Genomic DNA, 133,226 nt, shown 5'->3' with positions numbered 1-133,226 from the left:
GTAAACAGCAATCAGTGATTCTCTGACTCTGACATTCTGCAAATGCATCCCAAACTACAGTTCTGCCCATTTTCATGCCCCTCGCAGAATATGCAAATTGTGAATAATTTTAACAAAATAAGAGATCTGGGCTCACAGAAATTGCATATTAATTTGATTTAGTACTCTTCTGAATAAGCTATTTCACGCAATAGAAGTTTTCATATACTTCATTACACAATTTGAGCCAATTTATACAAATTGCCACATAAAAAATTGACATACCCTTGAATCTTTAATGTCTGTGGTTACCTGAATGATCAACGACTGTTTTCTTGTTTTGCGAGTCTTTTGTTTAAGTAATTTGTGTAGGTAATTGCGACTTTTTATCTCAGAGTTCTTTTATCTCACAGTTCTGACTTTTTCTCACAATTGCGAGTTTATAACTCACAAATCTGATTTATTTTCTTAGAATCGTGAGAGATATACACTCACAATTGCATCTGTCAGTCCAATGAGAGAAAAAACACTCACTTTTTTCTCAGAATTGCGAGCTTGAGAGAGAAAAAAATCTCTGAATTGTTATAAAGTTATAAAGTCAGATTTGCATGAAATAAACTTAGGCTACTATACAAATGTCAAAATTGCGAGATCTCGCAGTTGTGAGTTTTTCATGCAATTCTGATTTCATAACTTGCAACTGCGAGTTTAAATCTCGCAATTCTGAAAAAACGAAACTTTATCATGACAAATGAATGCATTACAAACATAAGTATCTATTGCATAATGCTCGGGTGGCATATCAACATATGAAATACAAACATATGAAATACAGAACAATAAAAACCGGCAGCTCCAGTCCCAAATAACAACAGTGGGACAACAAGTGGTCGACTTCACGCGGTGCTGCGCAGACTGATCAGCTAATGACAACAAAGTAGCGCGAGAGTGATTAGAAAGCATCGCTTGCTTTTTCCGGTGTGATGACCTCAAGTCTGTCCCGAAATGCACTCCCATGTACCCTTATGGACTCGTGCCTGGTGCCCTATAGGTCTGCACTTCCTGACGTCACCAAGTGTGGACTCAAAGGAGGTCCTCAAGACTGGAGTGTGTCATTTGGGAAAGGGCCATACTTGGGATACTACTATATACCATGAGCCCACTGGAATTGATAAGTTCAACTTCAAACAAGAGCATGGCGGAGAACTGCGAGGCAGGTGTTTTCAAATGCAAGTATTACTAGCCAACAACGCTTCTCTAAAGTGCTGTAGCGTAAATTTAACCTGTAAGATACTATATAGTTTAGTACACGTTTGATTTTGCTGTGAAAATGTAGCGTTTTAATATGTATAGCATAAAGGGGAGCTCCACGCACACACGCGTCTTCTAAGTAGACTTAACGTGACGTGACATATATTTAAACCATACGCATGTTACAGACGCTTTTTAATGTCTGTATAACATGTGACCTGTCATTTTCTCTATATGTATTGCAAATGAGCACAACACATCACAACATGAAATACACATCACAGTAATGTAGCTTACTTCTGTTAACATGTGGTACAAAGCATTGTTAACTGCTTGCATAGGCCTAGATACATGGAAGTAATGTAACTAAAACATAATGTATATATTTTATTTGTCCATTAGTACTGTTGGTGAATTCAGGAAAATTTGAGTTGAATAATCAGCGAGTTAATACATGTGCAACTACCTCCACATTTAAATGCAGTATTGAGCACAAATCACAGAGGTCACTTGAATCTTGTTTGACTGTTACAGGGACAGATGAGCACTCTTGTTAAAATCACTAAGGTGGCGATGGTGGTCAGCTGTGAGATGGATGTGGGGTTCAACGCCTGTAGATACAGGATCATTTGTTACAACAATAAATTGAAATAAAGCTTTGATTTATGTGATGCCCTACTGGAAAAACCAGCTAGACCAGCTCAAGCTGGTCAACCAGCTAGACCAGCTCAAGCTGCGTTTTGGAACATGGTAGCTGGTAGCTATAGCTGGTTAGAGCACCCAAATCCAGCTTATGCTGGTAGCTGCATTTTATTTCAATGTTAAATTCAATTCTTTTTTTTTTCAGAAGCTAAATATTGATGAATAATTAACAATTGTTTAATAACAACAGCTTCTACAATACATGTCATAGGCCAGTTCTGCTTTAAAAATGTAAAACAAACGCAGACATTCAGGAGGAGAATTCAGTTTATTTATATATCATTAAAAACACTTTTTTTGTGTGTGTAACCTTAATATGAGATAAATTACTTAATAATTGGCAGTAATAACCTAACTGAAATACAAATACTTAACAGTTTTCAGCAGCTTACATATATGCAAATTCACTTTTTTGATTTATTTTTTTGTTGATATCTTGAATTTGTTCTGTTAAATATCGCCCAAGTTTTCCCGCTCTGGCTTTCAGCTCTGCTTCCTCGAAATCTTTGCCTTCCAGCCACTTTTGAAAGCAACCTAGGAGAAAGGACATACAACAGATCAATCAATTGCACAGCTAAAAACATTTAACAGGTTACATAAAATAATAAAAGTTGTCGCATAGAAACATCTACTAAGAACCAATTATTTTGTTTGCTGTATTAGCTGTCACAGAACTAACTTCACAGAAGGCATTGACGAATAATCCAAAACAGTTTTTATTAACAATTACAAAAACAAGAGTATATACTGTACACTACAACATAAACAGACAACAGAGGGAGCAATGTAGAGAGGAAGAAGAGGTTGATGAAGACGTGCAGCTGTTGGTGATTGAAGACTGGAGATAGGTGAGGAGAGTGGAGGATGATGCGAAATGGAGTGCATGGGTAATAGAGGGAGAGAAACATAGGGAAACAGGGACCAGACAGGACTGTGAAAGAAGCATCTTATAAACCTCCATTTCCACTATCAAGGTAAATGGTTACTGTATTTGGTCAATACTGATCCTATAACGACACTGACACTTTTATGGTTTTAGTGGTTTATTTTATTCGTTTTTCCTGAAATTACTTATGACATGGAAGATTTTCAGTTCCCAGCATGCTCTGCAATGGAGTGGTAAATGAGAGTAATGTCAAAATAAGTGTTATTTTATGCATATAAATCAAGATGAGAACAGGAGATTATTAATGTTTACTATTAAGTTCAGTTGGTATTTTAATGAGTTTTTTGTTAATTGTGGATTTAAGAGGTTACCATTGTTATGAAGAGTTATGCATTTGTTTAGAAGGGAAACTTATTATAAGTTTCTCTTGACAATAAGAGACATGAAGTTACAGTTTAATTTAACTTAAACCAAATAAATTGTGTTGACCCAATAAAGTAATTTATTTTAATTGATTATTTTTTTTGCTTTGTGTCAATGTCAAAATTTTGGCTCATATTAAAGTAAAGGTCTAAACCAAATCCTTAATATAATTTGAGAAAAACTGTAGCATGGCTGTAACAAATTAGAGTAATTTAGAGTAAAGTTTGTCCAAAGTATCATTTATTTTCAGTGCAGTTCACATTTCACTTACCTTTAATTGCTCTATATTTGTGAGGTGTCAGAGGGGGCCTAGGATCTGGTTTTGTGGTGGGGCAACTTTTTCCTTCCAGGCTACGGTTGGCCAGTGTGCTTGTTCTCCAAATGCACACTGCCAGTTCTTTTACAAACAAGCTGTCCTTTAAATTAGCCTGAATCTTCTTCCATTTTTCACTGTGTATTGCAACACCTTCACCAATATCAACCTGTATGGAAGAACATTCAACAGTAGTCAAGAAATGTGAAAGAATTGTAGTCTTTTATTCTTGATGTATAAGCAATAACTCAAAGAAAGTAATATCTTCCGTCCTGATCCTAGGGACACACTGTCCTGCAGAGTTTACTTACAACATTAATCAAACACACATGAACCAGCTCATGTGCTTCAGGATTACTTGAAAAGAATTGCAGGCCACATGTTGGAAATAACATTTGCAGGGCAATGGGTCCCCTGGAGTAGGGTTAAAGAGCTAGTCAACAGTTTTAAAAATTTCAGTCAATTCAGTGTAATATTTTTGTTGCTGTTATGTACAGAAGTGCATAGAAGTAGACCACACTTTTATATGGTGTAGTGTTTTCCAATTAATTAACTATAGTATTGTTAGCCAAAATAATGTTCTGGTGTTTTTGTACATTATTTCCAAAAATGCCCAACAGAAATACTATTGAATTCAATAAATATGTACCTCTTGGTTTTCCAAAATTTGTTCAGCGATTTGATAGGTAACAACAGCAGAACTGTTCTCTGTGGGAAAGGGTGTAAAGTTAGGGATTTGGAGTTTTAAGAGTGGGGCCAGATTAAACATATGGGCAATACTAATAATACTAATAATATTAATTGTGACTGATTAAATAAAAATGTTCTGCAAAGATCATATCATTAGGATCTTACCAACTGCTGTTTGAGGGTTTTTTATTTTTTCTGAAGGGGGGCTGCTCTCTGCATAGAATCAAACAAATGCGCTGATATTCCATACTTACAAAACAATTCTGCAATTCTATTATTTAATGCATAAAATCTTACCAGATGTCACTGGAAGGTCTGGAATGGAGGCTGGAGATGTTGCTTCCTGGAAAATCAAGTCACAAACATTATTATATTTGTGTGTACAACGACACCGGTATACAATCCGTAACATGAGTGTGGTGCTTTAAAAATTAATAATATAATATTACCATAAATGGTTTATATTTATTTATTCTTCTTCTTGTAATTATTATTATTATTATGCACAAAATCTTACCAGTTGTCACTGGAAGGGAATGGATGGAGGCTGAAGATGGGTTGTTTCCTGGAAAATCAAGTCAAACATTATATTTATTTTTATAACTCGAAGACGCTGGTAAATTCAGTAACCTGAGTGTATAATATATATATAATTATATAGTAAGTGTATAATAATAATAAACGTAGGAGCCTGATAAAAACGAAAAGTCGTCTGATGGACTTTGATTTTGCATCTGAACTCTTCATTTTTTAATGGAGCCAATCAGTTTTAATGTTATCATTATTATTATTGATCATTAGGTATGTAAACCGTCTTTAGAGAGGTACCGTCATGTCGGCACAGCGTAAGTTCGTAACTCTGATTCAATTCTTGCTCCAGAGAATAGGTGGGGAGGTCTGTCGTCGTGACGCCTTCCTGTTTTCTCTTACCTGTTCCTGGACCACGCTGCTGCTTTGGAGGGGGCAGAACTGCTGCTTTGTAGGGAGAACTCCTGCTTTGGGAGGGAATGGGGCTGCTTTGTAGGGAACGGTGTGCGTGGCGCTTTCTGCCTAGTAACTGTTCCTGGACTATTCTACATGGTGGAAAGCCAAGTCAATTTAGATTTCTTTGTATTTTGTTTCCCTTTATTTAGGCTGTCACCAGAAGTGTGGGAGTCCTGCATGTCACTGCCGTGCCGTTATGGTGGCTGTGAGTACGAAGCTAAGGACTGAACCGATCAGGTGGCGATATTGTGACCTCTGTGTGGTGATGGTGGGAGTGGTCTGTTTATTTTGGTTTTTGTAAACTGAAAAAATTGTTCAACACGTTCCTAGTTAGGGTGTCTTCTACTTTTGGTGGTTCCAAAGAAGTCCCAAAGCAGATTCTGGTGTTTCTGTTCGTCCGTGGGTGATCCAGAGCTCAGTGCTGGCTGATTTCAACTCCGAGGGTAGATGACACATCAGAGGAGATCTGGCCCTCCCGGCTGAGCCTGGTTTCTCCCGAGGTTTTTTTTTCTCCATTATTCATCATTGGAGTTTGGGTTCCTCGCCACAGCAGAGCAGTGCAGTGTTGGCTTGCTCACCGGGAGACTGCATTTATTTATTTATTTATTCATTTATTTATTAGATATTATTTATTATAATGATCTTGCTTGGTCTATAAACACCATGCACTGTGCTGTGTTTTACCTTTCTGTGTTTTTCTTATTTGCTCCTGTAAAGCTGCTTTGGAACAATGCACATTGTGAAAAGCGCTATATAAATAAAATTGAATTGAATTGAATTGAATGATTGATGGTTGTGAGCTGATTACTAGACCACTGTCTTAATTCAAATCCTCCTTCTGCCAAGTGGACCCTGATCTTGTCGACGAAGTTTCTGGCTTCTGGAGGCAGTTGTCAACGTAGAAGGATTTCATAACAGAATGTCTGACATTTTCTCCCGGTTGGCTGTGATCAAGAACATGCTTCTGAAGGGCGTACACAGCGCAACAGGGACTGCAGGTGGTCCCAAAGGGTAGGACTTGCCACTCAAACACGCTGGGTGGTTCCTCTACCTTGAGGTCTCCCCAAAGAAATCTCAGAAGTGGTCTGTCTTCAGGGAGCAATCGAATCTGGTGAAACATTCCACGTATATCACTGCTGATTGCAACTGAGTGTTCTCGGAATCTTAGAAGAACAGCGAGTAGGGATGGTCCCAATACTGGTCCAGGGAGCAAGGGCTTGTTGAGGTTCTGGCTCTGATGTTGGAATGAGCAATTGAAAACTACTCTATTTTTTCCATTGTGCTGGACCATGTGATGTGGGATGTACCATGAGTGGGCAGAGTTCTGTTCAGAATGCTGATCGAGTTTAGTAACGTAGCCTGTTTGCTCCATTTTATGAATTTCTGCTGTGTAGGCAGCTCCTTGGCCTGGAATTTTAGCCAATCGCTTCTCAGTTGCTCTCAGCTGTGGCATCACGGCATCTTTGGCAGCATGTGGCTGTGGCATGTTTTTGATCCGCAGAAGAGGGGTTGCATATCTTTTTACTCCATCTACTTAGACTCTGACTGTTTTGGCATCAAGGAGCGCTATTGCCTCATGATCTTGCTTAGATCGGATGCTGGCCTTTTCACTGCCCCATGGAAGTACATCCATCTGCCACAGTCGTTCCACATGCTTAAGGAGATCTGCCTATGGAGATGTGATTGAGATGAAGTAACAGGATTTTTCTCTGATCTCTTGTTGTAGATGTTGCACAGGGCCCTGTAATGTCCAGCCAAGGCATGTCTTAATGGCTGCAGGACCCCCTGGAGGGCCAAGGCGGACCGGCTCCACTGGCGTAATAAGATGGGGGTAGTCTGAACCAATGAGCAATACAGCACTAACAGCCTCTAGATTTTGCAGTGGAAGCCCCCGTAAGTGTTGGTATTTCTTTCTCGGCACTTTCACTGGGTGTGTGTGCTACGCAAGGCTTAGTTGTTGGGCTGTGAATGCTGCTTTAATTTGAAACACCTTCTTGGGTTGTGACATTGGGGAGATAGAGAATGACACCGTCGCACCACTAAGAACCTGAAGCTCTTGTCTGACAGTGCGGAGTGGTAAATCCTCAGGCTTGCCTCTAAGCCCAAGCTGCTGGGCAGCACTATGTATAAGAATAGTTCTTTCCAAACCGTCATCTTGAATGGCATAGGCAGTCATGCATTGCTTTCCATTCCTGATGATCACCTTGCTGATTTTCAGAAGAACTCTTCTGCTGGCAGGAGGCTTTCGAATGAGAAGAATTTCGTTCATGGTATTAAGTAGACAGGAGTTCGTCTGTTCGGTAGCAGCTTCATTTGGCACAGCTTGTGAGCTTCCATTACCTTTCATCGCAGTGTCATGAAGGACTAGCAAATGTCGGGTGTTACATTGCTTGCAGCGCATTTTTAGACTGCATTCTGACGCTTGATGGCTCCTACCACAGCGACAACATCGATGATTCTCCTTGACCCAAGCACATTTCTGGTCTGCAGTAAGCATCCTGAAATTAGCACAGTTATTCAAGGAGTGCTTAGTGTGATCGCAGTAGGGGCAGTAAGGTTTTGGAGTAGCTTTCGCCGTTGGAGATGAAGTCAAGTCAACCACTCTTTTCTCGGTGTTAAGCAGAATGTTAGCATTCTTACTCAAAGGCTTGTATTCTTTGTCCATCTGTTGGATCCGCGGAGCAGGCCCTCTGCGCTGATTAGTTACGAACCTTGAAGTGTCCTCCTATACTTGTATCTCATATTCCAGCCATTCGGATAAATCCAAGAAGGTTGGAATCGGCACTCGCATCAGATGTGCGAATCGACGGAAGCTTGATCTGAAGTCGTGTGGTAATTTCCCTAACATGCCGGAGACATGTGAGCCACACTGTAATTCGTAAGTGCCTTCCCTTCCAAGTTGGCCCAGCATACCAACGAGAGACCGAACCTTTAGAGCAAACAGTCTGAAAGCTTTAACATCGCCACTGTTAATGTTTGGGCCATCCATAAGTTCAGCTATCCGTTGTAGTGCAAGCTGGTGGGGCTGGCCATACTGTTGATCTAGGGCAGCCATGGTCTTGGTAAAGGGGTACTGAGAGTGACAGTACGAATCAGCAATAAGTAGTGCCTCCTCTAGTTTAAGGTGATCTGTCAGGATCTGAAATTTAAACGTCTCTGAAGCATTCACCGGAAGTGTATTCTCCAAGGCAATCTTCAGCCTTGAGAACTCTCTCGGATTTGGATGTACAAAGTCTGGAATGGTGGGGGTAGGACCTCTGTACATTGACTCATGTGCGCTATGAGGTATTCGTTGGTGCCACATAGAACTGTAAGGTTGAGAGGGAGTTTGTACTGGTTGATATGGAGAAAATTGATTCTTTCCGTAGTAGCTTTCGTCCTCTTCAGGAATCTCCCACCTAGATGGCTGGGCCTCTGGAGTGTAGAATAGAGGGGACTCTTTATCCTTTGAGGCGGTTGGGTGAGGTTTGGAGGAGTGTCTAACACATGGTGCGGCGACAGGCCTAAAGTCCCTTTCAGCAGGCTGTATATTTTTACCACGGCGAGGAGCAGGAACAGGCTGGTAAGAGCTTGCCCGAGGCATGGGAATGTGGTCCATCTGAATTTGCAGCTGCTGCATCTGCCGCTTCAACTCCGAGAGCTCCTGAGCATACTACTGGTTTGTCTGCTGCAATGCTTCCCTTTCCTGCTGGACAACCTGCACACTTTGAAGCATGTGCTGGTGCGTATAGTGAAGGTTCTCATTCCGTTGTTTAAGTATGTCGGTCTCTGACCTGCTTAGTTCAGTGTCGGACCACTCATCTTGACTATGAGGCTCTCCGCATGAAGGCTGCAGTAATTTCAATCCTGTAGCACCCTCCTGGTAATCTTCATCCTTTTATAGATGAGATGGTATTTGAGTATGTGGTGACACGGGTTCATGATACAGTTTAGGCTGGACAAAGCCAGTAAGATCATAATCTTCATATCGAGCGGGAAGGGCACTCTTCCTTCTGACGCGCTCAGTTGGCTCTTCCTGTACATATGTTGACATTCTTTCAGCCTGCGATAAGTCTAAATCTGGCTCGAAGGACCATGAAAAAATTGTTCAACTTATATTGACACGTTCCTTGTTAGGGTGTCTTCTGGTAAGATTGAAACCCACCACAGGGTGTCTGGTAAGAGACTGAATCTTAGATGTCGGTTGGGAATAACCTGTTTATTTTCGTCACCACAACTCAAATATTTAGTTCATGTGGTGTATGTGTGGTTTGTCTATTAAAGACAGAAATACAGAGAAAAGAATAAACTTACAAAGTAAATAACAATAATAAACAGGTACATAATCAAGAGAAAGGAATACAAGAGAAAATTAGCAAGATAAACCATAAGCCAAGCTTGCTATATTACGCCAACGGTGTGCTGACCAGACATAAGCACGTGCGCATGCGGGCGTGTAACAAGCACATGTGCCTGTTGTTTTAAATCGAAACATCTCAGATCGGAATAGCTAACAATACAACCACGTAAACATATAAACAACGTTGGCATAAACTTATATACATATATGTGTGGTAGTACTATACATAGACCATAAACCGGCACAATACACTCATTATTAGCCGTCGTTAGCGATGCATGTTATGTCGGAAAGTCTAATCTATCACACAATTGTGAATTATAATGCAGTCATTGAAGTACTTACATGGCATTAACGCATAACACCCGTGAAATCATAAACTAAAGTAAACAAACAGAAAAATAGCAGCGAAAGTTCGCTTCTGTGTCAGCGCTCCTGCTTAACTCCACACTCTTGTCATATATCGCTTGTAATTACTGCACAGACAGAAAATGCGGCGCAAATGATGGAATCTCGAGGTTGTAAATTCTGGCAAAAGTGTCTCACGAAGGCCATACTGCTGCCAGACAAATGTCCTGATTCGACATACCTTTTGCCCAAGCCCACGATGAAGCAACTTTCCTTGTAGAGTGGGTGCGCATTCCCCACAGACAGGGCTCTTAGAAGCGTACGCTAACTCAATCGCCTCTACAATCCAATGTGTTAGCCACTGCTTCGATATCGGTAGCCTTTTAAAGCGGCCCCTGAAACAGATAAACAGCTGCTCCGCCAGTCTGAAATGACCAGATAAATCCCTGCAAATGCCTGCAGCGTAATGACTTGCGAAATAGCAGTCACATACACCTTCAGTGTGGATGGCATGCGCCCCGCATCTAGATAATCCTGCAGAAATGACAGAATGACCGATAAGTCACAGCTAGCTGCATCTTCGTTTCTTGTCTTACACCATGAAACGAAAACTTGCCATTTCATACAGTAAAGACGTCTGGTTGATGGGGCTCTCGCTTCCGTGATCGTCTACCAAAATCGTTGTGAAACGTTCAGCAGATGCTCCTCGCGCTGACCTGCCAAACATGCAGGTTCCATAACTCCGGCCTGAGGTGCCACACCGAGCCGCTCACCTGCGACAAGAGATCCCTCCGTAAGGGGATTGGCTACGGGGGAACTGTCAGCATCCCTACCAACTCCTGAAACCATGGCTGGTTGGGCCAATTCGGCGCAACTAACAGCACAGTCTCTCTCTCCTCCCTGATCTTGTGCAGCACTAGCGGTATAATTTTCACTAGGGGATACGTATATTTCCGCCCCTTGGGCCAGCGACTCGAAAGAGCATCCCCTTCCATAGTTGCGTTTGTCAGCGAGAAGAATAGCCGGCAGTGCGTATTCTCCTCTGAGGCAAACAAATCGATCTCCGCCCCTCTCCGAACAGGCTGTAACCGGATGTAACCTCCACTCCCCGTGAACCAGACGGCCTCTGGACAGCATGTTTGCATCACAGTTCTGACTGCCGGGAACATGTACTGCCCGAATCAACAGGAGGTTCCCGTCTGCCCAGAAAAGGAGACGCTCCGCCAGCCTCTGAAGTGAGTGCAAGCGAATGCCCCCCAGATGATTGATATAGGACACCACCGTTGTGTTGTCCATCCGAACCAGGACATGTCGATCCTTATGAGAGGGAGGAAGCTTCGCAAAGCTAAAGATACTGCCTTCCGCTCTAGGCATTTTATATGCCACGTCGCTTGAGCGCTTGTCCAAGCACCATAAGCCGGTCTGCTGTCGCAAAGGGCTCCCCAGTCCGTCAACGACGCGTCCGTAGTGACAACTTTTCTGCTGACTACTCTGCCCATCTGGACTCCTTGCTCATACATATTTGTGTTGACCCAGGGGGCCAGCGTCCGCCTGCATCTGTGAGTCACTATGATGCGCAACCAGCCATCGTGCCCTGCGCGGCACTCGGGATTTCAGCCATAGCTGAAATGATGTTTTATTAACTAAGTTCGGGAGGAGAAGGAGCAGATAATTAACTCGGCTGGTCTGCTATCAGCAATCACAGCAACCGACCTATCAGTTCAAGAGAGAGAGAGCGAGCCTCTACAAATAGTCAAGACTTCTTACCTTCACTCTCTCTTCAGTCTCAAGCATCCCACCACCACCCCGGCTCCTCACCTGGAGCTCTTGTCTCCAGCAGGACACAAAAGGGGGGGGAGTGTTCCGGGTTCAGGCTAATGCCGGATGGGGGAGTGCTCTGAACTCGGAAGAACGAACGAGCTCGGAGCCCTCTCCCCGACAGCACGCCAAATACGCTTACTCTCAAACCTACACCATTATCTGCATAGGCGAACTTGTGAAATGGCCTCATATGCAAAAGTCCGAGCCGGCATACCACCGCCGCTGCCGCCATAAGCCCCAACAGTCTCTGAAAACTATTTAGAATCACCAGTCTGAACGAGGCGAGAGCGCTGATCAAAGACTGCACATGTTCCTGAGAAAGATGCCCTCTCATAGAGCGTGAATCCAAATTCATTCCTTAGAATGCAATGTTCTGTGTGGGGAGCAGCCTACTCTTCTGCACGTTGATAGCCAGCCCCAGACTCTCCATGTGTCCCAGAAGCTGGTGCTTGTGGTTCTCCAGTACATCTCGTGACTGGGCTATAATGAGCCAATCGTCCAGATATATCATGACGCGCATTCCACTCTGCTTGAGAGGGGCAAGCGCCGCATTTACACACTTTGTGAACGTTCTCGGAACCAACACCAACCCGAATGGGAGAACTCTGAACTGGTACGCTCTGCCTTCGAACGCAAACCTCAGAAAATGTCTGTGACGATGGGCTATCTGGACGTGAAAATAGGCATCTTTTAGATCCACCGATATAAACCAGTCCCTGGGCTGAATATACGAGGATCTGTTTTACTGTTATCATTTTGAATGAGCACTTCGCCAGCGTGCGATTCAGCGGTCTCAAATCCAGAATACGGCGAAGACCCTTCCCCCCCTTTTGAGGACTAGGAAGTAGCGGCTGTAAAGACCGTTCTCCACATCCTCCGCGGCAACTTCTATCGCCTGCTCCGCGGGAAGCCTGCAATCCTCATAAAATCTGCTTGCTTTTGCTGTATTGTTTGAAGGTCAGTTGGAAAGTCGATGAACTGCCTTACTATGTCTGGTGTGGTTAGGGCTGCAACAGTGGTATTTAAGACCCTGCTAACTGTGGACTGTGATGGCCCCAAGTCATCACTGGTGCATTGCTGCATTTTTCCAGTCGCCAAGAAACGCAGAGTCATTACTACTTTCATTTCTGCAGTTAAAGCATTGTTTCGTAGAGTGGGAGAAGTTATAGAATTTCTGACTAAGTCGGTAACAAAAACAATACCTTGACGATCAAGCCTGTAACGTTTTATCAACTCCCTGTCATCATATAATTCCAAAACATTCTTCCGTTGTTGGAAAGTGCGCAGCCTCCTTCTCTCTGCTGCCATCTTGTTACTCCTAACTAGTTTAGGAGACCTCTTCAGCTCTCTTAAATAATTTAGGAGCTGAGACCTAGTCTTAACACTCATGAACCTTTATGAATAACTCTTATTCTTAAGTGTAAGAATAAGAGTAAAATTACGTCATTCTTAGAATTTTGACACACTTAAAAGTAAAATTTTACTTTGTGTGGCTTTATACATACGGGCCCTGGGCTTTAGTCAGGGCAAATTCTTAGAAATGTGGGCATTTCCCCTTAGAATTACAGAAAAGATCCTAGTAAAGAAGAAAGTAATTCATAAAGTATCTTAACCCTTAAAAGAGCTCTTAAGGTCCAAAATTTTAGGAGTAGCGAGGAAGACTTTTAAGAGACTTAAGAGTTTCTTTAGCAGCAGAGAAAATGGACGAAACACGAAAAGTGAGAAGAAATGTGTTGCAATGCATGACAACTTCCATATTACTTTTAAGGTTTATCAGATTTTTTATTGTTTTTGTGTGTATGCGTTCAACTTTTGATTATCTTGGTTTTGGTTTTCTTGTATAGCTGCTTTGATGCAATGCAAATTGTAAAAGTGCTATAAATAAAATGACATTAAATTGAATGACAGTGAGTTAATAAGACACAACACATTAGATGTTTGTGACCGATCCTATTAGAGACACGCGAACATCTCCAAAACAGCGCAGAAATGCCATAGCGCCAGAAATAGAAATATTCGCTATACAGTATATATATATATATATATTAGTGCTGTCAATCGATTAAAAAAATTAATCGGATTAATCACACATTTTTTCTGTGATTAATCACGATTAATCGCACACAACAATTATATTTTAAAATATACTTTTACATTTTAATAATTTCACATTTAATCTTCAAATTGATGCAGAAACAACATATTTCTTTAACAGCATCATTTTATGAAAGCTAACATTTTGATATTAGTATTGTAACTGATGTCTCTATTAAATTGATTATTTTAACATTAATTAGCCATTCAACAGTATAATTGAGAGCTCCTGTAGGAAATTGAAGGACACTTTACAGTCTTTAATGCTAAATTATAAATTAAATGCAGAAAAATTCTCATTAAAGCTATAAAATCACATTGATTTCTTCTTTTATTTTGTTCTTTGATTAACATTAGTGACAGGAGTCACAGCAGCACGTTTAAGAACGCGGCCCCTTTAAGAGCTGTCTCAGTACGCAGATCTGACCGTCACCGCACTCCCATTTTCACAACTCTTTGCATTCATTTAAGATTTTATTTTACACTTTGAAGTCTGTGCTTAAGAAAATGCTAGACAAAACGGGCTTTCTGACATAATCTTGTTGGTTTTATCCATTCAAGCACGAAAGAGAACTTAACACGGATGCGCTGTCTGACAGAGATTCACCGACGCAGCCGTTACTGTACACACCAGACTGGACCTCTCGTTGCGTTTTGCCGCGTCCCACAGTTTAGAAGCTGTCTATCTTCATTGAACGCGTCAAAGCAACTGTTTAAATCGCGCTTAAGTGGTTTAAAAGCCTGTACACGAATAAGAGCGTGATTACATAATGTAACGCTAGACAAAGGATGTCAAAACAAACGGATGCTGCGTTAATTGCGATAAATATTTTCTCACCGTTAATTTGAAAAAATTAATCGCATGCGTTAACGCGTTAACGTTGACAGCCCTAATATATATATATATATATATATATAGATATATAGCGCTTGCGTGTGTGTGTGCACGCTTGTGCGTGAGTACGGTAAAACAGGAAAAAAGACATGTGCAATTTCAAACTAATGACCCTATACTTAAAAGCACTCTTTTTTTCTTCTTGGTCAACCAACCAATCACAGTCTATAAAAGACTGTGTCATACATAGCAACGGGGTCAGCCCCGCCTCTCACTAAGTTAAAAGTTTTTGTCTTTTCCTTGCTCAGAGTTTCTCTCAGATTGGTCCTGAATCGTTTTTAAGCTAAGACTCCTACGTAGAAGTTTTTTAACTAAATTAAGAGCTTTCTTAGAGGATTCTTAGAAGCTTTAAGAATACGCGCTCAGAACTGACAGTTTTGTGACCGTGAGATCCACTACCGGCCGCGTGAGACTGTGCACAGCAGGTCCCAAACGAAAGGATAACAAATATAAATAAAGTATGAAGATTTACAGATAAAATTAACTATGATCAACAGATAAATTGGAAATGTCATATAACTTATATTATATTATATTAAAATTGAGTCAGATCGGTCTTAACCACAGAGTCACGTAAATTGAACCAAATTGTAACATTCCGTTTTTAAATAACTTCATGATAGAATCGCTGAGGAGAAGCAGAACACGAGATCCCTTACCACGCCATTGGATTCCGTCGTTGGGCCAGTGGGTGGTCTTTTACAATGTATTGCTGAAATGCTGAAAATGTATTCTATTTAAAACTGTATATGACTTTATTTAGAACACAAAATAATATTTTAAAAGTCTTATGTCATGTAATTGTCATGTATTTGCATTCTAGACACAAAGACATGACAACAACTTGAATATCTAGAAAGCTTTGAACTATTGATTTCAATTTTATAATCTTAAGTTATACACTCACCTAAAGGATTATTAGGAACACCATACTAATACGGTGTTTGACCCCCTTTCGCCTTCAGAACTGCCTTAATTCTACGTGGCATTGATTCAACAAGGTGCTGAAAGCATTCTTTAGAAATGTTGGCCCATATTGATAGGATAGCATCTTGCAGTTGATGGAGATTTGTGGGATGCACATCCAGGGCACGAAGCTCCCGTTCCACCACATCCCAAAGATGTTCTATCGGGTTGAGATCTGGTGACTGTGGGGGCCATTCTAGTACAGTGAACTCATTGTCATGTTCAAGAAACCAATTTGAAATGATTCGAGCTTTGTGACATGGTGCATTATCCTGCTGGAAGTAGCCATTAGAGGATGGGTACATGGTGGTCATAAAGGGATGGACATGGTCAGAAACAATGCTCAGGTAGGCCGTGGCATTTAAACGATGCCCAATTGGCACTAAGGGGCCTAAAGTGTGCCAAGAAAACATCCCCCACACCATTACACCACCACCACCAGCCTGCACAGTGGTAACAAGGCATGATGGATCCATGTTCTCATTCTGTTTACGCCAAATTCTGACTCTACCATTTGAATGTCTCAACAGAAATCGAGACTCATCAGACCAGGCAACATTTTTCCAGTCTTCAACTGTCCAATTTTGGTGAGCTCGTGCAAATTGTAGCCTCTTTTTCCTATTTGTAGTGGAGATGAGTGGTACCCGGTGGGGTCTTCTGCTGTTGTAGCCCATCTGCCTCAAGGTTGTGCGTGTTGTGGCTTCACAAATGCTTTGCTGCATACCTCGGTTGTAACGAGTGGTTATTTCAGTCAAAGTTGCTCTTCTATCAGCTTGAATCAGTCGGCCCATTCTCCTCTGACCTCTAGCATCAACAAGGCATTTTCGCCCACAGGACTGCCGCATACTGGATGTTTTTCCCTTTTCACACCATTCTTTGTAAACCCTAGAAATGGTTGTGCGTGAAAATCCCAGTAACTGAGCAGATTGTGAAATACTCAGACCGGCCCGTCTGGCACCAACAACCATGCCACGCTCAAAATTGCTTAAATCACCTTTCTTTCCCATTCTGACATTCAGTTTGGAGTTCAGGAGATTGTCTTGACCAGGACCACACCCCTAAATGCATTGAAGCAACTGCCATGTGATTGGTTGATTAGATAATTGCATTAATGAGAAATTGAACAGGTGTTCCTAATAATCCTTTAGGTGAGTGTATATCTGGGTATTGAAATCGCGGTTGAATATGCGCGCTCGCTTTTTACTTTCATTTTTAAGGGCTGTGATGGTGGCATATTTTTATCTTAATATGAAATATTTATAATATTATATTTGCGAGTTGCAACTATGCGACGAGTGTATGCGTGAAAGAGAAATAAATATAGACCTAATTTAAATACATTTTGAAATATGATATCTGAAATAAATGAGGATGAAATGTCCGTCTGTGTTTAATGCGAACACTGTTAAACCTCGCTGTAAATTACAGGGTAAATAACTTTAAAATAGACAGTGTTTAGCTGTAACATTGGGAAATAGTATTTTACTGAAACACGAGCTGCATTTCTTTAGCGCAAATAATATATTACAGTTAATTACTATATAAACTCATACTGCTGAACAGCTGTAAAATATCTTTTTTACTACACACTGTAAAAATAAAAGGTGCCTCAAATATCCCGTTGTGTACTCAAAGAACCTTAAACTGTATTTTAAGTGCTTCAAAGCTCCTTTTCTCATAATAGGGTTATGGTGGAACCATATAGTCTTTGTGCTTCTTCCAGGAACTGATACGATTCTTGAATAACCCCATATTCAGTTGTGAAGTTCTGGAGTCACCTTTTCACTACACTGGGACCTCAAAGTGCTTTGCGGGTTATTGAAGGAACTCAAATTCTAAAAAATGGTTCTTGTAAGATCTGTAAACTTGTAAGTGGTTCCTGGAGAATCTCTCTTGTACAAGACAATATCTAGAGGAACCCAAAAAAATTCTGCATGAAAGCGATTTTTAGTCTGATCATTTTTATGTTTTATAAGAATAAGTATAGTACAAATTTTGTTTTTTGGCCCTGCTATGTGAACACACATTTTAAAACCATGCACATGATTAGAAAAGGCTAAATGTTATTTTGAAAATTTTCAGCAAGCTTTTAATTATTTTATATTTCTTACTATTGATATTATATTAATTGGAGAAAAAAAATTCTATAAGTCATAAGTCACTGAAATCTTTTGAAAGTGTAAAGGTTCTATGTGAAAGTGTAAACTATCCTAATGATATTTCACGAGTTCTTTTGCCCTCTCTTTTATATTTTTTTACTTTTTAACTTTGGGTAAAACGCAGAGCTCGTCACTGCCCTTCTTTATACAGCCGTCCAATAACAGTGGAGAAGAGGAGGGACAAACACTACATTAACCAACCATCATACACAACAATGGAGAAGTTAATATTAATGGTTCATATTCATATTAAGTAAAATAAGATACAAGTAGGTTAACTGTTGCGGATATTCTAAATCACACCTACCAACGCATCTCCAGAATAACGCGCAGTGCCTCCAAAGCGTTCTCAGGCGCCACCAGCTGGTCGTTTTCAGAAGAGCACGAAGTATTATTATTTTAGCTGGCTAATAACGCTTTGGTGGACACAGTTTAATTGGTGAATTTATTGGTAAGCATATAGCCTGTTAGTCTCTTATGCATTTATGCAATATAATGTAGCCAAACCAGAGAATGAAGTCCGGAGGATTCCAGCATGCCTAGATACGTAATTTGCGTAGCAATTCATAGGTGGGGATTATGCTAATTGTGAATGTGCGCCCTTTTTACGAGGGATTGGAATTCATTAACACACACACATTCTACTATCAAATCTGACGTTTATTTATTTTTTTTTTATTCTGTTGTTTTTTTTTTGTTATGTTTTTTTTTTCCCCTAATTACTCGGAATTTACACATTTTTACGAATGTTTCATGAATGAGGCCCATTGTGTACATTTGCTGCTGTGTAGTTATGTATGTAAATTATGTTTCATTCGTTGTATTATGGTCTAACACTTCTACAGAAATGTTTACTGTGTAAATGTGTACAAGAAATGTCTACTGTAAAGTATTGTAATTATTTGTTACTTGTAATCTACATATCTGTCATACTGCCATGTTGGTCAGAACTGCACCCAAGTTTTTCACTATACTGTTAAACCTGTGTATATGGTTGAGTGACAATAAAGGGATTTGATTTGAGATGTGGCCACAAGAGAGCTCTTTTGTTCAATTTAGTTCAGCTGTTTAGAGTCAACTGATCCTTTAAATCCACTAAATCAGTTTCCTGTCCCAACTAGCAAACAATTTAATCTTCAGAAAAAAAGTTTTATCTTTTGTCCTAAATCCACCCCCATTATAGCCTTCTGTAATACTGTTCTCCATGTCTTTAATAAGAAAGAAAGCATGTGTCACTGCTGCTGACTTTAACAGCAACACATATTTATACGCTAGAGTTTTTAAACAGAAAAACTTACCATTATGAACATAAATATAAAATATGCTTAAAAACCTCTTGCAAGTTGCTTTTAATAACTGCGCATGTACATCTCTCCGTCCTAATCAACGGCTCTTGTTGAATGAGTCTGACCTTCTCATGCCCAAGTAATTTTTAGTGATAATAAATACTTCTCTAACGAGATTGATAAAGGGGGAAAAAATCAATACTTGCTTATCCGATTTTCTGTCAGCTACTTACTTCAACCTAGCGATTCGCCAATGAATCGCTTTTCGAATCGACTCTTTCCGAATGAGTTGTTCAAACGGGTTGAATGCAGTGAGTCATTTGAACAGCCCACTCTTGGTTTGGATAAAGATCTCGCCCAAATGTCACAAAGTAACATAAAACGCGATGTTTTAAAACACAGAGAACGTGCATATATCACCGGTGAACATCAAGAGGACATTCGTTACGTTAACGATCAAGTCACTTCCAAATTCAAACACAACATCAGTTGTTTACCAATAAAGCCATTACAAAACTACGTAGTTGGGACCTCCATAATAAGCCTGATGCCAGATTGATGAAGTTTGATGTCCTTTGAATTTTCACCTGCTTCCATGCGCGCACACGCACACATATCAGCTTTCAGATTGAAAAGATATCTTGCCTGCCCACTTGTGTAAGTGTTGCCTGTCTGTATTTGCTTTGCAAATGTAGTCATCCGAGCTTTGTTCCTTCAAATATACAGACACTGGTTCCTCAGTGAGAGAGAAGTTCAGGCCAACCAATGATTAACATTTTATATAATGAAAAATGTTTGCTCATTGAAATCTGTAGTTATTGGTGATGTACACATGAAAGCCTGCAGGGGGCAGCATCAGTCTACTGTACAGTGGCCAGGAAAATCATTCCTTCACCTTATTTTGTGGTCTGACTCTGAGAAAAGGTGAGTTTTTAAAGTTGTCAAAGTTGTCATTTAGTGTAATTATGAGCAGTAGTAATAGTAATGCTTCATTTATAGGAATTGTTAAATTCACAATAGTGAAGAGTGAATGGGTTTTACATGATAAGTGCTTACTAAAAAGTACAACTAACATTTCTCTGTTTATTTCTGCAATCATTGATTTTTTTTATCAGTTTGAAATGTGCATTGCCTAATTCTCAGCTGTCAGACCGGTGAATCCCTTTATTCACTTGATGTGAAACAGTATTATTATGCGCAGTTTAAATACACAGACCAAGTCTAAATTTGGAATGCTGTGTCTGTGTGAATCCCCATTGTTGCTTGTATTGCGATTTATTTGCGAGTTTTAGCATAACTTAACGACATGACAACATAAAACAACAGCTGTTTTCTTTGTTGCACGATAATTGTTAAGAAAAAAGATATGCCTTTTATTTGTAAAGCAGTTACATCCCTTTAATCCATAACATCTTGAAGTTGTATTTTACTGCTTTGTGAATCTTCCTCTCTTGTTGTTTGTGGGTGTTGGAGGGTATGCGTTGTGATGAGGTGACGAGAAGAGACATGATCATTTCTGTCCTAAAACTAAAAAATATAACATGACTTTGGGTCACCCCTGTTGGCTGTTGCTTGGCAACATCTCAGAGAAACTTGGAACATTTAATGGCCATCATTTATGATAGAGAGAGGGGTTTATAGGCAATTACTAAGCACTGCTCACACTCCAAAACAACCGAAACATATGGTGATTTATTTCAGTATGTAATGTACGACAAAAACTAAGACTAAAAAGCAATTGAATGGTGTTCCTTATTTTTGATTGCTCCAGACAAAAGCTATTGGAGCAGAAATACAATGACAGCAAAAAGACGACCCCTGATGTCTGTGAGCGCACAACCTCATGAGATCTCAGGGTTACGTGTGCATTATTGAAAAGGAAACCGTTTGGCGTGGATCCGATTCTCTCGTGTTGAGAATTTCCGATAATACAATCCATCTACCTCTGCTTGTGTAACCGAATAAGTCTCAGTCAATCATAACACTATAGACATTTTTGTGAAGTCTGAAGCTGTCGCTTAAATTGACGGTAATCACTATTGCTCGAATCCTGCTGTATCCTTCCTGAATCGTGTGGTGTGTTTTAAATTAACAATGGCTTGCGTATAGAGACACGGCCATGCAGTGCTCAGTAAAATGAGCCCATTCCCTCGAATGCAACTTAGTGCACTTTTTCTTAATCTTATTATTTTTTTCTATTAGGGCTTATGTGTCAGAAAGTAATGAAGAAGAGAGAAATCTGAAAGGAATTTATCCACTCGGACACACTTGACAGGGTGTAACATACAACTCTTTAGATCCCTACAGTGAATGTGACTGTGTGGGTCAAAGATGTCCCCATCAAAATAAATTTACAAAAGTGATTTTATGTCCATAGAAAACACATCAAATGCAAGTAAAATATCTACTTTATGGTTCCAACAACTAAGTTTTTGAAGAATAAAATGTCAAAATTTGGTTGAAATAATGTTACATTGTCATTCAGTGTAACACAATATTTATGTACAAATTCAAACGACATGCTTATTCTGACTTGTACATATTAAAATATATAAAAGAATAAGGGTGCATATTACATTTTATTGTGCTTTAAATCAGTTAAAAATTCTCAATTGACAAATGGGAAAAACCTAGGATAGTGGCAAATAATATGCCTTTTAATATGTCATACATTTATTTTTGTTGTAAAAATGCTTGACAAGATTGTTACACTGAATGACATTTTAGTGGGCTTCTGTAAATCAGGGGAAAATGTATGACATTTATTTTTTGCTCTGAAAAACAAAAATGCAAATAAATTAAACAGAAAACGTTTTCATTTATTTTGAACAACAACAATTTAAAGCAGTATTACACTTTGTGCTCTTGTTTTTGTGCTTTAAACCCTTTTTTGTCTCTGACCCATATTCATAAACATTTTACGCTTTTGGCAGTGCATTCAGGGTGAACTTTTTTTAGCCCGTGTGTGTGTTCAAACCCAAAACCTTTCGCCTGACCTATACACTCACACTTTTAGACACTTTCTTACCAAACTTTCTTAAACCTATAGTAGCTTGAGCTTGACACCAAATAAATATACAACAGTTACAAGATGCAAAGCAGATCTATCAATTTTACTTTACTCTGGATCTTTGTAGATGTGGTGAGAGAGGCCTGTTGTAGTATGCCATTATGTCCTGCATCACGAGAGGTAGAGAGGAAGATAAGGTGAGCAGAGAGAGTGAAGATATCACGGAAAGATCAATTTGAAATGTAATGGAGTGAAGCCTTGAGATTGATTTTATTGCCTTTTGTGGTGGTCAGTAATTTACTTGGCTGTTGAGTGGGAGCAATTTTGTGCGTGCATGCATGTGTGGCACATTCTCTTCTCTGTAAAAGCTGGACTTGTTGCTACAGGTGAGATATGAACAAATCACGATAAGCTTGAGAGAACAATCACATGTTATTTCATCACCAGGAACACATTTAGCCACTTTCTTGCCTAGCAGGATTAAAACCTGGCTGAAGCTTTGCACCTGCTATTTTACACGGTTTTGAAACGTTTACATCCAGAATCCACAAATGGTTTTCATAGTAGACGCTTGTATTTGATTGAATAGAATTGTATGTAAATGTTCATGTCTTTTCAAACCCGTATGACTTTCTTTCTTCTGCAGAACACAAAAGAAGATATTTTGAAGAATGTTAACAACGTCGAACCCCATTGACTTCCCTTCGATTAACACAAAACCACTGAGACATCTCTCAAAATGTCTTCTTTCTTGTTCCACAGCTGAAAGAGACATGCACAGGTTTTGAACAATATGAGGGTGAATCAATTATCTCTTTAAGCAACTAAAGCAAGTGGGTTAATGCTCCGTTTTAATTGGATCAACCAATTTGTATTTTAAATGTATAGCATTTTATTGTACTTCAGGAATTCTGATTCCAAATCTGCTTTCTGATCAAAATCCTCCACAATCTAGAGATCATCCTGCCCTCTGGCTGAGCTCCCGAGCGCTGCCCTGCCCGATTTATGTTTTGTATTAAGTAAAGGCGAAGCTACTCATGTTGTCTCCCTCTATCAATAGCAGATACATTAGTGATATCTACCATGTGCGAGAACACTATTCATTTACCTCGACCTGTCCCTGCAGGGGTGCACGAGAGCTTGTAGGAGGTAAAGAGCTGTATCCACTTACTCCTCGCTGGGACCCGGGCGTCAGGCTCTTGGTAATCGATGCTCATCGAGCGGGGGGAAAAGGACGGGCAGTGCACAGGCGGGAGGATAGGACGGATGCCAGACAGGAGAGGAATCAGGCTCACAGACTTTGTTTCTCTTATCTTGCAAAACTGTGAATGATCTTTTGTCAAGTCTTAACCTGGCTGCAGTGTATTCTGGTAAAAAAGAAAAGCGTGTCTGACTGATTTAAAACCTATCGAACATGTATGTCTAACATTCAGTTTACATTCATTAAAAGTGAATATTCTTTCTGTAACTAAAGCGATACAGGATACACCCTTAAAAGTAAAGATGTAGGTTCTTCCCAACAGTGCCATGGTAAAACCATTTTCGGTTCCCCAAAGAATCATTCTGGCAAATTTCTTTCTTATCTTTTCGTAATCTTATAACATCTGAAGAACATTTACTGGTCAGATGTTAAAATTTTTTTTGTGGAATACCTTTATATCTACCCTGACTTTTGTCCATCTAGTGGACAACGCGGTAATGACAGGAAGACCACTACGATTCTAGAATGCAGAAAATACCCCGCCCTGCTTGAGCATATGCAGTGTCTTTATCAGAGAGCAAAATCTCACGTCAAATGAAATCTTTAGTGTTTGGTAGAGGTGCCCAACATCCGCACCACCTCTGTGTATGTGTGTGTGTGTTTAAGTGAGGTATTTCTTGAGTTGTTGTGTAAGACTGGCTAAAGGTCGTTGTGTGGGATTCGTCAGTGAGGAAAACCTTGGCATTTATAACCTGCATCATCAAAACACACACACGCACACACACACACACACACACACACACACACACACACACACACACACACACACACACACACACTCACGCCCACACACACACACACACACACACACACACACACACACACACACACACACACACACACACACACACACCACACACACACCACACACACACACACACAACACGCACGCACACACACGCACGCACGCACGCACGCACGCACGCACACATACTCACATACTCAGCTGATGCTTGCAAAACATTTTATTTCCAAACTGGCGATATTTTAAGACTTCTTAAGAACAAGCAAACTGAACTCAATACATTAGCATAGTTTTTATGTAGCCTACCCTGTGGGACATTTTGTACTTTTTAATCTAATATAGCATATAGCGTTTTTACAACACAATCTCACGACATAGCGGTTTTATTAGGTGGCTAATTGGTATGAATTCGTCTGACTTGTATGTTTAAGTACGATCTGCTTTCGCTCCAGTGACGTTGGGTTTAGGGGTGGGGCTTCATTCTTCCTTTTTTTTATAATCACGCATTGCGCCGATTTGCATTACACAAATTCACGTCCTCGTAAAATAGCTACATTTTTGGGGCTTTTATAGTTTTTACGCATGTAGCTTTTGTTTTCTTACTTTAATTGAACACTATTTGGAAAATGTGCCTTAACAAAATGCGTTTCTCAAAGTTGAGGTAAAATCATGTCTCACGCATGCGTTCTGTTCTATTGTTCTCAGTTTAGTCGTCTCTGAATACAAATATTTGAAGGATTTCTCAATATTACTTCTAATATTACGTTGTGGTGTAGGCTGCGTTGACTAACGACTCACAAGACATGAAAGAGGTTCTTAAAGTTCAAGTTGCACTTTTGTATTTTTACAGAATTTATGCACTAGTTGGCAGACGTAATTCGTTGATTTCTTTGACTTATTGTGATAAGTAGTAAAGCCACTAATTCACTAAACTAGCATGTAAAATTGGCATTCTTAATTTTAACCTAAAATCTTGATGTTGATTAAAGAAATTATTGAATTACTGAAGAATGAATTCAAAGTGACCATCTGACCATCCCAGCTCAGGCAATTCCATCCCCAACCAAGAGCAAAGACGGACTACTTGTCACATTAATGCTAAATTTACAATGATTAGTATTAAATGCTAAACTTACATCACATGACAGCAGTTTGAAGTTATAGCTGCATCTCAGTTACATTATGCCATTATATATTTATACTCTGTTGCCTGATATCGATAAAAAAAATAAAAATAAGACCATATTAGACCCAAACAGTTTCAACAAATGAAACTTCCTAAATCACAATTAATAAGCTCTCCCTATTCTTCATTTACTCAGTAACTTTTAATCAAAGTAACTGAGTGCAGCTGTGACACGTCAGCCCTCCCGGCTGAGACTGGTTTCTCCCGAGGTTATTTTTTCTCCATTATCATTTGAGTTTGGGTTCCCCGCCACAGGGCATTGTTGGCTGGCTTGCTCACCGGGAGACTGCATTTATTAGATATTATTTACTAGAATGATGCTTGTTCTATAAACACCATGCACTGTGCTGTGTTTTACATTTTCTGTGTTTTGCTCCTGTAAAGCTGCTTTGGAACAATCCACATTGTGAAAAGCGCTATATAAATAAAATTGAGTTGAATTGAATATGCATTAACTTGCAAGATAATGTGATATACAATATGCAACATTTATTATATATTATAAAATTGAAATTTGAAAATCACATGATTTAACAAACATGCATGTTTCATATTCGTTCCTGGAAAGAATGCATCACTGCAACATTTGAAAGTGGACAGCCTTGTTTTACTTACGTACAGTAAAAACAAATTTGGCAATATTATCGCAAACCATTGCTATGTGCATCTGCGATATTTTAATTTCATAAATTGTGCCACCCTGAAAGAAATCCATCGACATGTTTTACATTAGGTCTTGCAATATTATAGCTCTTGTTTTTCATTGCAATTGAATATGGAATTTAATGTTGAATTAGATCCTGTAGCTCAATTGCCACTGCAACGTAAAGGTCATGGGTTTCATCCCAGGGAAAACATACCGCATACTGTTCAAATGTGTAGCTTGAATGCTCTATAATAAGTCGCTTTGAATAAAAACATCAGCCAGATTCATAAATTGAAATGCTGGTGCCCATTCGGAGGATGCAAGTTCAAATCTCTTGTTCCATCACGTCCACACCCCCTCCTGTGTCTTTCAATAAAAAGTGATGCAGAAGCACAACATGCTATTTTGTGTTATGACTACCAACAGAGACCCAGGAAAGGTGAGGTATGATCGAATAACCCCTCCATCCTGAGATCCTGTACATGGCTGGCAGACGGGAAGCAGCGTTTCCGATGGAGACGGTGGGGACTGCTGATAGAGTGAGTGTTGGAAAGAGAGCAGGATTCACAGAGAGTTGATCCATATCACCAATCAATAACTACTGCACTACATCTCAGCATGCTCAACTCACAGCGCCTCTGACAGTAGCAGTCGTTCAGATACTCTTAACCTGTATGTGGACAGGTTGTCGGAGCCCCTGCGGTCTGATTTTAATCACATCTTGCGGTTATTCTTCCTTACAAGAATTCAATACCGTTATCAGGCAAGAAATTTTGTCCGAGCTGCTTTCCTGTGCAAGTAAAGCAGCATCGTAAATTTTGTCGCAGCCTCTATCTGTTTATCTGTTTATCTTCCTTGTGTGTGTGTGTGTGTGTGTGTGTGTGTGTGTTTGCATTTCTTTCAGCTGCAGGGTGCGGATTCTGACTATCATGCGTAATGATTTTTCTATCGCCGTCATAACAAGACATCGATTTGACAGACTCCATTGCCAACTGATCCACACGTCCAATGAGATACTTTTAGCCTGAAGCGTCTGTCTGATCTGGGATCAGCGTGTGCTACAATTCCACTGCATGTGAATGAAACAAGCTCACACAAGTGCTGATGGTTTGTTCTCTTTGAACTTAATGTCACATTAGCAGGTTTACCAACCCTGTTGCTCTGGTCAAATATTATTTTCGTTTTTTGTTGTTCATTTGATGTAATAATCTGTATCTGCAATGTCAGGTTCATATGATGAAAAGTTCATTTTGCCAGAGTCGGCGTATTATTAAAATATGAAGCGTGGCTGCTTTAAGAGACACTTAAAGGGACAGTTCACCCAAAAATGAAAATTCTGTCTTCATTTACTCACCTTCAAGTTGTTTCAAATCTGTATAAATTTCTTTGTTCTGATAAACACAGAGAAAGATATTTGATAGATTGCTTGTAACCGAACAGTTTTGGCCACCATTGACTACCATTGTCATGGACTTGAGGAGAAGAACCCAATTGCAGGCAGCGTTGGACAACAGACTTTAATAATAAAATATAAAACACAAAACAAAGGGCCACGAGGGGGTAAAACAATAATGACAAAGGATAAACAGGGACAAAGACTAACTAAATACTAGACTAACAAACAATAGACATGAACTAAACTCAACACTTACTACAATGAGACAGGGGTATCCACAACAGGAACAAAACCATGAGACACCGGTAAGCACAACATGAAACCACGTAGCAAACACAATGACCGAACACCGGACAATGAAACATGAGGGTTTAAATAGGGAAGACAAACGAGGGATAACGAGCAAGGGCAGGTGTAGAACATAAGACACAAGAGGGAGACAATACAGGAAACGAGAGGGGCGGGGCCAATGACAAGACACTGGAGAGAACGCATATTATTGTCAAAAGGACAATTTGCCATGGCTCTGCTACAGGACCAAGAAAAACATGACTAAGGAAGCAGAGCCATGACAACCATAGTAGGAAAAATGTCTTTAAAATTTCTTTGTTCTGTTGAACACAAAAGAATATATTTTAAAAGAATGTAGGAAAGTAAACAGTTCAGGGTTACTTTTGACTATATATACAGATTTGGAACAACCGGTGAGTAAATGATGACTTTTTATAAAAAAATATTTTTTATTTTTGGGTGAACTTTCCCTTTAAGTTCCGGCTTTAGCTGTTCTATTGCTTGGGTTTTTTTTTGCGTTAGTGGTTAAATTCAGTTTATCGAGTTTTGTTTCTTTATACAGGAATAAAAAATTTAAGTAAATATGAAACTTCATATTTAATAAAACTCACTGTGTTGATTTCTTTAGGCCATTAATCAATTTCATTTATTTGTGAAAACCAAAGCTGTCCATCTCCTAGAATAATCTGTGGCATCTGTATTTCTTTGTGTCGCTTAAGTCTCAATTGCTTCCTTCTGTTTTATTGTTTCTTCATTCTTGAATGGTCAGTCAGAAATATGTTATTATTGCTGAACACATCGGTCAGTGTGTGCAGGACCTTGTGGGTAATTATGTTCAAATGTGTGAGAAGTTTGTTTTGTCAATATGTGTATCCCCGCCGTCACATTCAGTGATGACCTGTGACGCCATTGTGTGCAAAAGCACTTGTGTGTGCATGCATGCGCTTACCTAAATCCCGCCTTTGTGCTTCGGCACGTGTTTCAAATTCGCTTTCTTAACCCTGTGACCTTTGTTTTGTTTGTGCCCCAGCATGCATCTGTAAAATAATTGAGGCACACTCCACGACTCCCTTTCCCGTTTTTTCTCGCTCTCTCTTTCCTCAAGTGTGCTTTTAGACTCCTGTTGTTCATCATGCATTGCTGCATTAGTAAGCTCTCCACAACCATCATAAAAAGGTCAGGCAGGGTACAATTGAACAATATCACCTCGGGGTCATAGGTTCCCACCGTGCGCCTCAAATCCTGATGGATTTATTTGTGTTTCAGGTACACGGCTGGGCTGATTATTGTAGATTTTTGATGAAAAAATACAAATGTGAGAGATGCTATAGCTTTTAGAAATTGTGAGAGATGCACAGTTTAGTTGATCTGTTTGTGAGAGCTGCTCATGTCTAGCAGGTAAATGTGTTTTGTAAACATGATTTTCTTCCTTTATTAGGTGCCAGACCAGCTGCAGGTGAAGCTCGTGCATTTTGCTGTGATGATCATACAGGTAACCTAAGGTCAAAGTGCATCCCAGTGTTTAGAAAGGGAAAAAAATCTGTTTTATTATCCTCACATACAGCTTTTAAAGTGTCGAATTAGAGCAAACGGTAATTGCACTGCAAAAAATGTCATTCTTGCTAAGCATTTTTGTCTTGTTTTTAGTAAAAAAATATCTAAAACTTCTTAAATCAATATCCAATGACTTGACAAGAAAAGTGACCAAAGATATTTAGTCTTGTTTTATGAAAAATAATATAAGAATTAAGTAAGTTATTAAAATTAAGCAAAAAAATCTGCCAATGGGGTGAGAAAAATAAACTTGAATTTAGTTTGACCTTTTTGTCAAACACCTAATTCAAGTTTATTTTTCTCACTCCATTGTTAGATTTTTTTGCTTGTTTTTAACTTACTTCATTCTTATACTTTTCTCCTTAAAAAGAGACTAAACATCTTAGGTCACTTTTCTTGTCAAGAAAGTGCATCTTGATTTAAGAATGTTTAGATATTTGTACTACAAAACAGACAAACGCTTAGTAAGAATGTCATTTTTTGCAGTGTGCAGAGAGATGTAGAAAATGTAGAGTTCACTGCACTTCAAAAGACGTAGACAGTTTAGAGTTTCCACATTTCAAGACACGAAAGAAAAAAAGATCCCATTGTAATTGCAAATCCATGAGTAAGAGCAAGATTTCAATGAGGAATGTCTTAAAGGCTTAGAGCAAATGGATTATGGGATATATTACATGTCACACTGTCCATTACCTACTGTGATCAAACTTAATCAAAACAGCGAATTATAACCTGACCCTGAGCCATTAATAAATGTGACTTGACTCTAAAGTTATAGCTTTTGACATTTTTATTGCATTTCATATCTTTCTCACCTTTTCATTTATTCCTTTCATCTGTTTCTCAAATCACTTAGAGGAAATAAAACAAAAAACAAATGATACAATACACGAAGGTGTAAATGAATGTAGATTGTCGAGGTAAAATAATCTGGATTCGGGTACATTTGATGAGAAATGTTTGAGTTCATATTGAAATCTTCAACAATATTGATCGCAGACTTGACAAATCTGAGCTCAGTTTGAGACATTGCAGAGATCTCTTCTGAAACTCTAATGATGACAGAGACAATTGTGAGATTCCGGGCTCTTTTTCTCAGGAGAAATATCTGAGACGCAGATGAGAATCTGTCATCAAAATAATGTTTTTATTTGATTTGGTTCCCTCATCGGAGGCCGATAAGGAGTTTAGGACAATGTTCTTAAAGAGTACATAACATGAGATCGTGAAATTTACATTTCATGCAGTGTGTTATGTTGCTGTGTTTGAAAGAAAGCAGTCTGCCAAGTTATAAATCCGAAGGTGAATGAATCAAGTTATTGGCTTGGAAAAATGGGAGTCAACCCTGAATCACGCAAACGAGTCGTCCCTAGTCCGAGTCGGATTTACGTCACTACATATAGTCCCGCCAACGTTTTGCTAGGACTGCCCGCGAAAACTTCACTCTTCTCCCCCAAACACTGTAGCTCGTGAGCCTCATTCTCGGTAGACCAATCACAGCAGACTAGACCATCTGACCAATCACGTCAGACTAGGCTAGCGGAAAGGAGGGGATTAGACAGATGAATCGCGGAATGAATCATTTGAGAGTCAGTCAAGAAGGAAGGTAAGAATAACTGCCTATTATTACGAAATAAATGTGTTTTTACACCTTCTATATACATAAACTGCATGGACACTCCATAAACCAAAGTAGGACCTTAAAAATCCCTAGTTATGTACTCTTTAAACCTCTGTGTCTGCCTGTCTTTCTCTCTGTGGTGTGGTCAGTAGTTGAAATCACAGCTTCTCATTACTGATGGAAAAGCTCTCAGGGCAGAAAGCCAGAGGTCAGATCGATATATTTGGTCTGCAGTCCCTGTTTCATTCATCTGACCTTACAGCTCACGCACACATGCACCACCCCACAGTGAGAAAGACAACATCAACACTCTGTGAATGTAAAGCTGTCTGAGGTGGAAGTCCATGCCATCCAGCAAATGTATAAGCAATTAAAATAAATTAACATCAATGTTTATGAAGACAGAAAAGCATGTGTGGACTTTGATTTCTCACTCCTTTATTTTTTGTGTGAGATAGAAGTTAAAGTCTCATTATATGTTATACTGTCTGATCATGTAATCACGTGTAATGACTTGTGTCTTTTCTTTTGCCCCGAACACATCTTGGGAGGAACGTTTCCCATCTAATCTGGTCCAAAGCAATGCAAATGTATTTTTTAAATGTGTAGTTCCATTCCTGGAAGCTGACTGGTTTTTCACGAAGCTGCCAGGACTCTGTTCACACCTGGTGTTAAAATCGGTCTCTGGTGATCAGATCACATGCGCTCAGGTAAAACATCACCAATTACACCTAAAAATGAAAGAGCAGGACATCCATTACTCTCTGTCAGTATATTAATGCCTGATTATGACAGATAAAAGTAAAAAAGCATCAAAGTTTTGTTTACTGTAGTCTAATCATGAATGTAACTTTCACAAAAACAAAATCAACAAAATAAATTTTAAATTCATGTGATCTGTGTTTAAAGGGACAGTTCACCCAAAAATAATAAGATTTATAAAGCAGTTTTTCCCACTATGGTATAGTCAATGGTGGCCAAGAACTGTTTGGTTACAAGCATTTTTCCAAATATCTTTCTCTGTGTTCATAAGAACAAAAAAATGATACAGATTTGAAACAACTCGAGGGTGAGTAAATGATGACAGAATTTTCATTTCTGGGTGAACTGTTCCTTTAAGTTCATGCATGTATGTTTTTTTTGGTACATAGCTGTGGCCATGTAAACTTTGGACACATCAACATTTTCTCTATTAATCTATTAATTTTGTCATTAATTTTGAAACTCATTCAGAACTGCTTGTTTTGGTCATGTTTGCAATATATTTGACTCTATATTGATTTGAGTCTGCTGTACAGTGACCTGAAAGTAAATTGGTTCGACTGAAATAAAAGCCTAGAGCTTCATTACATGAAGACCAAAAAAAGAGATATTCTTTCCCTCTTACTGCTGACACAAATTAGCTTCCAATTAATCAAATGCGGTTTTCCTCGTTTGACTTCTGTGAACCGCCTGAATTGAAGATGAGCCGAAATGATTTGATCAATGCAGCCTCCAGCGACGTCGTGTTGTTTTTAAAAAGCTTAATTTTTACCCCAGTTAAAGACCTGGGTTTTTTGTAAAAAAGCTAATGGGTTTTTCTTGGTTTATATTAATATACATTTCTGTCTGATCTAATTAGACTTGGTTGTCTAATGGCATTTATTTAATGGGAAAAAGTAGCTGTTTCTCTCTCTCTCCACATCCTTTCATATAGACATTTCAACTGATATAAAATAATGAAACAAAATGAGTGAATAAAACCAAGAACACGGTTTGATGTGCGGGAAAGATCGACATTTTCAAATTCACTCTTGTTTTTTGATACATTTTATCCAAAAGGTAGCACCTCTCAGTCGTGTGTGAGTTTATCTGTCACTGTGTAACACTTATGTTGACCTGCGTTCACACCAACATCCATTAAATCACGGGGGTCTCGGCATTCCTGTTCGGCTGTTTCAGGGAGCGGATGACACTATAGTTCCGCGATCTGCGCTCTCATTGGTTATCTCAGCGTTGCATCACCGCTCATTTGCTTAGATCCATGTTTTACTTTTTGCTGCACCATGTTACCTCAAATCACCAGTTGTCACAAAATAATATGAGTACAAAACTGGGTTTCTCTTGATATCAGCAAAGCTGTTTGACTCACAAAGTGTAGACTGTTGATTTTAAGCCGAGGAACGTAGTTGTTCATCGTATAGGTGTTGTGAAAGTAAAAATAGGGGAGATTAGGAATAACCTGCAACATTCCACAACATACAGATAAGCTTGTTTCATTTATCATGTGTTTTATCTTCTCTCAGGTGCTGAAGACACCCCCCAGGACTAGCGACAGGATGCTCAGGTTTTGTAAATTACAAAAATTGGAAATGTGATGAAGTAAATGTGATTCTGAAGTAAAGTGACACCAATGCAATGAATACCTCTATGATTTGTGGAGATTTCTCTTTTCTCTTCTCATCTCTTTTCCTTTCCTCTTGTCATTTCTGCTTTTTTTTTTGTCAGGGACTAAATGTGACTCTGGACCACAAAACCAGTCTTAAGTAGGCCTAGCATGAACTTTTAGTAATAGTAATACATTTTCTTTTATGCCAAAAATCAGTAGGAAAGTAAGTAAAGATCATGTTCCTTGAAGATATTTTGTGAATTTTCTACCGCAAATATATCAAAACTTAATTTTGTGAGTAATATGTTATACTAAGAACTTAATTTGGACAAATTGAAAGGTGATTTTCTGAAAGGTTTTGATTTTTGCACCCTCTGATTCCAGATTTTCAAATAGTTGTATGTCGGCCAAATATCGTCCCTATCCTAACAAACCTACACCAATGGAAAGCTATTTATTCAGTTTATTCAATTGATCAAAAAATTGACCCTTAAGGTTTTGTTGTCCAGGGTCACAAATAGACTTGATGCTATGTTGATTAAAATACTACATTTATTATGTCTCTTTTAATGGAAACTTAATTTCAACAAAAAAACAACAATTCAAACATCAGTAGGTACTGACTTTATGAATATTTGGTGGAAATTATTATAGAAAACCGTTGGTCCCCATCACTTGCATTAGTTTTGTGTCCATATAATAGAAGTCAATGGGGACCAACGGTTTTTGGTTACCAACATTCTTCAAAATATCTTCTTTTGTGTTTTGCTGAGGGGGAAAAATGACACGGGTTTAAAATGACAACAGGGTGAGTAAATGATGATAGAATTTTCCTTTTGAACTACTGCTTTGAACTTAACCAATGCAGTAACTAATGTTAACAAATATAACCTAATAGGGGAAGCGATTTACTTTGTCAGGCTTTAACTTTTTATATTCATCTTCATTAGTCATGTCTCATTTTATTGCCATTTTCCTTCCAAAGAAATCAATTGATCATTAAGAAAGTTGCCTTGTCTAGTTATGGTAGTAAGTTTTAAATTAATTCATTTCTTCAAATGTACAAAAGTTGGGCATAACAGGACTGACCCTCAAAAAGATTGAGTGGGTCCTGTGAGAGGAAAAAGTGTGATATTTCTTCTTTAACTCGCAATCTATCAATACGCCCCCATTCTCAGGCTGGAAGACTCCTCTGAGAGAAGAAGCAGAGAGAGAGAGAGAGAGAGGGAGGAAGGAGCTGAGGCAGAGGAGCAGGGCCCTCCCTCCTACCGCCTCCCACACAGCGAACACTTCCTGAAGATCTGGAGGAGGTAGAGGTGGAGGAATCACTCCAATCTCCATCTCTTTAAACTCCGCTAATAACCTCCTTAAGCCGACCATCACAACTATTTTTAAGTCTGAATACATCCTACTCCCGACCTCCTCATTCAATATACAAAGTATGGATATTGCAGTAAGTGAAATGCTTTAGGTTTGCCTGCTAGTTTTCTCGCACACGACAAGAATTTAAAGTCATGGGCTTTTATACTGTAAGCAAAATCAGCTTCGGCCAAGGCTGTATTTGGTTTTAGGCTTTGCTGCTATTTTCAAATGTGGATTTTTAAACCAATCCTTTTCAATCAACGTCTCTGCGCTCCCTCTCAGAGAGTGAAATGATTCATTTTTTTCGGTAACTGACTCTAAATATTAGTGATGAATCAAGTCTCATTTTGCACTTTGACCACACAAAAGTTAAGTACTTGTGTTGGAATGTTGGAATGACACTGTGTCCGTCTGAAATGAGTTTAGTCAGGCTGACAACCTAAAATCACATCTGAAATGGCTTGAAATTAAAGCAGCGTGATTTTTAGCCACCAGAACATTGTAAACATCACATCCACAATCTTGATGCATGCGACGGCAAAAGAAAGCCCGATGTTGAATTGACATCTCTAAGCAGTTTCCAGGGCCATTTTTATGCGTGTCCATCACAGCATCACAGCGTTGATTCGTTAACTGAATGTTCCTCGCAGATTTCGCTCAGTATTCACAGGAATTTAGGGGAAAAACTCATTTCACCATCTGCTGCCTGACGGGGATTTTTGACACTCTCTCTCTCCGTCTCTTTTTCTATTCTCACACTTTTTCGTGACTCTTCTTTCCCCAGCATGGATTTGATGGACGTGTGGATTTCTCCATCTTTTTTATTCTGCTGCGCTGAAATCCTGACAGGCCGAGACGCGTAAGTGTCCCCTCCAGCGCTTACAATTGGAGAAATATGTTAATTGCGTTTGGAGTCATCTCTGGTTAGGCTGACTTCTGAAAGGTTGTGATTTTCAGGCGTATGCTCCTGGAGGAGACCTGCGCTTTTGAAATTTAATTAAGAGATGGCATTTTCTCAGCCTGTCGTGAGGGGATGACCTCAAACACAAATGTCCGCGCCGGAAAGAATAATTGAATTTTCGAGCAATGGGTTCCTTTTTTTTCATTTTTCTGTAATTAATTCTGCAGACGCAGTGAAGAATTTCGTGTCCTTTTGATATAGGGTAGTATCATTGTAATTCATTTTTAAAGTGAGAGAGTCAAAGCCTTTCAAAACTGGCCTGTTAGTAGCAAATAAGTCTTCAAGGTCTTTAAGGTGCTATACACACCTTTTAAAATTGCAAAATTGCAAAATGAAATGCCAGAGCCCACACTAAACTACAAGTCTTAACCTACGTCCTTGTGCTGGAGGTGACCACCTACACGCTGCTTTAACACAGCAGTGAGTCGCTCCAGGAGAGATGACACACAATGTAGCCGTAGATTTTTTTCCATGCATTTTAGCTTGAACTTTCTAAGAATGTGTAAGATAAAGTTGAATTGTTAGTGGTCATCGCATCGCCACTTTCTTTTCACTAGCTCATTTGAAACAGTCTTTCTGAAAGCACAAATAGCAGTCTCTTCATTCTTATTCCTCCAAACACTGCGTGCAAATGAACTGGGATAGAATGAGAAAAGCGCTGTTTGAGAAAAGTGTTAGATGGAGAATGTCACGTGACGCTGCGAGGTCTGTCAACTTGCAAGAAGAGGTTCCGTCACAAGACGCATTGCATTGTATCTGTGTCAGATTATATCTCATTTTCAGGGTTTTTAAATGTACATTTTCGTTCACTTACTACGTTTTTCAGAACTACGCCTAGCACAAAAAACACTTTATACCAAATTAACAAGGTCACACTTTACAGTATATATAAATGTTTTATTGAAGACCATTTCGCACAATAACATTTTGATTCTGTTGGATGTGTTTTGTTCTAACATTTGTGTAGTGGTAAAAAACGAACAGGAAGTGCTTCTGGAAAGAGAGGTCAAGTTTGGTGGACTCATCTCATCTCTCAGTTTAACCGAGCACTCGGGCAGGCCTACGAAAATGGGAAAGGGGCACTGCAGGAGAGAGAGAGATCAGAGTGCCAAGGGGAGATGGGGAAAGTGAGTGAGACAGTTGACCTTGTGAGTACTCCCGGCCTATAGGTGGCATTGATTTGTTTACCTGAATTGAGCTGACAGCTCCTCATTACGATTTCCAGAATGAGAGAGAGAGAAAGTGTGAAAAAGAAGAGAGCGAGAGTAAAAGAGGCGAAAAGGAGACCAATGTCTGTGATAGATCAGGCCTCGCAAGATCATTCTGTTTGAATGGTCGTTTAACGGATTGGTGTATGTATGTGTGTGAACCGGTTGCATTGGATTAAATAAAGTGTAAGCTGCAGACAAACTCGAAAAAGCCTTATACACTATATTTGGTTTAACCCGAGGGAAAATAAACACTGGTGTGGGGAGATTTCATCACACAATGTATTTTAATTGCAGAACATGCAAAGTGCTGGAGTTTTCTCACAGATGTCAGATTCCATGTCTCTCATCTTGTTGCTGAATTGAGTTCTTTCACGGTAACTTGATTTAACTTTGATTTAATTGGCTTTAATTTGCTTTGTCCAGTGTTTTTGCATCAAGCAGCATTTGTTTTCTCTTGCAGGTGGAAGGGATATTGGTATTGGCTGCAGCCTTTAAATCATCTTGGGAAGTTTCTTCTCATCATTGGGGATGTCGTAATTTCCATGTACTGTATAATGTAATTAACACGTGAGGCAATTTGTCTGTTTTTGTCTTTTACAAATAGACCAAACATTTCAAAAGTACTTTTACAACAAAAACTTATTAATATGCATTAGCTGTGCAAAGCTTTTTCTGTATTTTATCAGTCTTGTGTTGTTGCAGAGAACGGGTCACAAACCGGCTGTCTGGCAAACTTTATCAGTGCTCATCAGCAGTAGCCTACACAGAACGCTTGTACAAAACAGTGGTACAGTCAGCAATCACGTTGACTTACCATTCACACGATTCTTGTTCACTAGATCAGAAAGTCGTCTTTTCTTAATAATAGAATATTGCAACATGTCTTGCAGACAGCCTAATACGTCTAATTGATCCACCTCAGCTTTCCTTGTAACCACACTCGTCGTTACCTGTTCTGGCCATATGGAGCCAGTGTTGTCACTTCCAAATTCACTCGTGCGCTTTAATGAGCGACTTAAATCAGGCATTACGCGTACCGATATCTCTCGAGTCGTGTGCGCGTTAAAGGATAGAAAAGAAGGCACGCGGTCTGTTTGGTGGTAAAACTTTACAGTTACCTGCAGAATATATTACAGCACTTCTCACTTGAATGAGACGAGCAAGACGTGAAGAAATATGTGCTATCCACGACGAAGTCGTCGTGTATTAAACGTAATAGTTACCCAAACGCAAATTTGCAAAACAAGGGTAGACGAACTGAAAAAAATCAGATTCATTCAGATTCAAAAGACATTCTTTGTGCCACATTACTTGCAGATGTTTAGCTTTTTGTTAAGGGGGACACAAAGATTCACAGCACCCCAGGGCGTCAGCCATTTCCCCTCAGCTGTGTAATTAACGCGCAGTTTACGAGACGGATATTAAATGAAGAGTTCATTGTACCTCCCTGCGCGCTCTGGCGCGGTAACGACCGGCGCGCGCGTCCACCGGGACAAATTCCGTCTCTGCGACCCACCTATCATAACCAACAAGACTAACAGCAAAGTTTATTTATCGTTTTATGATGTGATATATTGCAATTAGGAGCAGGATGTAAAGACAAGCGACCATTAATGGAGCAGATTTATCTTGTGTCGAGACAGAGAAGAACAGCACCAGATGGCAATCATATCTATAAATAAGTCATGTTTCAGAGGAGATTAGTGCTTTTGAGCTCGTTTTTAATGGTCCCTTGCTGAGATTAAACCATCACCCTTAAGCTACATAAAACCTTTTTCTTTTAGTGGAAAAGTTGTGTAAACACGGGTGTCATTTTTTGTAGACAGCCCGAATGTTCTACACGCTTCTGCTGTTTGTTTTATAGAAGCAGAAATGTTAAGGTGATGTGAGCCACCATCTCCACAAAAAATACTTTTTTCCATCCCCAATAGCAACTACTGTCTCCATCCCTTCTGTGCTGTTAACTTTAGCTGTTCCCAGAACTAACCTCTCCATATTCTCAACCCACTGCTATCTATAAATAAAAATGTAATCGATCGCTTCAAGCTGCCCATTCCACACAGTAAACATACAGCGCATCATCTCGAAGTTTGCTGTGGACGAACATAAAAGTGCTGATATACTTTTTCCGGCCTCAGAACCCTGTATGAGGGTTGGCGAAGACGGAGCGAGTTTGGCTCATCAGAACTTTAACATTCACTGTTATGCAACTTTCGCTTAGCCTACAGTCCATACGCCCACCTAAACCTCCACCTTTGCGTTTTCCATTATAATACATTCAAACAACAGAAAAGTTGAAAAGTACAGTAGAATGAGAGAGCCAACTCACATTGTCATATTGGTGATTTATTTAGCGCTTTAATCTTTATCTCTTTCAACAGGTTTAGAAAATACCAAAAAGAATTCATCACCCTAATGTAATTTGCGTCTTTGATGAACTGTGTGTGTGATGCTCCTAACTTGACCTTTGACCTCCTCACCCACATCTCCTGCACCCCTCCCATTCCGAAAATAAAAAGGGCACAGAGGTGAATAGATTTTTTCTCTTCCTTTGGCTGTATCTCTGTAGGGACAGCAATCTGAGAGCGCTTTTACCAAAACAATCCATTTTTCAATGACTGCATCTGGGAAACACACACAAGAAGCAAACCACTGTCGTTCTTTCTCCTCCGAATAAGCCAACACATACACGGTGCAACAAACTCAATGCACTTGATAAGTGAGCCGATGGTTTCCCAGTGGAGCACTAGCAGCATCTCCATCCGGCGTTCAATCTCTCGTGTTTCTCGTGCATGACCTCATCAGTAAGTTCTGAGCTGGTGCCAGTATTTTACAAGTTTAGACCTCCCCGGGCAACCTGTGGAGAGCAGGCTTTACAATAAAATGTAGAGATCTTAATTTTAACATAGCTTGCTTTCTGCAGACCCAGAGCATGCTTCTGACACGTCCCTCAAGGCAACACACATCAGATTTGACTGACACTCAATGCTGCCCTGTTTTGACATGGAGACAGAGTATCCCTGTGATTGGTAAGCCTGCAGCTGTGCGACCACTTTGACCCTACTTGGTTATTAATGTTGTGGGTTCCATAGAAATGTAGTGGGTGAAAGTGATGCCCAACAAAGTCTTGGCACTTTATTCAAACCAGACAAAAAGGGCCAAGAAACGTTTTGTATGCATGTCGCGTAGTTGTGCTTGGAGTGCAAACTTTCAGCTTTGAGAACAATTTAAGAATTAAAATATTTTAACAATTGTAGTTAATCTATGCTTTATTTCCTGCAAGCTTTTTGTTTTCAATGCTTTTTTTTAATTTAAAAAATCAAACTAAACGGATTAAAATACATAATAATAAAACCCAAATGATCTGAAGCGCTGCAGTTTGCATTTTTGCCAAATCATTTTGTCAAATGCCGTAACCAAGTTTAATGTTGTCTCCGTTGTGTACGATATTCCTCATATTCTGATGATTTCCTTAAGCCCGCCGGATCAATAAAAGCAAATATTGTGCAAATATCCCCATCCAGACATCACATTTAGCCACCATTGTTTTTTTTATTTTGTCTCAGGAGTCATTGATATCCATGTTTAACTGCAGTGAAAGATACACAAATCCCTAATGTAATTACTAACACTCTTGAAATTATGCTTTCCATGTGTACAAAGGTCTCCACAGATGACCACATTCTCCAGAAATTGCAGCACCTCGGACAGTTCCACCCGCGCTCCGCCCTCCGGGAATGATTGACATCTAGGTATCCGATATATCTCGTCAGCCGCATCCAATCAACGGAGGATGTGGGACTTGCCGCTGTTGCCTGTGGATACAACAGGGGGAGCTTGAAAGCGCTTGTTTACTGTGGAGAGAGGCAGTCTGACCGGAGGAGACGTGTGTAACGGACGCATTTCCCGCAGATGGGATAAAAGCGAAGCGCATGGCACCAGTTATCCACAGCGTCGCTACAGACAAACACAAACTCCTGGTTTTGTTGTAGATGCTCATCGGCTGTTAATAGAACCTTTGGGGGTTTTCCCTTTCATGACTGGTGCGTGTCTGTCTGGTTTGCTTTAGGACAAAAGAAGGATAACTGTCGTTTCGTCTTTGCCCACAAGCTTTTTACTGGACCGGACGCACTGGGTGAGATGGATATCGAAAAGTACCTGCCACAGCTGATGGCGGAGAAGGATTCTCTGGACCCGTCCTTCCAACAATCCTTGCGGCTTCTGGATCAAGGTTTGTCCCGCTGAATCCCCGTCAAACTACGGCGCACCTCTTTTACGCAATGTTTTGTGTATTTAGCGCATTACTGGCTAAAGTCTAAAATAGTAGATTATATTTTATTATCGTGTTTACATCTTCTATATTCGGTTCCATAAATATTTTAACATTCTGTTTGCTGAATGTAATCAAGTATCCTGTACCTGTCTGTTGGAATGCATCAAACTAGTAAATGTAGGCTAGATTAGATGTTATTTGGATAAATCGTTTGGATAAAAATGCCTGTTAAATACACACATGTAAATGTAATCGTCAAATGCTCTGGTCAATATATTACTCAATAAGGAAAACATAAAATTCTGAAAGATTTATAGACGCTGATATACGTATAAGGTTGTTGAGCAATTACGCGTTTTCATTCCTCAAGAGCATGAGCTCATTCGCACGTCTATTTCGCAGGGTAGCAGATCTGAATCCAGTGAGACTCGAATCATTAATTAATCCGATTTAAGAGCGTCGCGTCAAAACGAGATCTATCTGAAGTCTGATTGTAGCTCGCGCACTTAGTCGCGTCTCCGCAATGAAAGGGAAGTCTTTTGGGCATCTAAAACAAATTAACAGCGAACGAAGTGTGTTCAACAGAAAGGGTTTAATCCGTTCTTAACGTTGTAGTCTTGGCCTATTTAAAGTATTAACAGCATATAGATGGAGAGAAACGCAGCTGAGGTCTCCAAACTGGGGTTTTCAAAGTTTTAGAAAAACCTTTAGGAAAGAGATCTGAAAGTCCTTTTTCTTTCTTCATTCCAGTAAAGCATATGGTTTTATTATGGTAAAAGTGTATTACCATGTTTTTTTTGACAGATTTTGATTATTTGAATTATGATAGTTTTACCACAAGTACCTATTAAACTATGGTTACTATATCGTATCGAAATGGAAATGCTTAACACAGCTATTTTGTCTTCGGGAACAGTTTAGGTTTTCTGTATGAGTAGCAATAAGAGAGAACAGTTTGAGTCACAGAAGTCTCATATATTCATGTTTTTGTATTTGTTAAAAAGTTACTCATGAAACAATTTAATGCTAATGTGACGTCTTTAGATCTGCTGTACTGGTATGTTGGAGATGCTGTGAGGTAGAGTCATTCTTGAATTAAAGCGACGGGATGAGTGACTTCCGACTGTTACTTTTCCACTTTGCTCAGTGGGGTGACTGAATGTCTAGCAGCTCACCGGTGGGGTCTATTAAAGCATTTCTGCAGGTTCAGCATAACACGACACATGTTCTTTCTGTGCAACTGCTTATACAATAATGGCGTTGGGATGGAGTTGAGACTCTTGCTTCAGGCTAATTCTTTAAGAGATATTTCGCCTAAAATGGTTTGACAAGGCAACATCTGTGAAATGTTTGCTCTTTGGTTGACTGTTACTACAGTATACAAACCTCTCTGACGGGTCATACCTGATCTGGCCTTACTGCTCACAGAATGAGATCTTGGCCAAAATGTTGAATTTTGCTTCTTAGTATGATTATGACATATATCTTTTTTCTCTCTCTCTCCCTCCGAGATGCCAGGCGAAGACTATTGTTGAGATATATTCAGACGAGGAAAAAGTTCTGTTGGCGGTAACCGAGATTTCCGCAGCGATATCGGGTTTGGTGTGAGAAAGACAGAGTGTTTCTGTCAGGACGGAGAGCCGGGGTATAACCAGCGTCGAGGCAGTGCTAATACATTTTCACACTTTCACACTCAGCACTTTTCCGTCCTATCACTCCATCTCTCCACTTATCAATGCTGTCTCTTTCTTTTCAAGAAATAAGCTGGCCTTTTAGCAGGGGGACAGGAGGCATGATGACACAAGGACAGATTTTAAACATCTACACCGTTCTTGGACGAGAAATTAGTTCTCGAACCACCACCGAGAAAGGGAGAGAGGGACGGGGGTAGAAGCGAGCGAGCGAGAGACTGCTTCATGAGTTTATTTGCTCGTTCATTAAGAAAGACGCAATTTGCAAGTAATTAGCAAACATCTCTGAATGTTTTATTGGCAGAAATCAGCTGAGGCGTCCTGGGGTTTGGAGATGTTTGCGTGGCTGCCAAATCTTCAGAATAAGACGGCGCTCTTATCTCCAGCACACCACAGATGGCTCACGGTGTCACGTCGAGGAGCTCTCATCTTAAAATTCTTAACTAAATTATGTAATTGGCAGAGGATGAGAGACGACACACTGTACAAATACACATGCCGTATACACAGGCGTTCGTGCGCACGAATACACTGCAGCTCCGCACGTCGCTGAACAGATCTTCGCTGGTTGGAAACGGATGAAGTGGGAGTTTTATTAAACAGTCAATAAACCCCTAAATCTCACACGGTCTTTAACTCGGCTGCTTTAGAAAGTGTGGGACGCGGTTATGAGGAATTAACTGTAATTACTCTCCATTAAATTAAAAACTGATCCATAATTGTGGCTGGAAAACATTTAATTCACCAGTTAATACAAAAAAAACTCACATATACCTTGTTGCAGGTTCCAAAAGAATGTCTTTTTTATCTCTTGCCTCTTACATCACGTTCAAATTTTTTACATTTACGCAAGAGGAAGAGCGAGATAAATGATCTTCCTTTAGCCCATCTTTTGCTCCAACCCTTAAAGACAAAATAAACAAGGCGCTGAGCATGTACGACGTAAGATGTCTGTAAGATACACTGTAGATTCAGGATGACACATTGATTCCATGCTATCATACAGAGATCTTTAAAAAAAATAAAATGTTTTTTTCTTGCCCTCTGGTCCGTGGCTGTATGCCGGCTTTCTAAACCACCCACCAGCTAACAGAAACAGCGCCTGGCAATGCATCAAAGCTTGAGAGATAGAGATAGAGATAGAGCGATTGAGCAAGAGAAAGAGATAAATTGAGAAAGCAGTGGCGCTTGATTGAGATGATCATGGCTGTCTCACTGATGCTCTGTGCGGCAGCTTTATCTTCACGTCTGTTTGGATGACTGATTTGAGTTCAGATTGGTTGTTAATAATATAATGATCAAGGTGAATTTTATATACGGAAAACTGACCTGGGGTCAGCTCTGGCTGCTCACAGGCTTGCAGGCAGGTTTATTAACCCTTCGATGCATGACGAGTTATTCAAGTAACAGATCATACAACATTTTTAACCAGTGGTTCTTCAACTTTGCCGTTGTGTTGGGTGCATCGTTTTGTGGCCCCCCAAATAACGACTTATAATCTTAAACTTGGAATTTGAATTAAACCAAAAACATTCAGTTTTACAATGCTGGAACTTTGTGGTTATTTTTCTGATATTTGATTGCAAAAAATTATGATAAATTTCTGTTTTTATTTAGTCACTATTTGAGGCATCTATGATAAATCTTACGTATAGCTGACAAAATGTATAATGCATCTGTAGATTATCTACTACAATGTTGGGTTGCAAAGAATAGTGCCTCTCTCCAAATGCATTGCTTTGGGAAAAAAACAATGAATGTATTTTTTTGTAATATGAAGTGACTTTTATTTTAAAATTTGTGCAACAGAGGGTTAAAGTCATTAGTATTTACACTACAAATAAGTGCAAACCAAAAGATCTGAGTGCAACATGAAAATATATGCAGTTTTCAATGTTGCATGTGATTTGAATTGTTTTGTGCATCTCTATCTGTTATATTTTATAATGACTTGGTAGAAATTGGATCCATATTTTAGTAAATGTAACGCTATTCTTTTATTTGCTTGCTCTTGCGTAGGCAGCTAATGGCAAGTGCTTTATTGCAGGAAGTCTTTTTGACGAAAGGATTTATATAGACATCATCTTTCCGTCTCCCTTTCTCTCTCTCTTTGACTTTCTCTCTATGTGTATTGAGAGCTGTTTCCTAAGAGACTCGAACCGTTCCTCATAAAATCTAATGACTGCTTGTTAACTGCAGTCAACACATTGATTTTACCCTTAACATCTGATTAAAGTTTAGTAGTCGTGTCAAAGAATCGGCTAGCATGGTTGCGCCAGATCGCCTGATACTCAAAATATAATTTGTGTCAATAACAACATCAGTCGTAATTCCAAGATTAAAACACTCCCGTTTCCGTTCCAAACAGTTGACCTTGCACAAACTCACCCCGTTGGTTGAGTCAGCGTTCTTTTGTTGTTCCTTCAAGTTTAACAATTGAATAAGCCACTTAAACAATCACAAATCGAGTTTGTTTTATGAGTAAGACCAGCCCATGAATGTCAGGTGTGACGTTGAAAGAAACCGTTTTCATAGTTTGCAAAATGCAACGGATTGTGCGTCACCTCACACATTCCCATTCTCGACCAGCGCTGTTTCTAGAGCTCTTCCACAGGTGTAATCGTCTTCAGCAGGCCTTGCGTGATGGGATGGGTGATTTTAAAGCATTCTCATCCCCCATAAAACGCACCGATGTGGAAAACGTGCCGCGCTTCTCATTTTCTTTGAGGGTTGGAAAAAAAGATGACAGTTTTGTGCCCGCGTTTGTCAGTCTCAGCAGTTTCCGCGTGGGGGCTTTCTCAGGTCAGCTCGAAAACAAATGAGCCTGGAATCTCAGACGCCGAGCACTGATTCGACACCACGGGTCAGGGATAATGAGCCGGAGCGTGTAACTGTGAAATACTGTCTCTGCGTGTTTGAGCAAACCGAGGCACTCCCGTACTCCCTCCCACCCTCTCCGACTTGCCCTTGAGAACTACAAAATACGTGGCGTGATGTGCGGCGCTCTTACAGAGCGATCTGTGGCTACGCATAATCCCCAGTGCTGCAGTGTTTCCTTGAATCGCTGAGAGAGACTTTGGGCTTTCGTCCAATAAAGAAACCCTTCACCAAAAAGGTAAATTCTGGCGTCATTAACTTTTTTTAAGCCTCTTGTTATAGGGTAAACTGACCCCAAAGCACTTTGAAAAGTGTCATCTGAAAGTGTCCTGATTTTGGTTATTTTCATGCCGTTTGGAACTAAAGCACGAGCACACAATACATCATTGCATTATCCCTGTATAACTGTTAATTCATTTTAAGTTTGTGTTGTTTACATTATGCACGTACGCGCCGGTTGCCAACAGAACACAGACATTTGACGCAGTTTCACTTACCTCGTGCAGTTTATGTCCGGCATCTTTTAGCGCTAGGACTGTTCCATCTTTCAGTTTCAAACGATCTCCAAATCCAGCATTATATCCACCATTTATATAACATTCCTCACCGAAATGCAGTGAACTAACAAACACAGCTGAAGTTTAGTACCACAAACGAAGCGTATTGATGGGAGTGCTCTTTCTCCCGGTCTGGCTGGTTAACGCGTGGACGTGCTCTTTTTCTCGCTCTTGCTGGTTGACGCGTGGGCGTGCTTTTCCAGCAGAATCATCCAATAAGGGACTAAGAAAAGTTGTTACACGTGGGAATTTCATGTTCACATTTTTTTCCCGGAAACCTATTCAAACCCTAGGGGGGTTGTTCGAGCACAGAAATACTACGTGATACGTCTAACTCGTTTTTTGACAAGTTGACCATGTTAAGCATGAGAAGCCAGCACGTTTAACATTGCAAGAATGCATGAAACACTGTTGCACCACCCCTTTAAGTATAATAATAAACTCATACAAAACTGTAGAATAACACAATTGTATCTTTGGCAATTATGTTGTGAATATAAAATCTGAAATAGATACAAATTTAGATAAAAAAAGTTATTTTATCAAGCCGCTTCTTGTGGTCTCGCCCTGAGAGATGCTTTTAAAACCATATACTGACGGAATTCTGGTCTTTTATTGGCTGATTTTGTCAAAGTCATTTATTCAAAAGTACATTTTTGGTTTTGTAGCGAAAGAAGTTAATATGTTTAAACATTCAGATTTATGCTCGGGGACGGATTATGACTTTGATGTGCCCTGGGCACTGACGTTTCAAAGGCCCCCTGGCATCACATATTTGACAAGAACAGTGTTGCACGTATGCCCAAATACACAAGACTCATCAGAACGCATCTTTGCGTCTAAAAACGCATGACACAGCGCTCAGGAATGGTTTGAAAAAGTGCAGCGCAAACCTTGTGGCACTCTTTTGATAACATTTACATTGATGCATTTGGCAGATGCTTTTATCCAAAGCGACTTACATTGCATTGTACTTTACATTTGTTTCTGACTATGTGCAATCCCCTGGGAACGAACCCATGATCTTGGCGTTGCTAGTGCCATGCTCTAACCACTGAGCCACAGGAAAGCTAACAGAAATTGCCATATGCCAAGTTGCAATTTTAAACAAAAGCTTATGACACTTGTCCCGCCTTTGGGGTCTTCTGATTGGCCAACTACTGTGGAACTGACATTGATGAGCTGCGCTGTGTGTAAAAATTGAAATTATTTCAACTTGACACAGCGTATTAAAACCATGGTGCTTATGTGAGAGACACTGCAAATGGCGCGAGACGCAGGCATAACAGTTAAACACGTCCGTTCAGAGCGTGTTTACATAGAAAAACTGTATAAAAGTTGTTCAGCAGAATAGAAAAACGTCTTCCGTGTAAAATGCACAAAAAAACAACACAAATTGGTTTATTTATATCTCGCAGTACTCGACACCTAAAAAAGCTTCTGACCTCTCCAACACACTTTACGTGGGAATAAATTTATGCCTCGCATAATTTACATTTCCGCATTAAGAAGACTAGCATTTGACCATGCGTGCATTATGCAATATCAATCACCAAAGCATTTAACGTTATCTTAATAAAAAAGTTGGTTTTAAATTAGCTGAGAGGTACTGTATCTTTCGTGATTTCCTCAGAGAAAACTCTTCCACAACGTAATCCAAATCCAGCTGTCTCACAATACTGCATTTAATGGCCATTAAAGACAGCGAACTGAGATGTCTTTGACGCATTTCTATGGTTTTCAACTCATTTTGTTATTTTGCCTTCTACTGTCTTCTACACGTGACTTCTGCGCGCTTATATCACACAGTGTTTTTTTACTCGCCTCTAGATGTCCCTCTCAACAGCGCGGCAATGCATTAGGATTATTTATTTGATTTGTTCGCTATGGTTAATACTTCACAACTGAAAAAAGAATCCCTTTATTCCACAGTATTCAGTGCTTCTTTATTGACAAATTAAAAAATAAATGAAAAATGTACACATATTAAATTTGACATGGCCCCCTGCTGGTCTAGTGCCCTGGGCACGTGCCCGGTAGGCCCGGTAGGCCCGCCCCTGCTTTAATCCATCCCTGTTTATGCTGTCACAACAGGGTTTTGCGATCATGAAAAACAGTCAAGTGACAATGCAAAATATCGGCAGATGTCTATGCCTGCTTATGACTTCAGAATATTTTCAATTCTTTTTAAATGACTCAATTTTACTTTTGGGTGAACTGTTCCTTTAAATAATGCCCAAGCTCCTTGTTTGCAGAAGGAAAGGCTTTGTACCAGACAGGACGTGGGCTCAAGACAGCTCAACAGTCCTTAAAGCTAGCGTTCAGTATTTACAATAGTGGACTGTCTGCTAACCCTTCAACCAACGGCACTACGTAACGTTAATCTAGGCCACCAATCCGCCCCTGTGGTTCTTCTCTCCTCAATTATACAGTATTAATCTTTCACCGCTGCAGGACGTTAATGCATCGCTCAGAAGAGCACAGGACAGTACAACAGCAGCCCTGGATAACAGACGATAAGAGAGAGAGAGAGCGAGCGAGCGAGAGAGTCTGTTAATCAGTATGTCTTTGTGCTCCGGGCTTCAGTTTGAATAAGGCCGCACTCCTCCGTAGGGAGAAAGTTATTTATGAAGGGCCGCCACCAAATTAAATTTCAAAAGGAAGGGAGAGAAGGCAATAGGCTGGCGAAATGGAAGAATGAAATTGGAAACGCAACGGATGAAAAGATAGAGGTAAACCGCGAGAGGGACACGGTCAGGATGTATAAGGGACAAATAAAGAAAGAGATGAGGAGGAGAATATGACAGTATGTAAATTGGAGGGCTCTTCATAGTGTGAGTTGTTGGACTGAAGATGGCTCTCGGATGCAGATGGCGGGGTGGAATTGCTTCTGTCAGGAGGAGAGAGAGGATAGCTGGCGGAGAGGCTGGATTTGTTGGACGGGGTATCACTGGAAGGCGGGACGGATATGGGTGTGATCGAGAGAAATCTGCGATCTTCACACATTAGGAGGTGTTTTTCGTGTTCTCGCGACGCAGGGTGTTTCTCAAATCCAACGGCTTCCACTTGGGATGCTAAAGTTGCCCACTGGAAGCTCAGTATGTGTGCGATTGTCTCTCTGCGTGTGTGTGTGTAGTGATGAGTTGAAAATGCCTGTTACAGGTACTCAATTTGAATTCAAATCAGGATTCAAATGTGAACTTAATGAAGTGGAATCAAAATGAATTAAAACTCCAAAGATATACTTATAACTGTGCTAATATAATACCTAGAAATAACAATGAAATTTAAAGCTGAAGTTTGTCAAGGCAAAACTTTGCGTGTTGTAAAGTTTAAAAAGAGTTTGAAAGTCTTCGGTTTGAAGGTTTTATAGCAGACGGTTGGAGATCGGTTGGATAATTCGCCCAAAAATGAATGATGACTTTCTTCTGCAGAACTCAAAAGTTGGTAACAAAACAACAGCGGTACCCAATGACTTGCATTGGTTTTGTGTCCATACAATAGAAGTGAATGCGGACCGCCGTTGTTCGATTACCAGCGTTCTTCAAAATGTATGAAATGACAAGAGGGTGAGTAAATGATGACACAATTTTCATCTTTGGGTTAACTATCTCATTTTAAGTTATGTGTACTGTCGGATGCAAGTGTAGATGTGTGTCCGAAAAACTGAGAAAATGGCCTCGATGTTTCTTGGTTTGTCGATTTTGTTGGTACTGTCATTTTTCCTGTATGTTTTTTCGTTGAATCTGAGCATAATTGAGCCAAAGCTGTTTCATAATAGGCCCAAATGTTCAAAACCCAATATTGACATATTGAAAGTATTCCGCTTTTGTAATGGACAAGTGGCTTAAAAGCTTTTGATTTCATCTTATATTTAGTCATAAACAAGACAAAAATAAACCTCAGTCACAATATGTTACATAATGTTGCATCTCAACTTGTTTTAAGGATGTTTAGACAAATACTTTTTTGCAGTGAAAGCACAATATGTTCAGCTCGAGGATATCTCGAATGATTAAAGTTCTATGAAAAACCTGTAATGTGTCTGCTGATGATATCATCCGGATGTGCTCTCTTATTATATAATCCTTGTAATGGTCAAGAACGGCCTTTGAAAAAATCAAGCTTCCCCCACTGTCTCCATCTCACACGCATTACTCTCAGCGCTTTACTAAATAACTTCTTTCTCCAAAAGCCTGAAAATCCACTTAAGTTTCATTTACCGATATCCTGTTTCTTCGCTTCTGTGCTATTAAAGATTCATGCCCCTCCATAGCGCTGCTGGATCTTCAGTTTTTCCCCCATTATACCCTATAACGCTTTGTGTGTGTGTGCGCGTGATGCCTTTTCTCTTGTGTATGGAGGTCTAAAAGCTCTGAGTTGGGAGCTTTATGCGGTTACTTATTTATTTTTTGTACAAGCATGTAAAGAGGAGGAGAGGCGCTTACACCCATCGGTTCCAGCGGCTCCTGGGGGTCTGCCTGGTTCTGTTGTTAAAACATGATTACGGGGCATTTTCTCTCTCTATAACGTCAGGTCAATAAACATCTCGAATAATTATTACAACAATTATACACTTAAATTGTTGGCTTGAGTAAGTGAACAGCATGTGCTGATGCAAGACTTTTTATTGCTGATGAATTATGGGTAATCTGTATTCCTTATACTTTGCAAAGGAGCAGTGTTCTACACTTTTATAGCATTTCGTTTTTTTTCCGAGAAGTCTACTTATGATTTTAGACCATAAAAAGGGGTTGTTGTTTAGTTTTTTATGACCACCTTCTCTCTGACCCTTTAATTGATCAGGTCATGTTGGTATCTTTAAAGCATGTAATTGTAAATGACCTTGGTCTAATCTCGTGTGTTTACACCTGTCAGAGTATATGCTGTGTTGCTGAATGCTGATGTGTAAAAAATGGGCGGTCATATGTTGCAAATGTGATATCGTAACCTTGTTATTTGAAACATTTGCAAACAGTTGTTTTTATTAAAGCTGCAGTTTGTAATGTTTGCCCCATCACTGTCTCTTTTTGAAGCATAAAATTATAGGTTCAATTATGGAAAACATAACATAAAAAAAAACATAAAATTACATCTTTATGTGGGTTGAAGTCAAATGACGTTACCCATGATACCCGACAGCTCAAATGATAATTCATCAATTTAAGCTCCCCTGATAGCACAAATACATCTGGAAGACGTCTATTTGATGTCTGCATTTACATCTGCAAGATGTACTTTTTGATTGTTTGCTCATCTCCAACACATCTCTGAGATGTTTCCTGTCAGATGTCATTTAGACATCTAGAAGATGTCTGTAATATGTTTACGATTTACTGATTATGCGAAACTGCTCTTTCTAAGACATTTATCAGATGTTTTACACATCTCCAACTTTAGCAGACATCTTTAGCAGACAGTTTGGACTTTTAGTTTGTTTCTTTTGAGTTCCTGTTTCCTGTCCTGTTTTGTAGTCATTTGTAGTCTTTTGTTTATTGGTGTCCTGTTAGCCCTTTTTAGTTTGTGTTTTTATACCCCAGTGTTTCATTTGTCTAGTGTCGATTGTTGTTAATGTTATGTTGGTGTCTGTCTAGTTTATTTTTGGATGTTTAGTGATTACCCTATGGATTATATTAAAAACCAAAACTGCGTACGGGTCCGCTCTCTGTCTTCCTTTACTGCAACGTAACACTTGTGAAGCGGGGTAAGATAAGGATGCTGTTTTGAGCATTGCTTTTTATGTGGCTTACTTGATCAATCACTTATTTTTGTTAATTTTTTCACTGAAATGTACAGATTGTAGCTTTAAACAGCAAAAAATCCAGTTTTGCACGATAGAACATCTCTTGTTTTTTTTGCAATGCAGGATGTTTTTCCGATCCAGCGGTTTCCCCTATGAGAAACTCTCACAGTGTTTGTTTGTGTTAACTAAAGTTCACATTTCTTGTAATTGCAGATTTTGTCTGATTTACTTGCTTCTTTGTGTAAAGATTAGGAAAACAAATAGCGTAGCTGCTTTTCGTTGATTTTCCCTAAATCTTCTCCCCACGTTTACTGTCAGAACATCTGGTGTTCTTCTATCGTTACACTAAGAACATATTTCTTATGTGTTTTAGTCGAAGTGTTACATAAACACGCATGGCTGTGCTCAGAGAATGAAATCTCATTGACAGTTCCCAGCAAACATCTGCACCCCTGTGTGTTTCGTTTTAATGCACTACATACTTTGACGTGGAGTTCAAGGTACCTGCTTCACTTTCTATCTGTATTTCTCTTTCTGTTTCTTGGCTGTAAAATTAAAAACGGGAAGTCTGTTTCTAAAAATATGTACTGAATTAAATCCATTGCCTACTTCTTGACCATTAAAACAGTACGTTCTATATAGTATGTTTGGGTCTCCCTGTTGAAAAAACCAGCATATGCTGGTCTGGTATGTTTTGATTCTGGTTTGTGCTGGTTTAAGCTGGTCACGTGCTGGTTTAAACAGGTCAAACCAGCATCAAAACATACCTAACCCAGCATATGCTGGTTTTTATGCTATATGCATACTTTCCATGTTTTGTCCCATGACCTCAGATGTTGTTTAACAAGTGCAATTTAACAACAGGAAATGCATTTCTTTGCACCTACTGTATATCATTAACGTTTTAAAGTCACTGAGCAAACCTTTAGTTTGCTGTAATTGCACATAATGTAGAACTGAAGCTTGACAGTAAAGCGAGAGAGAAAGGCCTGCTTCATCTGTACATTGATGGACTTTGTTTGAAAGGTCAGAGGAACGTACAGCACTAACAGGAGCTACCAGTCAAATGTTATTGGATCAGCGGATCGTATTGTACTCGTCTGGCTTTAAGCGCTTTTGTAGGTCATTTTCTTCCCGTTCATTTTTTTGTTGTTAGTCTAACGCTTGACTTCTCTGTCTCTCTCGTTCTAGCTCTCCTTTTTAATAAAACTCGTTTTGTTCCCATTGTTCGAGCCGTTGTGTCTCGACGCGCTGTCGGACTTCAGTGCTTGTTAAGGTCGGCGTGGCCGTCAGAGCCACGAACAGATTTGAGCGGTGTAGCTCATTAAAGACGCTCGGCCCTCCCTCTCGCCGTCTGTTTTCTTTCCTCTGCCTGGAAACTTTTCACCGTGGGCAGTCTGTTCTGCGCTCATTCTTTTCCCTTCCGCTTTTGTCTGAAAAGCCATTAGCGGAGATGTCTTGGTGGCCGGCGAGGGCTCTTTTCACCCCGTTGCTCAGTTAAAGTGATTTAGAATCACCTGCGAGAAAATTCAGAACTGGAATTATATTCGGTGTAGCGTATTTATTAAAAAATCCCATTTTGTGCTTGACTGTTGGGGTTTTTCAATGACCACTTTCTGAAAAGCAGGATGGCTAATGACCAATACAATGCTATGTGTAATATTTGTCAATGTTTGCATGCTAAGGCACCCCCTGGAAATACAGTATCAAGGGATTTTGCATTTATAATGTGACATTTAAGCCACCAGCATTGTGAAAATGTTGTAACCAGTTTTCCTGTACACACCTCCCGTCTGCCATTGGTAGAACAAACAGATAGCACATTGTCTTGATCTTAAATTAAGACAAAACTCGACACTAGAAATTAATAACATCTTGAGGTCTATAATGAACATAATATGGACCACAAAACCAGTCTTGCGTAGCATGGGAACATTTTTAGTATAGCCAAAAATACATTGTATGGGTCAAAATTGTCGATTTTTCTTTTATGCCCAAAATCATTAGGATATTAATTAAAGATCATGTTCCTTGAAGATATTTTGTAAATTTCCTACAGTGCAGTCATCAAAACTTTATTTTTGTGAGTAATATGCTATGCTAAGGACTTCATTTGGACAACTTTAAAGGCTCAGATTCCAGATGTTCAAATAGTCGAATCTCAGCCAAATATCGTCCTATCCTAACAAACCACACATCAATGGAAAGCTTATTTATTCAGCTTTCAGATGATGTAAAAATCTCATTTTCTGAAAATTGACCCTTAAGACTGGTTTTGTTGTCCAGGATCACAAATTATACTCATCTGTTATTTTTATCTAGTTTTAAGGTCCACATTCAAACTTGCATTGCGCATATGAGCTCCATGTGCTGGTACATGGTTACCGCTAGGCCAGCGTTATAAAGAAAAGTAACACCAAGACATTTATTTATTGCTAAGTTCAATCACTAACAGTCTGTCCATGCTGCCGTTAGAAAAGAACTAGCGCATTTCATTGAAAGGGTCTGAAGTGTCACATGTCTGTGTCTGGAGACATGATTAGAGTGATCCTGCAGATGTGGCAGTACATACACACAGCAGCAGCCTCCTGTGAGAGCATAAGATAAGGAAGATAGACACCGGCCTGCTTATAGATCTGTGGTTTAGAGGTGTTGAGACACTGGTTCTAATTGCAGAAGAGGTGAGATATAACTTGTGCTAAGGATGCTGAGGACACGAGGAGGAGAGGGAGAGAAGAGAACAGAAGAGGAGGAAAGGGTTGGGAGTTGAGGGATAGCAGTGAGCGAGAGGAAAGAGGGGAGTACACTCCTAAAAATAAAGGTGCTTCAGAAGGTTCTTCGATGCCCTAGAATAACCTTTTTTGTCTAAATGGTTCCATAAAGAACCTTTAAAGGGAACCTCCGCCGAAAAATGAAAATTCTGCCATTAATTACTCGCCCTCAAGTAGTTTAACATCCCTAGGACCTCCGTTTTTCCCCAGAACGCAGATTAAGGTAGTTTTGGAAGCTTTCTGACCCAATGCAACCAAACGTCAAAGCACTGAAAGTGCGTAAAGACATTGGAAAAATAGCCCACGCGACTCCTGTGGTTCAGTATTAATTAATTTAATGCGACGAGGATTCTTTTTGTGCGCAAACAAACAAAAATAACGACTGTATTCAAAAACTTCCTGATTTGAGTGTTAGTTTCCAGCGCGCGTTTCCGAGAGCCACGCGACACAGAGCTGCACATCCGGGCTCTACGTCAGAATCCAGCATCAGCACCATGCGCATGCAATCTTTGGAGGAGTCAGAAAGCTTCCAAAACTACCTTAATTTGCGTTCTGGGCAAAAACGGAGGTCCTAGGGACGTTAAACTACTTGAGGGTGAGTAATTAAAGGGTAAGTTCGTCCCAAAATCAAATTTGTGTTTTTTTTTTTTTCTCACCCACATGACCTTGACAACAACTATAACCATGATGTCTATGAGGAGGCCTGGAAATCGGATGTCACCTAAATATCTTTATTTGTGCTCCGAAGACACCGGGAGGGCTTAAAACATGTTGAACGTCACAAATTTGATTTTGGGGTGAACTTACCCTTTTAATGGAAGAATTTTCTTTTTTGGGTCGGAGGTTCCCTTTAACACCCGAAGAACCTTTCTGTTTCACAAAAGGTTCTTCAGATTATAAAAAGGTAAGAAAGAGATGGTTCTTTAAAGAACCTTTGACTAAATGGTTCTTCTATGGCATCGCTGTGACGAACATTTTAAGCACCTTTATTTTTTTAAGAGTGTAGCTTAGTAGCATACCATAGTAGCATAAATGACAATGGTAGTCAAATGTGCCCCCGAACTGTTTGCTTTCCTACATTCTTCAAAATATCTTCTTTTGTGTTCAACAGAAAAAATACAGTTATAAAGCAATTTTTCCTACTATGCTAGTCAATGGTGGCCAAGAACTGTTTGGTTACAATCATTCTTCCAAATATCTGTCTCTGTGTCTCATCAGAACAAGCTCAAGAAATGTACACAGAGGGTGGGTAACAGAAATCAGAATTTTCATTTTGGGTAAACTGTTCCTTAAATTTTGCATATGTGTGTGTGGTTGAGTGTTTCGTTTGGTGAACTGATACATGTAGCTATTCTGTGTTAGATTGTTCTGGAAACACTAGATGAGAGTGATAGTAAAGACAAAGTCTGTGTGTGTGGTGTGTTGTCCGTGTTCTCCCCGCAGTAGGATCAGATAAGGGCTTTCACGGAGGAGATACGAGCTCATTTTACACATCCAGACACACGAGCCCAATCCACAGCGATACACAAACACTCGAGAAGATTGAGTGTCCGAGAGCGGATCAAAGAATCAGACCCGCGTCTCAGAGACACGAACCAGACGAATGAGCGTGTGTGTTTGTGGCCGTGAGAGATGGAGAGAAAAAGATTTGAAGGGAATAAAGTGACGGGTCGGCTCAACGGGTGGACACGGTATGAGAAATCAACCAAACGCTGCTTTATCAAATTCTGATGTCGTACGAGAAGATAATAACACTGAGATAATGCTCTAATGAAAGGTGCGTGTTTGTGCGAGCGAGAGATAGAGTTTTTGAGATTGTGTGTTCACAAATATCACAAATTTGGATTGTAAATGGACCCGCCTACTGTCAATCTATCACCCCTCACAAAATCACATGTACTGTATCCGCAGTATTTGTTCTTGGTATTAACGAATTTAAACATCCTAAGATTCCACTATCGCATTGACAGTGCGTGCACACGCACAGCTGCAGCTCTAGACGGCCTCTTCCGCGTGTGGCGCGCAGACGTTCAGCCGGAATCCCAGCGGCATCCGTCAAACAAACCTCGCTGTCGTTCGGCAAATATTACCCGAGCTGTTTATCCAGTCTTCCCCTGCCTAAAAATAAACAAGAGCCGATTAATTAATGACAAACACACACAGAGATGAGATGCAAATAAACGCGCACATCCAGCGAATTAACGGACGCGCGCACACGCCCATGGGGCGGGCGGTTCTGCGCTCCCGTCTCGGTTTAATTTGAATTGGCATGCTCGGAAACAGCTGGGCACAGCTCTGTCAACCAAACACAAATAACAAACAGCCGTCCCCATAGACGGCTGAATTATCATATTTATGGTGTCTCGTGACCCTGTGAGTTCCATAATGAAATGTGCTGATTCTGATCAGATGGATGGCTTTTATGCAGATGTGTGTGCGTGATGAAGGAAACATCAAGAAGTTTGCTTGTCCCCTCGCTTTGGACATCCGAAAATGAAAATGTACAGTATTAACCCTCATGTCATTTCGAACCTGTTTGACTTTCTCTCTTCTGCAGAACACAAACGATGTTTTGAAGAATGTTAGTAACCGAACAACATCGGCCCCCATCATTGTACGGACGCAAAACCACTGTGACACTTCTCAAAATATCTTCTTTTGTGTTCCACAGAAGAAAAAGTCATAGACAGATTTGTGTTTACTCGAACAAACACACTGATCCTTGTAAATCCCATGAGCCAGATTCTGTCCGGTACACTAGATGTTTGTGCATTAGAAAAATTGCATTTGACTTTAAACAGGTCGCATACAATAAAATATTGACATTGCCGACGAGAATGACCGTATTTCACTGTCCAAAGCCTATCCGCTAGGGCTGTGACAGGAAGGGCGATCCATCAGGGATAAAGTGTTCTGTTATTGAGGGACGGTATTGAGTGGGAATGCAGCTGAATGGAATCTCTGCCTAGCTCATCTGGGATATTGATCCGGTTCTGGTGAATTAATGGTGACATTCCTGCAGTTTGCACAAAGGGTAGAGCATTGTTGTCTTTGCGGGATCAATCACCAGTCAGAGCGGTTTGTCAATAGGGAAGAGTGACCGGTTTGGCATGGATTTAGAGGTGTCAAAAGGGTATAAGTGTGCACACACACACACACTTAGTATAGCAACCGCATCATCAGTCTGAAACCTAGAGACAAACTTTATAGTTGTTGTGGCAGATAAAGTTTTAATAGCCGTGTCACGTGTCAAATTCTCAGTTGCATGCAAAAAAAAATGCATTCCAAGTATACTCACATAGGTATTTTACCGTTGTACATTTTATGCACAAGTAGTTATTTGCATTGCTTCTCTCCATCGATAATATGAATGTGTTTTTGCATTTTTTATGACTTTTGAGACTATAATTCTCCAACGTTGATTCCCAAATAAATGCGCTTAGATCTTTCAGGGCACTGGCAGTAAGGATAGATGACGTTTGTCTGGACGTGTTTTCCAGTGTCAGACCGCTTGTGTTTCAAACGCTCCCCAGTCCGCCGCTCCATAAATCCCAGAACTCCCCCATAATAAATAGATGTCGCACACACTTTTTTACACAGGCGGGTTTAAAGCCTGTCGTTCTCTTTGCGTTTTCGCACCGTGTTGTAAGCAAACACATGCTTCAGAATATGATGTACAGCAGTGTTTCTCCACCAGGGGGCCGGGGCGCACTGGGGGGGCCTCAAAAAGCTTCCGAGGGGCCTCGAGATGATTTGCTTGTTTGTTTTAAAACATAACAAACATTAAAAGCTTAAACAACACAAAAATCAAGAAAATTATTTCTTAGTGTTTGTTTTTTCAATGAAGTGGAAATGTGATGACATCTTAGTTCTGTGTTAGACGCCGTAGTGCTTTGAAAGGGAGGGTTGGAGTGAGCCGTTGGTTGCGATTTGCAACCTCTCCGCTAGATGCCGCTAAATTTCATACACTGGACCTTTAAAAAAAATCTAAATTTAAAGGTCCACTATAATGTATAGAAAGCAACGCTGATATAGATGGATTTAGCTCATGAATAAATCATATTCTCCCTAAAAAATAAAATAGACATGAAAAATGTGTGAAATATGTTATATATGCACTCTTTAAAACTTCGCTGTAGTTTTGCAGCAGGTTTGCCGGTAACGTACTGTAGATTTAATTTACAATTTAGTTTTCAACAAACTTACCTAGTTCTTATGTTTTCTTTCATAAAACAAGACTAAATATCTTAGGTCACTTTTCTTGTGATGTAAATGTATCGTAATTTAAGAAGTTTTCAATATTTTAACTGAAAACGAGACAAAAATGCTTAGGAAGAATGTCTTTTTTTGCTGTGTTGTTGTGCTAATGCTAGTAATGAGACCGGTCTCTTCTTGCTCATTTTGAATCTCAAAAGACATAGCGTTTTAATTATGGTTAAAGTAAAGTTGAACTCAAATTGATGACAATACTAATATTGTTTAATACTAATAGGCAAGTAATTAAATCTACAATAAGTTACTGGCAAACCTACGGCAAAACTGCAGCAGTAATATATACATATATGTGTGTATTTTATTTGCATCATCTCTGTTCACATCTCAAAAAAACGTGAAAGTGACTCAGAGTGTTGTGCTGCTTCTCTTCCACTGAAAAGCCCGTATGATGAGTGGCTTAAGTTACCCAGCAGCCCTTGTGCTCAAGCTTTTAGGATTTAAATTCTGTTACATTGCCTCCAGCAGTCTCTGGAACACGTATAATGAATAATAGAGGAAAATCTCACTCGCTCTCCAGTAAAATGAGGACATTCCAGGAGTCAAGATGCAGTGGATACCAAACCACTAATACACACTATCCTGAATGTAATGTGTAATGTTCAGACATTTTGTTAGGGTTTATTTTGTGATAATGACCGGCTAACTGTTTTCTTATTATCAGCTTTATTACCAAATAAAATAAATTTCAAGCAATATTTAATTTCCATTATTTTATTTATTGTATGCACAAAAAGTAATAGAATTTCTTTAAAATTAGCACAGATTTAGATTATTGGTTGGATGGAATAATGCGGTTTACTGGAGTTTAATATTCATATTCATTGACACATTTTTTTTTATTATTCTTACGTCATTTTTTAAACTATTTTTGATATTTGTTTTGTCAAAATTGTTTTTATTTTATTTTTCAGTGTCTAGATATTATGTCTCATGAACAAATACTGTATATACATTGCTATTTTTTATATCCGTCATATTTTTAAGACTTGTAATTTAGATATTTAACCAGTTTATCTGTCTTTTCTGACTCTGAAAACTGTTTGCATTACATGTGTTGATGCTTTGAAGCAGTTTTGCAGGTTATGATTCAAAACCGCAAATCGCAAATATGTCACAGTGTGTTAGTGGTTTTAGCTGGTTTTGCATCAGGACACTGATTTTCCATGGTTACTCACATTGTTATTTGCATTTTATATTGATTTTTCCAGCTGTCCACAATCAAAACAGACCTGTGCCCCAGCCATTGATAACCACCTTATGTTACACAGAGGCTGCGTGTTAAAATACGAGTCTATAAAACCGAAGACCAGAGAGAGACAAATAGGACATAAAGCCTGTGATGTTCCATTGCTGTTCCTTAAACACTTTATTTGCTTGGCAGGCGCTTTGCCCTACAGTAAGACAGCTCTTCCAGCACCCACAGGCTTGTGGGTTTAAATTTCCAGATTGGCACGAAAGCGATGAGAGGGAATCGGGCAGCCCCGGGCGTTCCTACGGTCATTAAACTCCCTCAAAATGTGACCATTCACACGTCAGATGATGATTTGCTTGTAAATGTGCAGAATAAAGAGGTGATTCTTTTGTATTGTTTTACTATATTATATGCTCGCTTCACGCTGATTTGAGTTCTTTGGTTTGTTTACAGAAGCTTCTCAATGCTGCAGATGTTCAGATTAAACATACAGTAGATAAAACTCCTGACGCGTCTATTTAAAGATTCCTCTAAGAGGTCTTGGAGGAAAAAGCAGGCAGGCGGCAGTCTGTAATTCATCTCATTAACTTCATTTAACAAGAGGAAATGACTGCCACACTGCTTAAATGTTTATCTAGACAAATAAAAGCGAATGCATTTCTGTTAAGAATAAGAGGTGGTCACACAAGACCTCATGCTCCATAGAAGCTTCATAGAGACAGGTTCATGTTTCGTCCAGGGTAATCGGTGGGGAATGATGGAGCTGGCCCTGTGACAAGGGGCCCATTAGGGTTCTCATTATAGTATAGTCTACTTGTTGGGCTCATAAAAATGTTGGCCCAGATCCCAAGAATCTAAGAGACGGCCATGCTATATGTATCAAAGCTGAAATTAATATTGCACCAAAAATGGAATATTCGGTCGTTTACTCATCCTCACGCCCCACCAACCTGTGGTAAGCAAGCCATACAACCTGTATGACTTACTTTCTTCTGTGTCACACAAGAGGCATTTTTAAACATTTTGTTTTCTATACAGTGAAAGTGGATGGGGACCGAGGGTTTCAGTCAATAACATTCTCATCCAGTCTCCTCTTATGTTCCACCAATGGCAGAAATGACAGAAATTTCATTTATCTTTGGTGTGCTTGATCTGTAAAAGCATCTGTAAAAGGAATAAATGTAAATCTAGAACAAAAGCAAGTGACCAATAGACCAAAGTTTTGACATTTCATACATTCTTAGATAGTATACGTTAACATTTTGATCGTAATAGTATTTCGTTGTACCGTAATGCATTATTAAAAAAGCTGTGACATCATATCCTGTTGCCCATATACTGTTGCCAAGGCTTTATGTGACCTCACCTTTTTAAGGAACTGGCTCACCTGTATATGGGTCGTTGACGAATAAACCGTACCATGTGTCCTATGGCGTGACAGCAAAAAAATTATATTATTAATATTTTGAATATAAAATAGCATATATGATATATTTATCTTCATTGTTAGTTTGGACACGCACGATTTATTTGTCAACTACCGATTACACTCTTTACTTGTAATTGACACTTGAGGTTTAACATCTTAACGTTTGATGAGTTCATTTGCAAAAACGGACTCCTTTTTTTTAAATCATTTGCATTACAATTAATATCAATCAAACTGCAGGTGGGTTGTTTTGGTTAAGTAATTAGAACTTTTAAAAAATACACCTAAGAAAATTAAACACAATAACAAGATAACACAATAAAAAACATTTTTTAAAATCTGTTTTTGCAAATGAACTCATCACTTACAATCCAGCTATTACTTCTTAAGTCAGGCTTGATAAATTTCTTTCCCCCACATCTACTCCATAAACGGAGTCCAAACGCCTTGCTTTTCTCGCATTCCCCTTCATCACAATTACGGTTTGACTACCGACTAAATGAGAGTATGAATTGAAGACCACATTGCGTTGAGTCTGAATTGCGACAGTGTTGTACTATCAGTGTAGCTTATATCTCAACATCTCTTCATAGCTCTAATTCACATCAACAGCGCAATAGAAGCGTGTAACGGAGCTGAGGATAGTGAATCTCTCTTTGTGTGTGTATTGTCAGAAATAAATCCAGATTTCGCTGAGATTAGTGCTGGGTTGATGCTTACGATTAGCAGTGACGGCTTTAGAAGCGGTGGACTTGTTTCTCAAACACTCTCTTTTAAAAATAGTGACTGTTGAGATATAGAACCAGAAGCATCTCAGAGGCATTGTGTGTTAGCTTTTGTTGTATACCCATTGTGGCGTCGGATGTGAAATATTCCTACTTTAGTTCTCTTCTTAATCATTTATTTTGCTGGAAGTTTCAACTTTGTGTAACTTCCAGCAGTGTAACACATTTTTTACTCATGACGTACAAAACTTAGACTGCTAATAATATTCAAAGTATAATTTCCTTATGATGAAGGCGTAAACCAGGGCTAGTCAACTGGCGGCCCGCCAGTCATTTTACCGAAGCATTTCAAATAAGTGGAGAGACTTTAAGAACGGTGTGCTTTAAGAAATGTACGTCCTGAGACGCCACATCTTTGAAAGTCCAAAACGCTGCTACATTCAATAAAAAATAATTCCAGCGGCTCATAACGATATGTTGACGACTTATAAAGCGATTTGATCGGACCGTCCAAGAAATGTTATTTACAACGTTCTAACTGGCTATCCACAGCCTCAGGCAATCGGTTTGCGTACGCGATAGGTCGCGTTCCAAAACGTGTAAATGCGATAGGTATTCACCCGAAGATGCGATAATAGCGTTCAGTTTCTTGCACAGATCAATTGATTCGCTTTATAAGACGCTAATTTAACGTCACAATGGGCAGGGATTACTTTTGTGTTGAAAGTAGTAGCGTTTTTTACTTTGAGTTTATTTGACTTTAATTCAACTAAATATCGTTGAAGACCCCTGGCGTAAACGGTCGTTTTAGGGTAGAATACAGGTGGGCGAAAGACACTTTGCAAATGTACTTTTAAGTTTGCTGTCGACTGCGCAGTTTGTGGTACCTTTTAGTGAAGTTTCGTTTGGCTTTTGGCAGCTTCAGCTATATTTCGTAGGTGGGTATTAACCGCGCGTCTGTTTATAGCGGTTTTCGGTAAATTTGGTTTTGACTGCCAGCTCTACACAGGAGACATGTCAGAAGACCCAGCAGGAGAAATCACTGTCAACCCAAGGGTATTGAGTTTAGATGTGATGATAAAAGATATTCAAATTTCTTATTTCGGCTCCAGTCCCCTGAAAGTACAATCTCAGTGGGTTGCATAATGTCGTGCAGAATTAATATTTTACTTGTTTGTTCTTGTGCGTATTTTGGAAATTATACTGTGCAATTTGCACAAAAACATATAAACATGTTGGCTCGGTCCTAAAAACGTGTTACTTCGGATGCTTGTTTTCGCAGTGCAGCTGGCCACAATGCATTCTGGGATTGCAGCCTTGGAATCAGATAAAATGTCAATATTATTATGATAATTATGTTCTTTATATCACAGTGCACATGTAATGCCTTTTCTGTCAAGCTTCTACACGTTTGCATGGACTGTCCCTTTAAGCCCGTAGTTTTAGGGTCGTCGAGTTCATCCGTGTGTGCGTGAAGCTCTTTAACGGCCAGCGTGCGGTCAGTAAGGACGTCTCTACATCAGCCCAGCTGGCTGGATGGTCGTGCTTTCATCTCAATAGCGTGCGCTCATCAGACTCCTCCAGGAATCCCGGCACAATGCCTCATTATTCAGAGGGAGATCATCCGCTGGCCGGGTGCGTGTCATCTCTCAGCAGCTCCAGTCTGGGCTGAGAAAGAAGATCTCCCTCTGCAAATTAAACATGACTTCTGTAATGTAAGATCTCATATAAATGATGCCGAGCTAAGCAGCTTCCACGGGATTAGGTCTGAAATCAGATAATTACTTTGTGCTATGTAAATCTTAAGCCGCAGCGGAGAGAAAGCGAGACCGAGACGGCCGCAGGTTAGTGTGGCGCAATGCTGACAAACACAGCGGTATATTGTCCACGTCCTTCTTTGTTCCGCACATGCACACACAAACAAAGACCTCTGTTCCAAAAATAGGCAGCTGCCTTGTAAAACATAATCTAAATGAAACGGTCCGTCTTAAAGGGATAGTGCACCCAAAAATGCAAAACCTTTTACTAAACTTTGTGCAGTGCATTATGGGGTTGCTTTTCTCTGAGCCATGTAGCCTTAATCTTTGGCTTTAAAATGCTCTCTAGTTAGACATCTCACTGGGGTTTGGATCATCATTTTTTCTCTGGTGTCTCTGGTTGGTGATGGTTTCCAGAGAATACAAGTCATGTTGTGTGTGTGTGTTCATGCGTTGCAGTAGTATCCTTGTCTCAGCACCTCTGTGCTCATTTAAACACTCAAACATGCAGAGCGAGGGAACAGGGACCCAAAGGTGAGCCTGGTTCATTAACAAAAAATTCTGTCGTTTTTCTCCTCCCTCGAACAGATTAGTCAGATGGAACCCAGGAGGAATTTGAGTTGTTTTGGAACGGCACCATGACTCCTGCTCGCTTTGGCATATCAGGTGTCCTTCTTGGCTCTTTGAATCTCATTTTTTTGTGAAGCATAGTGCATTATAACAAAAGATAAGCTCTAAAAGCTGTTTACGGACAGAGGACCGTAAGATTGGAAAGGATCGGTTTCTAAAATTCCTCCTTAATTTGCTTTTCGGCTGCAGCTTTAGTCGATTTTTAAACATTTTTGCTCTCCGAGCGGTAAACTTTGTAATGCTTTCATAATTTGTTTTAGATACAAAGATATAAAAACAAGATTTCTTTTTCTTGCAGAAATGTGATTAAAGTGTGATACTTTGAATATGCAGGTCTTTTGAAACATCACGTGCTAAAACTAGAAACATACAGATCTCTAGATGCACAAAGGTGTTATGTGAACATGTGAGGTCACATATAGTATATGATATTTCAGTGTTTATCATTTGTCAAAATGTATTCCAGATGCAGAAGTTATCTTGCATGTATTCGTGAGTCAGAGTTCCAACGCTCAGTGTTTATCTGTGCATAAAATATCAGATTGAAAATTATCTGTGTGTATTTTTGGAAATGTGTTTGTGAGCGTACACAACATGTATTTGTGCAGTTGTGAATGGCATCTTGGATTTCTGCAGTCTTGACATTGTTGCCGTGAATACATTATTATATAATGAAGTTGGATTTTTACTGAAAAGTTAAAATAAAATGTAATTTGGGGGCAAGCTGTCACATTTTTATTGTGTCATGTTTAATATGTACATTTGTATTCTAATTATTACGAAATTTGAGTTCAACGAACTGCATCTTTCTTCTGTTCAGTATGTTATATGGCTTTTCATACCCAATTCTATACCGGCTCTATATTCACTGTAGAAAATTGTGACAACTAGCCCCGTCCAATTCTATTAGTGTAAAATTGAAAGTATAATTTGGTCTGTCAGATTGGTCCCATACGACCAGTAATAATTTTGATCTCATTGATTTGATCCCCTGATCTCATGCCGCCTTGGCGATGACCAAATGTCATATCCCACCAGGCCGTGCGTTTCCCCTCTCTTCCTTGCGGTTGAGCAGAGTAATGGCCCGTGCAGGTGGTGCGGCCGAGAAAACGAGTATAAAAATATATGAAAACAATACTTCCATCGCTCATCATAATTAGTGGGCAGCCGATCGATGGCTGACGGGATGGTCTGGCTTTCTGAATGATTTTCTGTAGCTTCTGTTAGTGCTCGATGGGATCGGCAATCAGTGGGTAATAAGGAGGGGGTGAGAGACTCTGGCTGTGTTTCAAAACCTAGTGAGCTGTCTACAGAGGCAACAGATATTTAAAGCATTTCTACACTTGATGTTTAAAAAAAGATGCAAATGATGCATGACAATATTGTAAAAATGGTATGTGCGCAGAATATTCCATATCAAACGGAGGGTGTGGGAATGGACCATTATGTTCTGAATGAGGTGCATGATCCTCACCCACCTTCAGTGTGCAGCATCCACTTGGATGTTGCGACGGCAGCCACAGTACAACGGCGCCAGTGTGCTCACCACACTCCAGCGGAGAGGAGATTAGAGAGATAGAGCCAATTCAGAGGGTGGGGAATGTTAGGAGGCCATGATTGACAAGGGCCATTGGAGGGAATCTGGCCAGGACACCTGGGTTACACCCCTACTCTTTACGAGAAGTGCCATGGGATTTTTAATGACCACAGGGAGTCAGGACCTCGGTTTAACGTCTCATCCGAAGGACGGCGCTTGTTTACAGTATAGTGTCCCAATCAATATACTGGGGCATTAGGACCCACACAGACCACAGGGTGAGCACCCCCTGCTGGCCTCACTAACACCTCTTCCAGCAGCAACCTAGCTTTCCCAGGAGGTCTCCCATCCAGGTACTGACCAGGTTCAGCCCTGCTTAGCTTCAGTGGACAGCCAGTCTTGGGCTATAGGGTGATATGGCTGTTCTGTCGTCACACTTTTTTTTACTTCTTGTATAAAACATATATACTGTATATGTATTGTACTTCTGTCCATGGTGTTTTAAAATGACACAGTTGTGTACACTTAAATCTCCTTAAGTATATCTTACAAAAGTAAGAAGTGCTAAAATCTTTTTGTATGTTAAGTACAAAATTAGTGTGTGAAAATAGTGCACTTAAGTTTATTATAATTCACTTTTTTTACCTGGGAAGAACCTCAAAAGAACCTCTAATCCCCAGAGGAACCTTGGACCCCCAGAAGGACATGAAAGTCCAAGAACTTCAAACTCTCAGAAAACCTTTAACCCCCCCAAAAAACTCAGACTCCCAGAGGAACTTCTAAACACTAGACAAATCTTAAATCCAGAAGAACCACAGAACCCCAGAAGAACCTCAGAACCCTGGAAGAAATGTAAAACTCCAGAAGAACCACAGAACCCCAGAAGAACCTCAGAACCCTGGAAGAAATGTAAAAATCCCGAAGAACCACAGAACCCCAGAAGAACCTCAGAACCCTGGAAGAAATGTAAAACTCCAGAAGAACCACAGAACCCCAGAAGAACCTCAGAACCCTGGAAGAAATGTAAAACTCCAGAAGAACCACAGAACCCCAGAAGAACCTCAGAACCCTGGAAGAAATGTAAAACTCCAGAAGAACCTCAGAACCCCAGAAGAACCTCTGAACCCTGGAAGAAATGTAAAACTCCAGAAGAACCTCAGAACCCCGGAAGAACCTCTGAACCCTGGAAGAAATGTAAAACTCCAGAAGAACCTCAGAACCCCGGAAGAACCTCGGAACCCTGGAAGAAATGTAAAACTCCAGAAGAACCTCAGAACCCCGGAAGAACCTCAGAACCCCAGAAGAACCTCTGAACCCTGGAAGAAATGTAAAACTCCAGAAGAACCTCAGAACCCCGGAAGAACCTCTGAACCCTGGAAGAAATGTAAAACTCCAGAAGAACCTCAGAACCCCGGAAGAAACCCAAAACTCCAGAAGAACCTCATAACCCCACAACAGGAAGATCAAAAGGTCTTGATCTTCCTGTCAAAACCCCAGATGAACTTCAAAATCCAAGAAAAATTTCAAAACCCTATAAACATTAAAACCCTAGAAGAACCTCAAAACTCCAGAAGAACTTTACAACCCGTGAAGAACTTCAAGACGCCAGAAGATGCAGAGCTGAGGAACCAACAATGTCAGATTACCTTCTGTAACTCCTCTCTTTCTCTTTCTCTCTCTCTCTCTCTCTGTCTGTTCAGTCTTAGCTCACAGACCAAATGTACTGTAGCATGTACAGTAAACCCTCTAGTGTCATGTACACGAGGCCTGAACTCTACAGGAGACCATGATTTTGTCTTTCACCTGACAGACGGTTAGTCAGGAGATAAATGAGTGTGCTTGTGAATGCATAATCAGACAGAGTTGCTTTGCTAAACGTCTATATTGGATCAGTTTCCTGGACACGGGGGGCATTTACAGTCTGTGCCTCATTAAACATGAGCTGTGTCCTGTTACTCCATGCATTCCACTCTATATTTAGAGTCATTTGTCCTGCTTCTCATTAGAGAGTGAAAAGGGAGAGAGAATTCAGAGTCCTATTAGCCAGAAGAGAGTTTGTATATCGTGTATCTATTGAGAGGGATCGGTTTCTGTAAGAAGATCGGCTGTTATTGGCTGAATGCTCAGTACAGGAGTCGGCTCGCATCAGATCAGATCAGAACCAAATCAAAATGTGCATCTAAGTAAAGAAAATGTTCACCTTTCCAGTCTATTGTTCATCGTTTATTCTGTTGGATTACTGGATTCTGTTAAATGTTCATTGATTTAGTAATTTTGGACAGAATTGTAGTTGATGTGATGTAGTGACTTCAAAATGTATTTGGACTTGATGCTTGAGGAGTGTTCTGCATTAATAATTCTTAATAGTTCATTAAAAACCTTTAAATACATATTAACAATTATTAAAATTAAGTGAGTTCATACCTAAAACAAGCAAAAAAAATATAAAAAAATAAACGTGAATTAAGTTTCACCTTTTTATTAAGTACTTTATTCAAGTTTACTTTTCTTTGTTTTTTTTCTTGATTTTTTTATTTTATTTTGTTTTTTAGAAAACAGTTGCTAACATCTTGGGTTGTTTTGTTTCTGAAGAAAATATAAATTGATTTAAGGAGTTTTAGATATTTGTACTTTAAAACAAAACATAAACACAAAGTTAGAAATTAATTTTTTCCAGTGTTGTTTTAGGCATTTGGTGATATCTTTAAATCAAAAGTGCACGTATACTTGTTCCCCAGAATAGTTTTCAAGGATTCTGTCAAGATTGCAGTTTAGTACATACTAGATTAATTGGACTCAGACATTAAACGTCTGATATTGTGGACATGAAGAGAGATTATCTTGAGTGCATCTCCTTTCAGAAATACAGATTTTTCTTTGGACATCTATCGTATGTTAAATTATGTTTTTAGCCAGTTTAAAGCAGATGTGGTAGTTCTGTCTGCATTATTGTTTGAAGTGCACTCGTGCTTGTATCTCAGCACTCAAAATATGTCTTATAAAGCGTATGACATCATTCCCCTTCCATCGGATTTTGATCGCTAATGAAAAGTCCAGCTCTCGACGTGAAGGCCGGTTTTAAAGGGGAAAGTGTCTTAAGACGGGAGGGAATCTCCATGGCAACCAAACTTTCCTAGAAACAGGAAGCCTGTGAGATCTCTCTCCTCGCATAAATATTTAATACATTTTACATCTTATACTAATTATATTTCTGACAGCTCATTAGTGGCGTGTCCTAAAATAGAACTTTGTAGAAATAGTTCATAGCAGCTTTTAGACAGCCGTATGGTTTAATTACAGGGTCCTTTTGATGAACTTTTCCTTTTTTTAATTATGTATATTGTATTCATAATGTATTAGATTTCAATGTAATTACAAATTGGATTTATACTGTATATAGTGTACATAGGGATGGACGGTTGGATTACCTTTGTCACAAAAATACAAATATTTCACAACGCGAGTACGAAAACTTTAGAATAAGTGTGCTTTTTTTAATTCTATTAAAACTCTTGGAAGGTGTTGGTGGTTGTTAAATACAAGAGCCACTTCTTTAAATCATAACTTCATAAATTATATATCCAGTAAAAATAAATACATTTTCACCTGATCTCTCGTATTGTTCTCATCTGTCGAGCGGACATGAAATTACAAGAACAATTTTCTCAGGGGAAAAATCAGGGAAGCAGGAGACTTAAGTGAACGTCTCCATTCGTTCTCCATTTAATCTCATCGCTGTGTAGAAGAAACTTTGATTTTACAGATCACAATTTTCATCTCTAAATGAAAGCAGCGTGTGTTGAGTTCATTGCATTAGTGAGATTGTAGGAACAGCGAGATCTCTGTTGGCTCTCGTGTCTCTTTCTAACCCTGCACACGTCGTGTTCGCTCTGCTCCCCGAGCACGACGCCCCGGTGTCTTTGGCTACATTTCACGCGTCTGACCCCCACTTAATCAAGATGTCTTGTTTTAGCGCCGTGCTTCTGGTTAAAGATTGTGAACACATGGTATTGTGCTCCCCAATGACTCCTTCTCTCATTCTTCTCCTGTCATGGTCTCTTTTTGCCTCTCCCTTTTTTTAGACCCTGGTCCCTCGCTTATGGTTTCATCTTTAGATTTTATTAGGCGCTGTATATTCTTGAAAACAAGGAACTGGATGGATCTTGTGAAGGGTTTTGAGAACATCTATGGGTCATATTTTACCATAAAATAAAGAGATGGGGACTTTTTTGATTTTGTGTAAGTGTGTTGTATGTGCTTCACTGTTGTAGTATTAGTCATACGTTTTCAAACGCAATCTGAAAATTGATCGGTGGATCAAAAATGGACATTTTTAACCCAAAGTTTTGGTTTGTGCAAGTTCGACCCAATCATGGATTGAAACACACGTGCATGTTTGCCGAACGCTTCTTTGATCCGCGATTGGCAGAAAACAGACAAAATGTAGAAAACAATGCAACATGGAAAGTCATCATCTTTTTCAGGGAAATCAAATTAAACTCAAGTCTTACTCATCTCTGAGCTTGGACAATTTAACGCAGAAAATGATGCACTTCACCTTCAAAGAATCTTTCAGCTTGTTATTCGGATGCAAATATTAGAAACAGGATATGATTACTCGGAGTTATATTGAGAAACAAAGAGTCAAACTATAAAGCATAACGCAGAACCAAGAGCTTTTAAAAGGAAACCACAGACCATAATGGCGTCCTATAGCTGTGTCATCATTAATTTCAATAATGAGTCCTGTCCATACGAGCCGTTCAGACCCTCTACTGTTACCAGAGCTTGCTTTTGTTCATTAGCTCGATCGTGATCGCCTTCATGCGTGTATATAACTGGAAGAAGCTAATGGGATTTTTCTCATCAAACCTTCATCTGTTCGGCTTAACAATCACCGGTAATGCAGTCTTCTCCTGTCATCTCTCCTGATTGTCAAAGCCAGCGGGTCATTTCTGTAACGCTTACTCCAACGTTTAAAAAATTCATATCTGTGTGATGTAATGTGTCTTTATTAAAAAGGGAGGTAAATTGTGAATTTACTCTTTATGACAGCTTCTCCAATTCAAAAAACCTGCTCTTCTTTTCTCTGTGAGTCTCCGTAAGGGTGAAATTGGCAGAAATTGCTGTGCTGGACTTTTATATATTCATGATTTCCCAAACGTCGACTGCTTTTAGGGGTGCATATACACAAGGTATTTTCTGCCTCATATCACCCGTCAGGATCATCTTTACCAGCAGATCTGAAGGTCGAGACTTCACGTTTCTCCTTTCCCTCATGTTACGATAAACCCTGACGCTGTGTGCATTAGTAATTAAAAGCAAGTTTGTTCTCAATTCTTTGAAATGGTTGTTTGATGTTTATTTTGTAAATCATTTTGAGTCAAGTTACTGGGAGATGAGAGGACTAAAGAGGTTAGTTTGCACATGAGGAATTGATGCATCTTGTCTATCCAAATACTGAAGGTCTGGTCATGTTGTTGTGCTGAAAGGGTCATGTCATGGCTAAACAGTGTTTTTTTATTTTTTTGAACAGTATTAAACATGTTTTTGCATTCCTAAAGGAAATAACAGCACTCTCACTGCGGCACGAGAATATTTTTATGAAACTTTAATTTAGGATTTCAGGTCCTGCGTTAATGAAATGTGGCCAGCATCACTGTTGTTATGACAACCAGCACTCGTCTTGTTTTTTGAGGAACAACATAACTTGTGATGTATGATGCAGGTGATTGTAGATGATTTAAATGAAAGAAAGAAAACAAGATATTTTTGCATGATGATCATTTTGACGGAAAACATGCTTCGTGTCCATTAGAAGGAACAAGCTGAAGTTGTGCCGTTTCTTCTAAAGTTCGAGTGTATTATCACCTGGCTTACTCTTCCTTCATTTATATTATTGATCCCTGTTTTCTCCTTCTCAGCAATTTCTGTAATCGAGCAGATCCGACACCATCTTTCTGCCGTTGCCTTCATATGACCAGCGTCGAGCAGTCGCAGTCTATTAGTGAATATGAATTATTAATCAGGTATTGCCAGAGGGGAAGAGGATACGCGCATGCAAAATCCATATTAATTATGATCTATTGTGTCGGCCTATCACGGTGGAGAGACGGAATAGATCAGACAGCTTCGCTTTAACAAGAGCACTCTGAAGTTCAGCTGTGTGTCTTCAAATGAAATGACGTCGAGCGTTGACATAATGCTTAATAGACACAAAGGAATAACAGGGAATGAGCTTCAGTTGTATGGAGAAGTATATAGCTTCTCTATCGCCAATTCTGTTTGAAATGTAAAATCGCAGGTTACTTTACATAGTTATATTTACATGTTTTGAACTCAAGTGATTTTCCCATGAAATCAAATTTTAAGCACACCGTTGTGAAACGAGGTGAAATAAGGAGACAGTTTCTCACAGATTTTTATTTACTTGCTTAATAGCTGATTTTTGTTTATTTAAAAGTTATGTATTGCAGCATTATGTAGCTATTAATAATTAATATATTGTATATATATGATGTACTGGTTTTTAGTTCTTAACTATGCTGATTTAAAGAAATGATTTAAATATTTAATAAATCATTTAATTATATAGATTTTTCCTCTTATATCTATATACAAATATTTTTCAATAATTTATTATTTTTATGTTATATTAGGAACATTTTTTATATGGTTTTATATTAGATTTTATAATATATATATATATAGGATTTTAGGTTCTGTATTATGAAATAAGAACCATAAGAGCAGCATCACTGTTGCCATGACAACCAGCACACGTCTTGTTTTTGGGCATCTGTTTACGAGTATGTTTACGAGTATCAACGCATCATGTGTGTTTTCATGACTCTAGTTTACAGTCTGTATGAATAGGATCATACAGACTAGGTATGTACTATGATCTATTGGTTTTAGTACTTATATGCTGATTAAAAAAATATTTAAATATTTTATATTTCAATTATATCGTTTTTATTTTATATCTGTATAAAAGATAAAACATTACAATAATTATTATGAAAGTTTTTTTATATGATTCTATATTAGATTTTATATCATGTATATTTATATAAATTGTATATTAATATTCATTTAATATTTCTATTTTATTTTATATTATATTATAAGCATTTATATTGTATTTTTTTAACACAACAAAGTGATTGCATCTTCAAATACAGCTGTGAAAAGATTTAGAGAATTGTTGAGAAAAACAGTATTTGAGTTCATAATCCCTGATTTATGATCACAGACTTTGGTATTTTAGCAAAGTGCCAGACATTGTTGAGGTCTTCTGAAAGGAGATTTGAGATTTATGGGGTCATTTTTATGTCTCACAATGATGAAGACAATCACTTGTTTCCTCTGTTTAATCTCATTTCTGTCAGGAGAAACCACTGAGATGCAAACGAGACCTTTGTTGTTATTTCCTCTCCGATGTACCGTAGCTTTAATTATTAGTGTGTTGAACCAGCAGTTCCAGTCGGACAGGGTGAGGCGACATTGCGCTCTCTGAAGATTGAGGTCTGGCAGTCTTACCTTGGAGTGAAAGCTTGCCTGTCTTGCCCTCTCTGTCTGGACTGGCAGCTGTTTCCTGACTTGCGTGAGAAGGTCTGCTTGACATGTACCAGCCACTGTACCAAGATTTTACCTCACTTCTCTCTCTCTCCATCTCTCTCATGGTTTCTCTCACCTCAAAAGTCCAGTGTCACTTGCATGAATAATGAGATTACTTACAGCCACAGTCTTCTTCTCGAGAGAGACTCTAGACAGCAGTTCTGCTCATCTGCTTTCTTTCTTATTTAAACCAACAAACTTTAAATTCCACTTCTTTTTGTTAAACCGCTAATAGATTCTGGTGTGAAGAGATAAAGCGTGTACAAGCGCAGAGATGTTGTGGATGGTTCGGATGGTTCTCGCTGCGTGTTTACTGCGTCACCTTAGTTGACAAGCGAACAGAATTCTCTCTTCCCTCAGATGAGAGTGTGGGGAAAGTCTGCTATAACGCTTCGAGAAAAGTGGGAAATAACAAGAAGGGTGACAGGAGCTTTAAAAATACAGCGCCGTACCTTTAAGAAAGCTCTCTGACAGAATCGCCGCACACTTAACTTTTCGTTGCATAACCTTGTAAAGTTTCAGTTCTTACGAAATGAAAATTGTGTTATTGACTCTCCCTCATGTGGTTATAAACCTCCCTCTCTTACCTTACAGAATGTCTGACTGCTCTGTACTTACAACGAGAGTGAATGGGGACTGGAGATGTCAAGCTTCAAATAAGGACAAAGACTTGATATTTTAATAGGCCGGTGAGATGAGAACAGTAACTATAAAGAAAAAGTTTTAAAATTCATTTAGAGAACAGAAGCGTAAATATGGCTTCTAGAGCAATCTTTTCCCAAACTTTGATCAATAAAACATTGACAGACGATTAAAATCCATTACAATTTTAAAGAGCGTATACATTTGAAGTGTAAAAATACGCAGTGCAAGTAAACATAATATTTGTTGGTGTGGATGCTTATATTGATATCTTTACAGTTACGGTCTTTGGTGTGGATAGGTCTTTAGTCTTTAACGTCCAAAATTAAAATATATATTTTTTTCTTTTTTCCACTTACAAGGGTTCCTGCTTCATTCTTCATGTTCGTTCTCACGCTTGTATTATGAGTTAAAGCCCGAGGGCGACCACCTCAGCGTTGATGTAATGGACAATATGATATTTCTTTCTTAATGATCATGAACATTTGGATTGCTTGCGCTGTCTCACTGTCCACCTTCTCCATTTCTCCTTTAATTCTCATCCGGCATGTGCATTTATGGGGGGATTGTTTCTAGGTCATGTGACAGCACGAGCCCCTCCCCTTAAACTGCATAAACGCACCCTTTTATTCCACGGTGGTCTTTGAAGGTTGTTAAATCCTGAAATAATTGATGTTGGACATTCATGTTTCAACCAAATTAGTTATCTGCTTTAGATAAGATACGACAAGGTCCCAGTCAGATCTTAACCCCAGCCGCCACCTTTAGTGTAATACTTTGTTTACTTCCTAAGAACAACACTTGTTTTTTTTTCAATACTGAGGGTTGATGTTGGTCTGAGCGACAGTGATTCTGACACACAAAGTCGCCCCAAAACGTGTACTCTTAAAAATCTCGCTGGATTAAAGTGAGACAGGACTATCACACTTTTCAAGCAAGATAAAACGACAAGTTTGATTAGGTTTCAAGTGCTTAAAGTAAAGTTAGTTGTGTGAAAAGCTCTAGTTCAGTTTGTTTGCACATGCCACTTGGTTTGATATTTTGCAATGACGCAACAAGTGAAGAGCAGACATTGTAAGTTTCATCAGTTTGTCTGCATGACACGGTTTTCAATGTCTTTGCTCTGATACACATATACGAGATGCAACTTGAAAGGTAGATTTTTTTGCTTTAAAAGTTTAATGTGCCGTTATTTTCTATGAATTTAAACATGCATTTTGAAGTAAGATGACATCTTTGCTGTTGGTTTTGTCAGCAGGCAATTTTTTGGAGGTGTGGCTTTGGCTCATGAATATTAATGACATTAGTTGATGTTTCGTCTAAACTGATTTCCTAAAAGGAGGAGGTAGGTAGGTGAACGCTAGCCATAGTTTACTCTTACTATTTAGTATTACTATTATATGTGGTGTGGATATGTCATTAATGTACTCTTCTACTCAATAGATTCCATTTTTTAATAAGCTTAACTTTGACCGAAAAGCTTATACACGGTTCCATTTGTGTCATACAGTTTTGACTAAACAATAATAATATCCAAGCTTTTGACTGGCACACATTATGCCGTTTGCAACCCATATCGTTTCATTTTTTTGATCTACATACAAAACGGACATCCTTCCTCACGTCACGGGTGGGCCGTGTGTTTTCAGATAGCTTGCAAATCTCCCCCGCGAAAGATCTTTAGAGACAGAGAGACACGAGGTGAGAATGCTGGTACAGAATTAGTACTTTTTACAGCCACAAAATGATTTATGGAGTACGATATGACGAGCCAGCCAGACGTTTGGTGGAAAAGAGAACAGATGCACATGTCAATCTCTCTTTATCTAAGCGTCTCTCCCTGCCTACATTTTTGAAGAAGAACGCACACAGAGATGAAGTAATCGGGTTAGATGTGAAAGCCCTACACACACAGATAGTTTATGAAGTGTGTGTGTTTTAGACACGTGCATGAGTGTTTCGCTCCATTTTTGTTTTGTTGCAGAAAAGAGAATATTTGATTAAAACTAGACTTAAATAATACATACGGATTTCTCTTTCGCTTATATAACATGTCACACGGCACGCACACACACAAACAGGGGCGGACTGGCCATCTGGCGTACCGGGCGTTTTCCCGGTGGGCCGCTACCGTATGGGGCCGGACCGGAGGCGGTGGCCGCTAACGTATGGGGCTGTAACGGAGGTGTTGGCCGCTTAGACGGACGTATTATAAATGCGAATGCACGCAACGCGAATGCAAAAGACACGTATGCATTCATCACTCCTCCCACCACCCACCCCCCCCCCGTCGACAGATTCGGTGGAGGGCCGATGCGGGCCTAAAAATGCCAGGGCCGATTTTACTTCCCAGTCCAGCCCTGCACACAAACACACTTGTCTGAGAGGAATATGATTTTTATTTTGATTTATTGTTACATTATTTCTCCGCAATTCTCATTATTGTGACATAAACAAATCTCGTTCCTTTATACGTATGTTTTCATTTCTGTTGTGTTGGACATTAGATGTGATTTAATATGACTTTCATCACATTCATGCTGGTTAACATTCGAGTGAGCCATTCATGAACACATCAAAATAGGATTGACAAAAAATATCAGCCACAAATATTAGCATCTCCCATTTTGTTTTCCAAATACCTATAATTTCCTGCCTTTTGGATAAATCTTCTCCAAATAAAACACCAAAAGCATCAAGCTGCATAAAGAGCAGCGCACATTTCTCCCTCACAAAGATCCATTGTAATGGCGGATCGTTTCGCCACCGGATGCCCGGCGGCATTATAATATTCATGAACGAATGGCGTGTTAATGTTTGCGTTCCAAATAATTAGCATTTCTCATATCCCCTCGGAGGAGATGGTCGCGCATGTCGTCTTATTAACACATACGACTCCTGTCGTCGTTTAAGAGTCGGACAGAACTGTTCACAGATTTTTCAGTGGCGTAAATAACCTTCAGCGTTCGGTCGTCCTTTGTGTTCTCAGTTCTGTCCCGATGAGCCGTGTTGATCCGGGAGGCGTCGTGGGGCGAGATTACGGCCTGCCGTCTCAGACTCAACCCGCGGCTTCTTTATTCGGCCTCTGAATGGGACGTCTGTCAGACAGTAAAGATGCAGGGCTTAATCTCGCCAAGACGCGAGCTGGAGATGAGACTGGAAATGTGTGTTGCACAAGGTCAACGCTGGAATGTTGCACTTGAATTCTTCATAGAGAGAGGATGGGAAGAGGAGAAAATCTAAATAATATTATTATATTATACATATTATGTCCTCATATTATTACAGCGGTGAAGTCTTTAATACAGATTTTTTTCACACATGCATTTGCATATTTTTTCACTTGAGATTTTGTACATAAAGAGGCATTTAAACATTATTTATTTTCTCTAATAATTGTAGTTTTTTTGTTTGAATCACAGCCCCATTGTTTCCCTAAACATTGTGTAGTCATGTCTGCAGATGAGTTCATTTATCATGTAGACTCCACTACTGTACAAACCCATTAAGTGGTTAGTGTTAAAGGGCAGTCTGACCTCTCTTAATGACATCCCAGCGCTCCACACGTGCCCGATGTTTTAATGCGGTCGTCCACACCACGGGTGAAAAACAGCTTTATGAAAATAAGTTCTTGTTGAAAAACTCAAAGTGTTTCTCAGGTTATTGAGTTTATTGAGTTGAGGTCAATTCTGTAACTACAAAATGCAAAACCAGTGCAAGTCAACGGGGACCAACGGTTTTCTGTTACCAACGATTTCAAAATATCTTCTTCTGCTGAAGCAAGTCATACAGGTTTGAAATGACAAATAATGACAGAATTTTCATTTAGAAGGTGAACTGTTCCTTCAAGTTTTGTTTAAGCGAGAATATTTTATACTAAAGTCTAAACCAGAATTGAACAAGCAGGCACAGATCTTTATCGTCTGTAGTACTTTCTCTTTGACTCTTAAAGGAAAATAAGGTGTGTGTATCTCATTGAGCTTGTTTATAATTTCAGAAATGTGCTAATGCCTGTATAGACCCAAGAGAGAACACAAGGCATTGTGTTAAATGTCAGATAAAGTGGAGGGCTGTTTAGGAATAATGTCATGGTTTGTTCTGTTAATGCTGAGATAGTGATGTGTGTGTGAACGGTTAGTGTGGGCACAAATAAATGACATGGTAAACAGGCTGTAAGAGCATGTAAATAATGTTGCTGCTCTGTATTTACGGGTGTAAATGGGAGGTCGGGTTATTTATTTGTTTATGCGTGTTTATGCTTGGTGATGCTGGTTTTAAACATTTTTATATACAAATTCTACGTGTGCATGGTTATCGATTAGAAAGAAAAATCCATTTTGTGCAAAAGTATATGAAATTCATGTGGTTTTTCTGTGAGAGTTATATCAATATATTGACAGCATCTAAAGTCTTTTCAACAATTCTAAATCGTATAAATCGTCTGAACTCAGATTGCCATAACGTTTGTGTGGGTCAATAATAACATACAGAATATTTTATGTCTGTTTTAATGTGTGTGTGTGGTCACAATGATAGTTCACCCCAAAACTAAAATCCTTTCATCATTCATTCACCTCCATGTTATTCCAAACCTGTATGATTTTCTTTCTTCTGCAGAACACAAAAGAAGATATTTTGAAGAATGTTGGTAACCAAACAACACTGGACCTCATTGACTTCCATTGTATGGACACAAAACCACTGAGACATTTCTTGAAGTAGCTTCTTTTGTGTTCTACAGAAGAGTCATTTTAGGTTTGGAATGAATTAGGATGAATGCATAATAACAGAATTTGTATTTTTGGGTGAACTATCTCTTTAACTGTATTAAATAAATCTGATGGCAGTATAGACATGTGGATCTGGATTGTATAAATCTAAACAGAATTCATACAATTGTTCATACTGTACATAAATGTTTATATTTAGACGCTGTCAACATATTGATATTAAACGTTTTACCGCCCATCCAAATGCAGGAATGCAATACTAATGTTTACTGTAAATCTAATGACATCACGTTGGATTGATCATCTGCTTTTATCTTACTAGTGTATTTTATCAGGGCAGAACTGGATCCGTGCACCTCTGACACACACACACATTCTCAAAACAAGAGACGATAGCACACAAATGCGTCGGGTTCTGAGCAGAATGTAATCTGTACAGTAGACAGAAAATCATTTGGTACCGTTGACCTTAGAAGCTCTCAGAAGACATGAGACCAAACTGAGACCAAACCAGATTGAGATTTCTGGCCGTTTTGAATTTGATCAAAAACGTTTCTGTAGCCTTACGCCTTTGTATTGAGATTCTGAGTTTTGATTTTTAGCGAGGTGCAAAGCATCATGTAATTTGGTTGTTTACGGTTGCCAGGCAACATCGCATCAGCTGCATCATGTAAGGTTGAAAGTGTACTCACTATATTATAAAACACAGTATTGAGTTATTGTTTTAGAATTTTGTGTTCAAATGGATTAATAAAAAAATTAATGTTTACTAAAACGCAGCAGCTGTTAAAGTGTGCGTGGATGTGTGCGTGTGTTTGTGAGTAAGACCTCCCGTCAGCATCGCCCTGTGATTTATCCGCTTTTCATTACGCCTTTGCCTGTAGACACAATTGTATCATAATGAAGAAATATATTTTCCCTCCTGTCTCGCATTCATTTGGTTTACAATCCAAGTGCATTATGAGAATGCTGCGTTGGCGGGCGAGGGAGACGGCAGAGATTATGACAAAGAAATGCCCTGAAGATCGTATTGAATTAGTTAAATGGGAGACGGGGAGATATTTATGTTCGTCGTGCCCCGCTGAAATACAGTCACACGAAAATTGTAATGAAAAACAAGTGTGTGTGTGTGTGTGTTTTGGAGGGCACAATCTCTGTCACTCTTCAACACATCACATCACACCGTGCTTTTCCCAGGAAAATAAAAGAAATCTGTCGGTTGTCATGGAAATCTATAGCCATTTTTCTTTGGCTCCCAGCGTTGAACAGAGCTGAGTCCAGGGGGAAGGCTGCAGGAATGAGATGTGGGCCAGGTGACATGGGCCGATGACAGCGGGCAGCCGCTGCTATTGATCTGCAATCCGTCTTGCCAGCCCACTTTTGAAAAAGCTCTAAATTGTTGCACAACGCATATCTTATTTTTTATTTTCCCCTGCCTTTCTGTTCGCCCGGCCGACAGCTTTTGTGTTGCATGCACAATTTGTGTTACATATCAATAGCCACCCTAAAATGTCCCGCCGTGTGTTATTTTCAGAGCTTACATGATTTCTGTCTGAAATTTCTGTGTAGGTAAACACCTGGTTCATCTTTGGCTTTCATTTATGCAATAGTGAATTAAGTAGTTTGCCAGGTTAACACCTGTGCGGCGTGAATTTTCACTTTCACATCGGTTGACATCACAGAGGTTCAGATTCTCTGCCAGGATTGTTTTTTTATTGCCGGTTTGTGGTAAGATTGCACAAAAATGTAATGAAAAAATGAAATGTTTTGTACTTAGGAGATTAATGTTGGACATTTGTCAGCTGTGTTGTCGAGTGTGACTGGTGTTAGTTTGGATGTCTTTTTTTTGTGTGTTTTTTTGACTGATGGTTTCTCTGTGATTGAACAAAATGTGAGGTTGTCATGATTTAACACCCCACGCACACACAGACCTCACCACCCTTCCAAAACTATCCTCGCATCACAAGGCAATAATTTACTGAACATGTCAAAATCAACCGCAGAAATGTAAACAATGCAGCCATTAATTATTCATGCCCCAGTGCATGCTGGGAAACGGGGACATGGATCTGAAGCTTTTTTTTAGTCTAGTATCTAGTAATATAAAGCTGCATTGAGATGCATGACATCAGTTCCAGCACATTGTACATTTTTAGAATAATAATTAAACTGTGAGAGATGTTTGCACGTGTGCAGGGATTTCCTGTGTTTCATTAAACATGTATGCGTGCTATAATAAAGGCGGATGTAGGTCACATCCCTGTGAGCTCATGCTGTGTTCATCCTTTAATGGTGCGCTGATGTTCTACTTATTTCTGCTCTTTGACCTTCATTTTGCTTTGATTGGTTTTGTTTGTTCAACATCACGTTTTTACCTTTTCCTCATTTAGACTAGAACTGCAACCAGCGACTGTTTTGTTAATTGATTGGTAGTATCAAAAATCTTGTTCTCAAATAAAAAATGAATGTCTTGGTTATACGGTATTTTTCTTGTTTTTTAGTACAGATATGTAAAACTTCTTAAATCAAGATACATTTACTTCAGAAGCAAAATGACTTCTATTAAGTATTATTACACGGCTCGTTGGAATGCTTGATTCTGATTGGCCAGCTGCGACATTTGCAGGTTCGTTATTCCCAGATAACATCCTCTCAAAACTAATAACACACGGTAACTTGGATGCAGCAAATAATTTTGACAGGTTTTTTTTGACAAATTAAATGTAAATATATCTTTAAATAACATATATGACGTTATATTTACAAAATGATTAAACCAAATTGCCTGTTCGTGACATCTGAACATCGTTTCTTACCTTAAAACCGAAAGTAAATGGCTTTTCCTCGCGGAAGGTGTGCATTCGGTAAAAATAAGCTGATCAAATATTTCAATTTCACAGTTTTTTCCTCATGTGGCAAGTGGCCGTGTAATAAGCGGGATAATGTACAAGCAGCCGGCTGTTATCGCGAAATAAGCCCCTTCAGTGTGATACAAGATTCACGTCGGGTCCTTATCACACTGTTGGGGCTTATTTCTGCGATAACAACCGGCTGCCTGTACATTATCCCTTACTTGTTTTTGTAAAAGGCAATTTCAAAATGAAGTGATTTAATGAATAAAACAAGAAAAATATCTGCCGTAGCTTAAATAAAAATATATATTTTTTATATATCAAGTAATTTGCTTCTCAAGTAAATTTATCTTGGTTTAAGAATTTCAAGATATACTGAAAAAATGATGCAGTGGGAAAATAAACAAAAAACATGTTTGTCCACTTTTGATAAGAATCATAAAAGTGTAAATGAAGAGTTTGGATCCAAAATGAGATAACTCCGTTTTTTTATTTTTCAAAAATCATGTTTTTATATTGTGCATTCCAATGAATATCAATCAAATTGCAGTTGGTTTGTTTTGATTTAAGCCATAATAACTCAAGAAATACAGCTAACGAACACAATAAAACACACTAAAAACATGATAACATAATAAAAAATATGATTTTGGAAAAATGTTAAAAACTGAGTTCTCGTTTTGGAACCAAACTCTTCAAATATTCAAACTAAAAATAAAAAATCACAGTGCCCAGACCTTCTCATTGACAGTGAAATGTAGTTATCGAATCATTTTTGACTTATTTCATTATTGATTTTTTAACTAGACGTTTTGCCAAGTGAAATGGGAAAAAGATTAATATTTTTACTTTACTCTGTACAGTACTTTAAAGCAAAAAATGCATTACTAAGGGTATTAAACAGACCTTCTGCTCTACAAGACCTCTATAATAACATGTAAATCAAAAATCCATTCTCACTTCATGTTCTCGTGTAGAAGCGGTCTTCTCGTTTAACGGGCTTTTCCAGGATTCCACAGCTCTTCCAGTCTCTCAGATCCTCAGGCATTATTGTCTACATTCCCCTTCTGGCACGTTTTTTGTGTAGCAGGATGTGAAATCGGAGGAGTTAATGCAGTGTTTTCTGGCTCCTCTCTTCTGCTGGAGTCTTATGAGGGAATCCATAATCTCGTAAAACACGCCAGTGTATGATTTTTGTAATGGAACGATCTAAATCCCACTTTACAAATTGCATTTCCAAATTTTCCTTTTCTTTCTCATCACGAGTGCTGTTCCTGTGTGCATTTCTTATTCCTGTAAACAATGTAAACATGTCACGATAAAGACGTAGACACAAAAGGAAACTGGACGAGACTTTTTTCATTGCAGTTTAAGGTTTTTGGAGTTCGACCTAATGCACTAAAGCCTAGAGAGACCTCACCTCGTCATGACAAAGAAGGCGGAACATTTGCGTCACATGCAACGTGTGCTGAAATAGTGCTACAACGTATCACACCCACTTTGCTGCAAAACAAGCCTTTTTTCTATTGTAATTAGATTAAAAAAATCTAGTGCTGTTTGCCTTTAAACATCTCGCTATTAGGCGGCAAACAAGAGTTAAAACAAAGTGAAAAGTTGTTTGTGTGCATTTTTGTACCAGTCATGACAGTCGTAATTGATGAAATCAAAGAGACGAACATTATAATTGGTCGTATATCCAGATGCACAGTGCAGTCGACAGTTTTATAGGAGTTTTAAAGTCAACTTAGGTTTCTGGATTGCTGTGGTGGAATGATGCTGTGCCAGTTAAGTACGCTAGAACACCGTGACCTGCTATGAACTTATATTTACATTTATGCATCGAGCAGATACGTTTATCCAAAGTTAGTGTAACAATATATATCGTGACACATTTTTTAAATGCGATATGACGATATTTGAATGACATAACATCTGTTTGATCCTATTAGTGAACTTTTTAAAAAATTGTTCTCTTACTGCTTTGAGAAGCTCTTATGGTTTAGTATTCTTGATTAGCATGTTTTATTCTTTGTTTAAATTTAATTGTATCATTTTATGTTAAAAAGTAGTTTTACTTTTCAATGACAGGCCTGTTCAGTTTTTGTTCATTTACATGCTGAAGGTTCAATTAAACCTTTAATTTATTCTATACCAAACATTTGAGAACTGTTCATGTTTTGGAAATAAATCGTGAACTCAGTATTATATATTGTGTCAAATCATGAGTATATTGTTATATCCCTAAAAGTGAATTAAATTTAACTCTGGACGCCCATCAAACCCATAACCACTAACACGATGCTGTACGAATTAAGCTATAGACCACTTTGCCAGATGTGAACACTGGTCCAGAAGCGGTTTCGTCTTTTAATTTCATTATTTTAAATCGTACATATATAATGAAATCTTAAAGATAATTGTTGAATGTTTTGATTCGGATATATTTGGTCTGTTGGTTGTATTCTGTTTGAACATCTGTGCTGTGTTAAAAAACTGAAAGAGGACGTTTTTTTGAACCTGTGTTGGACCAGCGTTATTTACGTTTTCAAAAGTGGCCTATAGAAAAACTACTTTGCATACTTCTTTTAGTGATTACGGTGCTAAAACAAGCGGACAGCATGTTTCACAGACATGAGTGGCGTTTTGAATGGGATACGCGTGTTAAATATTTTGTCAATTTATTAGCGTAATGTTCACTTTAAGCGTCCGCAGCTATAACAATGCAAAAGCCATTCTTCCAAAGCGAAGATTTGTCTGTAGGTCACAATCCTCTGAACTGCGACTCCTCTGGGATGGCCGCTGGTTATCTTAGGAGGGAAATGATATTTTTCACAGTATTCTCATGGGTGTGTTTTGTGCCCCTCCACTAGTGGAATAATGAAGCAATGAGATGAATCGTCTCTCTCTCTCTCTGTGGACCTGTGAAACTAGGAGTTGAAGGCCTGGAACGTTTGGTCTTTTTCTCCTGGTGAAGCTACACACGCGTATATATTACTCGATATTTTCTAATAATGTGTGAGACAGAACTCGTCTGGGAAAGGCTTACCCCTGCCTAGAGGAACATTTTATTGCTCAAATGTTGCTCTTTCACAGCTCGGGAGTCTAGTTTATTTCTCAGTTTCTGATGCAAGTGGAATGAGGCCACATTTGGCATACACCGAATGACCAAATTACACTCTTAAATGGATACTCCACCCAAAAAATGAAAATCCCTTTATGAATTAGGCTACTCCCCCCAAATTGTTCCAAACCTTTATACTTTTTTTATTTTTCTGTTGTTCTGTCAAACACAAAGAAAATGTTAGCAACTGAGATTTCTGGGACATTATAATATCTCATTTTGTGTTCAACAGAACAAAAAAACAAAAGATACAATAATTTCCTGCTATGGTAGTCAATGCTGTCTCAGAAATGTCAGTCGCTAACATTTTTCCAAATATCTTACTTTGCGTTCATCAGAACAAAAACATTTATACAGGTTTAGAACATCTTGAGGGTGAGTAAATGATGACAGAATTTTCATTTTTTGGTGGACTGAGAATTGGTGGGATCTCATCTAGACGCGCCAGTTGGCGACTTTATTTTTGATGTCTCCCTGTAACTCTTTGGGTAGAAGTGCCTGTCGCTTAGTCTTGGGACAGACGAATGTCTTAATTTTGCATTAACTGTCATCACCCAAACACAAATAATAGAAAAGCGCCTTGAATATTAAAATGCAATAAGCATCAAAAGATGACAGATTGTTAAAGTGATCATCAGAAATTCGTTTAATTTTTAAAGTGTTGTGAAGTGCTCTAAATATCATTAAGAGTTAATGGGCAGGTTTTTAATGGATAAGTTTTATATCCCGACCGACGGGATTGACTGCGTAGGAAAAGAGGTCCTTTCGAATGCTAAAATGCGTCAAAAACTATATATACAGTATGTGATGATGATTTAGTGAACCCTCCCACCATCTTCTAAGTCTACTTGGCCGCAGTGACATGTTTCCTCTGACGGAAAAAATAAGTGGGTTGAGTCATTTTAAAGCAAATACATACATTTCCTGAAGACAGTCATAAGGTTAAAAACATTCTTTTTAGCTGTATATTGCCCATCTTTACTGTCCATCGTCCCTGTAATGTGAAATATACACGCAAGTACCCGCAGAGATAATACCACCCATACACGTATAGAAGAATCCATTATGTGACTAATATCCCAACACCCCACTGTGTCTCCAAAAAACAAGGGCTTGTGTGCATGCATGATCAGCTCATTAACCCACTTTAATGTCTAATCAGACAACGTTTGCCACGCCGACAGAAATATCCACCAATCACTGAAAAATGACAGATCAGATATGATCTCCAAGCACATCCAATTGAATCAAAGCGTGGCCAATAGAAGCTATTTCACGGTCCACTGATCAGTCAAAATGCGGATCGTACAGGGACCAACAGCAAATTAGCACGTCTGATATGATAAAAAGGAGAAACGTTTAAAAGATCTTAGAAATTGAAAATGTGTGTTCATGTTCATTTGAAGCATTTTTTTAAAATGTACAGAGTGTTTGATTTAATGAGTGATAAACCATCAAGTCAAAAAGATTTTTTCAGAAAATATAAATATTTTTTTAATTATTATAAATGACTATACTGTTATAATATATATATACTGTGTATACTGTATATATATATTTATGCATGTGACGTGTGTACAATAAGAAATTATTATCGTCATTTTTTGCATTCTTATTTTTTATACTAATGTATGATTAATATTAGCACTATTATTTTGCTATATTAAAATTGATTTTAGGATCGATTTCTTAGGGTTACTCAATTTTACCTATATTTCATAGTTTCAAAACATGACACAGATCATGAGGGTTCGTAGGGGTCTTCTCAGTTTTATGTCTTCAGGCATGTTGGTTTTGCCACACTGTCATTTCGTATGAATCTTTTAATCACATGATTAATCTGGACAAAAAATTAGCATTTTTAATTTTTGTCTCTCAAATGACTGGGCAGATGCTCACTCTGCTGTAAATATCATGATCAGACTAACTCTCTCTCTCTTTCTCTGCAGAAATTGAAAAGATTCAGAAAGATGAAGACAAAGAGGATGAGAAGTTCATTGATGTGGTCATTAATAAGAACATGAAACTGGGCCAGAAGGTGTTGATCCCAGTAAAACAGTTTCCCAAAGTGAGTATGACAGTATTTTTTGGTGTTTGATCTGGTATAAATAGCATCATACGGTATCTACCGGTTTCTGTTATTCATACAAACAACAGCTTTCCATGTTTTATGTTTTCATATGTGTAATTGTGTATGTATGTATGTATGTAATCACTTTGAATGAGCATTGGACTGAGTAGGCTTCCCCAGTTGACTCGTGATTCTTCTCAGGGTTTCTTCCTCGTCTACTTAAGTCATTTCAAAAGTATACATGAGTAGACCTTAAAAATGTTTTGTTCACACACCAAAACCAATAGGGAACTTGACAAAATGACAGTTCATAAGCTGTTCTTTGCGAGACGAGATTTGTTTGTTCACACATGACCGTTATGGTTAAAGCTTTATTCTATTAAGTGTTGAGCACTTGATTTTGCAGTGGTTGCAAAATCGTTGATTTGTTAAAATCCAGATGACTACACGCAGTGCGGTGTAGGGCCATAACTTGATGACTCTGTAAAATTGAAGCGGAAATCCTTGGCGTATGTCATTGCGGAGGGCACGTTTCTTTTCGCAGCTGATAGCCTTTATGTCTTTCATATTTTCCGCTCATGCAGTCATTCAGAGGCATAAAAAGCACTTCATGGCACAGATGCATTTTAATAGCAACGTGATTTCGATATTGAACGAGACGCAGGGCGATTCCAGCAAATGGTCCTAATTTCCATATTGTTGCTGTCGAGTGTGTTATTTGAGGACTTTTTTCTTTCAAAGATGTGGAGGTTATAGTGACCTTGATGGCGGAATATCACATTATCACATCTGTGTGTGTGCATGTGTGTGTGTGTGTGTGTGTGCGTGTGCGTGTGTGTGCATGTGTGTGTGTGCGTGTAAAAAAATGCTTCTTAGTGAAAGAGTTTTAGATAGATATGATTAAAACAATGTGTGTGTTTTGAGGTTCACTGAAGAAACGGAGAAAGAGAGTGAAGGAGAAATAATAATATAACATTATGAGAGAAAAGCACACACATTTGTTTTATCATATCGCAGACTTTTCATTACCTTCCCTTGTTTTTATATTGAGCTCGTGATATTTTCTGCCCCTGAAACGAACCCTCAGAAAACCTTTCTGCTGCTTTACATCTCCATTGTTTATTATATTTATTAAGCTGCTTGTCTTATGGGGGCCGTTGGCTTCTCACGATGTAGCTGATTTCAGGTTTTACTGCACATGTGGGAACATTTGGTTCTCACAATGTCGGCAAAACCTGTCCACACGCACGTTTACTCGCTTGTTAACTCATCGCATGTTTACTTATGACTAGCGGACTGTTTTTCAAGGGTAATTACTTAAGTATACACTCCCATAACACCAAACCAGTTTTAACAACTAAATTAGCTTATTTTTCATGACAAAAAGACATGCGCACACATTTAAACACACACTGTTATATCACATTAACATTTTAACCAACAATTCATGCCCCAACACTGACAACAGATGGACTGAATAAACACATTTGTGCACGTATGCACACACATGTTTGCGCAGCTATCTTTATGAGGACATACATTGACGCAATGCCTAATTATAACCTAAACCCTAAAACCAAGTCTTCACCCTCAAACAGCCCTTTAAAGGGGTCTCTGGAAGTGAGGACCAGCCAAAATGTCCTCACTTTACTCTCTTTGTCCTCACACCGCTGGTCTACAACTCAAAGCGGTACACACACACACACACGCACGCACACACACACACATTCACACACATGCGCGCGCGCAGGCACATTCAGAGAGTGATAATGTGTGTATGAGCTATTTTTGCAGAAGGTGTGTAAATGGGTTCTGGGATCCCAGAGGGAGTGTGTTGAGGAGGGTAACGCATTAAATGCACACAAACTTACACACATAATATCACCGCCCCACCAAAAATACACACAAATACACTTTACCCCCACATTAGAGGTCTGTTACCCATGAACAGTGCCCAACAAGACCCAATAAACGGGTACACACACACACACACGCACACACACACACGCAGCACACACACACACACACACACACTGGTGTTGCGACTTCCATCGCTCAGAGACAAACAAAATAGAAATAGAGTACCATGATGCTCCTGTAGGATGGTTGCATACTAGCCAATGTGATATTCTCGTCTCTTTATGACTTTTTTTCTATTCTATTGGAAAGTAAAATTGAGATGCGGAGAACAGCGTTCAAACCCACTTCTCTCACACGTTCACCTCAGTTTACCTGCTAACGCACCGGTGACATTTCTGTGCTCTTGGCGAGCTCAGGTGACTTCTCCCGACCGCAAGGTTTAATCGCACCACAGCGGTGACTGACAGCGTCTGTCATAGCGATACAATTTAGGACAGCCGTTCGGTAGAAAGAAAGATTCCGATGTCAGGTCTGGTAAATTAAATTTCATCTCGGAGCTAAAAGGGATGTCGGCGCGCGCGAGCCCTCGCCGTTACGCGGGCAACGATCGGCCACTTCAAATAAAGCAATTATCGGCGGCGGAGCGAGAATGCCAGTGTAATGTCACACAGCGTCGCGCTAAACAGATTGTCTTTGACAGCTCTGATGACTGTAGACACTAATGCGCTGTTTAGGGCTTCAGACGGCTACTGGGGGAAGACAAATTCAATTTGTCCGATCTGACAGGTGGATGCTGAGAGAGATGGAGGGGGGTGTGATGAATCTGATTGGAATAGTTTTACTTCTGAACATCACTTCTAGCTTTGTTTTTACGGCATACGAGTTCATAAGAAATAGACACTTGGTTGGTCACATACTACAGTTGCTGGAAGGAATAGTTCACCAGAATATTACAATTCTACACACGCCTAAACACACACATCTTTATCAAGCAAACAGAGCAAGACTGATATTTCCATAAAACGATAAACAAAAGGAGTTTCATATATGACATATGGGTTCCTTTGTTTTTGAGGAAAATGTGATTCTGCATTAGCATCAGGACACTATCAGTTAAAGGATCGGTAAATTGCCCTCATTACCTGATGCAATCTGCAACTAAAATGAATTCATAATGAATGTCATGGTGAGATATATAAAAATACACCCGTCGGGTACTTTATCCTCCGTCCTCCTTCCATATAAGCATTAAAAGCTTCCTTTCATTCGCTGTGTTTTATCTGATAATTGTTATTATCTTTTTCCAGAGGATGTTTTTGTCTCAAGACTGCATGATCAAGCGATGGTGATCTTTTTGGAAAAAACAATACAACTCATACTTAGGGTTGGAGATTTAAACAAACCCGCTTACCAAGAGGCCACCCACACGGAGACGCGTTTATACGTACAAATTTTGTATCGTATATAACTGATATTTTTTTAAACCGGGTCCCAGAGTGGATGAATCCAAACGACACCCTTGCGTTTTCGTGTGTACAGCAAATCTGTATATTTTCTGAAATGAACCCCCAGCACGCAAGGTTTATGGGCTGTGGCTAGGGATACAGTTACGGCCAGAAGTCATGCATAATCTCGCCATAAAATTACAATAAATTACATTAGCTAACGCCTACACCTAGGCTACCCCAACCATAAACCTAACCTTACAATAAAAAAAGCTGATTTTTGTCAGAGTGACAAAAATGATGCGGTATTGAAGTGCGCATGCCCAGTGGAGGTAGCTGTATCCCTTCTAGCCACAACAAGGTTTATGCACATCCTCCAAGTCCCTTTTTAGTGTAACAGAATTACAGCGCCACATACTGATTTGGCATGTATACTACATCGTTTTGCGTCAGTTTCAGTGGTTTCGTGTGTTGGCAGATATTTCTTGAGACAATGCCATGGTTACAGAATTTGAAGGTAAAAAGATTGGATAAGGAAAGCTCTGGCTTGGCGTGGATGTGGCCCAAGTTTACTCCTGATTTCTTGAAAAATGAATGGACTCACCCTCATGTCATTCCAAACCTGTATGCCTGTCTTTCTTCCGCAGAACACAAAAGAAGATATTTTGAAGAATGTTGTTACCTGGAACCCATTCACTTGCATTGGTTTTGTGTCCATACAGTAGTGAATGGGTGCCGGCGCTGTTTGTTTACCAAATATCTTATTTTGTGTTCTGCGGAAGAAAGAAAGGCATACAGGTTTGAAACGACAATAGGCTTCGTAAATGACGACAGCATTTTAATTTTTGCGTGAACTATCACTTTAAAAATCATGTATACGTTTCCATTTCTTTTGTGTATTTTTGTGTATACGTGTCGATTTCATCGCTTCTGTGTGTGTTTTCATTCATGGAGGAAGAGCACTGCGTGTTTTTAATGTCTGTGCGGACGCTTTCGGTAGCGTTTGAGTGCTTTAGAGCTTACGTAAATCCTCACGCAGCTCGCCGCTGTGTTTAATGTTCAGATTAAGGCCCACGCTGTCATTTACAGGCCTTAATATCACCAGATTACACCATTAAAGAGCAGCTAAACAAAACAGCCTGCTAACATCCGTCTAATGAAAGCGGCTAATGAAACAGCCGTGGACTGCAGCAGGACATCTCACGCTCCTAAAGCACTTTTTAGAGAGAACATGCACCTAAAAGCACACAGAATACTGGCAGCTAATGAGAATAGAAAGCAGGCACGTGTCTCGGGTGATATATGTCACATATACAGTATAATTGTGTCAATAGTCAAGTCGGCTCAAATTTGCCAGGATAAGTCTGCAATGAAGAGTTTGATTTTTTTAATATTTCAATATTAATTATTAATAGTTGTATATTAATTTAAGTTACTATTCTAGAGATGCTCGTTATTCTGTGCTATTTCAATGTGATTTCCACTGTATTGCCAGATCAGTTATATAACCCTAAAAGTTTATTAAACAAAGACTAATTATGAATAAATAAGAACAAATTTAAAATGCCTACATATAATCTAAAGCCTTTCTTGAGACAGAGGCATCTGTGATATGATTTTATAAAAAGTGGTAGTAATACTAGTTTATGTTAACAGATTTTTTTTCTATTTTCTTGACAAAACATACAGTATATATTATGAATAATGTTGATTAATAAGGAATAATAATAAATACCATAAATTTGATTTTTAGAAACAAATCTATAAATTGTGCTATATATAAATTTGCCTTGCCTTGTACAGACGTATAACGTACATACTTTGTGTATTATGTGAATTAGACTGTGCTTTATCCTTTACTGTAATTCTATATTTGTGGTTTTAACGTTCACTATTAACCGCACTCTCTCCGTTTCTAAAACCACGCTTTGTGGTTGAGGAATATCTAGAGCGGGTCACAGGTTCTGTGATGTTTCTCCGAGGTCTTTATGGGTGGCAGGGTTTGATCTTCCGCTCAGCGGAAGTCCAGACAGCAGGAACAGCTGAAGCGTTTTAACAAGAGCAACACAGAAGCCCCTCACCTCCTCTACCTGCCCTTTACCACAGCCTCTCTGGGCTTTTGCTGAATCTTTCCATCTCATTTTTCTTCCTCTCGTGTCTTTGATCTTTGCCACCCTTTTCCACGTGAGCGTGACACAAAACCGTCCGTGCGTCTGATATAGAGCTTGTGTCGTGTGATTCAGCGAAGCCTCTCGCACAGATGCGACTCTTTCTAGAGCAACTTTAGGTTTTTGTGCCCTTGTATAAAACACAAATGCTTGGGTTTGCGTTTGGGTTTCTTAGTTGCTCATTCTGTTTAAACTACTGACGTCCATTTAAAATTCATTTCGAACAATGAAAAAGCTAATGCTAAGACTACAGTGTTCATTACCTACAATTGTACTCAAATAATTGAAAATTAAAGCAAGTGTAATTAGAAAACAGAGGGTCATGGGTAATGGAATTGGATGGCGAGGGTGAGAAAATGACAATAAACTGATTTGATAATAATTAACTTTTCTTTCTTTTTACATAATTGAAATGTTAGACGGAATAGTAATTAGAAGATATCATTGCAAAGTTAAACTCTCTCTTTCTCTTTTTTTTCTGTAGTTTAATTTTGTGGGTAAACTCCTGGGTCCCCGAGGGAACTCATTAAAACGGCTACAAGAGGACACGCTGACCAAGATGTCCATCCTCGGCAAAGGATCCATGAGAGACAAAGAAAAGGTATTCTTCTTTCTTGGACTTTTATTTATGTATTAGTTTCCTATATAATCCCTCTGCGCTGTTAATCTAACTGTATGGACACGGGGCTTTTGTCCTGTTTTCCAACTCACTGTCTCATTGTCTCTGCTGTCACCGGTGGGAAGCAATCTGAACGATGTCAACAACCGCTCGATCGATAGTTTTTGATGGGCCCTCCCTCGTCCTCACCTGGAGAGAGGGATATAGTAATAAAAATAATGCAAAACTCAGCGTCCTCTCAGACGGAACAAAAACAGGAAACATGGGGCAGAGAAACGGATACAGAGACCGCACTGTTACTGTATGCCACTAAATCAGCATCGTATTTAAAGGGACAGTTCACCCAAAAATGAAAATTCTGTCATCATTTACGCACCCTCGAGTTGTTCCAGATCTGCATAAATTCCGTTGTTCTGATGAACACCGAGAACGATATTTGGACGAATGCTTGTAACCAAACAGTTCTTGGCCACCATTGACTACCGTGCTAGGAAAAGTGACAATGGTAGTCAATAGTGCCCCAGAACTGTTTGCTTTCCTACATTCTTCAAAATATCTTCTTTATAGAAAAATATCTACAGAACAAAGAAATGTATAAGCAATTTCTTCCTACTACGGTACCTTTGCAATCATGTTTTTGATTTTCTGGTTGTGTGTGCGTGAACAGTTGTTGGTTCTGGGATGTTTCTAAGTGCCTCTTCCAGCGGTCATGTAGATACGTGCATGTATTAGCACGCTCGCGATTCTATCGACTGTTTACACAAGCGCTCCTTTTCCTTTCAGACAGCTCGTACAGAACTCGGGATGTTCTGGAAGGTTTTATCTACTAATTGGCCGTGTTGTTATTGACTGCTGCACTGCTCCGGTCCTGTCAGAGTTTGGTGAACACGATCTCTGGAGGAGAGAGAGAGAGAATCGTGCCGTGTAAAATTGGATGTGTTGAATTCTGATTCGCTCACCTGTCTGCTGGGCTTCTCACTGACTTTCCTCTCATCCCCTTTGATGTTCTAGAATTCGCAGAAACAAATTTTACAGAATATGTCAAACATCATTGATGGTAAACATACGGTAAACATCCCAAACCCGGAGGGCGCTTTTTGGAAACCATTTAGTGCGATTTAGAAATGTATGGTATACAGGATGGTCCAAAAAATATGAGATCATATTGAAAATTTGGATTTCAAAATGTAATTTAAACACAGAGAAAAGTTATGAGGTAAAAAGAAGAAATATGTAATGTTAGCTTGAGTGCAAGCTGTCAAAAAGGGGACATTTAGCTTTCATTTTTCAATGCATCTTTCTTCTCGTTGTTTTGCTGATCTTATACCATATTTAAATGAAAAGTGCAAAATCAAAGCTTTGCCTTTGTGTATACCAGTGTAAACATTTGTGTTTATAGAAACACTCTCACTTTTAATCCCCCATTGCTTGGCAGTAATGGAGAGGTTCAGAGATGATATATTTTTGTAGGCTAACCCGGAAGTAAGCGCCGCGCTGGTTCCCTCGACCGAAAGCCTATGCATTTTTCTCATAGACTTTTGGAAGATCGCAAAAAATAAGCTCTGTGATTAACAAAGGTTTATGATGTTTACACATTTTGTCTATCAAGATAATCTTTACAAATTATCCTACAACTCTTTCAAACTTTATTAAAAATGTGTTCCCTGGTAAGTAATTACTCCGTGAATGAATCCGCATCTACGTTTTAAGAGATTTGTGCCCATGTTTCATTATTTGTGAGCTTTATATGCCCGATGACGTCTAACGTCCCCGCCAAAGGAAGTAGTCGCTTTTAGCAACTTGTTAGCAACCGCCGTTTTTAAGACACAAAAAGGCTTTAAAAAATCACAAGCGGGTCATAATCGGGAAAATATTTAGAGGTTTTGTTTACCACAGACCTTATCTCAGGCGATTTACCAAAAACCCATTCATTAAAAACCCATAGACTTTGGAGCGATGGAACCGGAAGTCCTAAAATGCTAACTCGCTTCCGGGTTTTGCATACAAAAATACGTCATCTCTGAGCCTCTCCATAGTAAGCAATATTATATGATTTGAAAAAAAAAATGTTTCCATTCTATCATATGTGGACATGGAGAATATTGACCTTTGACCTCCATGTCAGTAAGTGGGACGTGATTCAGGAGAGAAGTCCTTAAAGGGACAGTTAACCCAAAAATGAAAATACTGTCATCATTTACGCAACCTCAAGTTGCTTCAAGCCTGTAAACATTTATTTGTTCTGTTGAACACAAAAGAAGATCTTTTGAAGAGTGGGAGTCAATAGTGACCCAGAACTGTTTGGTTCCAAACGTTCTTCCAAATATCCTTCTTTGTGTTTAGCATTACAATAAAATGTAAACAGGTTCGAAACAACTTTAGGGCGAGTAAATTATGACATATTTTTCATTTTTGGGTAAACTATCCCTTTAACAATCCACAGCAAACTCACATATACTGTACATCTGGCACCATTCTTTCCAGCTAATTCACTGTCCTACTTTTTTTTTTAATACCTTCTTTAATTCTTGTGGAAATATGTCATATTAAAGAAATAAAATGCACACACGCACAAAACAGTCCATTACTCCATCTACACTGTGTTGACCTCCTTCGACGAACGGCAGATTTGAGTAGGAAATTAGCATCTCATTTGCACAACAGCGACTGTCTTAGAGACATGATTAACTGCATGGCATCAGAGGAAACGCAGGAGACAAAAATACCCCATATTTACTCCAAATGAGAAACTTTACAGTGAAGGAATCTTACACTGCTTCTAAAACAAAGCAGGAAGCATTGACACCCCTGCGGCGAGCTGTATGTCTGACAGGTGGGCTGATGTCATTACGTCCTATGTGTCTGTCTCACTGTGCTCGTTAAATTTCGCTTGTTTTGCTTTCCGGTGGCCAGCGCTGATACACCCCCCCTCAACCAGACTTACTGGCCAAGTGTTAATGGATTTGCATTTGTAATTATAATTTTAATTGAATTAAATATGCATGGCGTGAGCAGTTTAATAATTTATTCTATGTATTTATTCACATCTGGCATGTATGTGACATTTCAAAGGTGGTATTTTTAGAAATTATTACAAAAGAAATGGGCTATATCCTTTCGGGAAATTTTTTTTGGTCATTCAGGTTAAAATAATTAAAAATTAAAAAGTCTTCAGCAGAAATATAAAAGAAAGACGTATTACATGTCTAAAAGATATTTTTAGTTTCTTAGTGGCTTCAGCGGTAGTGGTTGAGCACAGCAGTGGCAATGCAATCGTCCCGGGTGATTATAGTGTACTAGTAAAGTGTCAATCTTAAATGCGAAATCAAATGTATATATGTTCATGTTTTTTCATTTCAAGGAGGAGGAACTTCGAAAGAGTGGCGAGGCAAAGTATCAACACCTCAATGAAGATCTTCACGTTCTGATCGAGGTCTTCGCCCCACCTGCAGAAGCATATGCGAGAATGGGTCACGCGCTGGAGGAGATCAAGAAATTCCTTATTCCGGTACATCTGTGCATATGGATCCTCAACCTAACGCCAACAGGCCATCGGTGTCTTATTCTGTATACACTTTAATAATAAAATATAATTTTTTTAAATAATTTATTATATTTCATTGATATTTTAATAATGTTAGTATATATTTGTTATAATTTATAAAAAAAATTACACAGTATAATTTAATATAATATATTTATATTTAGAAGGCATTTATACTTGGGGCTTTTTTATCTGAGAAGAAATAAACATATAAAAAAACATTCAGTTTTCGTTCTACAGTCCACATTTCCATAGAATTCATTGTTGGTAAATTGTGCACATATTTTAAAATAAAAATCATAAATTGTATTTAAAAAATGTTCTTCGTAACTTTTTGGATGATGTCACTAACCCCTCCCCTCAAACCACCTGGTTCCGTTCTGGTAACGCCCACATCTCAGGTTCAATCCCCAGTCCCCACTGTGCTGCCTGGTCCTGTATCACTAATATTCTGAAAAACAAAAAATACAGAAATGCATAGCAATTCATGAGCAATTTCCAATGTAACGATTGTTTTTCACTACACTATCCACTCGCGCCTAATGCTAGTAGTACATACAGAATGTGGCCATATTGTTTCTCAATGGACCATTACATCACGTTACAGCTCATTAACTAACGCTCGTGTGTTGTTTATCGTACAGGACTATAACGATGAGATCAGACATGCTCAACTACAGGAACTAACGTATCTGAACGGAGCCTCGGAGGACGCGAAGGTTCCCGCTGCGAGAGGAAAAACAAGCACGCGCGCACGAGGAACGCCAGCGCCAGGCGTGCACAGGTGCGACAGCGATTTTGCGCTCAAAATATTCGTGTATATTTGACATAAGTATTTCTTATTCACTTGCCACCTGCAATACAGATTAATGCCATTAATTACGCAATTAATTACTACAAAAGCAGGTGGTACATTTTTTTTAAATAGATGCTTAAATAGATGAGTAGGCCTATTTTGTCTATTGTCAATGATGACACTAAGATGGTGATCCTGTTGAAAAACCCAGCATATGCTGGGTTAGGTATGTTTTGATGCTGGTTTGACCAGCTTAAACCAGCTAAGGACCAGCACATGACCATCTTAAACCAGCACATGAACAGCTTAAACCAGCACAAACCAGCATCAAAACATACCAAACCAGAATATTCTGTTTTTTTCAACCGGGAACGTAGTTTTGATCACATTGATGAACAACATACCAAATAGGACTCACGAACCAAATTGTGTTCAAGCATAGATCTTATGGCTGCATTTGCGTTATTGCATAATTTGTGTAGCAGAACACCTGCTAAAATACAAAACCGGGTTCGTTTTACGCATGCATATACAGGTTTCGTTGCAACATTATAGCAAGCGAGAGCATGCAATGAGGAACAACAGGAAAGCATGTTTAGTTAAATTTTGTTTCTAACTTTTCTGCAGTGTTATTTAATGCTGTGTAACTGGCAGGCGTATTCTCACATGGATTGACTTTAATGTCATTTCGTACTTTTAAGTCGCTTTGAATAAAAGCGTCTGCAAAATGAACAAATGTAAATGTAATGTAAATTTCAATAAATCTGTCTCATTTTTGTAGTGGTGGAGAGGAAATTTCAGTCAGCTATCTTCTATTAGAGTGGAATATCATCAGAAGTATATTTTTATTTAATCAAAGATTTCTTAACATTAGACAAGCTTCTGTCCATCAACTGTCACATGTAAGGGATAATCCACAGCTAGCCGTGCGTTAAAGGGTTTTAAATGCACGACATGGAACCACCCGACGGGAAGCGGGGGTGCATTAAACTCCTTTAACGCACGGCTAGCTGTGGATTATCCCGCTTATACCATGGTCATTTGCCAAGTTAAAGCTTTTATTGCTGTTTACAGTGTAATTTTAGATCAAACAGGTGAAAATGACAGTTATTTTGTCAATTAATTGCAAATGTAATCAAACTGACTGCAGATACCCTTGCGTTAAAGGGTTTTAAGGCACACCTTCCAGCCAATCAGAATCGAGTATTCAAACAGACCATGGTATACTCAAAAAATACATGTTAACTTTTCAAGTGGAATATGTTTGCACTTTATTAGTCAGTGTTTGAACATGCCTACTTATTCTTTGTTATTAAAATCGTTCGTATTTCATTCAATTTAGCCATTTTGACTAGATTGCCACTTATTACATCTCTCTAGCTTCATGAAATGGTATCTAGGATGCTTTAGCATCCCATGTGTTGACGAATACTGTGTATGTACTTTGCTGACTGTTATTCTTGCTCTTCTTTATCTGCTCTAAATAATGTAACATGCAGTTTTCTTCATAGAATGGTACTTTTGCTCCTCCATACACAGTTAATGTATTTTTTGTGCACAAAACTAATTTCATTCATTTAAGCATTCACCTTTTAATCAATTATTCTTAACGAAGAGCACTTTATCGTATATCAGGTGTGTCTTTATTTTGACTGTTTATTTGTAAATGTTGAAACATTAGCTAAAGTGTCTGCTTTGCAGGGGTAGGGGAGGGGTTCCTCCTCCTCATGCTGCAGTTCCACGTGGGGCGGCGCCCAGAGGAGCTCCGCCCAGCAGAGTTCCGTCCAGCAGAGCCAGGGGCGTTCCCTCACAGAGAGCGAGAGGAGCTCCGCCCCCAGCAGGATACAGACCTCCCCCTCCGGTGGTGCAGGATACATACAGTGAATATGTAAGTGCACAAACGTTCGGATCTCCTGAGATCGTTTCCATCTTATGCATTATCCTGACTTATATTTTCTGTAGACTGTATACGTTTATTCGCAGACTGGTACATACAGTGTGCAAGAGCTGAAATAGTTCAAAATGATAGTGTGTTAAAAATAAAATGCCAAATGCACACAGACACACATGCTCTGTGTGCTAATATTGCCCACAACCCCTTGCGATAGGGATGAGAGTTTACTGATGTAGCATCAAGACGCCATTTTGTATACTACTGTATGGTTTTTGGCATTCTACGATCTCCTTTTGGCAGGTTTTGATTGTCGGGGTTAGCCTTCATTGGTGCTGAGCCTTTTGGATTTTATTAGGATTTTATTTTGACTCTGTTCACGGATCATAAAGGTGTGTTTTGGAAAATGTATGCTTTCTGTTTTGTGATGCTGCTAGAGATGGAAAACGTCCACTTTGTTAGATTCATTAAGTCATTTTACTCTGCCCAGACAGAAAGAGTGAACTATTATTTATGTCTGTAATGTTTTTTTATCGTCGACATTTTTCATATCCGTAAATTACATGAAAGAAACACAACAGCCGCTTATGGAGCGAACAGTTTCCCAACACTACAGTCATTCATCAGTCGTAATGGAACAGCACATGGTACGACCGCCTTTTGGAAACGTCCTAAATCATTTCATCTGCTTGATCTACTTGTGTTTTTCTTTGCAATTACGTGAAATAATTGTCTTATTTGTCTGACACTGTTATAGATTTCCTCTGCTGGGAGTTTTAATTTATCAGCGAGAGTTGCAAAACATCCACTTCAAATACATTCGACTCTTTTTACGGCGCTTATTTGAACGCTCGCCAGACCCTCTCGACGTTGTGCGTCTCTGTGCTCTTTTGGTTCGGTTGTGGCATGTTTAACAGATGGCGGGCTCGGAGAGGTGGGTGGAGCTGGCGCAGTGCCCTGCACTGGCCATATCTAACCACATCTGACAGGTTTATTTAGAGGTGCCCATTCCTACGCGCTCGGGTCAGAAGCGACGACTTCACCACCAGCTGTTGCCCATCATTCCGGCCGTCTCGAAACACGCGTCTGTGCAGGAACCTGAAACACGGGAGCGATCGGAACATCTGCGCGATGATAAATCTACAGCTGACACTATGAATCAGTGTTAAGGTGATCTGCAAGAAAGACTGAATTCTTCGAAATATCCAGAGAAGCAATGAGTTTTTCTCACAAAGAAAATGATTAGCATCATGAGACGTCACTATGAGATCTTGTTTACATTTACACTAACCAGATGCTTTTTTATTTTGTAAGCCAATCATCTCCTTTTTCAGTTTCTAGGTTTACAGCGGCCAGCCAATCAGATCTGTTCTCTGCCAGAAAAAAACTGCCTGATTAATATATCTGACCTGAACACAGTCGCATCTGGATCCGACAGCCAGTTGATCAGATTACGTTTCTTATCATGTTCTGGGAATTAACCGAGGTCAGCGCCAATAGCCTCTCATGCGATTTTAAAACAGCTTTATCAGATTACCTGCAAATCAATGAGCCAAAATAAATTTTCCAGTCGTGTTTGGGGACGCAGGGGGTGGATCTGCTCGTCCTTGATGCGCAGTAATTGCATCTGGACGTCAAGTTGGCCGGTTGGATGTCTTGGGTGCTGCGGCGATACCCGAGTCGCTCTCAGCGGAGGCTTGTAATAATTTTGTTAAGCCTTGTACCTGTATTGTATTCTGCTGGTCTGTGTTTCTTCTCGTGGTATCTCTGAGCTCTTTCTTCAATGCTTGTCGCTTTGGTTTAGTCTCACAATTACATAGCAGGAGACTGTCTCTCTTTTCATCGACTTCCATTCTGACGGTGGTGTATTATGAATGCACGTGTCCAGCATGATGTTTCTCAAACTGACACAATGTGAACCTGTTTTTTAATGTGGCTGCGGGTTGAAACATATGGACCCTCTTTAAGCTTCGTAAAATTGCTCCTCTGAGCTGTTTTATTCGGACTATTCGTTCCATTAATTTTAGCAACCATGTTTTTTTCTTATTTGAAGTAAAACCATGGTAACCTCAAATTAACCATGCTTTTGCTGCATGAACCACAGTTTATAATATTTGTAGTAAAACTATGTTTATGGACATTAATCTGGCAACAACAAAAAAAACATTTACCATACTTTTACTATAATAAAACCTTGCTTAACGTCCTTAAAGGGACCTCTGTGAAAGTTTTGTTGAGGTTGCCAAGAATTTTTCACTATCTAAAAATACTATAGTTTATAGAAAGGACGCCAAAAATTATGGTAACTTTAGGCACCAAAATTAGTTTGTTTTAGAGTAAGGGAGTCACAAAATTATTCCAAAATGCATCTTAGTTTTTGAGCAACAATGAAAGTAGATCGTTTTCTGTGATTGTGCATGAGATTTTTTTTGCTGTTTGTCTTCTGTTGCATTGCATGCCACGTATCTGTAATGTTTTGTTACATTGTTTAAATAAATAGTGTGATTAGTCCATAACTGCATTTGACATATTCTGTGAATTTTTGTGATCAGTCTCTATGGAATAGTTTGAGAGGCTCCACGTATATGTGATCACCTCTCTTAAAGGGTTCACACAAAAATGAAAATTCTGTCATCATTTCTTCATTCTCGTGTCATTACAAGCCTGTATGACTTTCTATCTTCTGCAGAACACTAAAGAAGATATTTTGAGAAATGTCTCGGTGGTTTTGTGTTTATGCAATAGAAGTCAATGGGGTTTGATGTTGTTTGGTTTGTTAAATATCTTAATTTGTGTTTTGCAGAAGAAAAGAACATCATACTTGTTTGGAATGACATGAGGATGAAGAAATGCTAAAATTATTTTCATTTTTGAGTAAACTCTCCTTTTAAATTAAAGCATTTTTTTGTGAGCTCACAATTTAATCCACAATCACGCATACAGGTCATTGTATATTAGTAATTGAATACGCAATGTCTTGTAAAATATATTTGCATTTGCTGATACATTTGTCGAGACAAATGCAAACAACTCGCATTCATTTGCGCATTTGAGCAGATTGTGTACTGAAGACCAACCGCTAGATGCTGGCATAGAACGTTCGCAATTACATAGTGAGTATTACATCTAATACATGAAGCCTTTCTTATCGTATAACGAGAGAGAGAGAGGCAGAGCATGAAATTTCATTAAATGAATAATGTCGGCCGCGCTTCCGCCTCGTAGATTCACTCGCACTACCTGAACACCCATAGATCACTTGTGTTTATGCGCTTTTTCGCAGAGCTCCGTGATAGCTCGTGCATTTACGACCTTCCCTCAGTTTGATCTCCGCGGCCTCTACCTCGCGTTAATTGCAGTCAACACCGGCGTGATGTTGTTTGGTTCTATCCGCCCGAACGCTGGTTTATTACTTCAGGATTTTCCCAGTTCCTCAGCATCTGTCTGCTTCATAATCCTGGGATGTCATCTGATTGTTTTGTTTTTTATGTGCAGTTTTAAAACCACAGAATAAGTGCTTTGATGGATGGAGTGGAGTTGCCTCCTCAATCTTTGGCTTTATTTATGCTGTTGTTTGTTTGTTTTCCAGCCTGAAAAAGTGATTAATAATGGTTTCAACCAGTGTTGGGTAATTTACTCTGAAAAAGTAATTAATTACTAGTTACTAATTACATATTCAATAGTGTAATTAGATTACTGTACAAATTACTCTCTCTCCAAAAAGTATTTAATTACTCATTACTAATTACTTTCTATATCCTACATCCGTGATTAGAATTGATTCAAGGATAGACATGAAACGGCTCTTTTAATTCATTAAAAAATAAATAAATAACTACATAAATTATTTGTATTAACTGACCAATGTATTACAAATGTGAGAAGGAGACATTAAAGCATACATTTTAAAGTTAGACTTATAATTTTGATGTCATTTCGACTGAATATATTACACAGTATTAAGTTCAATTACATCAGATGTAACTGTAATTAAATTACAGGAAAAAAAAACAAAAGTAATCCCTTACTTTACTTTTTTAAGGGGAAAGTAATTAAATTAGAGTAACTATTTACTTAGTAACTAGTTACACCCAACATTGGTTTCAACAGCATATTTTGTGGAAGCAAAGAAATCTGACTTTTTTATATAAACATTACCATGGTGAATGTCTCAAATTTGCCTTTGAAGAGTTTTCAAAAAACATTTTCAAAATGTTTTTGTGTTAGTTAGCTTTATTTTTTGAGTTTTGAAAGCTTTTCCAAAATCTTCTTTTGTTTAGTGACATATTTCTTTTTTTATGTGCTGTTTATCTCCATGGTTAATTTTTGCGTAGATGTTAAACTTGAGTTTCAGGTTCTTTGTTTTTTACACACAAGGATCCGAAATTATACTATAGTTATTATATATATATATATATAATTATACTATAGACGCGGACGTGCGTGCCGGGACTGCAGTTAACTTTTGGCTAGTGTCTAACTATTTATATTCGATTTGATTTATGTTAATAATTTATATCATTATTCTACTGTATAATAATTGTATTAAATAAACGATTTGTTGAATTTTGTTGTGTTCACTTTATTAAATAAACAATTTGTTGAATGGGTCTTGTTTGGTCGCATTTAAAGAAACCGTATGGTACATCGACATCTAGCGGTTGAGCTTGGTATCACAGTCTAAATTCATAATATTGGAGAGACAAGTTTAGCCAAGTAACGGTTCTTCTCGGTTTCTTTTGATTGTTATCAGAAATAATCTACAGGCGCTCTATTGTTTGTGAATGTTTACCGGAAGTTAACGTTTGTTTATGTTGTCACTTTGAAACCGTCTATACATCCAGATACGTCATGAATAATTTTGATGCACAGGAATTTGGATGCTCATATTTGTTGGGTGCTCTGTATTCCAGCAGTGAAGCTGGTGAATTTTACCTTTACAGTTCGGAGCTGTGAAACTAAGAAATGTGCCAGAAAAGCCAACGGCTGGAGTAGAAATGAGCATGCGAGCTGGAGTTATTCAGGCAAACTGCGTGCGTGTGTGTGCGCCCGTGTCAGTCTGTTTCTTATGTGTGCTTCCTGTAATGTATTTGTGCCTTTTAAAGAATATTGTTGTGTATATATATACAATAGCTCTGAATCATTATCATAACATTCGAAAAATACCATCTTATTCATGTAGCTCTTCCGATCGATTCCCAATAAACACAGTGTCTGTCATTTTGGATATAATATTGATCTTCACATACCATGGTACTGTATTTGAATTTGCAAAAAAAAAAAAAACATGGTCAAGTACCATGATATCTTCCTAATGTACTTGAATTTGTTCATTAATTTAGAAACCCTCGTGCGCTAGATAAATACAGGGCTGTTTCAATTATAAATTATACTACTGAATGCTAAATGTATTTGAAGCAAATTTAAGGGGGCAATGTGTTTTCAGTGTCGCTATTAACTTTCAGCGGAGACCCCTGACTGCTTTGAATCGTGAATATCTCATAGCTTGACAAACATCAGTGTCTTTCTCAATACAGGTTGTAACCTGTGTGATGTCAAGACCTTCATACACAGATGTAAAAGCCCTGTTGAGTGTGAAACATCAGAGATTTTCAGTTGTCTGCATTGTGTTTAGTTTTCAGATCAACGTCTGCTTTTATCAGTTCTGGACACACGCGACTTTTGTCAACATGCTCTCGCTGGCAGGGCTCTGTGTTGGTGGATGCAAGTCATCTCATTTTGTACGTGTGTGTGTGTGTGTGTGTGTGTGTGTGTGTGTGTGTGTGCGACACATTTGTCAAGAAGGTGAATGTCTGTTTGAGGTTTTGCTATATTTGTGAGGGACAAATGTCATGACATCATGACAACCAACCAGATAAAAAGGCTTATAATTCGACCAAATCGTGTTTTTCTAATGTAATGCAGTACATGGTATTAGAAATGAGAGGTGAGGTTTAGAGAATATATAATGTCTTTATTTGAATAATATCATTTTCATATAAATATAGTGAAAACCAAACTTGTGTAGAAATTTGGCTATAATACTTGCATCAAATTTCTGAAGACATAACTTTAATGAAATTTTAAAGTAGATTCTCATGTACATTAAAGGTCCATTGTATGATATTTTGTAGCATCTAGTGGTGAGGTTGCGAATTGCAACCAACGTCTCACTCCCCCCTCCCTTACGAAGCACTATAAGGTGGCTAACACAGACCTAAGATGTCGTCGCGTTTTCGCTTCTTTGCCGAAGCAGATAACGTATTTATGAAACACTCTCTAGAGCAGTTTGTCCGTTTAGGGCTACTGTAGAAACAACATGGAGAATTCAATGCCAGGGGCCCGCGGTGTATGCGATGGAAATGGCTCATTCTAAGGTACAACGCTTCATTATGTAAGGTCTTTATACACCTCTGAACACAGTTACGTATATTACATTGCTTTTCTGTAAATAGATCATAGGCGTAATTTGCGGGTGGGACATGTCCCCATCACTTTTTTGGAAGAGATGCTTGCGGAAGGTGTTGATTGTTTAGGGGTCATTAACATCTAAATCTCTTGGGAAAACGCAGGATGCGCCGCTTTCTCGCCATCTCCCGTTGCTCACATTCGTATAAGTTATATTTGCAGAAGACAGAGAGCCACGACTTCAGAAACGCAGCCAGTATGAAATGCGTGCATCATCCGCGCTCGCGGCGCTTGCTTGTGCATCCAGTGTCCAAACACAAAATTGCGTAAACCAATGAACAAGTGACATATTTAGTTATAGGAATAAACAGCTTTTAAGTGTAATGCATCGCAACAGCCAAGTCACCTTCCCCAAATGACAGTTTGGGAACCACATACTGTGAGAGCTGGAGTCGAAAAGCAGAGTAGCCAATGGACGGGCCGCCCACTATATATGATAAATATTCCCAACGAGTTATTACAGAAACAATTTATTAAAGTATTGATTGTGTCACCTTTGTCCCCACCACTTTTCAAAACAAATTTACGCCACTGCAATAGATCCTCCTAAATATTACACAGAGCACCTTTAAACACTACTAATGATAAACGAGATTAAAAAAACATGAGATGTGATGTGACGTCTCTTTTCTCTTTTTTTCCAGACGGGACATTCGGTTTTCCGCCATAAGTTTGCCTGATTTGCCTGTTTAGATGCTTTCATTTACTAGATAAGTGCATGTGTGTGTGTTCATCCGTGTGTGAGTCTAAACATGATTGAGTTTGTCTGGGTGTCTCTAATGCAGTCTTGGCGCTGTGCTGGAGAAGGTAAATGTAATGTGATTACATGGCTTTACTTCAGTCTAATAGAGCTCTCTCTCGCTCTCACTGTTTACCTGAGCTCCGTCCAGCCGAGCTCTGATCGTCTCACCGCTGAGACCCGAGCTGGCAGCATTAAATCAGCCTAAATGAAGCTCAGTCGTCTCGTCGCTCATAGATCGCACCTGTAATGTCAATAGCGGATAAAATAGAGTTCTCTCAGATGAGATCGGAAACAGGATGAACGCTGCTGATTCAGAAACATTTGAAAGCTTTTCTGCTTTATTACCAACTACATTTATACTTTTTTTTTCATGGAAGATTTTTCTTGATTTTGTGTGAATGTAGCCTACAACACCACAGTGCAGCGCTATGCTATATTCTGTTCCTCAGTCCGTTTGATCAAATTCCCTGTGAAAATCTTTACAAATCTACACAAAAGCCCCTCTCTCCTCAAGCCACGGCTTCAAACGCTCAATATTTCTATTATTTCAAATCATAGCGAGAAAGACTCTGAGAGATCTTCAAATGCTTCTGTATCGACGGCATGAGCGCACCGTCGAGAACAAACAGCGAGCTGTTTCACATCCCACAAAAAACTAGAGCGCACGAAACCCGTTAGTCTGTTATTCAAAGCACAGCTGTTCAGTCGCACGTCGCATGTCAAACGATCTGACGTGCCGCGCAAACTGAGATTTCACTTCTCTCAACCTGGCGTGTGACATTCGCCCGTCTAATTTCAGCGTCTTGATCAAACCCTGCATGCCACCAGGCCCGACTTTCAGCTTCTTTACAGTCTCCTTCGAGGAAGTTGTTCTTTTCTTATCTTGCTCATGGATGTAAATGCGCAAAGAATGAACTGCGCTCGGTTATGTTGGCTTGTATTTGCATGCTCTGCCGGATTCACGCTCGGTTTCTGTGTTGCATCTGTAATGTTGTGGCATGCTTTGCTGGGGCTGCAGACACCTGAATCGGCTTTTTGAAATGCAGAAAATGCGCACAACATGCCGCATGGCTGGATATGTAACATTCTCATCATTTGATGAATAAATGCTGTCGTGATTAATAATAATAATGCACAAACATCGCCTGTCATTAAAATTCAGATCATCTCCTGCTTTCTACAGATGCCAGTAGCCTAAAGTTAATTGCACAAATTGTGAATAAGATGCGATTCATAATAGGTGTGATTTATAGGCGTCATTGTATGGCAAATAATGACGTTTTACAGAGACATGGCTAGAATGCAATTGACTAAACTGAAGATTTCTGAATTGATTTTTTTTCCTGAATGTCTCTCTCTCTCTCTCTCTCTCTGTCTCTCTGGTTTTTGTATGATTTATTCGATCACAACCTTTGCATAACTAATCAAGCAAAGCAACGGTGTTTTTCTCCTCAAACTGTGAGAGATTTTCACTTTATGATATATTCATAGTCTTACAGAACGATTTCGCTGTCATCCGCGACCGCACAATGGAAATATCTTCAGTTATAAATAGCTGAGCGAGTCTAGTCCTGTTTTGGCTCAGAAAGAAGATGAGTTGATGTTTTCATTTAAAAGGGATTTTTTTCTGTTTAAATGCTGAAAATCTTCATTTTAAAAAGCAAAGCAGAGAGACGCACAGCTTTCGATACTGATGGTTTGATTTCAGTCCATTTGCTTTTGGATAAAAAGTCAATGAAAGTGTTTGGCCAGATGCTTCGGGGGAAAGCTTCATATGGAGACGTCCTGGTCCGCTCTTATTGGTCAATCACATCTTTTCGACCTCATTTTTGTGTGCGTTAGATTGGAAAGGGCTACAGGTATTATTCTAATAATATTCAGTTCGTATTTAATATGATTTAGGTGTTCACTATATTGTGTTCCGAATTAGCCATCATAACCTTCGCAAGGTTAATCGTAAAAAGCAAAGCTTCTCTTTTCATCCAGCCCTCTGTATTTTTTTTTACAAAACTTCATTCCAAAACACAGTTTAAATGGATTAAAGATGAAACTCTGAATGTGAAGAGAGGGTTTTCCGTCTTTGTGTTTGAGGGGGATTTTACGAATGTGAATTGAGGGCAGATGGATTTGAAACTGAGCCGGACCGGGTGAGTTGAATCAGGGAGGGGTCAGAGTCTGTTTATCCCAAATTTGCAAGAAACGCAGCAAAATTGAGCTTTAATGTCCAGTGTTGTGTTTTTGCCGACGTGTGCCGGCTTTGCGATGGCTGGTTCGTTTGATTTTCTCAAACATATCACGTTGTATCTGGCGGCGCCCTTTGAGCCATGTGTGTCATAAAGCAATCTGCGACGTGTCACAATAATAGCTACATTAGATATTAACCTCCATGAAGTTTCATTTTCCACAGTTAAAGGGTTATTATGCGATGTTAATTACAGTGTCAAAATCATATCAGCCTTCCTCTTAATGAAACGCTTTCACAACCTTTCATTTAAGTGAAGAGCTTTTCAGTTTTATGAACTCCACTCGCCGCTATTTCTGCTCTGGATATGAGTATTAATATTGGATCGGGTTCAGATGAGTAGATTAACCTCTCGGCATAATCTGGAGGTGTGTGTTGGTGGATCCAGGAGTCTAGATGCTTCATCATAAGTGCAGATCTTCTGACCGTGATCAAATGAAATATTTTCCATGGAGTCTGGTCATCTCTCTCAAAGCATAGGGATAGTTCACCCAAATGCTCTCTGATAAATTCTGATGTAAGATGTATATGACTTCCTTTGTTTAGTTGAACACAAATGAATAATTTTATATATGAAAATGCCATCTTGTTGTCTTTTTATATAGCTGTTAACACAGAGAAGTAGTTGTAGTAGTACTTGTCCCCTTGGGGAAATTCTGTTTCAGTGGGTTTTCAACATGCGTTCACATTAATACAACACAACATACATTATACAACACAACAACATAAAAAAACATCTGTCTGTCATTTATACGTTTCACTGCTTGTGGTGAAAACGAATTTCTGCCCGTTTTTAAGAGACATTGCCATCCTAAATCTTCGACCTGAAGGCAAGGGCTCAAACTCATAAAAAGCTCAGAAAAGTACAAACATCCATCGTTAAAGTAATCGAAACGACTCCAGCAGGTCAAATACATTTGTGAGAAAACTTTATATGTTTTATATTATAGACTGGGTTATAAATGAACCTATTCTGGGTTGTTTCAACCCACATGCTGGGTTTTTTAACCCATTGTTGGGTCAAATTGAAACATTCTCTGGGTCAGTTTAATCCAACGGTTGGGTTTGTCCATTATTGACCCAACGATGGGTTGAAATAATACAACAATAATTTATTTGTGTAGTTAAAGAGACCAGTGACCCCAGTAGGTCACGGATTTTACAAACTGAAAGAAATAACATAAAACTGAATGAATGAATGAAATATTTATATATAAATTTGTTTTCTCAATTTTGATCTTTTTAATTGTAATGTGTGTATTTTTAAGGTTCAAATGCTTTTTCCCATCCCAGTGAAATATGTAGATTCAGTATGCAGTTCCCCACAAAATATATAAATATTGCTCTATTTGATTTTCAGGAAACCTGTCTGAGTCAGTCATTATTTTAGCTTTTTGTGATGCTAGTGGTTCAGGAATTACACACTTTAGGCTCTGAATTATGAAGTACTTTACAAGCAAACACTCAGGAAACACTATAAAATCCAGTTAAACCACTGCAAAGATATATGCTGATATATACTTTCTCCTCTGTAGGAATACGATGATGAATACGGAACGGCTTACGATGACCAGGGATATGATTCATATGACAGCTACAGCAACCAGGCACAGAAGTAAGTGTGTGTGTGTGTGTGTGTGTGTGTGTGTGCGTGCGTGCGTGCGTGCGTGCGTGCGTGCGTGTGTGTGTGCGTGTGTGTGTGTGTGATTGTACAGCTGTATCTCCAGATCTCTTCTGAAAATAACAGTCTTTTGTCTCGGCTGAGTTATCTGAGCCTGTTGTCATCGCAAAGGGCATCTCTCGGTGTGCTTTTGTGTGTTTGTATATTCACATGTAGGTCACTTCACACCTCTGTGTGTTGAAGAGGAGGTTGTATAGGTCTGTTTTGAGCTCTACCACATTGGAAATCATTCAGGCTAATGTAGGGGGCCAGTTTTGCACGTCTCCCAAAGAGAAGCAGGACAGCAGGGCATTATGCTAATGAATCAATCCGTTCTCTGGCCTTTTTATCTGAAAGAACATCTTTGTCTAGTTGGATGTGTTGGACGGGATGGGAGCGTTATTTAAGTAAAGGTGCACGGCATGATTAGGGCTGTCAAACGATTCATCGCATTCAGAGTGAAAGTTTGTGTTTACATAATGTATGTTTGTGTACTGTGTTAATTTTGTATTCATAAACAATTATACGTGCACATACATGTATACATATTTAATAAACACAAACTTTTATTCTGGATGCGATTAACCGCGATTAATTGTTTGACAGCCCTAGTCACTGAGTTATGTTTGCTGGAATATGATGAAAAGGGGTTATATTATTATAATATTAAGTTTATATGTTTAACAAAACATAACCAGTGTAAAACAACACTAGTCATGGAGTTGAGGCTGAATTATAAAAATGTACACCTGAAGAGTAAAAACGCATACAATTATGATCAAAATAAAACTACATTTGTGATTTTGTTTGTATAAGCGGCAATATTTGGCTATACATTTTTTTAATGTGAATTAAGCTATGCATGAGTGAACAATGTTCTATGTTCCCATACTGACCTTGACGATATGTCTGAAATGTAATTTCATGGAAATACAGCCCCGGTCCCTCCGTGAATTTGCAGTCCATGCGACTTTACGCGCCATTGTGACCTGTTGCCGTGCAGCCAACGGTAGCCTGCTGCGTTTTTATTTAAGATGTATTCCTTTGATCTCATCGTTTACTTCTGCACGACTGAATACTTACAGTAGCACTTGTGGGATCTTTTATCCGTGATATGCCTCTGAGCTTTTTGCTGTAAAGCAAAACACAAATAAAACGGCAGCAAATTGTCGTAATGCAGAATACTCTCCTCATCTCACTCGGGGGTGTGCAGAGAAAGATTTGGTTGAAAGGCGTGGGCCAGGAGATTCTTTTAGCGTTGGATGTTATGCTGTAACTGGACCTCAAGGACCACTCGGTGAGCCTGGTTACATCTGTTAAAGAATTGCATGTTTACACTGCTGTAGAATGTGATCAATGTGACACAGATCTGTTTTTTGGATGGCAATGTAAAGAGCAAAAACACAATACATTGACTATTTCCATTTTAATCCGTTTTTTTTGCAGTGTAACCTCAATGTGAACGGTCATAATTGATGTAATTGTTGCATCAACAAAACTCTCATCATTTAGTTTTTGATGTACGCTCTGGGTATTTTTTAAAGCATTTTTAAAGTCTTTGTGAATTTGAAATGGACGTTTTTTAGCTTTTAGTATATCAGCCTATCGGATATCTATATTTTTTAAAACGTGGTTTCAAGCCTTCCAGTCCCTCTAGTCCTCCATCCAGCATACAAGATCTTGTCCTGTTAGTCATATGCGTTTGCTTTTCTGACTCTGATCAATTGAACCGCAAGGTGACATCTACAGAAGTAAACTATTTTGAATTTGTTAAAAAAATCTCAATCATTGCTGTCACTGCCACGTTTTCGAGCGCGTTTTCCCATCGCTACCAATTAACACTAAGTCTTTTAATTCCGCTAGCCCGCGTGTGCCGTGCTCATTACGCAGCAGGTTTCTGAGCTCTTTGATTCATGAAACATTGTCTGTGTGTTACTGAGCTTGGCTGGATTTTCTCGTAATGATCCAGTCGTATGTAATCCAGGGATATGTAAACCAGGCTTTCTTTTAATCATAGAAAAAGAGCCGGATCCAAGATTGGCTTCCCCTGGTCGTACACTTAATTAAACCGATTTTTAAGAGACACCAGAGCTGCTCGCAGATTAATGTTTCAGATCACCTGTTTGGAGCTTGTTTCAGGATGACGTCCATGGCTCAAAATGCAGATATTTCCCCGCAGGTTGCGGAATGCAGTTTTTTGGAGCTGATAGTGTTCCTGCATTGTCCAAACTCACAATAACCGCAGTCTTTGCTTCCATGACTCATTCAAAGTCTATCTACCTTTAGAAACATTTTAATAAAGGCCTGCAGTTGTGTTTCCAAAATCCTTTGAATTAAAATCAAAGCAACAGAAATCAGGTCATGAGTGACATTTGTGCTGTTTAGATGAGATGGTATAGGCCTATAAAAATCTGAATTTCTCGGAGCAAACAAGAAGACTCAACTGACGTCAACATCAATTGTTCAGTTGCGTTTGTAAAGAATAGCAATACCCTTGAAAATACAATGTTTTTTGAGATAGTAGCAGATATGTAAGTCACATTGTAATTCCAACAATTGGGGTCCTTGGCTTTTTTAAACATTTGAAAAAACATGAATGTACACTGAAAAAAATTACAAGTAAATTTTTCTTTTGCAAGTTTTTGCACTCAGGTTTAATAAGTAAATTTCATACCTGTTTAACTATGTAAATCTTGCTTAAGGAAGTTCAGTATAATTAACAAAGTAAAATAAGCACATATATAACTTGGCCTGTTAAATTTTTTTGTGTAGTTTTTACTTACTGATCTGATGTAAATAATTGATATAATTAAGTAAACTCTATTTCTCTTTTAATTAAATTTGACTTGTTTTATTTATTGTTATTAATTATTTTTAGTTAAATAAAATGAGTTACTGTTACAATATGACAGAATAGTACTGTGACAACAAATGTGCAATCAAGAGTTTTTTATTAAGAGCTTAATTTTAAGGAATAACATGCCCTTACAGAAACTTAAGATCTTTAAGACAACTTTAAGATGCATAATAATGCTTACGATCAATACTTGTAAATATTTAAACAGCTCAAGCAGTAAACATCTGTGTGCAATGACACATAAAACTTTTGCTCACTTATTGAAACCGTTTACACTTTTGTCTATGCTATGTGAACTGAAGACAACAATTAATGTTTGGTCCCTTTTCTGCTTCCCTTCCAATTGACGGACACAACGAACAGGATCCACATGAGAAATATACTGTATTCTGCGATAAAGAAAACATAAAAAGAAGTAATTAGTAAACTGTCAAATTCCATTTACAAAGCAAATATCATTTTTTGCATTCGCACCCCTGAAACAAATAAGGTTAAACATAAGAGTCTGTCTGTTTTACGTTATTTGACGCAACCAGAATGTCATACAAACGCAATAAAACGAAACGGCAATCACTAACAAGTTCAGATCCGACGCATTATTATTAACACCAGACGCTAAAAGAGAATATAAACCCCATTAAGCATCGCGTCACTCGCATCTGCTGTAGATGTGGTCTTATGACTGTTGAAACAATCGTCACGTTTCTTCATTTAAGAATCATAATAATCATATCACGGGTGAAGTCACATATTTACGGGTTTTAGACGTAGTTATGTTACTTGAGGTATTAAGATGTAGTATATAAATTTTACGAACCACTGCACAGTCACACAAAACAAAACCTATCGTAAAAAACGTATATCACAGGTAATGTAACAAATGCATTACTTTAATGTGTCTTTATGTAAAACTAGAGATTGTAAGATGTTGTATAACGTTGGTTTAGACTAAATATTGTCGACGACTCTAAACTTTACAAATGTGCAGAAAATGTACAGAATTAAGCGATGACAACTCAGTTGTTCAATGTTATCTCCATTACCGAATACATGAAATCGAATATGCCAAAATAGAATGCCTTTCTTTTTTCAACTACTTACCTGTAGAAGAAAATGGAGAAGCTCTTCGTGATGATGGCGTGTTAGCTTCTTTTTCGTGCATGCTTAGATTGCTGGACGTCGGCGTAAATTCTACTTGATTTTTTTAATTGCCACGCGTACTTTATCAATTCTTGTACATTTGCCAAATAATCACAAGTAAAATTTACTTGAGTGTTAAGTGTCTAATATTTACAAGTCTAAATTAAGTACATATGTAGATTTTACTAAATTATATAAAGTTTTTACTTCAACAAAATTATTCTTTGCAAAAAATACATATATATTTTTTTGTTTTATTTACAAAGCCATAAAATCATTTTTACAGTGATTCTGACTCATTGGAAACCTTTTCACTTAACTTACCCTGATAGCACACATACGTCTCTGAGACGTATTTTTTTGATGTCTGCATTTACATCTGCAAGATGTATTTTTTTATTGTTTGCTCATCTGCAATACGTCTCTGAGATGTTTCCTGTCAGATTTCATATAGACATCTAAATCGTACATCTAAAATGTGTATGATTTCGAATTTATTTTCCAAGATGTTTATCAGATGTAACATAGCAGATGTTTTCCAGATCTTTAGCAGACATCTTGCAGATGTACCTGTGCTATCTGGGTACTGCACATGCTCGGCTTTGTTTGTTCGAATCTCTATCTCAAAGTATTACAGGGTTATTTCAGCCAACAATACAAATTCTGTCATCACTTACTCACCCTCGTGTTATTGTAAGCCTGTATGACTTTCTTCCCTCCGCAGAACACAAAAGAAAATATTCTGATGAATGTTGGTAACCAAACAGCATAGACCCCCATAACCACTGAGACATTTCTCAAAATATCATATTTTGTTTTCCACAGACAAAAAAAGTTATATAAAGAGTTTAAATGACATGATGGTGGTAAAAAAATTGGGGTGAACTTTTCTTATAGATGTTGGCGTCTCTACATGAACGATCCCTACAGTCTCATGGCTTATTGAAGAAAGCTTTGCTTTTGTACTGGAATGACTTGTATTTCTTCTGGAAATGTAAAGCCTGTTTTTATTTCCGCAAGTATCACAGTTCCCAGCATGGAATTTGTCACCGTGTGTACAACAACAATAGACGTCGTGGTCTGAAGCATACATTTCCCATAACAGACTGTGTAATGAAAGCCTTTATTTTAATGCACGTCTATGGCAGGGCTATTTAATCATTTCTCCTTCACTTCAGGTGTTCTGAATAGAAAGAGGCTACTGTTTGCTGAATGAAATAGTGAGAAATTTCACCAGGTTCATCTCAAAAGGGTCAAAAGTCTTTCTATGAAAAAATCTTTGATTTTTAAAAGTCACATATAGTAAATTCTCGCAGGTATTCTTGTGTTTTGGTCCTGCGTGTCACAGGTCTCACACGCGTGTGCGTGCCGTGGTCACACATTTTGTGGAAATGCTCTGGGGTGGCTGAGTGTATCCCTTTTTGAGAGTGTTAGAATTCACCATGTGGCCCTTATAACACACACACACACACACACACACACACACACACAGAATGTCAGAAGTATAGGCCTCGGCGGAGCTGTGTGTTTGGTAAATGTTAGTGCAGCGGGGAGTTGTGAGACTGTGTCTTTTTAAAGGTTAGCACTGCTTTAAGAGCCAGTTTAGATTTGGAGGGGAAAGAGCAATTCTAGTGGCAACTGATAGAGATTCTCTCTCTCTGAGGAGATTGATTGATTGTTTCTTACTGAGTTTTTCTCCTGCCATTGTTGCCTTTGACTAGCTCGCTTTTCACCCTTCAATAAGTTATTTTGCTTTAGAAACATTCTTTTGGGTGATGTATTGATATTTGCATTGCGATATAATTATCATGACAATTCAGTTCTTATAAGTTCATAAGAAATTATGTAGCATTCACATTTTGTTTTTACATTGGTTTCCGTGCTTAAAATGCTGATTTAGAGGTATAGTTGACCCAAAATGAACATTCTTTCTTCATTAAAGGAATAGTTCACCCAAAAAATGGTCTCTATTGACTTTCCATAATAGGAATAAAAATAACTATGGTCAAGTCAATGGGGACCATTTTTGGGTGAACTCTTCCTTTAATTCACCCTTACAGTATGTCATTTCAAACCAGTATGACTTTTCTTTCTTCTGCAGAACACAAAAGAATACATTTTGAAAAATGTTGATATCCAAACAACACTGAACCCCATTGACTTTCATTGTATGAACACAAAACCACTGAGACATTTCTCAAAATATCTTCTTTTGTGTTTTACATGCGAAAAGAGTGTTGAACAACACGAAGGCAAAATATTGTGACAGAATTTTTATTTATGTGTGAACCCTTTAAATAAAAATGCTTCTATACAGTCCTTAAAGGGGCGATGAATTAAGACCTCAATTTTAACCCGAGCTTTTGTTATGTAAGAGGGAATCGTATTCAAGCGAACGTCCTGTAAGTGTCAGAACTGAAAACGCCCTTGTTACTGAAATTACAACTGTTATTGACATCAGGCTCAGCGAACGCCAGGTCCTGGAATGCACCTATAGAAATAGATAGGTTGAACACCGCCTCCACAGAAAAATATCAACGACTACTTCTCTAGCCCCGCCCACTGGTTCGCGAATGACTTTAGCCACACTTAGTACACACTCCCGCATTTGTGATGATTGACAAACTGGTAACCATAGCGACATATTTTTCGGCTAAAGATTTGTTTTGTCCGTCAGTTTAAACTTAACTGCTGATATGCGACGTGTTGTGTTTATGCTCGGTTTTATGCTTGTTGCCATGTTTGTTATTGATAAGCGCTTTTATGCTTGTCGTTTAGCCTTAGATCAAAAAGCCTCGGCACTTAGGTCTTAATAAATGGTCTGTTGCAGATTAAAAAAATTTTTGGTCTTATAAAATATATAAACAATTTGCATTTTAAGGCTTGCTTTTGTCTTGTCTTTATTTGCTTATTTTCTCTGTGAAGATCTGGCAACCCTGTCACTTAAGCGAAGGGCTCTCGAGAGCGGCTAGCCCCGTGTCATATGTGCAAAAGTGAGGACTTCTTTCACTGTTATTTTTATTTAGAGCGACCAGTCGCTTCCTTCGGATTCTGATATTAGTAATGCGTGGTTGAAGTTTATTTTTCAGTACGTTCCTGCTCACGTGGGTGAAACATTGAGCATTTGTTTGCGTCATTTCACCGTAGTTTTCTTTTGTGAGCAAGGCGCTGGATTTGCGGAGAGACTAAAATGAAAAAGCAGTGCTGAGTGAGCAGTCAATATTGCATCCGACAGGAATGGCGCAGCAATCTGATGTGAGTAAAACATATTTGTACTATGCGTCACTATTGTTTTGTTAAGAGATCGCTTGATATGCCCTGATAATGTGTAACCTAATGTTACGTGTCTAACCAAATTCACAGAAGGCTCCAACTAAGTTGACTATGCAAACTGCTATCCAATCATAGCAGTGGGCGTTTACTTCCAAGTCTTCAATGCGCCATGCCCATTAAAACAGAGCGTTTGACGAGATGGCCTCAAAACCCGGGTAGAAAATAGCCTATTACTTATTGGTTTTGATGTTTTCGAATGTTAAATCCACGCAAACGTCATAAGTAGACCTCATGCAACAATATAAAATAATAAAAAAGGCCAGTTCAGCACACCTTTAATATATTTACATCTACGTTTATCTATGAAAATGGATCTGTTCTCCCGTGGATCTTAAGGTGTTTGTTTCTCACCGTCGTCTCAGTCTACTTGAACACTGTCTGTTGTTGAGCATCATTTCTCAGCAGGGCTGTAGCCGGTCTTCTTTTCCTGAGTAGAAACTAAATCTAGAAAAATCCACATCTGTTTGTTTTACCGTCTGGTTTACTGTAAATAAAGGAATAACTCACTCCCCAGTTGTGTTGTGCCGATGCGGAGTCCTGCTCCATCTCCGCAGGTCACGATAATCGTGATTGATTTTCCTCCGTTCAGATCATCAGATTCACAGGGTTTCTCTCGCTCCTGCACCTGTATCTCGTCTGACTTCCTCTCCTCGCACTTCCTGTCCTCTGCCCCATTTTCTTCCAGCTTCTTCAGACAGACGCGGTGATATTTTTAACTTCTTTCCAGTCTATTTTCGAGGTTTGGTGTCTTCGTTCTGTGTTCGCACGTCTCTGTGGACCTTTGGTTCTGTTCAGAAAACTGTCACACCCTAAAATTAGATTCATTTCCATCGCTGAGAAGAACAGACTGGAGTATTTTCTGCTTTGTGTGAAGTATCTTGTCTGATTTCGTATAGCATGTATGCAGAACATGATAAAGACATACAATATGATGTACTTCATGTTGTGCTTATTTTGAGCAGTTACTATTGTAATTTTGATTCGGCATAGGATCTATATTTATTCAGATCAAGTTGTTCATTGAAAATCAGCATTCACACATATGTGTATACAGATTCGGATTGGCAGGCTTGGTTATGAGAAATCAAAGATGTGTGAGCTGTGATAGTTTTACTCTTTGCCATACTAGTCTGACAAAACTGTGCGAGCAATTTGTAAAAAACAACATATTGAACATTGCGTGATGTTTATTCACCTTACGCCCTCTAAACCTCTTGACTGTCTCTTACATTGAGCGAGAGAAAGAGAGCGGGAGATAAGGGAGTAATTAGCGATCAGTAATAAAAGCCTCTCACAGTAGATTAGACCAGTGAGGCTCTTCACAGACGCCCCGCTGCAGATTTGCCAGCTGTGAAAACACGACGAGAGAACCAGAAGATATAGAGCTCACCTGGGAGATGTAGTACATCATTCAGATTTAACCCCACCATCTGTTTAACCACGAGAGAGAGAGAGAGAGAGAGAGAGAGAGAGAGAGAGAGAGAGAGAGAGAGAGAGAGAGAGAGAGAGAGAGAGAGAGAGANAGAGAGAGAGAGAGAGAGAGAGAGAGAGAGAGAGAGAGAGAGAGAGAGAGAGAGAGAGAGAGAGAGAGAGAGAGAGAGAGAGAGAGAGAGACCTCTAATGAATGTCAATAAAGAGCACACTCTCATACTCTCACTTCATTCATCACCGCTCTGATTATTGTGTAAAAAATTTTTTTTACTATATTTGTATTAAATAATAGAAATCCGTTTGTGCCAGTGGTATATGTTGCGGAAAAAGTGTTGTGGGCGACCCGAGTTCGAATCCCGGCTCGTGGTCCTTTCCCGGCTCCTGTGCCCCTCTCTCTCGTCCCATCATTTGCTGTCTCTCCAGTCTGGCAAAAACTTTAAAAAGGCAAAAAAGAAGTCTACAAGAATCATAAGAGTCTCCAGTAGTCTGAGACCACATGGAAAATCATTTTTATTTTTGATAAATGCTGTGTACTTTTATATCACGCATATTTGCAAATACATTTAATATATATAATTTAATATATTAAATATGATATATTTAATGTTTTATATATTTTCTTAAGATTCTAAAATGTATTCCGTGTTTGACATTGACCTTGTTAACTCCTAACAGTTCCGTTTTTTTCCACGAAACACAACTCCTTCTGGAATGTTATAGATCATTTTCACTCGAATTTCAGTCCTATAATATAACTCGACAGGAACATTTATATATTTATTAGCTCAAAACTAGAAGCATGTCGTGGCTGTCCTTTTTAAACGCCGGATGTCTAAATTCGCTGTTTTTCAGGAAATGGAAAAAACACTGTACTTGTTAAAAGATGAAATACTGTGTTGTCAAAGTTGACAAGCCCTTTTCAATACTTGTTATTGGTTAGATACTTGCAAAACCCAGTGACAAACATAAAGGGTTACTCATAATAACCATTTATGGTAAAAAATCAACATCACAAAATATGGCGATACAAGGTTTCAGAAGGACGATTCGTGGACCTGAATGTACATAGAACATTATTGCCTAAACGTTTATGGCTAGACCTCATTCTGGTATAGCTGGTCAACCGCTTTAATTTTGCGATTGTGCGAATTGTGCGATTGATTTACCCAACAGTGGTGTACACCACAGACACATTCCAGTGTTACAGGAAAACCCCAATGCCGGTTTTAACAAGCCCGTGTGTTATTTAATCTGTTTATAGAACATCAGACACAAGCCTCCAGAATTAACACACATCAGAGAGCATCGCTCTTGTGTGTGTGTCTTTTGTTTCCCATAGCTGTTCATTATTTTGTGTGGTTGTATTGATTGATTGATTTTTCATATAAATAGACAAAGTGCAGTGTTGCCAACTTTTTCCTTTATCATACAACAAATCACTGATGAGAACTCATAAAGATGAGAATGCTGTATGAGCTACGAAACGGCAAGCACAGAGAAGTCAGATTTCGCTGCAGGTCGATTGTTGTTGTTTATTTGACCGTGTTTCCACGCATGTGCGATAATTGGAAGGAACTGAACTGCGTTTGACTGAAGTGCCTCAGTGTTTAACGCTCTGTGTTGAGTTGAACGGGGTAATTGAGTAGAACAGAGCGAGCCGAGCGCTGGAGAAGAGAGCGAGAGCGGAGTTATGGGAAGGAGGAATATTGACGACGTGTCAGGGTTGAAATTAAAGGTTTCTAACCAGGTTTGGAGGAGAGAGAGGTCCTGTATGCGTGATGGCATGCGCACAGAGGTAAAGTCAAGAGAGATGCATCTGGCTGCGAGTTTCGAAGTCGAATGATGTATTACTGAACACAAAAGCTTCAGGTCTTTTCAATTTCACCTTCACGCACAGTGGAAATGCTGAATTCCATCACACATAATGTAAAGCCTCCCTCCGGCTTCGTGAGCTTGTGTGTGGGAAAATAGCGACCGTAGTTCTGGTCCTCAGGCCTCTCTCTCTTTCGCTCGCTCGCTCATCCTATATTCCTCTCCCTGTCGTGCAGACACATTTGTAAGTGTGAAACAAGCGGTGACAGCGGGTTGGCGATCTGCTGCGAGGTTTCACCGAAGATTTCCTCTTCGCATAATAACGCATGGAAAGCCAATGCACGCCTTTCTCAGCCGCTTCAGTCCGACTGAAGGAGTTCAAATTAAAATGAGTAGAGGATGAATTCTCAGAGGGCTTACAATGAGAATGACAGAGTTTGGACAACTGTAAGAATGGTGTCAGGATTTGCAAAAATCTCAAGTGCGTGGAAAAAGAGGATAGACAAAGGGAATTAAAAGGTTAAGGAATAAAACCGAGAGCTTGAATGTTTTTCATACCGCCGCCCGTGCTGATGGCAGGCGGGTGCAGTTATGGGAGCTGGAGATTCGGGTTCCATTCAGCTGTGATTGACACTGGAGAGCTCAGCCGAGGGCCTACGGGAGAAAAACTCAATTTGGAGGCAGAGAGGGACAGAGACCTAGGAGCCAAACTTCAGAGAAACACCAATGCAAGGCAGAAAATAACTTCTCCGATGGCTTCTTCTGCTTCATGTGGATGCTGGGATCAATTTAAATAGGGAGCAGACAGTGTCATATGAGCAGCCACATGCCTTACACCCTCCCTGCCTTCATCTCTCTCTCTCTCTCTCTCTCTCTCTCTCTCTCTCTCCCTCTCCCTTCTATCTATATATCCATACATATATGTGTGTGTGTAAATATAGATAGACACAGTATGTACAGCGTGCAAGCACACACAAACACCCTTTTCTCTTTAATATACAGTATATTTTTTTGCTTCTAGTAGAGAGCAAATGGATTAAATTTAAGTTATTTAAGGCTTTTTCTTGGATCTCCAGCTGTTTTTATTTGAGATCAATATTCCAATGTTCACTGTTTTAGAAGAAATCTCAGAACTGTTTCTTAAGATTCCCAAATATGTGCCATAAAAATATGAGATCTCAATATAAACTCATCAAATTCAGTCCAGTCTTTTTTATTTCCAGTCTACTTTTTATGTGTGTGCGTGCCCGTGTGTATACAGCCGTGGAAAAAATTAGGAGACAATTTCAAAATTATTTTCAGTTTTTTTTAAATGTGTTTAGGTGAAATGATCGTTTTTGTTTTATTCTGTGAACTACTGTCAACAGGTCTCCCAAATTAAACGCGAGTTACATTAACACGAATTCTATAGCCCAGTATTGTATTTCAACAATTGACTCATTTGTGCCTATTTCTCCTTTGAAGTTTTTCTTTAAAATATCTACTTCGCTGGAATAGCTGAGAGCATTGCTCGTGCTAAATCAATATCATCAACCAAACATAAAAAGTCTCTTCTGAACATCTCTCTCGTTTCTTTTCACAGTTCAGAGGATTATTATGAATACAGTCATGGCATGAGTGGAGAATCATATGAATCTTACGGTGAGTGTGGTTTTTTTTAATTAATTACTTCACAATCATGATCATGTGAAATGACTGGAGACCTTCCTACCGGACAGTCAGTTGCCCATCGTCGAGAGATACATCCGTCTAATTGCTTCAGGCCGGTACGTTGAAATGCCTCTGGGAATTACTACGGTATTTCATCATCATATTTTCCCAAAATTTCGCTGGATTTTCACTCTCACCAGTGCAGCGAAGCAATAAGCCGTGACAGGCACGGCATTACAGTGATTTTTATCACGGTAATGGGATGTACATAAATGTATCTCCTGTAAAACTCCTTTGAGTGGATTATTTGCTAATATTATTTACATTGCTTTTGTGGCTTATCCAAACAGATCATCGTGTGTTTTATAACGCATCTTTGTTTACCACACAAACCCCAGGACCGTTCCTGCACCCAGCACGCACAGTCCCTGCTGTACGGACGTTTTTATAAATCCTGCTGGCACGGCAAAGCTTTTGCTTGCAGTATCTATACGCCTCGATTGTATTCGCGTGAACAGACAATTACAATGAACAGCGAAGTGAGATGGGTCCGGATGCAGCCAAAGATCCAGAATGCCATTGGACGCTTTCAGTCGCGCGAGACAAGTTCTGCGGAAGGCAAATAAGGTCGCGCTCATGCACACCAGGCATGGAAGTGCTCGAATATAGCAGTGATATCTGAAAAAGCATTGCGGCGCTCTGAAATTGCTGATGTTGCTGATGTCAAGTCATCGTCCCAGAAACAGATTAGAAGCACCATTATGGTTTTTTTCACCAGATGGAATATTAATGTGCGTTTACGGAGTATTCACAAAGGCATGTGCGGACAGTTGTGCAGATGTAAGCTTTTGTGTGTTTGTTTATAAAAGTCGTGACAGATTCAGCGGATGGTTTTGTCTGCTTTAGATCCTTGCTTTTATAGATATCAACCAGATTTAAAGCTGCAATCTGTGTCTTTTTTGGGGTCAAACTAAACATAAATCTGTTATTGCACATAAGTCTCCATTTGTTACACCCATTACAATAGCTAACTTAAAAAAGAAAGTGTAAACACTTTGCATTTTACATTTCTTAAGTCTTACAGACACATTGAAAGTCGAGTCATGCACGCACATTACACACGTACACACTCGCGTATACGCAATCCACAACATTTCAGTTAACACTTTTCCGGGTGGCACGAAACACCGACAGCTTGACAGTTCAAAAGCGAACTCCCTATTATTCGCCTGATACACACCCTTGTTCTGTCTAAACGCAAGGACAGTGCAGCCGAAGCCTTTGCTTTTAAGTCAGCGCCGAGACTGACAGCTCTTTAATTAAAGATTATTGGCTATTGCTCTCCGTGTGGAAAACGAATCGCCGTGGAGTCGCACTCTTTGTGCCTTTCTGCTCCTTAGAAGAGCCGGACGGGTGCGACATCACACAAAAGCGCCCGTCGATACCGCCGGCCGTTCATCGACGCACGCCGTGGCGAATGAGCTCTGCTGTTACGCTAATGGCCGCGGTAACCTCTCGCCTGATGGCACTCCGGTAAAAACCCTTTCATGTGGCCATTTGATCCGTGGATGCAATTAGAGGGGTTTTGTTCTTTCTCAGGTGAAGGACAGAAGGTTTGAAGGTGTTTTCTGAGGGGTCTGTTTTAGACCATTACTAACTTAGCAGGGGTGTCAGGTGCTTTGAAAGACAGATGTTGGATGGTGGTTTTTCACGCATGTGATTTAGTTCACCCAAAAATAAACATTCTGTCATGATTTATTAACCCTCACGTTGTTCAAAATTCGTATTTGACTCTGCAGAACACAAAAGAAAATATTTTGAGAAATGTGTCCGTGGTTTTGTTCATACAGTGGAACTCAATGGGGTTCAATGTTGTTTGGACTTTTCTTACCTCTCCATTTTGACCCGTTTACTTCTTTAGGCCCGGAGGAATGGACAAACGGCCGTAAAAAGGCGCCACCATCAAGGACGAGCAAAGGAGTTTACAGAGAGCAACCGTATTCCCGGTTCTGACCTGCTACACTCCTTCCCGTGCCCCCTCAAGTAATGGATTTTCTATGGACTCTCTTTTCTTTTTCAAATAAAATGAACCAAAACCACAAAAAATATAAAGCCTGTTGAAGAAGTTGTTTCTGTGGACCTGTTGTTACATGGACAATCCCCACAAACAGAATATTCTGGATCTGTTCACTAGATTTTAATCTGACAACCAATCAGAACTCAGATAGAGCCACATATGTCACAGGGGCACTAGCGGTTAGGGGCGGAGTTAGGCTATACGACGTGTACCATGTTTAGATTTAGCCTGGTGGGTTTTTGTAGATACTTTTTTTCAGAGGGGTGACCAGCTTCGGTGTGTACATTGTACCTTTAATGGAAATTGTTTAAAAAAAAGAAAAAAAGAATCTTGATGCACATATTGTTGTTTTCCTTATTTTCTCTTTTTTTAAGTGGAAAGTTCAGCGTTAAAGGGCTTATAGGAGCATGTCGTAACAATGTGCAGTTTCCGTTTGGATGAGAAAAGCCTGCGTGCTTTCAACTGATTTTCGTGTCGAGTGTTTGAACCCTTTTCACGAGCTCTGTGATGATCGATGTTTTCTCCTAGTGAATCACTGTCAGGAGCTTCTAAGTCCAACAAGATTTCCACTGTTACTCTAAAATAAAATATAAGACTAAAATCTCCAATTCAAGTAAATGAGAATGTATCGAGCAGAGGCTGTGACACTTTGCTGTGCAGTTCTAATGTACTATAAAACCCATTTAAATCTAATTATGGCTTTTCTTAGACTGTCCGTTAGTATGTCACGTGCTATATACAGTATATAGTAGCCTGCCGGTGGGTAAGACAGCATTTAAAATAAAACCAAAGCTTCGCTTGTGACAGTCCGAGACATTTTATGGGGGATTTAGCAGTTTGGACAAATATTCTTTAAAAACTCATTCGGATGCATTTCAATTGCACATCAAAGAGTTACCAGTCATTTCTAAACCAAATACAGTTTTAATTGACTGAACTTTAACTAGACGTGTTTAAAAAACTATTAAAAATCAAATTAATTGTCTCTTGAAGTTTAAAAGATGATAGTTATGAAAGTGATTGTGTTACAGGTGGTGGCAGTTTAATACACTTCTGTTAAGAGCTATAATCTTTGTAAGCTTGTGTAAGCCCTTTAATTCTCATCTCAGTTGATTATAAAATAAACTTTTTAAAGGAAAAAACGTGAACATTTTGTCTTTATTCTTTTGCAAAACTACATAATCTAAACTAACATATGTGTACATTTTGAGCAGATAAAAAAGCTGAAAGAATAATAAATAAATGTGAAAACAAATACTCGCCAAAACAAAAGCATATTAGTGGCAATACTTTTTATTATATTTTCTAAATTATTCAGATGCATGTAACTGTTTTGACAGGAATGACTACTGTAGAGTTAAATGTAATTACAGGCTGCATAATTAAATTCACACTCTTTTGTTGTACAACACACCCTGAAGATTATCTCGAAATAAATTTGCAATTATAAAGCTTTGTTATCTTTTACAGTTCTCTACTTGAAAACGCACCATCATGACACGTTCTGTGCTAAAGCATCAAAAACCTCTATATAAAAGTTAAACGCCTAATAACACATCACTGCTTTTAATTTAATTTTATTTGAATTCTGATGAAATATTGCTTTAAGAAAATCCTGCACATGGACAGTGATGCATCACATTGTCATTGTTGATAAACATTTTTATTTCAAGATTCAATAGTGTGTAAAATATCTTGAATTTGGTTCTTTTCGGGGATTTCCCGCCTTTTCTGCTTGCTGTTTTTGCTCTTTCTTCCCCTTCTGGTCAAATGACCGTCTCTATAGTCCACTAAACAGCCCGCCCCCACATGACCTCTAAATGACCCCAGCTGACCTCAGAGCTGATGGCTGAAGGTGGTAGCTGTATATACAGGCCTCCGTTACACAAGGTAAACAACCGTCACAATCTAATCTCATGATTAACCTCTTACTCATCTAAACTAGCTCTTAAACTGGATAAAAAACAAAACAAAACATGTTAATTTAACACAACTTGTTTTGGCTTTTGCTGGGCAACTTAAATTAGAAGTAAATTTGTAAAAAGATGAATAAATAGTTGCATTAAAAAAACATTATCACTAAAATAAAATGACTTCTGTGATATGGTTTTGAATCAATGTATGATGAATATTTTCTTATGTAGCTAAATCAGCATTGCAGATATTTGTTTGTTTTGTTTTTGTGTTATAATCGATACATTTTCTGTTTTAATGTTTGTCTCTTTTTTCAGGTTGTTGTAGCTGGGCCTGCAGTCATGAAATCCAGTAAAACGTCTCTGTTTGTCCCGAAGTAAGATCGCTTTTTATAGCAAAAAGCAATTTATATTGTCAAGTGATATTTTCATAATTTCCATATTTCCACCAGTCCAGAATCAAAGTAATATGGCGCTTGCATCCAGTAATCTAAAATCGATCAAAATATATAATTAAACGGAACCCTAACATATCTTATTTACAAATTATGTTAATTTTGTTTTCATAACAATCGGAATGCAATAAAAAACTAAATTTGTGTGATTTTCATACCGATTCGATTTTAGTACAGACAGTGATGGAGAAGCGGCGTTAGATTGAGTTTGTCTGTCGTTAAATCCCGGACTCAAAAGGACACGCATGCTTTTCTCCAGCAGACAAAAGCCTCTAAAGCCGGGGAGGATAAACAGATGAGCTGTTGAGAGAAGAGAACCGGACAGATCAGATCGGACCGGACCGGACACAGTGTCCTCTTGCTGTCTCTGTGTCTGATAACTGCGGTGAGTCTGATCATCCGCGGCCATAAATCTCTGCACGTTACAACATTATCGGCACATGCCTGCATCCCCGTTTGCATTTCCTTCATGTTTTCTTTCATTGTTGTGTTTCATGAAGGTTTAATCCTGTTATCTGATCTTGAAAACTCACTGCTTGACCACCAGCGTGAAGAGCACACACTCGGCACGAAGAACACAAAAAGCCCCTTGTGGTCTACGGAGAAGAACAGCGCTCCGCAGGGAAGACTACATTTCCACTGGAACTGTCTCAAAAAGGCTCCAGAACCTTTACAAGGTCAAGAAGTGCCACACTAAGAGCGCTATTGTTGCAATAACAGATTGGTCAACCTTTCTCTCGCTCAGGAAATGGAGTTCTCCATTCCTCTTGGGAGAACGCTATGAGGAATTTGTGCTTTCCGCAGCTGGCTCGCGCTCGCTTTATAGGTTCCTACATGCATTTTGCAGCAGGCTGCACTGATGGTGAACCCACTTCTGTCTGCGCAGAGGATTATGGGTAATGGGGGCATGTGTGGTACGCTAACACATTAAGACAGGAATTTTTACTCTGGAGAACCACGTAGATGATCATTTGGAATAACACGGATGTCTTCTACACTTTGAGTTTTTCTTGCAAATCCCTGCGGACCAAAGCTTTTGTGTTTTTGTATAGTATGCGCAGAGCTAAATGCATGAAATGTATACATCCTGTAAAATCACCGACAACAGTTGTTGTGGAATTGATTACTATGTTCATGTAAAAGCATTGGACTGTACATTCCTGTACTGTTATGCCATAAACACTGGCTCATTTTACTTCTGCTCTGGTTTCCATTGATCAGTCTGAATGTTTTGGACGATCTTCACGTTGTTCTGAAACGGATACAGTGAGTGTGTTCACTTCTCATCCAGTGTTACTGGTCTTATGTGGTCTCATAAAACATTAAAAGGTGAATTTGAGAATCTGCATACGCCAACAGCCCACATATCTATAACAACCTGCAGTTATATTCTCAATAAGTCAATATGAAGTCAAAATTGTCCCTATTTACTTTCCTGAAATGATTGATTATTTAAATTATTAATATTTCTTAATATTTTATCTAAATGCTCTGCCTTTAAAGGGGTTATATGACACGGCTAAAACGAATATTATTGTTTGTTTTAGATTTAATGCAATGTGTATACACAATTTAAGGTTCAAAAACGCTGTATTTTCCACATATCGTGCATGTTTGTATCTCCTCTTTGCCCCGCCTCTCTGAAACGTGCAGATTTTTGACAAAGCTCATGGCTCTGAAAAGCGAGGTGTGCTATGATTGGCCAGTTAACCAGTGCGTAGTGATTGGTGGAATACTGCAAGCGTGTGACGGAAATGTAACGCCTCTTACCATATTTTGAACATCAGGTTCCTCTTCAATTGTACTGACAGGTACGCCCACCTTACTTGCATATACATTTGGGCGGTCTTAGTCAAATCTTACCACGAACTGATGTGGATTTGTGGGTGTGTGGTTACACGAGGTGTTTCAGGCAGGTCTGGGTGAGCATTCGCTTTTAGATAGAATGCATCTTATTTTGCAATTTTACGTGTCTAATACATGCATGGGCACCTTATAATACACCAAAGACACAGAAAAACACGTATTCGCGCCATATGACCCCTTTAAACAACTTTAATTTATTATTATTTGTTACTTTTTCCTGTCAGTTAACAAAAATGAGGCAAATCTTCCCAGATATAAATACATTTCTGTCCCTTTAAAATGGTGGCTGACACTAATGTAAAACTCATTTTTTGTACCCTTCATAATAACATAATATATATTTTTATAAAAAATATAAATCCAGCTCTTTAACTCAATAGATTTCATCACTCGACCCTTTTATTTCACTCTCGTTTTCACCTTTATTAAACCTCTGTGATCACATGTAAAAGTTCCTGTGTGTTCCTAAGCCGTTGTGATTTACAAAGATCAATAAGATCTTTGGTCGAGTCTTTGAAGTTGATGTCCTGACAGATAGCTGTTTGAACAGGTATTAAGCCCAACACTGTGGCGCATATGCAAATTCACCCAGCGGCAGGTCTTCTGTGTCAGTCAGAGGTCAGTTTCAGGCCTGAGTCATGGTCTCGTCCGTAATAGAACTGGTTTTAGTCACTGCAAAATTTGCCCTCTGCTTGGTATTGCCTAAGCACACAAAGAAAAGGTGTGACAAGGGCTGAAACAATTATGAAAATTGGACTTAATTGCATATAAATGATTTTGATTATTTGCATAATGTCGGTAAGTTTTCTATCTGACTGTGTCCAGTTGGGGTGGAGGGTGCTTAATTGCCATGTAAATGTCACAATGACAACATTTTTATTTTTATTAAAGCGGCCGTGCAATGGTGTTTCATGCATTCAGAGTTATTTACTCATGCTTAAAGCGGCAACGAGTAATTTTTGCTTACTGTTGCCCCACGTGGTTGATAAGCGGAATTGTCTGTATGCAGTGTTGTAAAAACTGTCGCAAAGATTTCCCGCTGACAGCTCAATACACGTGAGTTTGTTTACTAGGCCGACGGACCCAGATACGTCATTCAAACTATGTCCACCGATCAGGTAAAGTAGTCCGTGTTACCATATGTTCTTCGTATATCAGTACAAAGATTTATTTATCGTTTCTCCATAATTATAAACTGTAATGTCAACAAAGAACGGTAAGTAAACCTAGTTGTTTTTGCTTGCATAGTTGGTCTCGTGTATGTATCTCGCGTATGTAACTTAGCATTGTTTGCAAAGGGTGTCATTTGTATAATATAATGAAATATTGTCCACAAAATCATGTATCATGCAACAATGTCCATAGTAGCTTATACAGCATACATTGTCATAAGTTTATAAGGTTGTATCATAGCATAGCATACCACACGGGTGCCAACACTATGGGCTGTACTACAGGGCTATACTACAACCTCAAAGTAGACTCAGGGGTAGCAGCTGATTGTTATAAGTTAGCACAGAGCGTGCTAGCTACATGGAACATTTGTATTTACCCGAAACACAACGCATGGTCTTGAATGTGTTTTGTAACCTATAGTACTTTTCTTTTGTTATTATATCGGAAGTCACTAAACACAATCGCGACCAGGCGTTGTGTTTTGTGTAATATATGTAATATCTAGTCAACTCGGTATGAAAACAGCGCATAGCATGTATATATATAATGACAACATTAGCCTAATCAACGACTGAACTGTTCAACATTCACGTGGTTTACTGGTCTGAACAAAATAATCTGTTACTTTTTACCACAACACGTTTAGTGTGGTTGTTTAGTCTTTATTTACAAGCACTACACACATTCATGACGAGACACGACAACATACTAGCTATCGACACCGGCAATCATATATTATCTCTCAGCTACCTTACGCTTATAAAGTGTGAACCGGTGGTGCGCCAATGACACAGACTAATAACAAATACGTTCAAAAGTACAGGACAGTAACAAAAAATGTACAAATAACACTTACAAATCCAGGAGCAGGACCGCTAGGTCTCCATCTGTTTTGCAACCCGTTGCCTCTTGCTGCTCACGCCTCCGAGTGTAAGCCCGTCCGATATTGATTCGTGACCGGCCTCGTGTCCGATCACTCTCTCGCTTTCTTTGCTTCCTCCAACAAAACCCTCTTTGGTTTTTTGGCTGGCTCTGCCATGGTAATGTTTTGGTTCGTTTCGTCTTACTGTTAGCTCTGCTGTTGACTAACTTCTCCCAGGCTACGACTAAAACTGCCGTAAAGCAGGGGATAGGCGGGGCTTTTACCGGCCCGAATACCAAAATTACAAGTGCAGTTTCAGCCTATAGGAGGCTGCTCAGGTAGCAACGGCAGTAAAATTTGTCCAGTTAAAAGTTGACCTACCACTAAAATAATTTTAGAGACATTATTTTAAGGTCAAAAAGTTGCTCGTTGTTGCTTTAACATGGTCAACTTGTCAAAAAACGAGTTAGACGTATGGCGTAGTATTTCTGTGCTCGATACACTCAGCGTTCGTACAGGTTTCGGAAAGTTTTTTTCGAACATAAAAATTTGTTTCGTAGCAACTTCTTAGTCCCTTATTGGACAATTCTCCTGGAAAAGCACGCGGCACGCTTCAACCAAGGACAGCGGGAGAAGGAGCATGCGCACAAGTCACTTTCACTTGCGTGCAGGAGACAGTGAGAGCACTACGTTTGCGAAGTTCAGCTGTATTTGTTTGTTCGCTGCATTTGGGTGATGAATGTTATATAAACGGTGGATATAACGCTGGATTTGGAGATCGTTTGAATCTGATAGATGGAACGGCGGTCCCAGCGATAAAAGATGCCGGACATGAACCGCAAGTGAAACTGTTGTCCCTCCCACACGCATCGTATGTTTTCGGAAATAATCGTACAGCTGTATCTGTCTTTTATAAATGTGATCAAACTAAAGACTACAGATATTTGAAGGGTGTGATACTATCCTGTAAGTACTCAAGATTAACATGAGATATGCAGAAACTGTCTGAGATACGGCCGCTTTAAGTCTTCTTTATGCAAAATATAATTCCTTTATATTATAAATATTTTATATATAATATTTGCTTGAACGTTGAGGCACAAGTTGTTTGAGATCTTGTTTTTTGAACGTTCAGCACCACGGACAGCGACCATTGACAGCTCTTCTGTTCACTGATTGGCTAAAACAGTCAAATGCACTTTGGGTTTGAACATTTTAAATGTGGCTCATATCTCTTCTAAGTCTGACTTTTATGTTGAATAAGTGTTTAACTGTAATTTACAGCTATATAACAAAACTTACATGCGTGGAGGTTAGTTGGCCTCGAAGGTGACAAATAATTTACAATGATTTTTACCTGTCAGTGGTTCAATAATATGCCATCAGGTTCATACTTTTCAACATGTTTAATAATGTATCTTGTTCTCTGCCTCTTCTGTCTGTGCTGATAGTTATTTTTCTTTGAGAAATATAAATGCTTTTGTAGTAGTTTACCAGTGTCTGTGTTTTAAATTACTTTCTGTAGAAATTCATGAATATCCCTGTGTGCTTATATTATTCTCTATTTTAACATCTTGTCTTCTCTCATTCTCATGATGAAACTGAAGTTAGAAGTATTACTTCCAATGTTTAAAGATTATGAGCAGATTATGTGGAACTGAGTGCCTTTGTTGTGAGTCACTATTCATTTATTAGAATGCATGCCATTTATACTGAATAAAAAATCCATATAATTGTTTTCCTGTCTCATTTGTGATTTTTGTATAATGTGCCACAGGAAAAGCATTGTATAGAAATGTTTTATTAAAGTACACTCACTGTGTGCAGACCAATATGACACAGCACAGGTCACACTGAAAGAGCCACTAGAAATGAATTGGCAAGTGATTTAGATAATCTGTCTGTCTTTCACTCGTGTTGTTTGACATTTATCACGGCAGATTTGGAGATATGACCATAGTGACATTTCAGTTCTCTT

The 133,226-nt window shown here is 39.0% G+C and overlaps 2 protein-coding genes across 4 annotated transcripts; one reads left to right on the top strand and one right to left on the bottom strand.

Moving 5' to 3' along the window:
* Positions 1-2,204: 2,204 nt before the first annotated feature.
* LOC130566805 (BEN domain-containing protein 5-like) lies at positions 2,205-4,814 on the bottom strand. Its single transcript, XM_057354585.1, has 4 exons — positions 4,542-4,814; positions 4,204-4,262; positions 3,513-3,723; positions 2,205-2,466 (listed from the first exon to the last, which is right to left on the bottom strand). The coding sequence occupies exons 1-4, from the start codon at positions 4,654-4,656 to the stop codon at positions 2,321-2,323; spliced, it is 531 nt and encodes a 176-aa protein (XP_057210568.1). The 5' UTR covers positions 4,657-4,814; the 3' UTR covers positions 2,205-2,320.
* A 35,689-nt stretch (positions 4,815-40,503) lies between these two features.
* On the top strand, positions 40,504-132,964 carry khdrbs3 (KH domain containing, RNA binding, signal transduction associated 3). 3 transcript variants are annotated; one of them, XR_008964524.1, is made up of 12 exons: positions 40,504-40,979; positions 87,120-87,238; positions 93,199-93,315; positions 96,695-96,841; positions 97,522-97,661; positions 99,375-99,561; positions 110,552-110,631; positions 122,832-122,890; positions 124,821-124,942; positions 127,208-127,266; positions 127,607-127,729; positions 127,845-132,964. XR_008964524.1 is itself a non-coding variant. In XM_057354575.1 (9 exons), the coding sequence occupies exons 1-9, from the start codon at positions 40,889-40,891 to the stop codon at positions 124,910-124,912; spliced, it is 1,032 nt and encodes a 343-aa protein (XP_057210558.1). In that variant the 5' UTR covers positions 40,508-40,888; the 3' UTR covers positions 124,913-127,152. The 3 variants fall into 3 exon arrangements, 1 of the variants encoding a protein (XP_057210558.1); XR_008964523.1 differs by having other exon boundaries at positions 127,604-127,729; XM_057354575.1 differs by lacking the exons at positions 127,208-127,266; positions 127,607-127,729; positions 127,845-132,964 and having other exon boundaries at positions 40,508-40,979; positions 124,821-127,152.
* Positions 132,965-133,226: the final 262 nt, after the last annotated feature.

This window comes from Triplophysa rosa, linkage group LG16 (assembly GCF_024868665.1).
Source record: "Triplophysa rosa linkage group LG16, Trosa_1v2, whole genome shotgun sequence".
NCBI classification, from domain to species: domain Eukaryota; kingdom Metazoa; phylum Chordata; class Actinopteri; order Cypriniformes; family Nemacheilidae; genus Triplophysa; species Triplophysa rosa.
The sequence above is the reverse complement of the archived record's forward strand: the minus strand, read 5'-3'. Positions and strand labels throughout refer to the sequence as shown.

Excerpts from the sequence above, each read along its gene's own strand:
- LOC130566805 (XM_057354585.1), bottom strand. The coding sequence starts at position 4,656 with ATGTTACGGATTGTATACCGGTGTCGTTGTACACACAAATATAATAAT. Across the intron at positions 4,263-4,541 it reads AGACCTTCCAGTGACATCTG|AGAACAGTTCTGCTGTTGTT; the intron begins GTAAGATTTTAT and ends CCTTTCCCACAG. Across the intron at positions 3,724-4,203 it reads AAATTTTGGAAAACCAAGAG|GTTGATATTGGTGAAGGTGT; the intron begins GTACATATTTAT and ends TCTTCCATACAG.
- khdrbs3 (XM_057354575.1), top strand. The coding sequence starts at position 40,889 with ATGGATATCGAAAAGTACCTGCCACAGCTGATGGCGGAGAAGGATTCT. Across the intron at positions 87,239-93,198 it reads CAGTAAAACAGTTTCCCAAA|TTTAATTTTGTGGGTAAACT; the intron begins GTGAGTATGACA and ends TTTTTTCTGTAG. Across the intron at positions 93,316-96,694 it reads CCATGAGAGACAAAGAAAAG|GAGGAGGAACTTCGAAAGAG; the intron begins GTATTCTTCTTT and ends TTTCATTTCAAG.